Below are 144,179 nucleotides of genomic sequence, written 5' to 3' on the forward strand. Positions count from 1 at the left end.
TTTATATTAAGACCCGAAGATGGAAGCATATGTGGCTTTCGTTTAAATATATCTCAAGTGGTAAAAAACATGTGTTTAATTTTAATTCATTATTATCTTTGTTTCCTTAACCCCCCCCCCCTTTTCTATTTATAACCCTACCAATCTATATATATATATATATATATAGTATATATATGTATTATATATATATATATATATATACATATATATATATATATATATATATATATATATATATATATATATATATATATATATATATATATATATATATATATATATATATATATATATATATATATATATATATATATATATATATATATATATATATATATATATATATATATATATATATATATATATATTTATATACATATATATATATATATATATAATATATATATATATATATATATATATATATATATATATATATATATATATATATATATATATATATATATATATATATATATATATATATATATATATATATATATATATATATATATATATATATATATATATATATATATATATATATATATATATATACAATATATATATATATATATATATATATATATATATATATATATATATATATATATATATATATATATATATATATATATATATATATATATATATATTATATATATATATATATAATATATATATATATATATATATATATATATATATATATATATATATATATATATATATATATATATATATATATATTTGTTTATTTTAAATATACCTCTTACCTTGTGTTTTCTTATTTATTCCTTTTAAATATGTTTCTTGTGCCTATTTAGTATACCTGTTTATTGTTTTTATATTTTGCCATGTATTAGTTTTGTAACTTTATTATTTGTGTTACAGTCTTGTTAACCTTAATCCCATGTCCCAAAATGAGAAATAAAAATTACTCATCGGGAATTTTATATGTATGTATATGTGATTTATGTTTGTAATATGTTTTGAAATAAATAAATAAATATATATATACCTAAATATTTTATTGCTCGTTAGTTTTACTTTTCACCTGTCGATGAAAACATTTGTACTTTTCAAAAGTAGTCGTGTGTAATGAAATGAACCCCATTATGTGGTATTACACAAGTGTTTTTTTTTATTAATATGATAATAAATATTATAGAATAACCCGGTGTCTGATAGAATTAATAATAATAACAAAACTTTAAAAATATGTTCTATTAATCACAAATCACAAAAAAGATATCATAATCCATCTTTGTAAATTCTCTCTAAATCTCTAAATACTGCATTATTATTATTATAACCCTTATCCGCACCCAATGGTGCATAGGGCACTGCATCGAATTGACGCAGTGTTATCTTGATCATTACTTACATGACGGCAAGGTGATCACTCTTGCGCTTCAGGAACCAGTCCAGGGCAATATTAAATGAATATAACAGTGTAAAATCACTAATATTTATTTTCACCCCCCTCTGGGAATCGAACCCGGGACCTCCAGCACGGTAGCTAAACACGCTGACCATTACACCTTAAATAAATTCTACCCAAATAAATGTAAATTCTGCATACCCAAAGAAATTGTGAATATAAAACTCTTTTTCATCCAATTAAAATTCATGAAGGGGTTTGTTGAAACTTATATTTTAGTATTGAAACCAGAAATGAGTCTCCAATCGCACAAACCGCCCGGGGATCCGAAATTTCTAAAGACGGGCCTGGAGGGATTATTTTTGCCGTAGTTTATTTTTTATCGCTTATTATAAAGAGATTTGATTTTTTCAACGAGGTGACTTAAATCGTTAAAAAAGTCGAATCCTTTGCAATACTGAATTCCTAAGTTAAATATTAACAATGAACTGGCCTTGAACTTAAGTGTACAAATTATATGTACTTTGTTAGCAAGTTGAATGACAAAAAAATTAAGACCGCTTATAACTAATCGCTCACTCCTTTCAAGAACGTCATAAATAAAAAATTGTCAATTTTCAGTTGTGCATGTTTTCGGAATGCCCAGAAAATGTACTGTATCCCAGCAAAGGAGGCATATTTTTAACTTAATATTTACCCGCTACATGGCAGAAATCGTTGTTTTTGCATTTAGAAGAAGAGGTATTGTTTAATTATTTTTTTAAATAAACTAAATATTTTTCAAATGGAGAAAAAACCTTCAGGTTTTACCTAAAAAGATCTGTTGCACAGTAAAAAGTTCAATAAGTGGCTTGATATTTATTTTTAATAACACTGTGTTATATTTTTAAACTTTTAAAACGTTCTCCTGAAAAATCCCTGAATCTAGGCAAATAGCCACAAGTTAGAAACAATAGTTTTGAGATAAATGAGTTTGAAAATTATGCTTTTTGCCAAAACATGCATCAAATACAATATTGCGGCTATTTGGATTATGAATATCCCACATTTTTTTTTGACATCTCATCAAAGATGAAGAAAAATATGGATGTCTGGGCATTTACGGGGCTGACTTGCCACTTACTGAACTTTTTAATGCGCAACAGATCTTTTTTAGTAAAACCTGAAGGTTTTTTCTCCATTTGAAAAATATTTGGGATATTCAATAAAATAATTAAACAATACCATTTCTTCAAAATGTTCTGCCCTGTAGTGGGTAAATATTAAGTTAAAAATATGCCTCTTTTGCTGGGATTTAGTACATTTTCTGGGCATTCCGAAAACCCTCACAACTTGAAAGGAGAGAGCGATATATGTTAATAAAAGTAGAATTCAATCCAATAACCTTGATTAATTTTGGATATATTACCAAACAAGGCGGGTATTGTTTACAAAGACAGATTGGTGTGGCGTTCTAGTCTCTCTGCCTACCCCTGCGGAGTAGGCTACGTGATGGTTAGTTAGTTAGCTAGTTTTTTAATTTGTCTTTTAATTTTTTACCTAGTAAATACCACTTTTTCTTAAAATCTACTGCGACACGTGTTTCGATGCATTCCGCATCATTTTCAAACACCGGAGATTGAAAATGATGCGGAATGCATCGAAACACGTGTCACAGTAGATTTTAAGAAATAGTGGTATTCACTAAGTAAAACATTAATTTAAAATGGATAGATTTTACTACAAAGTGACTGCCGAATCAATTAATGAACTTTTTTAATACCTAATTGGGGAAATATTGCTAGCTCAAAAGTAGTAATAAAGTTTTTTTTCGTAATACTTAATATTGAATAAGTAGACTATAAGTCTTACACGAGTACATTGGATTATTACAATTTTCCGAAGCTTTTTTACTCGATGTTACCATTTTTTCTGGCGGACAGAGTTTAATATTATATTATTTAGTATTTCATGTTTCATGATGGTAAGTATCATCTTTGAGCTATATGGGGTTGGCTCTGATTCGAAAAGGAAGATATGTAAAGCTTATACTCATGGGTCGGCAAATTGTGGCTTCGGAGCCGCCAGCGGCTTTTAGACCTTTGCAAGGAGACCAAATATGGAAGGATCTTCGACTCTACGTATAATTTTTACTATTTTAAGTTAACTTATATTACATAATATTAACTATTTTATGCACTTAATTTACTACATATACATTTTTATATATATATATATATATATATATATATATATATATATATATATATATATATTTACATAAATATATATATATATATATATATATATATATATATATATATATATATATATATATATATATATATATATATATATATATATATATATATATATATATATATATATATATATATATATATATATATATATATATATATATATATATATATATATATATATATATATATATATATATATATATATATATATATATATATATATATATATATATATATATATATATATATATTTATAAATGTATATGTAGTAAATTAAGTGTATAAAATAGTTTATATTATGTAATATAAGTTAACTTAAAATAATAAAAATTATACGTAGAGTCGAAGATCCTTTCATATTTGGTCTCCTTCCAAAGGTCTAAAAACCGCTGGCGGCTCCGAAGTATGTATTTATATATATACAAATATATATATATATATTATATATATATATATATATATATATATATATATATATATATATATATATATATATATATATATATATATATATATATATATATATATATATATATATATATATATATATATATATATATATATATATATATATATATATATATATATATATATATATATATATATATATATATATATGTATATATAAATATATATGTATTTATATATATATATATACATATATATATATATATATATATATATATATATATATATATATATATATATATATATATATATATATATATATATATATATATATGTATATATATATATATATATACATATAAATATATTTATATATATATATATATAAATATATATATATATATATATACATATATATATATATATATATATATATATATATATATATATATATATATATATATATTTACATTTCCTTACAGTAAACAAAATATTTATTTTTAAATTCTTTCAGACTCTTTTCACTCTTCTAGTTAAATGTTCATGATATTTTTTCTATCTATTTTATCCTTTAAATATTTTGGTAATTTATCGAATCTTTTTTAAAGATAACATTAAACAAAACATTTTTTTTAAATTCTTTCAAAAATATTTGCGTTATTTATAGTTTAAAAGATGATAATATATATCATATATATCAACATATTTAATTTTGGTCTCATTTTTATAGATAACCAGTTTAGTTCTTCTCTCATTTTTTCTACATTATTATATGCAACATTTTGAGTGTGTCCAAATACTTGTTCACAAAATCTGGATTATCTCCAATTACAGGAGTTATTTTCATATTATTTTTTGACATCTCATCAAAGATGAAGAAGAATATGGAAGTCTGGGCATTTACGGGGCTGACGACCGTCATCGGCTGGTTTAAGTGATCACTTTACACACGTGTAACATTCATTCAGTAAAACTTCACTAGAGACATCATTTGGTGAGATGAAAATAAGCTTTTTACTGAGCAGAAACTCTTTTATTAGTATATGAAGTCCGAATCCTGGATTATAATCACACACACGAGAAACGCCAGAAAATATTATTTTCATTTTTATTATTTAAGCTTAAAATTTGACCAGATAACCGCTTCTTTAACAAACGGTTAGCTTCGCAACCGGTAGACATTATAATTAAGTTATAATAAAATAAAGATACAGCAGAACTTATCTATAAAACTATCGTTATTCCACATGTAGATATCTGCTCAATAATATTTAGCAAATGAAGGAAATTATAATAAATTAGAAATTATACAAATCAAAGCGATGAGAATAGTTCTTAAGAAAAATAAATATAATAATGTATTATTTTTTGACATCTCATTATAATCACACACATGAGAAACGCCAGAAAATACCATTTTCATTTTTCGGATTCGGATCTCACATGCTAATATAAGAGTTTCTGCTTAGTAAAAAAGCTTCTTTACATCTCACCAATAGATGTCTCTAGTGAAGTTTTACTGATTCAAGAACAATGTTTCAAAATTGGTTCATATAAATAGATCTTCCAAGAATTTGAGTAGTGTGGTTGTCAATAATGGGTAAAATTGGTGAATGTTACACGTGTGTAAAGTGATCACTTAAACCAGCCTATGACGGTTGTCAGCCCCGTAAATGCCCAGACTTCCTTATTCATCTTTGATGAGATGTCAATAAATAATATTTTTTCGATCGCTGTAATGTATATTTGGAATATAAATATAAATAAATAACATAATATAAATAACAATAAACCCATAATTAACAATATGACAATGACTAAAGCCTCCCCCCTTTTGTCTATGTTCCCTCTGATAAAAATAAAAAAATAAATTAATAAATAAAAATAAGAAACAGCTACTACCCCCTCTTCAACCTTCAACGTCCTAACTTGAATTAGCTTCACATACGGTGTTTGAAAATGATGCGGAATGCATCGAAACATGTGTCACAGTAGATTCTAAGAAATAGTGGTATTTACTGAATATAACTATTTATTAAAAATGGATAGATTTTATCACAAAGTGACTGCCGAATCAAAAAATGATATTATATTTGTCTCTTCGGCTAATAAGTTTGCCGACCACTGCAAGCCTTACAGCATCCTTTGATATCCTTTATGGATTTGGGTGTCCTTTATTCATTAGTAATGATTTGGATATAAAGCTGTCGAGAGGTTAAGGGGGCCCATCCGACCGTTTTGTGACCACAATTAGCCATCAGACAACGGTTAAACTAAAGGTAAACCTTTCATGTGACATAACGGAACTCGGGATGTACTCGTTGGCTTTGAATTTTATTAACTTTACCGACCAAATACGAATGTTGTATTTTAGTTTAGGATAAACGCCAAATTTGTCTGTTGTCCAGATTAAGAGGATTGTATTTTTTTTTATATATAAAATTAATATTTAAATCATACAAAATAGTTGGTTAAAATACAAAATATTTCAAATATAACGTTTCTACCTCTCTAATAATGTAGATACTTGTGTTTAGAGAGGGAGTTCGTTTTACAATTATTTTTTTTATAAACAAAGCAAATTAAAACAAAATAAGTTAAAAAAAAAAAAGTTTATTAAAAACAAACAAAAATATTCCTTGGTATGGAGTCTAGCTAGGGGTGAGTCTTAAACGCTTTTTAAATTTAGTTTTAAAAGTTTGAAAAAAAAATTATAAATTCAGTTCATTAAAGTTTTTTTTACCTACAAACGTATAATGATTTAACGCTGCTGTTATTTTACATCTGTGCAATATTAAATTATTAGAAAATATAGAGTTTCGTGAAGTTTGCACTTCAGTTGTTTTTCCTTCTTAACTCTTACTTCTTAAATAATTAATACAAATTAATTAAAATGAATTTTATTTAAGAATTTAATTTATTTGTTAAGAATTACGTACTCGAATATACATATCGTAGTCGTACAGGAGAAAATGACCAATTAACAAAACGTAAAATGTTCAGGAGGGCCATTTAAGTCACTCTTGCTTGGCAATAAAATAAACATCAATGCAGTTAGTCATTTTTAACAAGTCAATACTTACATTATACTTCCAAGTTTAAAATCCTTTGGGATTTTTTTTTCAGAGCAATACTAAGCTAGTAAGATATTAAATAGTCAATAATCACGGTTTTGTAAAAAATGCACCTGGTCACTTTCTCCTATATGACTACGATATTTATTTAAGAATTTCATTTATTTCTTAAGAGTTACGTACTTGCATGTACATTTATTTATAAACCCGACGTATCTTGTCGGTTGAGTTATTTTTTACGTAATTAATTAATTATCCATTTTAAATTAATAAATAAAATTAAAAATAAAATTATCTATTTTAACAAAATATACACAAAAACCGCTACCGCTATGTTAAACAATATCTCATTGGATATTTATCTGTTCCATGTGTCTGAAGGAGTTTTTTGTCCATATTTTTGATTGGCCTCTTACCTCCGCCGGGAACAAATTAAAAATTATTTAAACATCTCGCTCACTCCTTTCAAGAACGTCATAAATCAAAAATCGTCAATTTTCAGTTGTGCGTACTTTCGGAATGCCCAGAAAATGTACTATATCCCAGCAAAAGAGGCATATTTTTAACTTAAGATTTACCCGCTACAGGGCAGAAAGTGTTGTTTTTGCATTCCAAAGAAATGGTATTGTTTAATTATTTTTTTAAATATACTTACTTAATATTTTTCAAATGGAGAAAAAACCTTCAGGTTTCACCTTAAAAGATCTGTTGCACAGTAAAAAGTTCAATAAGTGGCTAGATATTTATTTTTGATATGTTGTATTATATTTTTAAACTTTAAAAACGTTCTTCAGAAAAATCTAATTTTTGTTTTATGACGTTCTTGAAAGGAGTGAGCGACATATGTTTACATATTTATATTTTATTTTTATAAAATAATCAGCAATGATTAAAACATTAGTCAAATTATTATAGTTCTTAGTACATTTTTTTACGATTTTTTTTTTTAAATTTATCTTTTTATTTATTTTTTATTTTTCTTGCATTGACCGACTAACTAAAATGCGTACCGTTCCAAGTCATAGAAATAAATTTATTTTAGTAGAAAAATCATTTTACATACGTACATTGATCAAAAAGTAAATATTTAACCCATATATTTTAATTATTACTATAACCATATCCGCTTCCTGGGTGGACCATATGGAGTCCACAAACTGTCTCCAGGCTTTTCTGTCGGCTGCCAGCTGCTTTGCATCTTCTCATATTTTTGTTTATTTTTATCAAATTACCAAATTAAAATGGAACCAAATACCAACAAACTATTAGGATGACATAATCCCTTTTTCTTTTTTTTATATATATTTTTTAAGGTTTGTTTCATGGCAATTCGTTTCCTTTTGTGTTTGCGTTTGCGTTATTTATTCCCACTTCCTTATTGATTTGACAGGTATAAATAATGTATGAAATAAATAAACCATATTTGCCACCATTCGTCACCATCAGGACTTTTTTACTACCTTAACGCGATCCTACCTGCCGCAATCTTCCCCAACGCTTTAGTCCAGGTGTCTTATATACGGTGTTATAACGTGGCAATAAACTAAATTACAGCGTCTGAGGACATAAACATAGAAATAATGAGAGAATCCCGTCTTCTTTTGTTATAACCGAGATTATAAGAAATGAACAGCTTATATTTTATTACCTCGAAATGGACACTGATAGTACTCTGAAATGTCACACGATCAAATAACAGGGAGTTATTACTTTATGTTTTAATTTTAATTTATGTATTAATTTAAATCAAACACAGTTTGATTTAAAATTAATACATAAATTAAAATAGAGTTCTACAAATTAAACGCCAAATCAATAAATAAGTAATTACTTCACTTGTTAAAAACAAAAACTTTTATTTAAATATAATACGTTTTCTCTCAAAATATATACTCAAACAATTTTATAACTTATTGTATTCTATGTATTTATTGATAATAACCATCCAATAAAACTTTCGAATTCCCGCCAATCCATTTATTATACTACGATTACTGCCATCTAATGACAAAATGTATAAGCGGAATTATGAAGTTCTTGTTTACGATGCCGTAGAAATTATAATTTACTTTCTGTTTTCTTTCCATAATTTTTAAGAATGGTAAAAATTTTCAACGTTTTTGTTCCAAATGCAAACAGTTTTTTGGAACTATCTAGAAATAAGAAATAAATCATTTGCGTACTATCTAGAAATAAAACTATAGTCGAAATTTACTGGTCTAGTCATCCGAAGGTCATGCACATGCGACATCTATTAAACCCGTTAGGCATTAATATAATTCGAAAAGTCGTGTATTTTTTAATAAATCCAACACTCTTTAAGCTTTTAAAGCAATAAATAATGCCACGGTTTCGATAATTTGTCGTTTTAACAAATATCGCTAAGCATACGCGTCTCGTAATTGAATAAAACATATGCACGAACAATGACAGAGACTTATAAACAGACCATGTACTTTGTACAACAATCTGTTTTACCGACTCAAGTGACGAACATGCCGCCGGAGGGCGCTGCATTACCGACATTAATCTACCCACAATGTTTTCGTACAAATGCTTAGAAAACGGACTTGTCAAAATTTTACAACAGACCTAACATGGCTGCCGATTGATAGTATCGGTTTCGGCTTAGTTTTATCGTCGATAATGTAGATAAAGTGCCCAGTCCTCGAAGAATTATAACGCGTAAAGTGCGCATTATCGACGAGTTAAATCGTACATTTTGTTCGCGAGTTGCAAGCGCCGCACGGCCGATCCGCGTTCGCCGCCTGTGTTTTGAGTTTTACCTGCATAATACTTTCGCTTTCCATCAAAGCGTGAGGATAATATCAAATGTGATATATTTACAAGTGTGTCCAGCAATAGGTAACAATGCTACTATTTTTTAAGGCTTAGAAACTTGATTTCTTTTGTCGCATCCGTATGCGCCTACCATGTTTTCGCGAACGTGTAAATGTCAGTTGGCTAAAGTAATTTATTGATACAACACTCAATTGCCAGATGTTATAGTCCAATTAATGAGCGCATAGTGATGACATACACTCGTTAGCTCGTTTTGCGACAATTCTTTTTGTTTCCCATTCCAATAAACTCTCATTTGGTTTAATCTTATCGCTATTTCGTCAAGTATTGATTGGTCTCGCGAGTCATTTTTTATTTACCTAACATGTAACTTCTATTATATATTAATTTATTGACTGATTTTTTTTAAATAAAACAACCTTGCATTGATTGGGTCGTTTTTATTCCCACTGGCATTTTTTTTTTGCTATAGAAAACCTGTTGGCCTTAATACAAATTCGCACACAACTTTTTACTTTCATATCTAGAAATACGCATACATCTTTTCAATACTTGATTATAGATTATTAAAAGAAATCGGAACAAAACGTTAATCTTTCATTACCTCTCATTTATACTGTAATATAAACAAACTCGTTTACCTATTTATAAATTAATGTTAGATAATTTTTAATGTAAACAAACACGTAATTTACAGAATGAAATACCAGCTTTATGGTTTTTTCCACATAATTCTTATTTGACCAGCGACCGGGTTTCGTCGTAACCGACATCATCATTTCATTCTTTACAATGCAGTTCCACCAAGAAATGTCAATACAAAATTTAAATATGTACATTTAATTTACGATTAAAATGCTATCTTTTACCAAATTTACTATTACATTGAATCTACAGTTATTTCACCTCTAGTTGTGATCTTGGCTAACTTATTATAAATCAGAGGTAAAATAAATATGAACATAAATAAAATAAAATAAATATGAACATAAATAAAATAAAATAAATATGAATATAAATAAATCCCGATTGAATAAATATGAACGGACAGTAGGCATGGACTCGCTATTTCTGACATATCGCTCACTCCTTTCAAGAACGTCATAAATCAAAAATCGTCAATTTTCAGTTGTGCATATTTTCGGAATGCCCAGAAAATGTACTACATTCCAGCAAAAGAGGCATGTTTTTAACTTAATATTTACCCGCTACAGGGCAAAAAGGGTTGTTTTGCATTTTGATGAAAAGGTATTGTTTAATTTTTTTTTTAAATAAACTAGTTATTTTTCAAATGGAGGAAAAACCTTCAGGTTTAACCTATAAAGATCTGTTTCACAGTAAAAAGTTCAATAAGTGGCTTGATATTTATTTTTAATGCATGGTATTATATTTTTAAACTTTAAAAACGTTCTCCTGAAAAATCAAGTTTTTTGATTTATGACGTTCTTGAAAGGAGTGAGCGATATCTATAATGATTTTGCACAAACTGACCACATATTTTTGTCTTCCAAGACGGGATATATACCAATTTTTTAGTAAAAGTATGTATATTCAAGAAAATACGTATTTTTTCACAGTTTTTTTTTGTATTTATAAAAAGAAAAGGAATGTTGATAAAGAAAATAAGAGGAAAAAATCATATAAATATGAAAAAAATATGCTGCATTATTATTTATATAAAAAGTCGGCGGTCTTATATTAGTTAGTCTGCACAGCGAGTGTTTTTGCCTAGAATTTTCACTCATGAATTACATGAAATTATAGTAACTTTTAACACAAAGAGTAAATCCACTCACAAGTAGGCATAGGCTATGAAACTTGAAGTTTGAAGCCTGAGTAGGGACATGATAAACGGTGTTGCATAAGACGTTAGGTAATTAAAAAAAAAAACACATGACTCACCAGCCACCTGCTGTAGCCATATGCACCGAAATCAAGCTAGGATTTGTTCAGCAAAGTTATATGAAACGGCTATATTACAAACTATCGTCGATTTTTTGCACTTTTTTTTTCTAAAAATGTTACCGTGTGGTGCTCTTTTTTTGAAAACGGGACATTTCAACGTCCCGAAACTTTACTTGGGGACATTGGAACAGGCTATCTAAAAACGGGACGGTCCCGAGCAAAACGGGAAGTATGGTCACTTTAATTTTGCATAATTTTTTGTTGATATTCCAACATAGATGAAGAAGAAATAGAAGTTTTGATATTTATAGGACTTACGATCTGTCTTTAACTGGTTTAAGTGATCACATTATACACGTATAACATTAAAAATTCTACCCATGATTGACAACTACACCTCGAATTTCGACAGTTATATTTATGCCTTACTTGAAAATTCTTCTAAAACCTCTTTGACGACATCTATGATTGAAATTAGTAAGTTTTTTAAATGCAAAGACCTGCATGAAATGTGATTTAGCATCATATTTTCGCATTTTCCATGATAGGTAAGATAAATGTGGAAAATACAACGCAACACCCAACCCAATTGAAAATAAACCTTTCTTAAATTTATTTTGCAACTAACTGGCATCGAACCCGTGACGCCAGTTTCGTATCCGAGCGTCTACCCAACTAAAACAATTTTTTTTGTATTTTTTGACACAGTGCAATTACTTATTTTAATAAGATATGGTAGATGATTCTTTGTTATATATGTATAATCCATAGATGGTTCAAATCTCAAATTGGTATGGATTTTAACAATAATTAATGTTTAACAATCTATACAGTGATCATAATCTAGGATATGACAGATTGTAAACCATGTAAACCCTCGTTTGTTAACCATGTAAATTCTCGGTTGTGATCCATGTAAAAGCTCGGTTGCGAACCATGTAAATGCTCGGTTGTGACCCATGTAAATGCTCGGTTGTGAACCATGTAAATGCTCAGACTTCCAAATTCTTTATTCAAAAATAATCATATATTTTCACTGAGTGACATTTATAATTAGGTACTCGATTTTTTTAAAGATGTCCAAAACAAATTAACGTTACTTACCGATAATTGTTGTAACGCATTACTTATCATTCAAATACATAAGTTAAATTGATAAGATTGCTGAGTCAAAAGGTGATACATAATATATACATAATATTGCTTGTATGTACATATTACTCAGATTCGAAAAATATGTATTGATCAGTCATCTATCATATATTCATACATATAAGTACATATCGCTCACTCCTTTCAACAATGTCATATACTTATCAAAAAAAAATTCAGGAGAAGGCTTTTAATGTTTAGTATTAAATTATTACGACTCAACACAGGCCATGCCTAAAGAGCCGTAATACATATAATAAAAAATGTGTGTATCTATGAAATAAATAAATAAAAATTAAATAAATTAATTAATTAAATATTACTCTTATATTTGTATGTGAGATCCGAATCCTGGATTGTAATCACATACATAAAAAACGCCAGAAAATACATAACATTTTATTATTTTAGCTTCTCATTTGACTAGATAATTTATTAACAACATTTTGAGTGTGTCCAAATACTTCACAAATCTGCATCTTGGATTGGAGATAATCCAGATTTTTGAACAAGTATTTGGACACACTCAAAATGTTGTTAGTAAATTATCTGGTCAAATTATAAGCTAAAATAAAAAATAAATAAAATGATATTTTCTGATGTTTCTCATGTGTGAGATTATAATCCAGGATTCGGATCTCACATACAAATATAAGAGTAATATTTGTATGTGAGGTCCGAATAATACTGCATCTTGGATTGGAGATGGTCCAGATTTGTGAACAAGTATTTGGACACACTCAAAATGTTGTTAGTAAATTATCTAGTCAAATTAGAAGCTGATATAATAAAATGAAAATGTTATGTATTCTCTGGCGTTTCTCATGTATCGCTCACTCGTTTCAAGAACGTTATAAATCAAAAATCGTCAATTTACAGCTGTGCATTTTTCGGAATGCCCAGAAAATGTACTATATCCCAGCAAAAGCGGCATATTTTTAACTTAATATTTACCCGCTATAGGGCAGAAAGTGTTGTTTTTGCATTTTGAAGAAAAGGTATTGTTTAATTATTTTTTTTAATACAATAAATATTTTTCAAATGGAGAAAAAACCTTCAAGTTTTACCTAAAAAGATCTGTTGCATAGTAAAAAGTTCAGTAAGTGGCTTGATATCTAAATTAATGCATTATATTATATTTTCAAACTTAAAAAACGTTTTTCTGAAAAATCAAGTTTTTTGATTTATGACGTTCTTGAAAGGAGTGAGCGGTATGTGATTACAATCCAGGATTCGGATCTCACATACAAATATAAGAGTAATATTTGATTTAATTATTTATTTTATTTTTATTTATTTATTTCATAGATACACACATTTTTTATTATAATACATGTCGCTCACTCCTTTCAAGAACGTCATAAATAAAAAAACTTGATTTTTCAGGGGAACGTTTTTAAAGTTTTAAAATATAGTACAATGTATTAAAAGTAAATATCAAGCCACTTATTGAACTTTTTATTATGCAACAGATATTTTTAGGTAAAACCTGAAGGTTTTTTCTCCATTTGAAAAATATTTATTATATTTAAAAAAATAAATAAACCATACCTTTTCTTCAAAATGCAAAAACAACACTTTCTGCCATGTAGCGGGTAAATATTAAGTTAAAAATATGCCGCTTTTGCTGGGATAAAGTACATTTTCTGGGCATTCCGAAAACATGTATAAGTGAAATTTGACGATTTTTGATTTATGACGTTCTTGAAAGGAATGAGCGATGTATGTATGTATTACGGCTCTTTAGGAAAAATCGCAACTTAATTATTTTAGTAAAATCAAATACTGGGCCTTCATCTGTTAATGTCTATGATTCTCACTTCGGAATTTATTTTTCTCTCCGTACGTCTTTACCAATGTGTTCTTATCAGTCGAAAACAATAACACAAGCATCTTTCTCATCCCATTGCTGTGCACAATAAAAATATAATAATAGTTGAGAAATGACCTTTAAATTGTCGGTCTATCGGGGCGCTGATTGGGCCGCCTCGTTCTCACGGATACCCCCTCCCCTTTCACTGTAACTGGATCAAGTTGTTACATCCGTCGGCTGCCCATAGGTGGCGGTAGTGTGAACAAATTCACCCTTTTAAATATGGTACATATATCGCTCACTCCTTTCAACAACGTCATATAAAAAAAACTTGATTTTTTAGGAGATCGTTTTTAAACTTTAAAAATATAATTATATGTATTAAAAATAAATATCAAGCCACTTATTGAACTTATTACTGTGCAACAGATATTTTTAGGTTTTTTCTACATTTGAAAAATATTTAGTATATTTAAAAAAAATAATTGAACAATACCTTTTCTTCAAAATGCAAAAACAACACTTTCTGCACTGTAGTGGGTAAATATTAAATTAAAAATATGCCGCTTTTTCTGGGATAAGTACATTTTTTGGGCATTCCGAAAACATGCACAGCTGAAAATTGACGATTTTTTATTTATGACGTTCTTGAAAGGAGTGAGCGGTATGCCACCTGCCCTTGAAATCGCTATTTTTTTATTTTTTTCACAAAAATATTTCAATTTCATACTATTTCTGTAAGCTTAAGCAGCTCATTATTAGAAATAGGTATCAAATTGTGATAGAGTGGTTTCGAACCGAGAAACTCTGAGTCCGCGATACTAGCCACGAGACCACAATCCGACACTTCAACCCGAAACTTAAATAATTAATTGAATTTGCTTACCAAAAATAAAAATAAATTACATCAAATTTTGAGTGACTTATTATTTTACACATCGCAAGGAAGGAGTACTTAGGTAGACCATATAAAAGAAAATGGTTCCCATAAAGTATGCAAAAATAAAACGAATTAACTCTTTATTTCCCGTTTGAATCTGTCACTTAGTAATATTATTATTGGTAATAGAGTTATTCCTCGCCTAACGAACGCTGCGGACTACGAATTTTCTGTACGTCATCACGCGACTCGTACAAGGAATCTCGCTTACACATATTAAATTATTTTACATGTATATACATACCAATTTTTTAAAAGTATTTACGATTTATTCAAGGATTTAGATGCACTAAAAATGTGAAAAAATAATTAGTCTAGGTAGACTCTAGTAAAACTGAGTCTAACTAATATTTTTTTAAATGTGCCTCCGTACTGTAATGGTCAGCACGCTTGGCTACCGTTCTAGAGGTCCTGGGTTCTTTTTCCAGGGGGGGATCAAATAATATAAGTGATTTTTTCACTCTAATATTTATTCAATTACCCTGGACTAGTACCTGAAGCGGAGGGCTGATCACCTTTCCATCATTGTGTATTTGATTACGCATTTTTATCGATTGTTGCGCGGTATGATCGATAATCCTGAAATTATCCAGAGCATTGGTCTGTATGTTCCCGATAGTTACCTAAGACAGCGTCGGCATAGATTGTTTCACATTCCTATACACAGGACCAACCTGCCGATAGTTATGCCTGTAGGAAGAGCTACCGCTATGTTGAACAATATCACATTGGATATTGATCTGTTCCATGTGTCCGAAGGAGTTTTCCGAAGCGGGATTCTTCTACACCTTTAAGTCTTATTACTTACTTTTATTATAATATATAAGCCTTGAATATTGTTTGTAATGTATGTATTATTTTTTTATTAAATAAATTGAAATTGAAATTGAATTGAAAAATCATGTCTTAAAGATCAAGATAACACTGCGTTTACATGATGCATTGCCTCTTGAATCTTTTTTTATGTTAACAGTACGATATTTTGTGCTACAAAACGAATAGAAAATTCTAAGATGTATTTTAATGTGAAATTGCGTTTCACCTAACGAACTTGCTCCTGTAACGAATGAAATACGCTATGCGAGGCATCACCGTACTCGTTTTCAGCACTGATCCAAGGTTGTTAATTATAATTTATCGTCTTTGCTTCTAATTTGCCAAGAATCAATGATAACGGTCCGCCTAATATATTCACACATCTGTTTGCAGCAAATATTGGCGAGATATTGCACGTATTATATTATTTATGGATAAATGTAATATCAAATATGGCGTCTCATACTCGTCCATTAGTGGTGATAATTCCGCTATTTCGCTCGTACTGTAAAAAATAAATATTTTGTTTCAACTGACAGTTGGGCAGGGGTGTACAAACTGTGGCGCGCAACACATGTAATATTTTTTAACTAACTAACTAACCATCACGCCGCTTCTCCGCAGGGGTAGGCAGAGGGAATAGAACGCCACACCACTCTGTCTTTGCAAACATTCTTCTCCTCTTCCACGTTCTTGCATCTCCTCATACATACCCGCCGATTTTTACGACTCCTAAGCTGACCACTTTCTAGTATTTGGCATACCTAATCGTGTCATGTTTTTCTAGGTCTTCCTCTGCTTCTTTTTCCAATTACATTCGCCTCCTAAATTTTTTTTACCGTTCTTTCCTCACTCATTCGTTCTACATGTCCAAACCATCTCAACACACCTTTCTTAATTTTATCGATAATGCTTATCTCAGCTTTGCATTCCTTCCTTATTTTACTATTCGAACATCTATCATACATCGTTTTGTCGCACATTCTTCTGAGAGATCGCATTTCGACTGCATTCAGTCTACTTTCATCCTTCTTTTGCCAACTCCACGTTTCACTTCCATACATTAGAGTTGGAACCAGAACTCCGTTGTGCACTGCCAGTTTAGTTTCCGCTGATAGGTTTTTATTTGCCATAACTTATTTCGGTAATATTTTTTAAATATGTTAAAAGTATTTTTGCAGTTTTAGTCAGGGCTTTTTTATTATGTAACGCGGTGGAACGGCGTACCGGCACCATTTTTCAAAAAGAAAATTAATTTTTATAATCAATTAGACGAAACAATGCTTGCGTTTACGTAATTACAATCTTTATTTATATTATTCATCAAAATGATTGGAAAAGTTGCCTTAAACTTTATTTAAATGATATTGGAATATAATTTGTTTTAGTAAAAAGTTTAACATGAGTTCCGGGGCCCATTTTGTAGCTTCCACCAATAGTCGTTATAAAATATAAAACTCAAGTGGTATAAACCCCTCTAGTAAAAATAAAATAAATAAATATAAATATTATATTTATTTATTTCGCGGTTCTGCAAATAAAGTGTTGCTTTAAAGGTATTTTTTAATGTTTGAATACTTTCCATTTTAAATGGAACTTTTATATGTATATATATATATATATATATATATATATATATATATATATATATATATATATATATATATATATATATATATATATATACAATATATATATATACATATATATATATATATATATATATATATATATATATATATATATATATATATATATATATATATATATATATATATATATATACATACATATATATATATATATATATATACATATATACAATATATATATATACATATATATATATATATATATATAAATATATATATATATATATATATATATATATATATATATATATATATATATATATATATATATATATATATATATATATATACATACATATATATATATATATATATATATATATATATATATATATACATACATATATATATATATATATATATATATATATATATATATATATATATATATATATATATATATATATATATGTATCAGGTTGTGGTCTCGTGGCTAGTGTCGCGGACTCTGGAGTCAGAGTTTCTCGGTTCGCTCTCCACAATTCAACCCACTCTACCACAATTTGATACCTATCTCTAATAATGAACCGCTTAGGCTCACAAAAATAGCATGAAAATAGTATTTTTGTAAATAATAAAAACACAAACGTTGATATTTATTTTTTAAAATCATTATTACTTAAATGTTGAGAACTGCTTTCACTCGCGTTCTGGAAACGCAATTCAACAAGTGAACAACTAGTTGAGCGAAATAGCATTTCAAGTTTTCCTTATGCAGGTCAATCTCCTTTTTTCTTCAGTTTTTTGTTGTTATTATTATTTAAATATGTTCAATGACTAATAATAGAACAAGAAGTCTGGAAACATGATAATATACAATTACGAATACATTATCTTTGCATTATACAACTATTTTTTCCAAAGATGAATAGTAACATAGTCACGTAATATTTTTTGCGCTTTGTTTACTTTTTTTCTAAATTCTATTACTCTCTTTTTTTAGAAAATATTCACATTCTTTCAATATACAGTTTTTCAAATCTTTAACCCGTTCAACTAGCTGCAAATTACTCGTTAGTTAGGTAGATATTTTCATTAAAAATATGTATTTTAAATAAATTGTTATAAAATCATATTTACGAAGTAAATTCCAACCCAAATGTATGTAAGTAAAGCGTGGAGTTAGCAATAGAAGTATGGAAGAAGACTAAATGCACTCGAAATGTGACCCCTCAGACGAGTATACGGCAAAACCATGTTCAATGTTCAAATAGGTGTTCGAATGGTGAAATGAGGATGGAACGCAAAGCTGAAATGAGCAATAAAACTAAGAAAGGTGTGTTGACATTGTTTGGACGTACGGAGCGATTGAGTGGGGTAAGAACGGTAAAACAAATTTATGATGCTAATGTAGTAAGAAAAAGCACCAGAAGAAGACCGAGGAAACTTGGGCTGATCACGTATGTCAAATAAATATAATAATATCAAAGCGGTCGGGTCAGGAGTCGAAATAATCGCCGGGTATGTATGAAGAGATGCTTGGATGTGAAAGAGGCGAAGAATATTTGCAAAGTAGACTGGTGTGGCGTTCTATTCTCTCTGACAGAAGAATATTTGCAAAGACAGACTGGTGTGTATTGCATAAACCTTTAGGCTACGGTCTACTGTGTATTCGGTACACGTTGTCGCTTCTAACGTTTAATTTATCGATGCTTTGGTGATAGTTACGACACATCCTTTCGTCGTAATTTCACTTTGTTGAATTACGTGGTAGGAATACCTCCTTACCTTCTGTTATCCGTATTCGATAACGATTTTTTTATTGTTTTACAGTTTTGGGGGTTATCGTAAGAGCTAGCCATATATCGCTCACTCCTTTCAACAACGTCATATATCAAAAATCGTTAATTTTCAGTTGTACCAACATATTTTCGGAATGCCAAGAAAAGGTATATTTATTTTTAACACATTTTATAATATTCTTAAACTTTAAAATTGATCTCCTAAAAAATCTAGTTTTTTTATATATCGCTCACTCCTTTAAACAACGTCATATATCAAAAATCGTCAATTCACAGTTGTGCAAGTTTTCGGATGCCCAGAAAATGTACTATATCCCAACAAAAGATGCATATTTTTAACTTAATATTTACCCGCTACAGCGCAGAAAGAGTTGTTTTTGTATTTTGAAGAAATGGTATTGTTTTATAATTTTTTTTAAAAATACTAAATATTTTTCGAATGGAGAAAAAACCTTCAGGTTTTACCTAAAAAGATCTGTTGCACAGTAAAAAAGTTAAATAAGTGGCTTGATATTTATTTTTATTACATTTTATTTTATTTTTACACTTTAAAAATCTCCTAAAAATCATGTTTTTTGATATACTTATGACGTTATTGAAAGGAGTGAGCGATATGTGAATTGCCAGTTTTGAAACATGACTGACTCTGTATAAGTATATTATTAATATTTTTGAAATACTAGTACATTTTCTATTGAATCGAAACAAACAGACTTCCCAGGTCCTTCGTTTATCGTGAGAATTTTTCGTTATCTTCATATAATATTATATTATTACGATTGTTCTGTGCAACTTTATATTAAGGCTGAGATCTAGTGATCAAATTCAGAAAGCGACCGGCCGCGTTAGGGGCTAGACATCTTTCCACGCACATTTTTTTTAAATACATATTGTAATTTAAATTTTTAATAATATGTATTGACACAATAATTTTATAATTGTTTACTCAAAACCATATATTTATTTCAAATAATAAAAAAAACAATCCAAATACGCTATTTTATGCAAAAAATATAATTACGTCATATGTTATCATATGTTATGAAACCAATTTATGTGGTGAATGTAGTTGGTAATAGAAGCAGAGAATGGCCGAGGAAAACTTGGCACGATCAAGTATTTAAAAAAAAACTTGAATGTGGTCAAATCAGGAGTCGGAATAATCGCTGTATATGTGTGAGGAGATGCATGAATGTGAAAGAGGCGAAGATTGCATACTAAGTCAGATCGGTGTGGCGTTCTCGGCGTGATGGACAGAGTTATTAAGTTTTTAGTTTATCTTTCTAAGTACATATTTGAGTAAACTTTATAAAATGAAATAACTTTACATATTTGAGACCTAGATATACCGTATTTATTGATTTTGTAATAACTTTGTGGAATAAATGGCGAAAATACAAACTGTTTGTATTTTTGTATTATTGTATGACTTTGTGCACCATTCGATTATAAAGTTTTGTACTGACATTTCTCGTTAGAACTGCATTTTATGTAATAAAACAACGACTGTGCAATTTTTACTTCCCACTTTTATTATTAAAAGTGAAAAAGCTATAAAGTCGTTTTTTGTTTTCTTTATGTATAATTTAAATATAAAAAGAAAACACTTATGTATGAGATTAGTTTTAGACAGCTACATATATATTTTCTCAGCAACAGGTGAAGAGTTCGTATTTCCACCTGTTGATGGGAACATGTGTAATTTTCGAAACTAGTCGTGTTTTATTTATTTTTTTTATTTAGCTATTTTTTACTTTTTTTTCTTTTCGTCGTCGCGCAAAAAAATCTTCTAAATTATTATTTCTATTTTTTTTCGATATTTAAATGTATCATATTATTTTGTTATGTCTCTAGCCTTGAATCTTGCATATCGAAGGTTTTTTTGCGCGATGTCGAATGATGTCGGTTATCTCCCTCGATAAGCTGCAGATACAGTAGTAGAGATGACGAGAACCGATACGTACATTTTTTACCGTTCGGGAATAATGAACTTCATTCCGAACTCGAAATATGTTTAATCGGCAGAGGAGCGCGGGGTCATAAACCGTTGTTGTGTGTGCAGGTCGGAGGCAGGCGGGGGGCGAGGCATGGAGGCGGGCGAGGAGGGGGTGCCGCAGTGGAAGAGGGAGCTGCTCCGCAGGAGGCGCGCGGGGCCCGCTCAGTCCGCCGCGCGCCGCGCTCCCGCCGACATGCTGCTGCAGGCGCCCGCGCACTACTGCCTGCCCGAGCCGCCCGACGCGCCCGAGGAGCTCACCTACGGGCCCGGCATCGTGAAGAAGCTCAAGTCGCGCTACCTGTCGCTGACGCTGCGCGAGGCGAGCGCGCGCGCGCGGCCCGCGCTGCCCGGCCTGCGCAGGGCCGCCAGCCTGGAGCACGGCCTGGACGAGCCGCCGCCGCCGCGCCGCCCCGCGCGCTACCGCCAGCCCGCGCGCGCGCCCGACGCCGTCAAGCGCGCGCGCTCCGTGGACGCGCTCGCGCGCCGCGAGGACCCGCCCTCGCCGCCCGCCTCGCCGCCCGCGTCCCCGCCCGCGTCCCCGCCGCCCGCGCCGCCCGCGTCACCGCCGCCCGCGCCACCCGCCACCCCGCCGCCCGCACCGCCCGCGCAGCGCCCCAGGCGCCCGCAGCCGCTGCTCAAGGAGGCGGAGCGCCCGCCGCCGGACCTCGTCAAGCACGCGCTCAAGATCTTCGAGGGCCACCCCGCCAAGCGGACCAAGACGCCCGCTCCGACCGGCCAGGTCGCCGACAAGGTCAAGAACTTCTCGGCCGGGAAGCCTCGCGTGGCTAACGGGGGCCCTCGTCCGGCGATACCCCCGCGGGGCCCGCTGCTGTCGCCCGACCGGCGCCCCGCCACCGCGGCCACGCAGACCACCCCGTCCCTGCTGGCGCGCCCGCCGCCCTCCCCCAAGAAGCTTCCCCTACAGAAGGACGCGGACCCGCGCGACCGGTCCCTGAGCCCGGTGTACGTCAGCCGGCACCCGGTCATCCTAGCTCAGATAAATACCGCGCCCGTCACGAATAAAGAATTCCACTTCATCCGGGAAACCGAGTTGTCCGCCTCTCGGTCTCCGGTCCCGTCTCCGCGCTCCAGTCCGCCGGAGTCCCCCGGCGCGGAGAGGCCCCCCGCCGAGAGGAATGGAGCGGTCGCGCCCTTCGCGCGCTCGTCCACCCCGGACCCCGAAACGGTGCACCCTCCCGCCACCACCGAGATATCGCTCATAGCGCCCCCCACCCCGTACCGGGGCGCCGCGGTCCCCGCGAATCGACGCTCCGACTCCGAGTCGTCGAGCGCGGACGAACGAAACACGAGCGACTCCTCGTCGGAGGACGAAGCCGCGTTCGAAGTGAACGGAGAGGACCCGGCGCCGGCCGCCAAGGCCGTCGGCAAATCCGCGCTGGAGAACATATCGCGCGCGGGGACAACGACGCAGTACGCGTTCGGCGGCCACAACGGCGACAGCGGCTGCGACAAATCCTATTTGCCCGGCGCCAAATCAACCGAGAAAGTGCGACCCGCGGAGGTCGAGATCGGAGTGCCGGACATTCTTAGTCCTGGCTTCGTGTCACCCACGCCCGCCTTTGTCTCGCGTGCCGAGGCGACCGTGCTGTTCGCGCTGAGCAAGGAGAAGCTGGGCGTGAGCGCGCGCGTGGACCCGGAGAGCAGCCCGGCGCTGGTCCACTACGCGTCCCCGTCGCCGCCGCTGACCAGCCGGGAGATAGAGAAGAACCTGATCAACACGCGCAGGTCCCGGGCGAGCATGCCGGACAAGGAGGACGCGACGCGAGTGCGCGGCGCCATCCCGCCCGGCCGGGACGCGCTAGTGAGTGGTGGTGAAGTGAAGCGGGCGGCGAGCAACGGGCTCGCGGGCCCGCGGGGCGGCGGCGGCCGCAAGCCGCACTGGCAGCAGGAGAACACGATGGTGTTCAACTTCTCCAACAGGAAGGAAGTGCCCGACTACGTGGAGAACGACGGCATCATCCTGCGCAGCAGCAAGAGAGAGAAAACCAAGGTAGATACCGTCATTTCAGATTTTGCATATCTAAAGCACTAACTTTGTGGATCATTGTAATATATTATCTGGAGAAATAAAATAACTTTGTTCTTTGATGCACTCCCTTTTATTATTAAAAACCAATTAGTTTCGGCAACAACCTGTTGCCTTCCTCAGAGTTTGTTTCATAACTTGTTGGTTTTTAGGTATAAAAGTAAGTGGATCAAAAAACCATGTTATTTTATTTCTCCAAATAATATACTATCATTTCTCGACCCAGTAAATATTAATTATAGATTTGGCGTATAATTTGTAGAACTCCGTTTCAATTTATATATGAAATATTAAAATCAAACTCTCATTTTTAAGTAGTATGAAAATTCCATAACAAGGCGAAACAATTGTCATCTTTTATGTGTTTTTAAAATGGTTAATTACAGTTTAATAGACTCTAAACATCAGTGTTTGGTTTAAATATTCAATTTTACCAGTAAATATTATTCAAATCACGATATTCATACCGGAGTGTTGCGATGATGTCACGCGTAATTGCTCGAAACACTAGCGACTCCTTGAGGCAGACCGTCTATTTTAAGGCGATAAGATAAGATTTTATAAAATAACACTAAATCAAATCGTAATTCCACGTAAATTCGTCATATTTTCACATTTCACCGTATTTTTTTTAATTTCACTATCGTGTCATTGCCCAATATCGGCGAGAAATTGTTGAGATATTGCAACAATTGCCTGCCGGAATCCGTTTTGAATCGATTTGATAACGCGCGATACTTATCGCTTTTATCGCGACCACCTCGCATTCGGCCACATGTACACATTTGTCATATTTTTCTTCTGTCTGTGTCACGACTATCACTTGAGAGTAATTGTCCTCGTCTTTGGCAGCTCTAAACATCTCCTCGACGTTCCTGATCCCCGTCCTATCTCGTTTATTCCCGAGCAAGGAGACATGTCTTCTGTCGTCGACCTTCTATTTTGCCTTTTATGATTATCACTCATTCATCTTCTTCATAAGCCCTCTGTCCTCCACTGCTGGGTATAGGCCTCTTCCGTATCTATCCATTTCTTTCGGTCGGTTGCTGCTTGCAGCCAGTTTCTACCGAGGAGTTTTACGTGGTTTCCTCCCAGCAATGAGCAAATACTGAGAAGTTCACGACTGGCCCACACTAGATTATCCCTCCTGTTTCCAACACAGATTCAAATAAAAACATATTTATTTACAACATTTTGAGTGTGTCCACTTGTTCACAAATCTGGATTATCTCCAATTATAGGAGTATTTTTCATTTTTTTTTGAGTTACTAGATTATCCCACACTTCCATATTCTTCTTCATCGAAAATGAAGAAGAATATGGAAGTCTGGGCAGATTCATCTTTGATGAGATGTCAAAAAATAAATAATAATAATATGACATGATTATTTAGTTTAGTTTAGTTTAAAAAAACTAAAATCCACTTAATGATCTTTAAACCTTGTACATAATAAGCATCGAAATAATTAATACAATTCCCATCTAAAAAAAAACAGTTTCTACCCCCCACAGCGACCATGTCGTCGGACTAACTCTTGAGGTCTTCCGACGCCTCTTTTGTTCTCCCAAGGTCTCTATACTAAAGAAAGCTGGGATCCATCTCGTGAGGTCCTATCTAGCAATATGTCCTGCCCATTGCCTCATGAGTCACGCCACACGATATCCTCTGTTTTGGTTCCGTTCCTGGTATCTTCATTTTTTCACATTCATCACCTTGCCAAGTAATAATTTAGCAAATCATTGATTTACCAATTGTGCCGGCGCGATCGCTTCGTACTTGGCTTTTCTAGAGATTTGGGTCAGCCGAAAGCGTGGAGGCAGAGAGAGAGACTAGAGAATTGATTGATCAAACAGATCGAGTATTTCGACTAGTCACCTTAGCGGTCAACCTTCGGGTAGCTGTGCCCAAGTGTTAGATTGCCATGAATCTGACGTATACACACTCAGTCTATATACAGAGTGTTCTCTGTGGATTTGAAAGCCGATTTCCGTTAATAACGACCGTTTAACACTTTTGAACCGTAACCTTTTTTTAAATATAAAATAATAAAACCAACCCGTCGAATTCGCAATCCATTCACTAGATCTTTTTTAGACAATAAATTTTCAAGGAAACATACTGCATGATTTTTTTATAACGTTTTGAGTGTGTCCAAATACTCGGCTCATTACTAGAAATAGGTATCAAATTGTGGTAGAGGGGATTCGAACCGAGAAACTCTGACTTAAGAGTCCGTGACACTAACCACGGAACGGAACCCGACACATATCGCTCACTCCTTTCAAGAACGTCATAAATAAAAAATTGTCAATTTTCAATTGTGCATGTTTTCGGAATGCCCAGAAAATTTACTATATTCCAGCGAAAGAGGCATATTTTTAACTTAATATTTACCTACTACAGGGCAGAAAGTGTTGTTTTTGCATTTTTAAGAAAATGTATTGTTAAGTTATTTTTTTAAATATACTAAATATTTTTTAAATGGAGAAAAAAACCTTTAGATTTTACTTTAAAAGATCTGTTGCACAGTTAAAAGTTCAATAAGTGGCTTGATATTTATTTTTAACAAATTGTATTATATTTTTAAACTTTAAAAACGTTCTCCTGAAAAATCACGTTTTTTTATTTATGACGTTCTTGAAAGGAGTGAGCGATATATACACAACATATATATATATATATATATATATATATATATATATATATATATATATATATATATATATATATATATATATATACAACATTTTGAATGTGTCCAAATACTTTTAAAAAATTTGGATTATCTCCAAAAGTTATATTTTTTATATAAATTGTTGACATCTCATAATAGATGAAGAAGAATATGGATGAAGTCTGGGCTTACGACCGTCATAGGCTGGTTTAAGTGAACATAAATAAACTCGTTACAAAATAAAGATCGTCTAACATTAGATTACAATTTGGCTTAACATATTTTGTATTTTAAAAAGGATTATTAACTACTTTTATATTTTTTTACAAAAATGTTAGTAATTTAAGTATATAACCACTTACCAAGATTTTTTGTCCACCAATTTTGAGACATACCCGTCTCTTCGTCAGGACAATCGCTGCAACAGCATGCAACCAATATTACACGTCACTACCATAGTACTATTCACACACTTATAACTACATATAAGTAGTACTAGTATTAAGGTAGTGACGTGTAGTATTGTTTGCACGCTGTTGTAGTGATTGTAGTGATCACTTTACACACGTGTAACATTCGCCAATTCTACCTATGAATGACAACCACACTACTCAAATTCTCGAAACTTCTATATATATTTATCAAACTCGAAACACAGTGTTCCCATGAAACTCGCGTTTTTCGTGACTACGGTTTTCGATCCCATCTAAATATGTGAGTTTTAATATCTTTACTTTATACATTCTTGAAACCTTCCAATATACCAAAAAATTAAATATTGTAATTTTCTGTTTTTCAATCCTTTCCAATCAATTCAAAGAATTTCAAATTTTGTATGAGATTTTTTTATATTATATTTTAATGCGGATAGCAAGGGGTTAATGTTTAACGTAGCATTTTATAGCGTACTAATGCTATGCATATCTATATGCCACTATGTAAATATTAGCTTTCCGTACAATCTCTACGCATATATTGTAAGTATCACGTGACACATTTCAGCCCGATCTTGCAGAATGTATTAAACTCATCGCGTTTTTTTTTTTGCTAAGCGAAGTGACGTAATTTTTTTGCCGAACAGAGTATTTTTTTTTGAGAATAATATGTATTAAAAAGAAGTTATAAAAAGAGTGATATTCACGAACTCACGAAACCTGTTTAGCTTTTTACATATACAGCATTAGAAAAATGAGTTGAGTCGAGCCCTAACATCTGTATCCTGCCCGCTCTGAACGGTCAGGACCCGTGTGGCAAAAAACCTAAAGCGAACGCAGCCTCGTTCGTAATGTTTTTTTTTCAATATTTTTTTAATGCACTCAAAACTCAAACTGTCGAGATAGTGTCTGAAACGACTGGAATTGCATTCTTTAATCCTGACGTAAGGGACCCTTTAAAATTCCATTCTCTTCTTCATCTATGTTGAGATGTCAAAATCCTTTATTCATTTTGAAGTGTGGAAAATAATCCAATGTCTACTTTTTTTGGTGAAAATTCTACTACGATCCCACTTTTAAATGTCGGCAGCTAAAATTAATAATAAAATAATAATAAACCGTTATTCGCACCCCAATGGTGAATAGGGCACTGCGTCATATAAAATGAAATGAAACCCTTATCCGCACCCAAATGGTGCATAGGGCACTGCTTCATATAAACACAGTGTTATCTTGATCGTTTACACATGAAGGAAAGGTGATCAGCCCTCCGCTTCAGGTACCAGTCCAGGGTATTATTGAATAAATATCAGAGTGAAAAAATTACTTATATTTGTTTGCCCCCCCCCCTGGGAATCGAACCCGGGACCTCCAGAACGGTAACCGAGCGTGCTGACCATTACACTAAGGAGGCGGACAAAGCATACAACAACTAAAATCTTAGGAGTTTATTTTAAACTTTTTTGGAAGTACTAGTCGCCAACAATCGTTGAAGATCGTCAATCAGTAGTCTGTCTGCATGCCCAGACAATGGATATAGACGGATGTATAATGCAACTCCTTTGAATAAGAATTTTCCATTGTTTCCATAGTTTATTATCATTACTGCGTTAAATCAGTCGTTCATATTGAGTTGTATTGATAAAACTACACAGTACATTATCTTGTATTATCCAATCACATAATGCTATGAATTCTATTTATTTAATTAACGAACAAAATATCATAATATTTTTTATTATAATATTAACGGCCGTAGCAAATTTGTACAAAATATATTACATAGTTTAAGTACTCATACAGTAGATTTATACTATCCACTGACACTTCGTGATGGAATTGCATTTTAATATATTATTAGATTAAAACCAATATTTTTTTTTGAATTACCTAACGTCCAAGTGACTCTGAAATCTAGCTACGGCTTATGCAACACCGTTTATCATGTCCCTACTCAGGCTTCAACTTTATAAGTTTCATAGCCTATGCCTACTTGTGAGTGGATTTACTCTTTATGTTTAAAGTTACTATAATTTCATGTAATTCATGAGTGAAAATTCTAGGCAAAAACACTCGCGCCAATATTTTTAGCTTTTCCACTTTATTTTTATTTGACCAGCGACCGGGTTTCGTCGTTACCGACATCATCAGACTGGAGACTCTAGTATAACTTATACAGTATAACTTATTAAGTTAGGATAGTTAATTAATGTTATTAAACTTAGGATAATAATAATAAACACATTTAATAAACGGAATATAAAGTTAAAACAGTGAATCATAATAAAAGTATAATAAAATTATGTATTAATTTTTATAATATATCAAACAAAAAATTTTTGAGTCTACTAAGTTGTATTTTATTTTTTAAAAAAAACACAAAAATTCATACTGTGATAATTGTTTCGCCTAGTTATGGCATTTTCAAACGAATGTGATGATTAAATGGACGGCGGTCCTTATGTAGCATAATGATATAGAACGTACAATGATCACTGAATAATGAATGAACGCGTAATGATAATGTCCGCCTCCGTGGTGTAATGGTTAGCGTGTTTAGCTACCGTGCTGGAAGTCCCGGGTTCGATTCCCCGGGGGGGGGGGGGGGGGTGAAAATAAATATTAGTGATTTTACTTTGTAATATTTATTTAATATTACCCTGAAGCGCAAGAGTGATCACTTTGCCTTCGTGTAAGTAATGATCAAGATAACACTGCGTCAATTCGATGCAGTGCCCTATGCACCACTGGGTGCGGATAAGGGTTATAAGTAAGTAATGATCACTGAAAGAAAGACTTTGTGAGTCGGTTATGTCTCTCACCCTTCCCTGCGGCTGGTTGATTAGTTGACCAATACTCGGTCGATTATTACTCGGTCGAGTATTACCCGGTCGAGTATTACCCGGTCGATTATTACATTACGTATCGCCCGTAATAGCCGTACGGAGACGCCCTGCCGCCGCAGCTAGCAATAATACGGTCAGTTGGGTCTCCTCCTGCGAGCGCATTTCCGCCACACGCTCGTACCTCCCGAAGCGTTCGGAGAAAATGAGGAAATTGAAACTGTTTCCAGCTGCTCAATCAGCCGAGTCCTTACTGCTGCCTGCATACCGAACCGCGCGGGTATACTTCATTCACGCCCGGGCGGCACTGTGACGGCAAACGGCAACACACTCCATTACTAAATCACTAACTTTTTAATTTCACTAATTGATTCGGCAGTCACTTTGTGGTAAAATCTATCCATTTTAAATTAATGTTTTACTTGGTAAGTACCACTATTTCTTAAAATCTACTGTGACACGTGATTCGATGCATTCCGCATCATTTTCATTAGCATACGGTATTTGAAAATGATGCGGAATGCATCGACACACGTCACAGTAGATTTTTAAGAAATAGTGGTATTTACTAAGTAAAACATTAATTAAAAACTATCTTTTTAATTTAAACGTAGTTTCATCGTGCCTTCATAAATTGACCTATAGTTTTAACATAGTTTGAATATGCCTTCATAAATGCGTTACCCTTAACTAAATCACAAAAAAACGTAGTTTTAACGTGGCTTCATAAATGCACTATTCCTTTCTAAATCACGAACTTTTTAATTTAAAAAAAACATAGTGTCATCTTGCCTGCATAAATCCATTCACCCTTTTTTATATAAAAAAAAACAGATTGAATATGCGCCTTCACAAAGTCTTATTCAATTATAAACTTTTAATTAAAAAAAAACGTTGTTTAAACACGCCTTCAAAAATGCATTAATCCTTACTAAATCACGACCTTTTTATTTAAAAAAAAACATAGTTTCAACACGCCTTCATACATACATTATACTTAAGTATATAGTTATTTGTATTTTAAAAGCATTGTTAACTTTGTGGTATGATTATATAACACTCTCCGTATCATTCATCGTTCACTTTGTGTAATACCACTTTAAGAATGTAGTTGACGACTGCTGATTTCGGAATAATCATTCCCTCATCAGGTAAACTGTAGACTTAAGTAAAATTTCTGTGGTCGCTTTTTTATGTAACAAAAATTATTATTTCATAAATTTAAACTAAAATTTTGTTTTTAACCATTCTTTTTTGGTACTTTCCTCCAGCCGGGTTTGACTAGAACCTTGTCATCTTTAGATATGTACTCTATTATTATTACTAATAAATAATAATTATTTTTTCTATTTCTAATACTACTATATTTTCATATTTAAAAAAAAAACTATATCGTAGTTCACTATTGTCGCAGATGTAGAGTATTCTGAATGAAGTACTAAATACTAGTAGGCGAAACCACCATGGTTTAATGGACTTGAAATAACGAAAACGTTTATAATTTTCATCATCCCGCCTGACTTTCACGGCGACATCGATGCTCGCATATTTTGCAAAACTAAACTTGAGTATTATCATTTTATATTCATTTTAATTAATCATTCAATTCATTTTTAGCTAATAACAATTTATGAATAGGGTATTATCACTCGGGAAGAATATCTAATTTAACATACTCCACCTATAAAGGATTGTGTAAGACTCGTTTTGTGTTTATAACAGCCGATACTCAATTTTCCATATATATATATATATATATATATATATATATATATATATATATATATATATATATATATATATATATATATATATATATATATATATATATATATATATGTATATATATATATTTATATATATAAATGTATATATATATATATATATATATATATATATATATATATATATATATATATATATATATAAATTAATTAATTAATATTTATAAGACCTCAAAACACCCGATACTTTACTGATACAACTTTGGAAGGTCGTAAGCCCTGGGATTCTCAGATTTCCATTTTATTTCGTATAAAAACAATAGATGTTTCATCTCAAATTAAGACATCTACCATGCAATACAAATAAAAAATATTTACCGCTACATTCTAATATAATAAAGATTTTTCGATATTTAGGTGATAATTACAGTATTCAATGCCTGTTCATAATTTACTTTGATAGATATCCAATTAAAAATGAATTTTATTAGAAATTTCTTAGATTTATTATGTTAGTAAACAGTTGTAGGCTAAAATATGTATAACAAAATTTGAAAAATTAAAAACGCCATATTTATTGTCTAACCGAGCGTAGAGAGAAGAAAAAGTAAACAATTTCACTCCAATAATATAATACTTATGTAAGAGTTTTTATATAATGCATGACGTCTTTCTTTTCTATTTGGTTTTTTATTGTTTTGCTATGCAAATTGCTAGAAAAATAAACATTTAAAAAAACAGCTCGGCGGTCATGCACGCTCGTACGATGTTGATATACATCACTTTATATACTGATATCTCAGCGTAGATGAATGAGAATATGGAAGTCTGGAAGTTTACAGGGCTAAAGATCTGAATGGGCTGGTTCAAATGATTACTTTATGCATGTGTAACATTCACCAAAAAAATTGGAACCCGTCTATATATCCCTAATCCCTTAGTTATTTCCTCTACCTCCTTCTCTAAATTCCCTTTTTCCTAAGCCTTCCTTCATCAATTTATCTTATATTATCAATTTGTTATTTATGTTTTTTTTAATGTTCATGTACTATCTACCCTCTGATTGCAAAGAGTTATGTATAGTATCAAACGTTTTGACCAATATCACTAGTCTGTTTTTGGTTGATCTTCTTCCTGGCCTTCCATCCCAATTTATCGTCTTTTTAGTCTGTTGGGATCAACTCTCCTCATCCTCAAGTTGTAGGTTCCTCTATCATACACAACGTCACGAAGGCCATACCTTCGACTCACATTATATTTCTGTAGCATCCATGAATTTTTGATCTTCCTCTAGATGTCTTTCTAGGAAAATCCACGACGATCGCCTGGTTCACAATATGTTCAGGTGCTCTGCGTCCTATGTGCCCAAACCATCTCAATTGCCTTTCCTCTGCCTTTCTATTGATGGCTTACACGAATGCGTGAACTCTTTATTTTGTCTCTAAGGAACACTACAGCTGATCATCTAAGCATTCGCATTTCAGCAGTTTCTATTTGCCTAGAGTATGTGTTATACATCGTTCAGCATTCGGAGCCATAGAGGAGTGTGGGTCTGACAATCGTTTGGTAGACTTTTCCCCTAAGCTTGGCTGGCATTTTCGGGTCACAAGGGACTGCCTTTACAGATATTTAAATTCTTTATTTTTTCTCTTCCAGCTGTCCACGTAAGCATTCGCGTTTCAGCCTAATGGAAAGAAAACGAAATTTTAAAAGCTTGACACACATTACAAATTATCAAGCACAAGAGTTACCTCGCGAAAAGCCAACATTCTGAGATCGACTTAATGATATCAAAAGAACACTTAATCGACACGTAGAAAGTTGAGTGCCATATTCTAGATTTTTTGCGAGCCTATGATATGAGAAATTATATACTGACATTCTCTAAATCATGTTTTTTAAATGGGCAAATTTTAATGATCTTTTATTAGCTATAAAACCTACCTCCGTCTTTTTGTGCAGCATGTATATTTCACATTGTTTATTAACATCTCGACTCTAGTCTAGTCCACACTTCCATATTCTTCTTCATCTATGTTGAGATGTCAAAAAATAATTAAAAAATAACTCCTAAGTTGAGATAATCCAGACTTATGATTAGTAGTAAGTATTTGGACACACTCAAAATGTTGTAAATAAATTAACTGGTCAAATTATAAACTAAAAGTAATATATATATATATATATATATATATATATATATATATATATATATATATATATATATATATATATATATATATATATATATATATATATATATATATATATATATATATATATATATATACATATATTTAAAAAAAAAATTCCCATAATTTCTCGAGTGTGTGAATATAATCCAGCATTCGGACCTCGCATACAATGGATCGAGTTTCTGATTAATAAAAAGATTCTCTCATCTCGCCATAGATGTCTAGTGAAATTCTATTGAATTCAAGCACTATGCTTGGTATTTGAACAATATACTTATTTACAAGTTCCATGAATTTGAGTAGTGCGGTTTTCAATCGTGGGTAGAATTGGTGAATGTCGCACGTGTGTAAAGCGATCGCTTAAACCAGCCAGTGACGGTCGTAAGCCCTAAAAATGCCCTGACTTCCATATTCTTATTTATCTATGTTGAGATGTCAAAATATTATATTTACATTTTTATTCATGCAAATAGTTTGGTGTCATTCTTTGTTTGTATAAATGCAGTATTTCCTCTGTGCACATGAATGCATTTGATGTGTGTAACGATTTGTCATTTACAGTCATTTGAGGTCAAATCAATAACTGCTCACTGCAGGACTCAATCAGCTGTGTTTTGCTAATTAATTTATCATTGAGTTGACTTAGTCGTCAGCGAAATTTGTTGCATTTAACCCGTAAGCTGCGCATCGCATCTATTGTCGTTTTCTACAGAAGTACCGTTGACTGCGCATCGCATGCATAGTTGTTTTTCAACTTTACGTACTTATATCAACACCTATGGATGATTTTTGCACTTAAATTTGGTTTGAGGCATGGATGAATTAGTTCTCTTTGATTTAGTGTCATAAAATATCAAAATTATTTCAATTTAGTGTCAACTTTATCGTGAATACTTCCGGTCGTCTCGTGTTCGGCGAGTGCTCCCAGTATCGTATAGTCTGTTCAATCGGTTTAGGCTCTATCTAAATTATCATTTACTATTTTAATACGAGTATACAAATTTGTGTTCGGTAAAAAAAACAGACTAGTTTCATTTCAAAAATGTGTTTTGTGCTTTGACTTATACGGGGTCAGGTTCGGGAGTCGGAATAATCGGTGGGTGTGTATGAGGAGATGCGTGAATGTGGGAGAGGCGAAGATTGTCTTCAAAGACAGATATGGCGTTCTATACTCTCTGGCTATCCCTGCGGGGAAGAAACTATATTTGCATGTGAATGTGGTTGAAAATAGAAGCAGAGGATGACTGAGGAAGACTTGACATGATTTTTTAAATTGCACTTGTAATTATAATGTATTGTGAAATACAAAAAAAAATTAAGAAAGAAAAAAATATGACGTGGTCAGTAGTTATGTAGGCAGGTATGCATAATTAGGTGCATGAATGTGGAAAGGTGAGAAATTTTTGCCAAGACAGATTGGTGTGGCGTTCTATTCTCTCTGCCTACCCCTGAGAAGAAGCGGCGTGATTATTAGATTTTTTTTAAAGATAAATATTTGTGTTTTTATTATTCATAGAAATATTTCTATTTCCTACTATTTCTGTGAGCCTAAGTGGCTCATTATTAGAAATAAGTATCAAAGTGTGGTAGAGTGGGTTCGAACCGAGAAACTTTGACTTTGAATCCGCGACACTAACCACGGAACCGCAACCCGACACTTTTATGGCGTTGTAACTGGATTTTTACTAATCCGTATAATGTTTTATATCTGTAATTTATCCGTCCTTATCAATACCCAGCCCTGTCCCACGTTTCTATTCAGGATTGTGTTCCTTCGTACGCACGTTCGTGATTATCACGTGTTGGATATGGAGATATGTAAATACGTGTGTTATATTATTAGAATGTGTGCTACCAGTATTGTCACTGGCATTATGAATGTTCCACATACTAATTCATGTCCGCTACCATTGCGTGAATAACAATTGAGTCTGTTCGCTTGGAACGTGATCGAATGCGTCATTTCACTATTCATCTCTTCCTGAAGTTCATAACGAGCTAATCTGAAGGTGGAGACTGACCGCAGCATTTCGTCGTAACATAACGTCGTAACATCGCTCGCGGCGAGCATCAGCGAACATCCGAAACCATGGATGGAGCGCATGGCTCGGTGTACTGACTGCCTGAATGTGCTGTATGATAGAGGCCAGTTATAAGAATGCTTGGAGTCGTGTTGCGACAAACAGCCGCAACTTGAGTTACGGCTAGTTGCCTTTACACATTAGATCAGGTCATTAAAATAAGATTACTACAATCTGACATTTGCATAAAAAAAAACAATTTTGTAAGAGAGAAAGAAGACATTTTTTTATTTGTGCAAATATTTAACTATATTTCTCTCGATAACTTGTAAAATTTCGGCCGTGTGAAGTCGGATGATTGCGGATAACGTTACGCTTATTATCTGCGTGTTAGGTCTTCAGATATTTAATGCCGTTATGCTGTATCGGTCCGAGAGTGGAACTTTTAATGGCGGCTGTTTACGTTTATCGGTTAGCACAATATTTGGCAAAGCTCTAAACCGGTTCACGCTAAGTAAAGAAAAGAAAGAAGAAAAAAAAACAGGAATGTGCCAGAGTGACTTCGCATTCCGACGGCAGAGTCGTATCATTTCGAATGGTTCATAAAAATAATCTATATTTTTGGCATCTCCACATAGATGAAGAAGAATATGGAAGTCTGGGCATTTTTAGGGCTTACAACCACCATACCGTAGACTTGGTTAAGTGATCACTTTGTATGTATTTTTGTTATTTATAAAAAGAGTAATTTTTGTGTTTTTATTATTATTACATTCTTTTAATATGACGTCAAGGGATCTTGCATCCCTTATGTCACTGCGACTATATTAGGTATATTGTGACCTCCCTCTATATCAAAGCTCACTCTAAAGGACCTACATGAGTCATGTAACTCACGACCTACCTGGTGGTAAGAGCTTCACCTTCTCGGAGTCCAGTAGAGGTCCTCCAAGGATGTGACTTCGTTTGCGAGCGAGTGCGTCACTGTTATAGAGAATTTGGACTGGTGTTTCGTTCTCCTTTTTCATTATTTACAAAAATACTTCACTTTCAAAGTATTTTTGTGAGCCTAAGCGGCTCATTATTAGAAATATGTATCAAATTGTGGTAGAGTGGGTTCGAACCCAGAAACTCTGACTCAAGAGTCCGCGACAATAGCCACGGGAGCACAACCTGACACACGTCGTGTAACACGTGCATGTGAAGAATAATATCGGTGTCTGGGTATTTACAGGGCTTGCGATCTGTCTTAGGCTGGCCTAAGTGTAACCTTCACCATTAATTGACAAATTGACACCACTCAAATTTCGAATCTTGCGTGTATCCTTTAATTGACACGTTCTTTCAGATGTGAGTTCTCGGCGTATATGTATCCATGATATTTTTTACTCATTCTGATAAGTAATACTATTTACTCATTTTATGTAGTTTATAGTCACGTATGTTCATATAATACAGGATATGACATTGTGTAAACTTGCGGGCAAAAATCCTTGACTGCACTTACTCGATCATGTTCCTTGTTCACTTTAATTGCGTCTCGCAGTACTACGACAATACATATTAATCGTGGAAGCTGAGGGCTATATCTTGGAATCTCAACCTCGACGGGCGATACAATCAAGGAACGACTTCTTCAGAAAAAGTCGTTGGTCTTAGATTTGTTTAGATCATTTAGACATAACTCCAGATGTATGCGCAGTTGAATCTAGTCCTCACCAAAACGTTACATTTCCAATATAAATGATTTTAAGTAATCAGGAATTCTAGCTTGTATTTTTTTTTACGTTTTGGTGCGATTTAACGATTTCATATTAGTTTAACACAGGATTGGTCACGTTTTATCGCAACTTTAATTAAGATTTCGATAGAATACAGTAAACAGAGCAGATTTGCATTTAAAGGATTTTTTGTGCAATATTGAAAATGTTACCTTCTGGTGAGGACCTCCACATTTCGTCTATATCCGAATCCGTTGGGCCAACTGAAGAATACGCAGCGCGCGTACAATACACACATGGGTGTATAATTTTAGCCTTTTACGTGCGAGATTTGTTCGCCGGCGGAGTCAACACCCGTTACAGGCATACATGATGTATGCATTGTACACTACTATACACGGCACATACTCGAGTGTATTCAAATCCATTACACCGGAAAATATGATCATCGCGTTCTGGCCATTTTGGGTAATGACCGCGCTGGACAGTTGACGCGCTGCTTTCGCTTTGCTCTTTATCCATTTTTTTATTGAAGTGAAACTTCTTAGGCGGCGAATTGATTTTAAATATGAAAGATAGCGTGAATGTGAAAATATAAGTGTCCTTCAGTTAGTGTTTTAAGGAAATGGCGCTATGTAATTTTTTTAAAGTGTAATCCAAGGCGAGGATTCGATAATTGGAAGAAATTTGAGAGTGAAATATCAAGGACGCGTCACGTTTATTGGGCACATTTCGTTGCATGTGAAAAAAGAAAGATATAAAATGTTCACTTTGATATTTCATGAAATTGTAATTATTTAAAACATAAATAGTAAATCAACTCACAATTCGGCATAGGCTATAAAACTTATAAAGTTGAAGCTTATGTAGGTCCATGATAAGCGGTGTTGCATAAGCCGTAGCTAGATGTCAGAGTAACTTAGACGTTAGGTAATTCAAAAAAATCACAGCATCATGTTTTGATATCTGTTAATTGTAAAATTCTTGCTCTCTTCATTTTGCGAAATTTTGAGACTTAATCATAGATATTTATTTTTTGTAATTGGATATGGAACCGGCCAATACTGGAGCGTGTATGTTGAAAATATTGGGAATCAACGACCGCGGACAAGGTGGGTTAGTCTAAAGCTGACAGGTGCTAACCAAAGCTGAATATTTTCGATCGGCCACCATTACAAGACCATACCGCAAGCGAAAATCGGTATCCAGCTCGCGATTCCGATACGAAATCGGCAACCAGTTTCCTCGTACTTGATGAAACTGCATTTTGTAATTCGATCCCACAAGGTCTAATTACATTATCCCGACGGATTTTTTTTGTTCGTATATTGTCATAATTTGTATGCGCTTTTGTCGTGAGTTTGTTGTTTATTTTTCTGGGTGTGATTGTGCAAATGTTACTAGTTAAATTCACGTTTTAGGCCCATACTTTGTGGCACATTTTATAGTTTATAACTTTGTAAAAATAATAAAACAGCAACTTTTAACCAAACCACTTTTTAATACTATTTTTCCAACCGGTTACGACAAATAGTACGAAAAATAATGTGGTCAAAATCAATTTTTTGTAGTTGTTTTAAAATTGAACTCTTTGAGGCACAAATATTTGTAACAGTAAGGGGGAGATATCAATTTACAAATTCAAAAAACGCGACCGGTTGCGCGAGAAGCCAGACGTGTTGTCTGCACAATGCACATTTTTGAAACACTTATTGGAATTGGTTTTCGGTGAGATTATATCCCAGCATAAGCAGCATATTTTTAACTTAATATTTACCCGCTACAGGGCAGAAAGTGTTGTTTTAGAATTTTGAAGAAAAGGCATCGTTTAATTATTTTTTTAAAAATACTAAATATTTTTCAAATGGAGAAAAAACATTCAGGTTTTACCTAAAAAGTTCTGCCGCACAGTAAAAAAATTTAATAAGTGTCTTCATATTTATTTTTCATGCATTTATTTTACTTTTAAATTTTTAAAATGATCTCCTGAAAAATCAAGTTTTTTTATATATGGCGTTGTTGAAAGGAGTGAGCGATATGTCATCAGTAGGATGAATAAACCATTTTCTGGTAGAATAAATAAATTTAATGAAATGTACAGTGGAACCTTAATATATTGTGAGACCTGATTTTTTTCTCTTTTCTGCTTTAAAAAAAGTATTTTGCATATCTACCCTTCCATAACAAATTGCTTTGTTATTGTTATTTTTATAGTATACACTTTTTTTGAATATGACTTATTTTCCTTTCTTCACGTCTCGATTGAAAGATAAGCTAGAATAATCAAGAGGGGAGTGTACAAACACGCTACATCACAATTAGTTACTTAAAATGACAAACTGTTTTGAGCATACATGCACAAATTATACATAATTAGATAGAAGAGACTTGTTCACATTCTGCTGATTTTACGATGTTTTTTATCACGCCCATTTTTGCTTATTTTTACTCTACGATTGAGCTCTTTTTACGATTGTATACAAATTAATGCAATGATGAATAGGAAGAACATTTTTCTGTATTTTTAATAGCTATAAGATTTTTTTTCTTTTTACCCTTATTCGCACCCAATGGTGCATAGGCCACTGCATTGTAGCGATGCAGAGTTATCTTGATCGTTAACTGCATGAAGGCAAGATGATCAGCCATGCGCTTCTTGTCCAGAGTGATATAAAAAGTTCTCACTTCTTTAATTTAAGAGCCAAGAGAGTTGCAAATTCTCACTTAATTAAATTTAAGAACCAACGGACCAAAAGAGTTGGAAATTCTCACTTATTTATTTTAACACTTCGAAACGTGTTCATACAGTTAACCCATTTAATCGTTCACCTTGACAATTTATTAATTTATTCTAGTATTTTAAAACTATATTTTAATACAAAAGTACAAAACCGTATTCAGTTCTCGGCTCGACGCGCGTTCCTATACGAAATTCTCGCTCGTTCGCACTTTTTGTTTATATTCAAAGAGTGTGTGATTGCGTTTTTCTGCGGTAATTGTTTATAAATTAAAACACGTGAAAGTAATTGCTCAGTTAATTGGGTGTTTTGAATTGTAATTAATTATAGTTATTTACAGCCGAGCTCCACCCTAAAATGTAAAATGTTACTCTTGTTAAATATATAATGTGTACACATGTTTCTAAGATATCGCAATCGTTTGTGCATATGTGCAAATATGGTTTGTAGAATTTGTAGCGGAAGAGCATATCGTAAACTCCTTTCAAGAACGTCATAAAACAAAAAACTTGATTTTTCAGGAGAACGTTTTTAAAGTTTAAAAATATAATACAATGTATTAAAAATAAATATCAAGCCACTTATTGAACTTTTTAATGTGCAATAGATCTTTTTAGGTAAAACCTGAATGTTTTTTCTCCATTTGAAAAATATTTAGTATATTTAAAAAAATAATTAAACAAAACCTTTTTTTTCAAAATACAAAAACAACACTTTCTGCCCTGTAGCGGGTAAATATTAGGTTAAAAATATGCCACTTTTGCTGGGATATGGTACATTGTGGGCATTCCGAAAACATGCACAACTGAAAATTGACGATTTTTTATATGTGACGTTGTTGGAAGGAGTGAGCGATGTGTACTAGGCATTTAATTTTTTTTTTTTTTTTTTCTTCGATCTTAAATATGTGTAGGAAGATTATTGAAATATTTGGTACCCAAATATTTTAATTTCTATTGGAATTGTTTTGTTTTGCATTTTGCTATTCGTTTATTCTCCGTTGTTTTATAGAATTATTATCACTGTTTATTTTTTTATTGGAAATTATTTTTTTAGACATATTATGTACCACATCATTGTGCATATCTTATCGTATGCATAGATTTGCATCGAAAGAAAACAATAATTGTCGAATTTACTAACAATTAAAAATTAAATTGTGCGCAATAAACGTCGATTATTCGCTATCGAAAGCGGAAAACCGACATGCCCTAGAATCAACGCGCTGATAATACTTTGGTCACCAAAGGATATGGTGACGATTAGATTAAATTTCGTATCGCGGTCAAGTCGGTGAAATCCTGTATGAATATCATATTAATATTTTATGTCTGGTAAAGTAAGACACACGAATGCATATTGCTGACCGATATTTTCAGAACTGCAACTTGGCAACCATGGATATATTGAGAATTGCCAACCTGGCGAAATTTCAGAAAGGTCTCTCACCCTGAGCCGCCTTGATCAATTCTTAGCGAAAATAATGATTACATATGAAAACATGATATGTGACAGAGACATACTTATTTCCGTCGGTTTCATGTACACTGGCAGATATATGAATCTATATGGCTGACCAGTATTATCAGAATTGCAACCTGGCAACCATGGATATAATTAGAATTGCCAATCTGGCGGAGAGGTCACTTCACCCTAGGCTGACATTATTAATTCTAAACATGCGACGGCATCCCATATTAGAGGGAAAGACTGTTTTCTGCCACTTTGATATGCGACTAAAAAAACACTTTATTATTATAATACAGAATTAAACAGATCACCGTAAAATACTAATCCCTTTCACTGCCTACACCGGGGCACTTCTAGAAAATTTGGTGGTGAACTTAAAAATTGTATTTATTTAGATTGGCAGTGGCAGGGATATTGAAAGCTTTTAAGTGTAAATTCACAGTAAAATCAGGACTCAATTTTATTTCACATTTTCAATACATTTCATACTTAGTAAAAAAATTGCTTTGAAAGAAAAAGTCTGTCACGAAGCCTAGATGCTTCTGTTTGAGATTTGGGAATGCGGTTGGACAGCTTTCAATATAGATCGCTGCAAAATGCATAACTGACGAGACACTGTGGACGATAATAATTACTCTCAGATATCACAAGAATGTCAGATGTCCGCCTCCGTAGTGTAATGGTCAGCACGCTCGGCTACCTTTCTGGAGGTCCCGGGTTCGATTCCCAAGGGGGTAGAATAAATATAAGTGATTTTTTCACTGCAATATTTATTCAATATCATAACCCTGGACTGGTACCTGAAGCAGAGGGCTGATCACCTTTCCTTCATGTGTAAACGATCAAGATAACACTGCGTTTATATGACGCAGTGCCCTATGCACCATTGGGGTGTGGATAAAGGTTTTATTATTATTATTACTATCACAAGAAAGCACATCCCAGCAAAGCACACAAATTACAATTTACACACTTTATAGTAACGTACATAGAACCACAAGTTCCAAAACACAGAAACGCATCTGACAAAACCTAACACATACCTTTCTTGGTCAAAAGAAACATAGATTATTATGCAATAAAATTGTATTACCTGTTTCCATTATTCATAAAGACATCAAATAATGAAACTATGTATAAAAGATCTATTCATAAATGGATAATAGTGGTGGGTAGATCTGAAATAGGTCGTATCATTCGCCTTTGTCTAATTTGATTACATGTATGAGAGTAGAACACTTCAATATATCGTTCCAAACATTTTTAATTTGTTGCCGACGGAGGTTATAGGTCAAAATAAAATATGAAACAAAGGCAAAATAAAGGAATGGTTAAATGATCAAGAGTAAATTCTATGAAAATTGTAAAATTGATTTTTTTTTGTACATTAGGTTAAAATAGAGAAAAACAATAAAAAGATCTAATAGGCTGGTTTAAGTGATCACTTCACACACGTGTAACATTCACCAATTCTACCCATTATTGACAACCACACTACTCAAATTCTTGGAAGTTCTATATATATGAACCAATTTAGAAACCTTGTTCATGAATCACTAGAACTTCACTAGAGACATCTATTGGTGAGATGTAAAGAAGCTTTTTATTAAGCAGAAACTCTTATATCAGTATGTGAGATCCGAATCCTGGATTATAATCACACACATGAGAAACGCCAGAAAATACCATTTTCATATGACGGTCGCTGCCCCGTAAATGCCCAGACTTCCATATTCTTCTTCATCTTTGATGAGATGTCAAAAAATAATATGAAAATAACTCTGTAATTGGAGATAATCCAGATTTTGTGAACAAGTATTTGGACACACTCAAAATGTTGTAAAAAGATCTATGTGAAAAGAACTCCACCGACAAGACACACAAGGTGGCTTGGTGGGTCTCTGCAAAAAAATATATGTGAATTATGTTTATGAATTTTTAAAGGAATGTATTTATAAGTATGTATGTAGATAACAAATAAATATTTCAATTTAAACAATTTTCTTTCATATAGTTTTATAAATAAATATCGAAGAAAAATCCTTTTTTCTCAAAACACGGGGATGACGTTTGGATTAGCCAGCTGGCACTGTATTCGGATTTTCCTCGACTTCCTTCAAATTCTCTCGAGTACTGTTTACTTTCGATTTAACAGAACGTTTCCACATAAGACCGACACCATATCCGCATAAACACTGATTCACAATTCGCTTAGTCAACGACACATGTACGTATTTACTCCTAATTTACGAGTATAGGCACAGCCATATCTCTATCGTCAGAAGGATTGTGGTATTTACTTTGTCAATAAATCCGTAGCACTCCTTAAGGCCTTACTCGCAATAAAAATAATTAAGTTTGCGACCGGCAGCGCTGAGAGCCGCACTTCAGTTCACGTCCTTTTTTTTTAAATATATATGTATTGTTTAAATAATAAAATCAAACACTGATTTTTAGAGTCTACTAAATTGTATTTTCGTCCGCCTCCATAGTGTAATGGTCAGCACGCTCGGCTACCGTACTGGAGGTCCCGGGTTCGATTCCCAGGGGGGTCAAATAAATATAATTGATTTTTTCACTATTATATGTATTCAATATTACCTTGGACTGGTACCGGAAGCGGAGGGCTGATCACCTTTCCTTCATGTGTTAACGATCAAGATAACACTGCGTTTAATGATGCAGTGCCCTATGCACCATTGGAGTGCGGATAAGGGTTTGAATGAAATTGTATATTATTATTAAAAACACAAAAATCCAATTTGCGGCTATTATTTCGCCTTTTTATGGCCGAGACAATTGTCACAATTTTTATTTTTATCTGTTTTTAATAATAAAATTCAATTCAACTCTAAAAAGCAGTGCTAATAATATTTTATATTTAAATCACTATCTTTTTGGTTACAGTCATCTTCAATAAATAAATATATTTTGATATAATAAAATAACAACTAAGTATGTCGTTTTTTTCCATCAGACTGGGTTAGTTATTCAGTTAGTCAGATGTCGGTTACGACCAAACCCGATTGCTGGTCAAATAAAATTCATGTGGAAAAAAACTACATAAGTATCTAGTTATTATTTAATTCTATAAAATGCAGTTCCACCAAAAAATGTCAGTACAAAACTTGAATATAATAAATGTTTTGATTTTTTCATACGAATCGAAATGATTATTACAAATTTATACAAAAAAAAAACAATTATTGAGTTATACAGGTGATAATTCATTGAAGGTTCTTCAGTAGCTTCGATTGTATTCATGCGGATGTAAATCTGATAACAAAATAAATAAATACACATCCTAACACGCTATATTCACTTCCTTTACACCAGTAAGCCTCTCAGAAACACATTGTTCTACATATGTTGTTCCTGTATCCGATAAATAAAATTGATTTCATACATTTCACCTTCCGCTAGTTCTTACTCTTATTACGTTTCATATCATGTGTTACATAATATATTTTATGGTTGATTCTTCCTACAAAATTATTACATCATATATCATGAACGTACGTACAATATTCGTGAAAATCGCTTTGAATGTAAATATTAATATGAACTTTAATGTAATGTGTATTAATAATATGTAATATTATTTTTTGACATCTCATCAAAGATGAAGAAGAATATGGAAGTCTGGGCATTTACGGGGCCTACGACCGTCATAGGCTGGTTTAAGTGATCACTTTACACACGTGTAACATTCACCAATTCTACCCATTATTGACAACCACACTACTCAAATTCTTGGAAGTTCTATATATATGAACCAATTTAGAAACCTTGTTCATGAATCACTAGAACTTCACTAGAGACATCTATTGGTGAGATAATAAATAAATGCCCAGACTTCCATATTCTTCTTCATCTTTGATGAGATGTCAAAAAATAATATGAAAATAACTCCTGTAATTGGAGATAATCCAGATTTTGTGAACAAGTATTTGGACACACTCAAAATGTTGTAAATAATATGTAATAATAAAACATAATGTTTGTATGTTTTATTATTACATATTTATTATTTCTTGGAAACAAGCTGTACCTGGCCATGCGTCGCTATGGCTCAGTCAAGTCTCAATGGAAAAAAATAATTTTTATTTATTTTTTAATCACAAAATTTCTTTAATTTCACAATGCTTGTGAAGAAATGAAAATATTTAAACGTTTTGCTTGTGTCCAAATACTTGTTCACAAATCTGGATTATCTCCAATTATAGGAATTATTTTTCATGTTATTTTTTTTTACATCTCAACATAGATAAAGAATAATATGTAAATCTGGGCATTTATAATGTCCAGACTTCCATCAAGACTTTCAAATAATCTTACATACATTTCATGAAGGTCTCTGTTAAATAAAATTTAAAAAAACAACTCAACCACAGATTGTGCTGAGAACTCGCGTGCGAAAGAATGAATCAATTGAAGGATAAATACAACTTCCGGTGCGGTTGTCAATCCTGGGTGTAATGGTGAATGTAACTCGTGTGTTAAGTGATCACTTACGACAGGTCGTTAGCCCTGTTCCGCATATGTTTTTAATTTAATATGGTTACAAAAGTTTTTTTTCTAATTTTAATTCATTTTCTAGACATTTCTACTTTTACAATCCTAAACTTAATAATGCAGTTCTCTCCAATAAAGAGACTAAGCTCTTGTGCTTGGAGAGGGACTAACACTTATTATTTAATGTTTATGTTTGTTATTTTATTTATTGTTTCGGCATTAACTTTGTGGTAAGACATGTTACAATGATTAAGGAAAACACTTCGTTTTTTACCACTTGAGTTTTATTATAGACTACATGTTTCAGAAGTTAAACTTCCATCATTCAGGTCTGTATAATACAGACCTGAATGATGGAAGTTTAACTTCTGAAACATGTAGTCTATAATAAAACTCAAGTGGTAAAAAACAAGTGTTTTCTTTAATCATTGTAACATGTCTTACCACAAAGTTAATGCCGAAACAATAAATAAATATATACCTGTATAATGTTAAATTAATTGTTTTTTTTCTAATTAAAGGATTAATATTTGTGTTATTATTATTTACACAAATATTTCAATTTCATACTATTTCTGTAAGCGCAAGCGGCTCAATATTAGAAATACGAATCAAATTGTAGGTAGAATGGGTTCGAACCGAGAAACTTGACTTAAGAGTCCGCGACACTAACCGTGGGGCCACAGCCCGACACAATATTTTATATTAAATGTAATAAAAGCTAACTGAAGAAATAACTTCATTAATTGATTCGGCAGTCACTTTGTGGTAAAATCTGTCCATTTTTAATTAATGTATTACTTAGTAAATGCCACTTTTTTTAAAATCTACTGTGACACGTGTTTCGATGCATTCCGCACCATTTTCGGTGTTTGAAAATGATGCGTTGTTTGAAGTGTTTTCCTTAATCATTGTTTTATGTTTGTTGTTTAATTTATTTTTACTAAAAATATTTTTTTGTGTTATACTTCTTTATCTGTGTTGAGATATCAGTGTGTTGTGAATTTAGTTATTAAGTGATCCTACCTGTAATTGAAGGCCGAGGTTTTGGTTTATAGTGAAACAAAGTACGTGATTCGTCGGTGAAGGTTATACAAAAAATGCCCTTGCATTGTAAATTTCGAAATAACTAGCGATTGTTTTATTCGATCAAAAACCGAACAATACGAGATCGGCTTCCTTCTTTTCCTCGTTATTTAAAAAAAATCAAAGATCGTCATAGGAGACGAGTTAATTAGTTTTTTCTGGTCTGGTTTTAATTGCTCAAATTATCAGCTACATAAAAAAAATATGTTTTCAGGCGTTTCCCAGTATGTAAAAATAATTAAATTAAAGAGTTCTGATTTTGTATAGTCCAACACACATGGATGTTGTGAACTCATGTGTACTTGTGTCTAGATTGACCATATATCTAGGCATTTCAAAAAGTTGAGTAGTGTGGTTGTCAATCATGGGTAGAATGGTGAATATTTCACTTGTGTAAAGTGATAACTTAACCAGCCTATTAGAATTCCCAGATGTGTGAAAAAGTATTTGGACACACTCAAAATGTTTTAAAATCATGTTATTCGAACGAATGAAAGCGACGATGAAGTGCAAAAAATATTAAATACACAGTTAACACATTGTCGTTGAAAATTCCGTTTAGCCTAAAGATACTAGGCTGCGTTTGCATTGATTTAAAGCACATAGGATACAGAGCGATAGTAATTTATCCGTTTTAGTACTGAGATATTTTCCGATGTCTGCTAAAATTGCTTAAGATTTATTTTGCAAAAATAGCCAAATGTATTGGACATTGTGATGGCGAAAACAATAGGTTTTTATCCAAAAAATATTAATCTATTTTTTTAATAATAAAAAAAATATAACTTGTTTATTTGTGAATATTATTGACGAATCACAACTTAAAAAACAAGCACGCTGCGGCACAACCTCCCACCTTGATGGCCAAAATACACCGGAGTTATCGTCGGTATATCGACGATCAAGCCTTTGGCAAAGTTTACCAATGTCGCCATATCGATTCTCAGCACTCTAACGGTTAAAAAATCAAGTAAATTTTTTAACTGGAATGAGGACACGATGCAGGGAATAATAATCAGTCTGAGCTCTTTTAGTATAGATTTTTCCTTATATGGTCAAATATTAGCGTGATTTCTGAAAATTAGTAATATTTTTTAGTATTATTTATATTTACGCGGTCGGGAATTGACGTCCGCGATTGTATCACGCGCCCGCTGCATTTATGCAAGTCGATGATGGGGAACACATTTTTCTCGGAAATAGTATGATGTACGCAGTTCGTGTTTGTTTACTTAAAGTAAGGCGAGGCATCACATTACTTGGGAGTATGTAAATACATGCAAGATAGTGATTCCTGTGGTTGAACCAACATATCGGCTGTCCAAATTTAAAACACAGTAAGGGACATTTTTTTGTAGTACGTTTTTTTTTGCATTTTTGGATTAAGTAAAGTCTACTTAGTCCATAAATGCAAAAAAACACGTACTACAAAAAAATGTCCCTTACTGTGTTTTAAATTTGGACAGCCGATATGTATGTGCACGTATATTCGAATCGAAAGTAAATACATTGAAACTAGGCATGGGCGATAGGATTAAATAACGAGTTTTTTATTAAGTTTTACTTGGTAAATACCACTTTTTGTTAAATTCGAAATCGTTTCGATGCATTCTGCTTCATTACTGGGTTTGAAAATGACGCAGAATGCATCGAAAAACGTGTGACAGTAGATTTTTAGAAATTGGTGTAATGACCAAGTATTGTGAAATTTAAAAATATATATTTAATTTGATCGTCCTTTGCCTTAGATCAATTAAGAATGTATATTTACTCGTATTTACTAAGCAAAATTCAAATCAAGAACGGATGGACGCTGGTATTTACAAAGCAAAATTCAAATTAAGAACGAATGGTTACTCCTATTTACCAAGCAAAATTCAAACTAAGAACGGGTAGATAATCGTATTTACCAAGCAAAATTCAAACTAAGAACGGGTAGATACTCGTATTTACCGAGCAAAATTCAAATTAAGAACGGATAGATACTCGATATTGGTAAATACCAAACAAAATTCAAACTAAGAACGGATAGATAATCTTATTTACCAAGCTCAATTCAAATTAAAAACGGATAGACACTCGTATTTACCAAAAAGTGAATGCCGAATCAATTAATGGGACAAAATCTCGACTGGCGAATCGATCGATGGAACAAGATCTCATTTGATTTTCGATCGACCGTCTTGTCCTTTCGACGGGTGAGTGTGAGTGAGGGGACCGTCTGGGCGAGGAGGGGGGGGGTTGGAAGACCGGTTCGGCGGTGCATTCCGACAGCTCGGAAGGGCAGACAGACACGCACCGACACCGCCTTGCGCGCGTGTGTGCGCACATATGCGCACACTAGCGCACGTCGCCGTCACAGCGACAGGCCGCTTAGTGCGTAATTAATTCTAAAATTCTCTCCGATTCTTGACTGGTGGTCGTCCTCACAAAACTTGACGACAGTCTCTTGTGTATGATTCGACTCGTAGGGACGTGACTAATGGGTGACTGTTACTTTTTCGATTATTCGATTGGGATGGTAATCGCTACTTTTCTCGATTTATTTTATTTTATTTGGGAATTTTACTGGACAGTTACATATCAAGTCATTCATATAAACAAGTATGTATTACGAAATAAGTAATTGCACTTAAGACAGGATATTCGATAGCCCATAACTTAATTTTCTTTTGACCCAGGTAAAATTTAACATATTTTTTTGTTTGTTTAAAACACCGTTTTTGTATTGAAAAAATAAGTTTTTCTTCGAAGTAAATATATGATTTTAAAAAGAAAAGAGTTATTGAAAGGTAAGGAGTTTTTAAAAATATGTAAAATTATTTTTTCAATATATATATTTTTTAAATTAAATTCTAATGTATATTCTAAAAAAATGTACGCAGAATCGTGTGACTTCTCGCGCAGCCGGTCGCTTCCTTAATGTATTTTTGAGAGTACACCTTTGATGTATTTTTTGTGATTTGCAAAGAAATCAATTTTATTTAAATTTTCTATGGATATCTTTGTTTTGATTCAATTACAAAATTGTGAATGCAATAAAATTAAATGTGCATGTATACATACAATGAAGAGTCATTTTCATAGCATTCTCAACGCCTCCTTGTATCCGATTACTTATACTCTATAACCGTGGGATTTTTAGTATAATTGCATTCAATCACAAACATCACAAATGTACTGGCTTAAGTATTTTATTCTTTATTTTAAACATTATCATTTTTTTTGTTATTTACAAAAATACTTCAATTTCATTCTTTTTCTGTGAGCCTAAGCGGCTCATTATTAGAAATAGGTATCAAATTGAGGTAGAGTGGGTTCGAACCGAGAAACTTTGACTTAAGAGTCTGCGACGCTAACCACGGGACTACAACCCGACTTAACATCCATTCCTTCCATTAATTTCCGAAGGATGTATGTATGCACTTTTTTAGGGTTCCTTTTCTATGTTAGTTGTAATTTTGATGGGAGTTGAATTTTAGCAGAGAATTTGTGAAATTTACATAAACATCTACTATACGTCAATTGATATTTCAGCCGTATTGATATTTCATCCAGTGTCTGAAATAAATAATAATAAAATTGTCTCATTTTATTAATTGATTCGGCAGTCACTTTGTGGTAGTATACAGGTAAAATTTTATTCTGTTAATTTAAGTATATAAAGGAACTGAGTAAAAAAAAAAACATTAAAATAAAAATATTTTTTTATATTTTTATTTTTAAAAATCAATAAAATTGTCAAAAAGTATCCATTGTATCTCTGAACCTACATACATCCTAGTGTCATCGACTCTAAAAATTACACCCAATCAAAAACCTTAATATTTATTAACGATAATACTCGTAATTTTCTTCCTAAACAATGGGTCTTCTTCATAGTAATTTATTTATTTGATCCCACGTGTGATTTGATATTAAATTTTAACCGCTCTGCGCATTTGCGGTGTGAAATCTCCAGTTAGCGTCAGGGCGGCAACACTGGGAATGGTGACTAGACCCGCGTGTTAATGATCTATCTTGACATTGGCCTTTACATCACCAAACGTGTCAAGTATCCGCTTTTCTCACACACTCGTAGGCCTATTCAGATTCATATCCGTTGATTTTTATTTATTATTCGACATGTCAAGAATTCCAAGAATTGCAGTATTAAAAGACATACACCAATTCTTTAGTAAGTGCCTAATACATATAACGTGGTAATATTTTTCTTCGTAAATTGGGTGTAAATAATATGTAAAGTGGGTGTATAATAATAAAATAAACAATGTGTTGCTTTGTAATTAAAGAAACGACAATAAAAGTTTATTCTTAATTAATCTTTACAATAATTTTCTATCTAACTGATTCTGACAGTTAACAATATTATATTTTTTCTATCTGATGTCTTTTGTTTTATTCAGTGCGACGCATGCGACATCTGGTGGTAGAACTGTTTTATGTAGTTACTATTTGTAAGTACTTAATAAAATGTATAGGTAGGTACCTAGGTATTTTATTACATACATATGACCAGGGCTGTGTATATACGAGTATATAATTTATTTCATCATACACAAATCTTATCATCATCGTCATATTATTATGGCTCATGATTAGCAAATTCACAATTAAGTATCCCATTTTACAACATATCGCTCACTCCTTTTAAGTACGTCATAAATCATAAAACTTGATATTTCAGGAGATCGTTTTTAAAGTATAAAAATATAATAAAATGTATTAAAAATAAATAAAAAGCCGCTTATTGCACTTTTTACTGTGCAACAGATCTTTTTAGGTAAAACCTGAATCTTTTTTCTCCATTTGAAATGTGCGGTTTCCTATTTCGTATAGGGAAAGAATTTAATGATATACGCACCCTTAGAAATTTGTATTTTAAAATGTATAAAAAATAAATATAAAGCCACTTATTGAACTTTTTACTGTGCAACAGTTCTTTTTAGGTAAAACCTGAATGTTTTTTCTCCATTTGAAAAATAATTAGTATATTTAAAAAAATAATCAAACAATACCTTTTTTTCAAAATGCAAAAACAACACTTTCTACCCTGTTGCGGGTAAATATTAAGTTTGAAATATACCGCTTTTGCTGGGATATAGTACATTTTCTGGGCATTCCGAGAACATGCACAACTGAAATTTTACGATTTTTGATATATGACGTTGTGGAAAAGAGTGAGCGATGTCTCCTTTTAAATATTAAAGCCCGTTACTCGTTTAGTCGCAACTTAATTTTCTCTTAATCCGGGTAACATTTTACTTATTATTTTTTTATCAAAACACCGTTTTCGCATTGAAAAAATAAGTTTTTCTTCGAAATAATTATATGGTTTGAAAAAAAAAGAATTATTGGTGAGGAGTTTAAAAAAAATTATATTTTTAAAGAATGTATATTGTATATTTTTTTGTTTTTTAGAATATGTATGTAATAAAATACCTAGGTACCTGCCTATACATTTTATTAAGTGCTTACATATAGTACCTACATAAAACAGATCTACTACCAGATGTCGCATGCGTCGCACTGAAGAAACAAAAGACATCAGATAGAAAAAAATAATATTCTGAACTGTCAGAATCAGATAGATAGAAAAATATTGTAAACATTAATTAAGAATAAACTTTTATTGTTGTTACTTTAATTACAAAGCGACACACTGTTTATTTTATTATTATACACCCACTTTACATATTATTTACACCCAATTTACAAAGAAAAATATTACCACGTAATATGTATTTGTTTTAACTCATTTTAAATAACTTTTTTCAATGCAAAAACGGTGTTTTAAGAAAAAAATCAATTACGGAAGATGTTACCTGGATTAAGAGAAATTTTACTACTACTACTACTACTACCATCACGCCGTTTCCCCGCAGGGGTAGGCAGAGAGGATGGAACGCGAATTAACGAATATCGGGCCTTAATGTAAGTGTCTTCGTAATAATTTATAGAAGCAGGACATTTGCTTTGAATCGAATACAACATGTACGAATAATAATTGACACCCATTCATTTAAAATAACGACGCATGTGATTAATTTTAATTAATTTGTAGGCTGCCTGAAGTGACATTTATTGGATAATGATTATGATAATGCAACAGATTCCGTATAAATTATAGACAGCCAATCAGATAAGGCGTCTGGAAACGCATCTAATGTGCCCTGTAGTTTTTTTTATGTATTGGGTCATATTAAAAGTTCCTTGAATGTTTTTCGCAGAAACTTTGTGACACATTTTATAATTTTTATAAAATGAAACAACTTTGTTTTAAACACTTTTTATTGGTACACTTTATCCAACCGGTTTCGACTAGAATTTTGTCATCATCAGGGTTTATGTACTAAATTCTAAAATATTGAAATACTCATAGTTAATTACCCTTTCCTTCCTTTCCTTCAAAAACTTCCACGCACTCCGTACACCATATGAAATTGAAATCACTAGAATTTCACTAGAGACATCTATGGTGAAATGAAAGAAGCTTTTTTATTGAGCAGAGATTCTTTTATTTGTATGTACAAACAAATCATATTAAAAAATTAAAAATTGTATTAACATGTTAGTATTCGACTCAACACAGGCCATGCCTAAAGAGCCGTAATACATATAGTAAATGTACATATGAAATAAATATGTATCTATGTATTTATGAAATAAATTAAATAAATAAATAAATAAATGTGGGGTCCGAATTCTGGATTATAATCACATATGTACATAAGAGACGCTAGAAAATATCCTTTTCATTTTATTATAATTTTAGCTTCTAATTTGACCAGTTAATTTATTTACAACATTCAGCGTGTCCAAATACTTGCTCACAAATCTGAATTATCTCATATTAAGAGTTTTTTGACAAATATTTTTTTTTTAAATACTCTTAATTGGAGATAATCCAGATTTGTGAACAAGTATTTGGACACACTCAAAATGTTGTAACTCCTTATAACATTCCCTAAGATGAAGAGGTACCTATCTCAACGTTGTAGGGGGGTTCGCTGGCTAGTTACTAAATGGTTTATCGCGTTTCGTAATACTTTCCATGTTTATCCACCGTTCCTTATTCGCGTTGATATTTCAAATCAGCAAATTGGTTCAGGTAAGCCTTTGAAGCGAAGTTATGCAATATAATACCAAGCGGCCTTGCTAAAATCAGCATCGCCGGTACTAGTATCTGTAGAAAGTAATGGTCTGATCCAGTGGTCGCCAACTTTTTTCGAGAAAAGGGCCGGATTAATTTTTTTTTAACCAAAGTGACCGGATGTAAAATCAATCCTTAATCCGATGAAAATAATAATTTATGTTTGCTAATTTTATATACTAAAATATGTATTTTATTCTAGGATTATTTAATTCATATATATATATATATAACTTATTTTTTTAAAAGGTGTAAAATAATAATTGAGGCCTTCCAATTGTCGAGTTTATTTATTTATATTGTTTTACAAATTTTCATATTTCATAGGTGTTGTTTTATCTTTGTATTTTATTATTTTTCATCATTCTCATACTATTATATATTTTTTTTAATGCTCCTCACTGGAGTTTCCAGTGCCAAAGTGCACATTTTTAATAATTATATATAAAACTTTAAAAAAGAAAAAAAAATAAGATATGCAATCGAATACGATACGACGCGATCTATTTCAGATCTACCAACCTCCATTAACCATTTATGAATAGCTCTTTTATACTTTGTATCGTTATTTAATGACTTTATGGATAATGAAAGCAGGGTGTTCAACTTTATTGCATAAAAATCAAAATCCAATCGACCAAAATAAGTTTGTGTTACATTTTGTTTCATGTTGAGTTTTAGATATTGTGAATTCATATACATACGTTTCCATAAAGTGTGTTAATGATAATTATCTCATATACCCAACGTTTTTCATTTTGAGTCCACTAGCTACTACTCATCAAATTTCTATTGATTAATTAAAATACAGCTGCTGTGAATTCACAACCAAATAACAAAATTGTATAAAATTAATATACGAATTATTTGTACGCCAAAATCGGGAATTCAAAAAAATTATTTGATGAGCCTTATGAATTTTTTCGGACCACATGTTGGTAACCACTGGTCTAATCAACCACTTAGCATTAATAAGAAATTGCATAATAAATTTGTTCCTTATCACGGCTTAGAAATCTGCACACTTTGGCAACACTGCACAATGAAAATACCTGCGCCGCACATGGAAAGTATCGCGACACTTTATAAAAACGACAAATTCACCAAATATCAATGTATAATCTTTCTTATACGAATGCTCGATCCTTTTTGCTACCGCGCGCCGTTTTCTTTGCCGCTCAAAACCGCGTCGAATCATTTCACCACCTGATCGCGAGATGCGAAAAAAATGGCTAGTGAAATTCTACCACTTTGTAGAAATGTCGATTTGTCACCTGCGCAAACTGACGCGACGATCGTTCCATTTCTTCCCTTTTGATGAAGTACCCCTCGCGCTTTCGCCCTTTCTCCCCGCGTTTCCGATCTCGTGGGAATGCATTTTCCAATGTCAAGTGAACGGCCGGCGAACCTAGAGGCGCGTTCTCACAGGGCCGCGTTTTTTCTTTCGTTTATCGCGATTCAACGTTTCAACGATTCAACCGCGGGTGGAGAATCGACGCCAGACAATGGGAACAATGGTGTTATGTAAATTATGGAGGATATTATTTTTATGAGTTATGTGTTTTGTCCGACGCGTTGCGAATGCAAAGTTATGCTTCTTAGCATTGTACTAGACATTGAAACCTATCGTACAATATTTTGAGTGTATCCAAATAATTGTTCGCAAATCTGGATTATTACGAGTTATTTTTTACTTTTTTTACATCTCAACGTAGATAAAGAAGAATAAGGCTTGGAGCCTATGATGGTCGTAAGCTCTGTAAATACCCAGATTTCCATATTCTTCTTTATCTACCATAAGATGTAAAAAAAAATAATATGAAACCTATCTTTTTTTAATGGTTTTGCTTTTTTGTGTCAATATTTTTTTAATAATATAATAGGTGAATACTAAGCACCCTTGAAGTAGTATTTTAAGAAACTAGCTCTGTATAAATTATTCTTTATTATTAAACATAGAACGAATGCTTGTTTTAAAATCGCATTATTGTCTATCGTTTTTCTTTTTTTTAAATGATAATAATGATACAATTATGACAAAGTGATAACTTAAACCGGCCTACGATCGATCGTGAAACTGTAAATGGCCAGACTCCCATTTTCCTCTTCATCTACGTTGAGATATCAACTTGATACATACTAAACCATCTCAACGCACACTTCTTCATTTTGTCGATAATGCTATCTTGGCCTTGCATTCTTTCCTTATTTCACTGTTCGAACATCTATCGTACATGGTTTTGCCGCACTGAGACTGCATTTCGACTGCATTCAGTCTACTTTCATCCTTCTTCTGCCAGATCCACGCTTCACCTCAATACATTAGAATTGAAACCAGGATTCCGTTGTGTACTGCAAGTTTAGTTTTCGGTGATAGGTTTTTTTGCCGTTGAATTGTCAAGTCTGAAACGGCATTTCCATGGGAAAAATCAAACAAAATACATACATGCTACACGGTATGGGCGTGTCTCTCTATGGCTCTGCATTATGTACGTAATAATACAGCAAGTAATATAATATACCTACCTACCTACATATGTTTACGGTCGCACGAACATATTAACATAAAGGTCATGTAACATGTGCTATTTAAAAAAAAAACACAGTGTAAATTTTTCTGATAGGCACCGCTCACTTATTGACGTATTTACATCATCTTGAGTGTGTCCAAACACTTATTTACAAATCTGGACTATCATCAATTATAGTAGTTATATTTAATTTTAATATAAAAAAATAATAATAAAAAATAAGTATTTGGAATATTTACACTCAAAACGTTGTAAATAAATTAACTGGTCAAATTATAAGCTACACTAAAAAAAGGAAAAGGATATTTTCTAGCGTTTCACATAAATCGCTCACTCCTTTCAAGAACGTCATAAATGAAAAAACTTGATTTTTCAGTTGATCGTTTTTTAAGTTTAAAAATATAATACAATGTATTAGATCAAGCCACTTATTGAACTTTTTACTGTGCGACAGATATTTTTAGGTAAAACCTGAATGTTTTTTCTCCATTTGAAAAATATTAAGTATATTAAAATAAATAATTGAACAATACATTTTCTTCAAAATGCATTTTGATATCTGTTGCACAGTAAAAAGTTCAACAAGTGGCTTGATATTTATTTTTATACATTGTATTATATTTTTAACCTTTAAAAACGATCTTCTGAAAAATCAAGTTTTTTTTATTTATGACGTTGTTGAAAGGAGTGAGCGATATGTGAAATTTTGTAAATGAAATGTTACAAATACCTGTTTTTTGTTACACATTATTGTAAATGTATTTTTGTAACTGTTGCGTAAAATTTCCAAATAAATAAAATAACGATTTATTTACTTCTTCCAGTCCACTGGTGACGTCATCCTGATTCCCGGTCTGGGCGGGGAGTCCTGTACGGACAGCAGCAACGGGAACGCAGACAGCGGCGACGAGGACTGGACGGGCCGACCGCCATCTCCCTGCGACGTCGCATTCGAGAACGACAACATACTCATCAACGGCAGGAGCAACATCGCCGCCGGGAGAACGAAAGCGAAGGTAATTTTTATCATCATATTCGTGGTCTCTCCGCCATCTGACTGCGGACGTATCGTTTCTTGATTTTTTTATTTTTTTATTGATTGTTATTTCTTCATTTTTAATTAATGTAACTAATTAAATAACTAACCACCACGCCTCTTCCCCGCAGGGGTAGGCAGAGAGAATCGAATGCCACTCCACTCTGTCCTTGCAAACATTCTTCGCCTCTTTTACATTCATGCATCTCCTCATACATACCCGACGATTATTACGACTCCTGACCCGGCCGCTTTCAAGTATTTGACATACCTGATTGTGCCAGGTTTTGCTGGGTCTTCCTCTGCTTATTTTTCCTACCACTTTTTCTTAAAATCTATTGTGACATGTGTTTCGATGCATTCCGCATCATTTTCAAACACCGAAATAGATGCGGAATGCATCGAAACACGCGTCACAGTAGATTTTAAGGAATAGTGGTATTTACTAAGTAAAACACTAATTGAAAATGGATAGATTTTACCACAAAGTGACTGCCGAATCAATTAGTGAAGTTATTTCTTCAGTTGGCTTTTATTACATTTAATATAAACTATTGTGTCGGGCTGTGGCCCCACGGTTAGTGTCGCGGACTCTTAAGTCAGAGTTTCTCGGTTCAAACCCATTCTACCCACAAATTGATACATATTTCTAACAATGAGCCACTTGGGCTCACAGAAATAGTATGTAATTGAAATATTTGTGTAAATAATAAAAACACAAATATTAATCCTTTAATTAGAAAAAAAAACAATTTATTTAACATTATACAGGTATATATTTACATCTTTATTTATTGTTTCGGCATTAACTTTGTGGTAAGACATGTTACAATGATTAAACAAAACACTTGTTTTTTACCACTTGAGTTTTACTATAGACTACATGTTTCAGAAGTTAAACTTCCATCATTCAGGTCTGTATAATAACTAAAATATAACATATAAAATGTTTCTATAAATAATTTATTAAATAATATATTGTTTCAAAATTCTTCACCTTTGCTTTCCATTTTCCTTTGTTTTCAAATTCCGCCCCTTGACTAACCTCCTCCCCCTAACTTTCCCCTCTCCTTATTTATAGAACAATTTTATATTTTAGTTATTATACAGACCTGAATGATGGAAGTTTAACATCTGAAACATGTAGTCTTTAATAAAACTCAAGTGATAAAAAACAAGTGTTTTCTTTAATCGTTATTTACATCTTATTATAGTATTTCTTTTTAAATTCTTTCAGACTCTTTTCATTCTTCATACATTCAGGCATGTCGTCGTATATAATGTAAATGAAGTGTAAATAATAGTTTGTATTAATGTAATGTAAGCTAACTAAAGAAATAAAATAATTGAAAAATATATAGAAATATGTATTAACTACTATCTAAAACTATTTTCGTATCTCCGTTGAAACTGCCATCTGCTGATAACTTTATAATGAACATATCGCTCACTCCTTTCAAGAACGTCATAAATCAAAAATCGTCATTTTTCAGTTGTGCATGTTTTCGGAATGCCCAGAAAATGCACTTTATCCCAGCAAAAGAGGCACATTTTTAACTCAATATTTACCCGCTACAGGGCAGAAAGTGTTGTTTTTGCATTGAGAAGAAAAGGTACTGTTTAATTATTTTTTTTAAAATACTAAATATTTTTCAAATGGAGAAAAAACCATTATGTTTTACTTAAAAAGATCTGTTGCACAGTAAAAAGTTTAGTAAGTGGCTTGATATTTATTTTTAATACATTGTATCATATTTTTATACTTCAAAAACGTTCTCCAGAAAAATCATGTTTTTTAATTTATGACGTTCTTGAAAAGAGTGAGCGATATGTAGTTCTCGAAACTAGTAGTTTTTACATTAATAAACTCAAAAGTTGTCTTATACAAGTTTTCTTTTTTTTTTTAAATAAAATCGCTGTTATTCTCTTATACGAGTATTCTTTTTTTTTATTTCAATAGCTGTTATTCTTTTATACGAGTTTTCTTTTTTATTTCAATCGCTGTTAGTCTCTTATACGACTGTTCTTTTTTTTATTTAAATCGCTGTTATTCTCTTATACGAGTGTTCTTTTTTATTTCAATCGCTGTTATTCTCTTAAACGATTTTTCTTTTTTTATTTCAATCGCTGTTAGTCTCTTATACGACTGTTCTTTTTTTAAATTTAAATCGCTCTTATTCTCTTATACGAGTGTTCTTTTTTTATTGGAATCACTTCGTCATACTACAAAGTTAATGCCAAATCAATGAACAATGCGTTTCTTTCCGCAATATTATGACGCACGAAATCGCAAATACGGTTGCATTATACGACGACTTATCACTGCACTTAATTGCCAGCGAGTATTTTGATAGTAAATGCACTAATCCACATTGTTTTATTGCACTTAGTTATTTCCCACACCTCTTATCTGGATCCATATATTGAATTTGCTTATTTAAGGCATCAATTCAATACGTCTTAAATTAAATGTTTACCAAGAATTTCAACAGCAAATAAACTATGTAATAGATTTATATTATCCACTGACACTTCGTGATGGAATTGCATTTTTAATATATTATTAGATTGAAACCAATATTTTTAGCTTTTCCACTTTATTTTTATTTGACCAGCGACCGGGTTTCGTCGTTACCGACATCATCAGACTGGTGGGAGGCTATACAAATTGTTATATATAAAATTATATCAATTAAATTAAATGAAAATTATATCAATTATATCAAATCATGGTTATCAACTCCTGCCTTGTGTTATATATAACATAACAATTTGTATAGCCTCCCACCAGTCTGATGATGTAGGTAACGACGAAACCCGGTCGCTGGTCAAATAAAAATAAAGTGGAAAAGCTACAAATATTGGTTTTAATCTAATAATATAATAAACTATGTATAGTAGTGAGTTTACTTTATGTTAGCTCTTTTCCATATAACATTATTTATCGATTTATTAATTAATTTATTTTTTTATTCACAACACATATTATATAATGCACGTCGTTTTCATGTGTGAGCTCTCGGCAGCATCAATGGTTGATTTGAGTAAGCTTTTTATTTAGCAGACGCTAAGTTTTAGACGCTAACTGGTCAAATTATAGGATTCATTAAAATTTAAAATCATATTTTCAGGCGTCCCCAGTTTGTGAAATGGAAAATAAAAACTATCAAAGATTTATACACACTCATATTATTATTATTGACATATCGCTCACTTCTTTCAACAACGTCGTAAATCAAAAATCATCAATTTTCAGTTGTGCATGTTTTCGGAATGCCCAGAAAATGTACTATATCCCAGCAAAAGCGGCCTATTTTTAACTCAATATTAACCCGCTACAGGGCAGAAAGTGTTGTTTTTGCATTTCGAAGAAAAGGTATTGTTTAATTATTTTTTTAAATATACTAAAATATTTTTCAAACGGAGAAAAAACACTCAGGTTTTACCTAAAAAGATCTGTTGCACAGTAAAAAGTTCAATGTGTGGCTTGATATTTATTTTTGATACATTGTATTATATTTTTAAACTTTTTAATAGATTTATATTATCCACTGACACTTCGTGATGGAATTGCATTTTTAATTTATTATTAGATTAAAACCAATATTTTTAGCTTTTCCACTTTTTTACTGTCTGTCTGATGATGTCGGTAACGACGAAACCCGGTCGCTGGTCAAATAAAAAAGTGGAAAAGCTAAAAATATTGGTTTTAATCTAATAATAAATTTTTAAACTTTAAAAACGATCTCCTGAAAATCAAGTTTTTGGTATATGACGTTGTTGAAAGGAGTGAGCGACATGTCAAATAATAAATAAAAATCAACGGATATGAATATTTATTTTTGATACTTTTTTATATTTTTAAACTTTAAAAACGATCTCCTGAAAATCAAGTTTTTTGATAGATGACGTTTATGTATTAATTTTAAATCAAACACAGATTTTTTGAGTCTACTAAGTTACTAAACTTAGTAGACTCAAAAAATCTGTGTTTGATTTAAAATTAATACATAAATTAAAATGGAGTTCTTCAAATTAAACGCCAAATCAATAAATATATATGACGTTGTTGAAAGGAGTGAGCGATATATGTATATATACATAAACGTGCAAACATTAAAATAGTGCATTTAACCCACGGTATGTGGTACTTATGCCGTCGTCATCAGACGGAGTTTCATTTATATTGAAAGTGGATAATCTTGTCTAGGGAAAATGACCTTATAATATAACTGGTAGTCGATAACGATAGTAAACGCTACTAATAGACCGTTTCTACAAACTAACAGCTAGAACTCTAACGTGAATACAGGATACGTTTGGAAATCAACAATTTCGCTTTTACAATTTATATTCTCGATCTTGCTTTCTAGGTTGATTCAAACATGGGTTGTAATAGTTTGGATCTTGTATCAAATCAATCCGACATAGATGGCTGTAGTGAACTCATATGTACCTACTTGTCATGAAATTAATGATATGTCTGGTATTAATTGATTTGGCGTTTAATTTGAAGAACTCCATTTCAATTTATGTATTAATTTTAAATCAAACACAGATTTTTTGGGTCTACTAAGTTATAACGAGGATGACGGGACGGACTGGAATTGCTCGTTATAACCGTTACTCGTTATATCCGAGTACATGTATTTTTTCTTAAACATACCTATCATGTGAATACATAAAGTATCTGGAATCAGATCGTCCACCTCCGTAGTGTAATGGTCAGCGCGCTCGGCTACCGTTCTGGAGGTCCCGGGTTCGATTCCCAAGGGGGGTAAAATAAATATAAGTGATTTTTTCACAGTAATATTTATTCAATATTACCATGGATTGGTACCTGAAGCGGAGGGCTGATCACCTTTTCTTCATGTGTAAACGATCAAGATAACACTGCGTTATTATGACACAGTGCCCTATGCACCATTGGGGTGCGGATAAGGGTTTTTTTTTAAATTATTATTAATAGTTATTCAATATTACTCTGGACTGGTACCTGAAGCGGAGGGCTTATCACCTTTCTTTCCTTCATGTGTTTACGATCAAGATAACACTGCGTTTATATGATGCAGTGCCCTATGCACCACTGGGGTGCGGATAAGGGTTAGAGAGATCTGTAATCAGAATAAGTATTTTTGTAAATAATAAAAACATAAATATATATTTTTTTATTTAAAAAAAATATATAGATGTAATTATTATTTATCTAGATGGACGTCTCATTGTGAAGTAGGTGTGTTAGGCAGAATGTGTCTAGAATCCAAAAGTAGTGAAGTGTTTTGCAAATAGATAAATTTACTAGCAAGTGATTTATTATCTTTCGATTAGGAATGCGGAAGGTCGAATGATTTGATGTATTTATATAATCGTAATTTATAATTATCATACGATGATTGTTTGAATTAAACGCTCAAAGTGGTTGATTATTCATAATTATAGGTGACACTAGCGGGCCCACTGAGTACCTACGTAGGATTATCCTAAGTAGGTACTCAGTGACCAAATCGATACAAATATAAATTTAATATTACGTATATTATAAAATAATTTTTTTTAAAAATTGTCCGCCTCCGTAGTGTAATGGTCAGCACGCTCGGCTACCGTTCTGGAGGTCCCGGGTTTGATTCCCAGGGATGTCAAATAAATATAAGTGATTTTTGTACTGTAATATTTATTCAATATTACCCTGGACTGGCACCTGTAGCGGAGGGCTGATCACCTTTGCTTCATGTGTAAACGATCAAGATAACACTGCATTTATATGAAACAGTGCGCTATGCACCATTAGGGTGCGGGTAAGGTTTTTATTATTATTATTATTATTATTATTATATTATAAAATAATAAAGTATTAAAGAAAAACGTCATCAATCTACTGAATCTAAGGGGGGAAAGTGCACGGCTGTCCAAACTCAAAACACAGTAAGAGACATTTTTTTGTAGTACGTTTTTTTTTGCATTTTTGGACTAAGTTGATGCTACTCAGTCCAAAAATGCAAAAAAAAACATATTACAAAAAAAATGTCCCTTTCTGTGTTTTAAGTTTGGACAGCCGTGCAGCCGCTGTATTATTGCGCCTTCTTCTCGGTCTTCTTGGGCTGGAGTCTGGTCAAGATGTTGGGCAGGACGCCTCCCTGAGCGATGGTAATGCTGGAGAGCAGCTTTTGAGCTCCCGTCATTGTGGATAGTCAACTGCAGATGGCGGGGGGTGATGCTGGTCTGCTGATATTACCGCAAAGTGACTACCGAATCAGTCAATGAATCTAAAAAATGCATTTAAATTGTTTATTAAGACCGGCACAGAAACAAGAGCTGACACCGCTAGAACGAAAGGCCTCCTTAGAACATCCGAATTGAAGACTCTACGACCCATTGCAGGCCTAACACTTCGCGACAGTGTAAGAAACTCTTGAATAAGAAAAATCTGCGATGTTGAAGACGTTGTGCGATGGGGAAGAGAAAGAAGACGTTTCTGGAGAAATCATGTGGGAAGAGCAAGTTCGGATCGAGTGTTGAGAATAGCGACGGACAGCAGCATAAGAAGCAGCAGACACACAGGAAGACCACCTAAACGATGGAGAGATATCTCTGTAGTGTCAAGGCAAAGGTGTATCATATAAGTATCTGTCTCTGACCAAATTTTGCAGTAGAGCAAAAACAAACTTATGAAATTATATAACTCTTTTTTTTGTATTTTTATATGAACATATTTTTATTTTTATTTATTTAATATATATTTACATTTTTATTTATAACATAATACATTTGAAACATTTATACAAATGGAAAACTTTTATATTTCGACTCGCTGTGCCTCTCCAAAAAAGAGACTGAGCTCTTGTGCTTGGAGAGGGACTTACACTCGTGGTGTAATGTTATATAATAAAATATATAATAGTCTTTTTTTATATTTTTTCAAGATTTAAATGTAATAATGAGCTTTAGTTTTTTTCTTAAGTATTTTTATATCATCTATTTTTTTATTTCTTTAGGGAGTTTATTGAAATGTTTCAGTTTATTAAAATATCTCAATAAAATTTAAGTATTGCAACTACAGCTATATCATTTTTCCAGATTATGGAATACACTATTTAAGACATTTTGTGGAACAAACTTATAAAAAGAAAAAATTGACAGATACACCCCTTTGCCTTTACACTACCGATCTGGTCTTCCACTTCCCAGGAGCGGAATGGAGAATGACAGGACATAGTCCTAATAAGAAAGAGGAAAAAGAAGAAGAAATTATATTTATGATTTAATTTGATACAAAGTCGATCGATTTCCGCGAGAAACGTCCGAGTTTTCGATCGGCCGACGAAATTTGAGCGTCTCGGTTCGGCCGATCGCGTTTCGGCGAGGCGCTCCAGCGCGCGTTTTCACACTTGTAATTTCGAGCAATTAGGCCGGACTGGCCGCCGCTAAACGGAGCGTAGCGGGCCGCGGAATCCGACATCGCGGCGGCGCCCAACCCGCGGGCCGCGAGGCCTTGCTTGAAAATCGGGAAACAACATTATATTTTTTACTAATAATAATACTAATAAAACCCTTATCCGCACCCAAATGGTGCATAGGGCACTGCGTCATATAACGCAGTGTTATCTTGATCGTTTTTACACATGAAGGAAAAGTGATCAGCCCTCCGCTTCAGGTACCAGTCCAGGGTAATATTGAATAAATATTACAGTGGAAAATCACTTATATTTATCTGAACCCCCCTGGGAATCGAACCCGGGACCTACAGAACGGTAGCCGAGCGTGCTGACCATTACACTACGGAGGCAGACAAAATATTTTTACAATATTTTTTTATATTAACAATATTTTTTATATTAAAACTTTATTCTAGTTCTACGTATAAAACCTATACCCTTATACCCTTTACTATGACTAAATTATATTGTATACCCACACACAGACCATGCCTTTGTGGGATCTTTTTTTGTATTCATTTTTATATTTTATTCATATTTTTTTGTATTTGAATTTATGTTATGTAATGCAAAAGAATTTAAAATAAAGAAAAAAAACTAGCCAAAGAATGAATAATTTACTAGAAATCCCTATATGCAAACCCAGACTCGCGCAGAGACATTCATTTTTCATAGCTCCAAAACGATTTAAAATGTTGCTTAAATTATTTATTAAAAAACAGATCTAAGTACCTTTTTCTTTTATACGTATAACTCATATAGTACATACTTATTTGCTAACTTTTTTCATTTTTATCTTTTTTTTATAAAATCAAATACTTGTAATTTAAATTAGCACCTTTTATCTATTGTGTTCTTGCTCTGCCCTTTATTATAACTTAAAATAAAAATGCATACCCACACACAGGCCATGCCTTTGCGGGATCTTTTTTGTATTAATATTTTATATTTTTGTCCTTATAATTATAATATATTGTTCAATGCAAAAGAATTTAAAATAAAGAAGAAAAAAAAATACTTAGCTTCACGTATAGTATTGCGCAAATGATGCGGAATATATAGCTTCCGAAACTACTCGTTAAAATAAAATAAACTCAAGTGGTAAAAACAATTATTTTTCTTTTACAATTTTAGTTATACTTATGTACTCGACCGTTTTTTTCGGACTTTTTATTATTATTTGTTATTTTTGGTGTCATTTTACAATTACTCTGGTGGTTTTCTAACAAATAAATAAATAAAATCTAAAACATAGACAATCAACGTCCCGTCCCTCCTCTTAGCGGTCGTCGGTAAAATAATCAAACGTTGACGGGTTCCCGGTGATGAAATGTTTGAGAACCACTGCCAAAGCGCACTACGCGCCGGAAACACTTCTCGATCGCCTCTCGGACGTCGATACAAACAAGAAAACACTGCCCTAACGAGCGTAAAATGTATTCGTCAAAAATACTGACGAATGACACCGATGCGGGTCTGTTTTCCAGTCACATTCGACAGTATTCAGTAATGCTGTTAAAATTTGGCCCTATATTCTTTATTTTTATCTTATTTGGGAATTTTATAGTAAAGTCATATCAAGACATTCCCACAAATGAGTTACACAAAATAAGTACTTTTACTATTCCAATCACATAATTCCACATTTCGCTTACTCCTTTCAACAACGTCATAAATCGAAAAGCTTGATTTTTCAGTAGAAAGTTTTTAAAATTTAATAATATAATGCAATGTATTAAAAAAATAAATATCAAGCCACTTATGTTTTATTCATTTTTTATTATTTTATAATACAAAATTCTCCCTTAATACATCCAACACTTACAGGCATCACATGACACAAGAAAAAAAAACATGATTTAATTCTCTCAATACATCGAGCATTTACAGGCATCATATAACACAGGAAAAAATATTGTTTCATTTTCTAAATACATCGAACACTTACAGGCTGATGTGTCCGATGTATTAAGAAAGTTTAAAAATATATATATTTTTATTAAAATTTCATTCACACGTTATTCACATAACACAATAAAAATATATTTTTGTTATTGCAGTACATCGTACATTAACAGAATTCACATAACATATCGCTCACTCCTTTCAAGAACGTCATAAATCAAAAATCGACAATTTTCAGTTGTGCGTGTTTTCGGAATGCCCAAAAAATGTACTATATCCCAGCAAAAGAGGCATATTTTTAACTTAATATTTACCCGCTACAGGGCAGAAAGTGTTGTTTTTGCATTTTGAAGAAAAGGTATGGTTTAATTATTTTTTGAAATATACTAATTATTTTTCAAATGGAGAAAAAACCTTCAGGTTTTACCTAAAAAGATCTGTTGCACAGTAAAAAGTTCAATAAGTGACTTGATACTCATTTTTAATATATTGTATTATATTTTTAAACTTTAAAAACATTCTTCTGAAAAATCGAGTTTTTTTTTATTTATGACGTTCTTGAAAGGAGTGTGCGATTTGAAAAATATTATTATCCCCTTTTAATACACCGAACGTTGACAGGCATCACATAACACAAGAAAAATGACAGTTCTATAGCTGACCATACAGAATGATCGCGTACGCGTCGGAAAGAATTCCGCAGTTTAAAAAATCTGCCCTCAAACGCGATTTGAGAATACAAGCCGTTAATATTGCAAAATCAAGACCAGCGTCAGCCCGTTCGAGTGACCGTGCTTTCACCGGCGTTTCGGAACGCGTCACACGGTCCATCAACATCGTCCGCTGCACTCCGTGACGTCACCGGCGCTCTGTGCGAAAGCGATGAGATGAAAATCGAAAAGCCGAACCGACCGATGCTGGGTTCTTCGGCATTACCAGGGCTCAATGGAGCGGTACGAATCGAAGAGCCGAGATGATTCAGAATATGAACTAGTTACCCGAATTAAGGGCCCAGTATTTGATAAAATGCAAGTCAATTTTCTTAAAACCCAGGTAAGATTAAACGTAATACGTTTAACGTTACACATTTCTTCAAAAACGTTTTTGTAAATCTAAACAAAGTTCCTATAGTTATCGTTCATCTAAATTGGTTATCGATAAATTTGGGGATTTTCTGAGATCCCCTACATTGTAACTCGACATTGATATAATGGCGTGTCTCGTTTCATACTATTTGCCTTTGTCCTAAACTTTCATCTTTCCCTTTTCGTTTTTTCCTTCTACCGTCCCTCTTCCAGGTATTTTTACAAATCGCTCACTCCTTTCAAGAACGTCAGAAATCAAAAATCGACAATTTTCAGTTGTGCATGTTTTCGGAATGCCCAGAAAATGTACTATATCCCAGCAAAAGCGGCATATTTTTTACTTAATATTTACCCGCTACAGGGCAGAATGTGTTGTTTTTGCATTTTGAAGAAAAGGTATTATTTAATTGGTTTTTTTTTTAATATACTTAATATTTTTCAAATGGAGAAAAAAACTTCAGGTTTTACCTCAAAAGATCTGTTGCACAGTAAAAAGTTTAATAAGTGGCTTGATATTTCTTTTCAATACATCCTCCTGAAAAATCAAGTTTTTTTTTTATTTATGACGTTCTTAAAAGGAGTGAGCTATATGCATACTTACATACACAATACATGCACATATTCACATTATTATCAATATAAAAATAAAACAGTAAGTTAAGAGAGCTATCTATGATATAAATAAATTTCTTACAATATTACAGAGGAAGACCGAGAAAAACATGGCACGATCAGGTATGCCAAATACTTGAAAGTGGTCAGGTAAGGAGTCCTAACAATCGGCGGGTATGTATGAGGAGATGCATGAACGTGGAAGAGGCGAAGAATGTTTGCAAAGACAGATTGGTGTGGCGTTCTATTCTCTCTGGCTACCCCTGCGGGGAAGCGGCGTGATGGTTAGTTAGTTAATATTACAAAAAAATCCTTCGCCGCGTCGTTGGATCAAAACATAACACATGTTTTTGTATATTTTTTACCGTCTGCATTCTTCATACAGCGTCACAAAGGCGAACCCTTAATTTTCGTCTGCATATTCTCTCATTGTATGTGACAACATTATGTAAATACTTAACACAAAGACTGTCTTGTAGCCACGTCTTGGAAGCGCTGAATCACATTCGGCCAAGAAATACTTCTTTTCATTTCAAAAGGACGTACTAAAATGCGTTATCCTTTCACGACAGCTGTTGAAATTCCTGTTTTCCTGGTAGATACTTTGAGTCTGCTCTCTCTCGGCTTTATATGAAATGAACTGATCATGTGGCTCCAAGATATGGCTGCGTATTTTTAACCCTTTCCACTCTGACCATTTTTTCTCATAACTGATCAGCTACTCCGATCAAAAAAATGCGACGTTTTTCTACCATTAAAATAAATATTTTGGTTCCCTGATTTTGGGACACTCTGTCTGGCAATTCATATGACCATGTTAATTAAGATTAACTGTATTTACCTGAAATATTTTTTGGCATAATATACTTGGGTGATGGAGAAATCAGTGATTAAAGTTATACCTTCGCCGGGCCAGACATTGTGGCCCACGGAGCTGCCTACCAGAATCGTACGGCCCAGAATGTCTGGCCTGCAGAGTGGTAAGAGTTAATACGCCTAGTATTTGCAACATTTTAAGTGTGTCCAAATACTTGTTCACAAATCTGGATATCTCCAATTATTTTTTGACATTCCCAACAAAGATGATAATTGTTTTCTTTTTTAAAATTAAATATCCATCTTTTAACAAAGTTAACTAATATACCATCATGCCTCTTCCCCGCGGAGAGAATAGAACGCCACACCATTCTGTCTTTGCAAACATTATTCGCCTCTTCCAATATTCACGGGAAGTGCATTCCTGGTTAGAAATACCGAATGTTTAGTTTTACATATATTCACCAAAAAGGATGACTAAACAATTATACATTAGCCACATGCTGAAATCGTCGAGGATGTAACGAGTATTTTAAGCGGTGATTCAGGCGACATACGTCGTATTTATGTTTGAATTTTTCCATACAATGTCCGGGAGAGATATTTTCTGTCACCTAAAATGATGACAAAAAAACTGGATCACGTTTCAATAATTTTAATTGATAAATATACATAATTAAAATGTAACTTTGTTTTAAAATCACTATAAATATCTTATTATAACTTAATTATAATGTCTACCGGTTTCGAAGCTAACCGCTTCTTTATCAAGACTGATTAATACTAAAACTCTATCTACTAAACAATATTCAAAATATTTTGACGGTTAGTTAATGTCCTAAGAAGACGAAACGCGTCACGTATTAAAAATATACATATGTAAATGTAGAATTCAATCCAACAAAAACCGTGTTTTATTTTGGATATATTACCCAACAGTTGCAATACTTATTTAGTTTTATTAGGATATTACATATGCCATCCGAACAAAATATTCAATTTCACAAGTTTGTTTTTGCTCTACTGTAAAATTTGGTCTGAGACAGATATACCCCTTTGCCTTGACACTACCGAAATTTGGAACCGATCCCATTGGATTTGTACGAATTCGTATTAGAATAATTGATTCCTAATACGACTTTTCGCTATGCGGCCAAGTTTCGTGGAACGCATCTTGGCCGTAAAGCGACGTATGGGTGTAATTTGTACTTAAATGTATCTGTGTATTTACACATAAATAATTGAGTCAGTATCTGATTAAATAATAACTTTTAAAAATTATAATGTTTCATTAAATAAATACATGTACATCAATTCTGTTTTTACATCCTTTCAACAACGTCATATATAAAAAAATAACTTGATTTTTCAGGAGATCGTTTTTAAAGTTTAAGAATAAAATGAAATGTATTCAAAATAAATATCAAGCCACTTGTTGAACTTTTTACTGTGCAACAGATCTTTTTTGGTAAAACCTGAATGTTTTTTCTCCTTCCAAAAAATATTTAGTATATTTAAAAAAATAATTAAACAAAACCGTTTCTTCATAATGCAAAAACAACACTTTCTGCCCTGTAGCGGGTAAATATTAAGTTAAAAATATGCCGCTTTTGCAAGGGATATAGTACATTTTCTGGGCATTCTGAAAACATGCACAACTGAAAATTGACGATTTTTTATATATGACGTTGTTGAAAGGATATTTACTTATATCCTTTAAAACTAGCGCATGTGATTAAATACCATGTATAAAAATAAAACACAATGATTTTTTTCGACTTATTTATATATATTTCGACTTACACGAAAACATTTGGAACGAATTAATCTTGTAAGTAGAGGACTTACGGTATTTCACATCCGTATACCACGTTCATTTCTTTCAAAAGCGTTCGTAGGTACTCATTACTAGAAATTGAGTCGCGACACTCTAACGGCCTTGTTTCCATCCTAGAAGGATGTCCGCTGTCCGAATTGTGTCACCCATCAATCATAATGATATCAGGCGTGCATGTCGTCTGTCATTATCGCAGTACGTGCGCTCTGCATGCAGTCACGGACCTCTAGCGAGTGACAGGACAAACACTGCGTCTGACGTCATGTCGAATGGCGAAAATCCTACGCGACCTAACGCCGAACGATAAGAAAAGATTGCTTACTGATCACCGAATTTTACTTGTTCACTTGAAGCTTTAGGACGCTTGTGGACTACACGGAATTTCACTGTCCGGCAGTCCGTTTTTTTTTCAAATAAAAGCGACTACGACAGTTAAGCTTGATTGAGTTCACGCGCACCGTGATCACGCACCAATCCGGAGAAAGGCGGACGTTTTTTCGTGCTAACCGGACTGCCGGACAGTAAAATTTAGTGTAATGCACAAGCGCTCTTACTCGCAATAATAAAATTCATAAGGCGTCCGGCTGCACAGAGGTATTTTTTTTGTTTTTGATAATATATATATATATATATATATATATATATATATATATATATATATATATATATATATATATATATATATATATTTATATATATATATATATATATATATATATATATATATATATATATATATATATATATATATATATATATAATATATATATATATATATATATATATATATATATATATATATATATATATATATATATATATATATATATATATATATATATATATATTACTATTAGAATATATAATGGGCCTTAAGGCCCAATATAGGTTAAAACAATACAATGCGTTTTTGGTTAACCCAAATACCAACATGCACTAAGGACGAGATATAATATACACTTAGTGCATGTTGTCCCGCAATCCTTAGTGCATGTTAATCCATGAGTTAACCAAAAACGCATTTGATTAATATTTTGTGCAATTGTACGTGTGTGAATGGCTGCTATGGTAGTAACGTGTAATGTGACGTGTAAAATCTGTTTGTATATTAGTGTAGTAATTGCCCTGACGAAGAGACGGGTACGTTTCGAAACCGGTAGACTAAAATCTCTATTAGTGGTTATTTACTAAAATTTCAAACATGTTTGTGAAAAAAATCAATGAAGGTGCGGTCGAATGGTCATAATACCGAATTGGGACACAATTCGCGCATGGTAACCTCCCCTACAGCACGACCCGTGTTATTATTGTGAATTATATTTTCGTTGTTGATTCGATACAGTGACCGTATTAATAATAAAATGATGTCAGAGCGTTGTTCATCGCGAGATTTATCATCATGGCGGTGTCACTATGAGTCCAGCAACCAACAAGTCACAGTTCACGGTTATCATTTCGCTCACTCCTTTCAAGAACGTTATAAATCAAAAATCGACAATTTTCAGTTGCGCATGTTTTCAGAATGCCCAGAAAATGTACTATATCCCAGCAAAAGCGGCATATTTTTAACTTAAAATTTACCCGCTACAGGGCAGACAGTGTTATTTTTGCATTTCGAAGAAAGGGTATTGTTTAATTATAATTTTTAAATTATACTAAATATTTTTCAAATGGAGAAAAAACATTCAAGTTTTACCTAAAATGATCTGTTGCACAGTAAAAAGTTCAATAAGTGGCTTGATATTTATTTTTTATATATTGTATTATATTTTTAAACTTTAAAACGTATCCTGAAAAATCACGTTTTTTGATATATGACGTTGTTGAAAGGAGTGAGCGATTTGTGATATGTAATTAACGGATCTTTCATAAATAAAATATTTGTATGTATACATACATATATTTTTTTAATGACTTTAATCTGAAGACGATGAAGACATGGTAACCTGAAGATCACTGTCGTCATCATTTTTCGCTGGTAAGGATGGGCATGGCTTATAAAAATTGTCCAACGTTGTTTGTCTTAGTGCCTTCTTGTCTATTTCGTTCTTCAGTGATCTGGCAAAAAAGTTTTCTTTGCCGTTATAGCGAAACATTTTACGCCGTAAATCGAAATCGCGCCTTAATTGAAGAGGGCCGTTATGGCGAAATGCCGTATAAAGAGCGGCCGTATAGCAAGGCATGGTGCATAAAAAATATATCGCTCACTCCTTTCAAGAACGTCATAAATCAAAAATCGTAAATTTTCAGTTGTGCATGTTTTCGGAATGCCCAGAAAATGTACTATATCCCAGCAAAAGCGGCATATTTTTAAGTTAATATTTACCCGCTACAGGGCAGAAAGTGTTGTTTTTGCATTTTGAAGAAAAGGTCTTGTTTAATTATTTTTTTAAATATACTAAATATTTTTCAAATGGAGAAAAAACCTTCAGGTTTTACCTAAAAAGATCTGTTGCTCAGTAAAAAGTTCAATAAGTGGCTTGATATTTATTTTTATTACATTTTATTATATTTTTAAACTTTAAAAACGTTCTCCTGAAAAATCAAGTTTTTTGATTTTTGACGTTCTTGAAAGGAGTGAGCGATATGTCGAAAATATTACGTTGCGATGCCCCATAATTTGAATGTATCAATTTCTACAAAATAAACAATTCGATCAATATTTAATGTTTGATCTACAAACCCGACATGGGCTCCATAAAATAACGAAGACCGCACGACTTTCTCTATTGTTATTCTTATTCCATTTGAAATTATAACTGTAAACAATTTAATGTGATTATGTTCGCGGTGACATTATTCTAAATCGAATTGTCACATCGAAATAGGAAGAGAAACAATTACGCTGTGTAAACTGTGACAAGAGGACGGCTTCATTGTGACTTGTAACAGCCGACACAACTTTCTCTCGGCATTCTTCGACTTAGAACTTCCCACGAAATCGCTACCGATTTTATCTCATTTTTCTCGTCTAATCGCCAAAGTAACACTTCATCAGTGTTTGAGTCTTTTAAGTCTAAGAAATCTTTAAAGGGGTACTCTCAAATGTACAATTCACTATTCAACCGGCTTAGTTACGAGCCGCACGTGTCTCCGCGCACATTTTTTTCAGAATACTTATTTTTTTAAAGTAAAATATTTGTTTTATTTTTATTTACTAAAATACTTAAATTTCATACTATTTCTTTGAGCCTAAGCGGCTCATTATTAGAAATAGGTATCAAATTGTGGTAGAGGGGGTTCGAACCCAGAAACTCGGGACTCGAGAGTCCGCGACACTAACCAGGGGACCACAACCCGACACACATATATTAAAAAAATATATATTAAATTTTCAACTCCTTACCTTTCAATAAAATCTCTTTTTTTCAAAACCATATATTTATTCCGAAGAAAAGCTTATTTTTTCTAAACAAAAACGCTGTTTTAATCAAAAAACTCAATATCGTTAAATGTATTCTGGGTTTAAAGTTAAGTTGCGTACTATGGATTATCCCGCCTTAATTAACACCTTACATTGCTTAGATAATACCTATCAGCGAAAGCTAAACTGGCAGTACACACGGAGTTCATGTTGCAGCCCTTGTGTATGGATGTAGAGCGTGGAGTTAGCAATAGAAGGATAAAAGTAGACAGAATGCAGTCGAAATGCGATCTCTCAGTTCGTCATGATGTATGATAGATGTTCGAATGGGTGATATTAGGAAAGAATTTGAGTATGAGATAAGCATTATCGATAAAATTAAGAAAGATTGACAACCACACTACTGAAATATTTGGAACTCATACATATATCCATCATATTATTCTCACGTCGCTTTATGTTTGAGTTCGCGGCAGTATCTACTGTCGATTTGAGAAAAAAAATATTTAGCAGAGACCCTTTCATTCAAACGTACCCAAGATTCTTGAACCAGCCTATGACATGTCTTACACACTGTAAATTCCCAGGCTTTCATATTTTTCTTCATCTATGTCGAGATGTCGAAATGTAAAAATAACTCCCAAGTGGAGAAAACCCTTAATTGTGAACAAGGCTTTGGACACACCAAAAATGTTGTAATTCTTTGTTTTTTTGGGACACAATGAATTTCATAAAATTCAATATTTCGATTTACAATATTTTGAGTGTGTCCAAATACTTGTTCACAAAATCCGGATTATCTCCAATTACAGGAGTTATTTTCATATTATTTTGACATCTCATTAAATATGAAGAAGAATATGGAATATACGAAGAATTTACTAACCACGTGTGTAAAGTGATAACTTAAACCAGCCTATGACGGTCGTCAGCCCCGTAAATGCCCAGACTTTCATATTTTTCTTCATCTTTGATTAATATTTCGAGTTTGAAAGAGATCTCAGGTTCAGGTTCAGTGCTGCAGAACAGCGTTTATTATTTAATATAATTTTGTACTTAAGTTATAGATATTTATATATAAACATATATATATATATATTTTTTTATTGGACACTGTCTATCCTCACTAGGTATTTGGAGATACCTGTTCTGAGGTAGGCAGGGTATGCTTATTCTTTTTATAATACAGCTTTATATATATTTTAATGATAATATAAAGGTGGTAAGACTGAAATAATATGAAATAATAATTATAAAAAGAAAGCAAATAGAGAGTTGAACTAAAAGAAAAGTAAAATCTAAAGGAGTAATATTATAAAATTAGAAAATAGGATTATATAATTATAAAACACTGACACATAGATTAATCACACACTATTGTGATTCATTGTGATTCATCGCGATTGTTTGTTCCCGAAAATTGCCGGCCATATCTCTTAAACCCAAGTAGCTTGTCTTGTCGGGAGTTGATGTTGAAACGCTCTAATTCTTTTGGAGACGCTAAACAATTCATTCACCTGCGGTTTGGCAATTGGGAACCGAACACAGCAGGCGCGGGCGGCGCGCGCCGGTTACCGGCTTTGCTCATCGACGTTTAACCCTCTGCCAGATTTGCGCGTACCACATACGCGCACAAAAAATGGGCCTTTGCGAATTTGGCCGTATCTTGTACGAACACTTCGGCGAAAAATAGCTCAAATTAGTTTTTACCGTAGTAATGGCGGTTTTAGTAGATTATAATGGAGTTCTGGGCTAGAAATACTTGATGGAAAACCTTTGTGTATCTAAGATCTTGTCCACCTCCGTAGTATAATGGCCAGCACGCTCGGCTACTGTACTGAAGGTCTCGTGTTCGATTTCCAGGGGGGGGATCAAATAAATATAAGTGATTTTTCACTTCAATATTACCATGGGCTTGGTACCTAAAACAGAGGGCTGATCACCCTTCCTTCGTATGTTAACCATCAAGATAACACTGCGTTTATATGATGCAGTGCCCTATGCACTATCGTGGTGCGGATAAAGGGTTAGAAGATGAATATTATATTTCAGGGTAATGTAATAACAATAACTCCCGGGCAGACCACCAAAGAGATGGATTGACAGTTGGGAATCGACATCACAGGAGGCTAATCCCTCTTAAAGACATGCCACAAGGCCTACACCATGCAGAAAAAGAAGAAGAAGAAGAGTAATAACAATCTCATGCTGCTGAAATAATTCACATTTCTCGTGCGGATACCGCAAAGCCTCTCTTCTTCCTCATTTCAGGCCCGACGACAGTACGTCGCTGAATGTTTGCCTACCCACGTGTGTTTTTTTGCTGTCGTCTGTCCGACGTTTTGGTGACGTTTAGGAGGACCGGACAAAACATGTCGCGTATATTTGAGCTTTTCGCGATTCCGGTTCGTCGCTCCGAAGATGAGCGATGCCGGGGGCAGCCGAAGCGTGACCCGACCGCGGCCGAACTCCAACGAACCGCGCCGACAATGACAACACACACGTTCAATATATAGCGAACAGTCAAGAGCCGCTGACAAACGGGGAAAAATATAAGTCTGGGTATATACAGGACTCACGACCGGTCAAGAGATCATTTTACACGCGAGTATCATTCACCATTCTTCTCCATGATTTTGATAACCAAATTTACATTTACAGTCGAACTCGCTTATAACGAGGATGACGGGATTTGCTCGTTATATCCGAGTTTAGTTTTTTTTTTCATAAACATACCTATCACACGAAGACATGAAGTATCTGGAATCAGAAAAAGTCGCAATTCAAACAAAATTCACAATGAACCCTTATATCATATTTTTCTGTCAATCGACTTTTCATACAAAATTTGGAATTCAAACCTTTTAAAAGTCCATATAAAAAAAAAAACATTAAGGCTGATATCTCGAACATTCATATGAACGGGCTAGACGTCTTTCCGCGCTCATTTTTATTTTGAGTTTTTTTAGAATATACGAGCACATGTATTGAAAAAATATATTCCAAAAATATAAAATGCTATAAAAGGCACAGTAAATAGGCATATAGTAAAAATAAGGTAAGAAACATGTTTAAAGGAAATAAATCTTTCCATAAAGTATTTTTTTTAGTTCATTTATTTAGTATCCCTGACTGGGTTCTATTTTATATAATACATGTCAGACAACTGGTTTATTTGGGTATAGGCAATGTATTGTAAGGACCTCATTCCAAACTTAGTTGACTAAAGGTTGTGAGTTTCTGACCACCGTGCACAGCAATATTTGTGATATAGTACCCATGTTGGGTATACTAATACGGACTCTACACTAATTGAGTACTTCCGTAATGCAACGAACCCGCGACCTTGTCGACTTCCTGAACTCTATGACTTCCGCTGACCTGATACCGCGAACGCGGACCGGCAAACTAGTTTTTAAAAGCACCCTCAATCCGTCTTTTTAATTAGTTTTAAAATTAACCAACCAACTAAACATCAGGACGCTTCCCCGCGAGGGTAGCAGAGAGAATAAAACGCCATATCAATCTGTCGTTTATTTATTGTTTCGGCATTCACTTTGTGGTAAGACTACTACTACTACTACCATCACGCCGTTTCCTCGCAGGGGCAGGCAGAGAGGATGGAACGCCACACTTTTCTGTCCTGACATACACTCCTCGCATCCTTCACAACCATACATCTAGTCATACATGCCCTCCGATTACGCAGACTTTTGACACCGCCAGATTTTAGGTTCTGATTGATCTGATCGTGCCAAGTCTTTTTCGGTCGTCCTCGTTCTGTTTTCCCTCTCACATTCGCCACATATATTTTCTTAGTTATTCTCTCGCTATCCATTCGCTCCGCGTGTCCATACCACCGTAATGAACTCTTCCTAATCTTTTCAATTATTTCTCGTTCAGCCTTACATTCCTTTCTTACATCTTCGTTTTTAATTCTGTCATACAATAATTTGTGGTAAGACATGAAATTATGTATTAAAGAAAAACATTTATTTTTTTACCATTCGAGCTCATTTTATGGCGACTAGTTTCGGAAGCTATGCTTCCATCTTCACGTCTAAATGTTCAGTTTACATTTAGACCTGAAGATGGAAGCATAGCTTCCGAAACTAGTCGTCATAAAATAAACTCGAGTGGTAAAAAAAACAAATGTTTTATAATTTTAATCTGTCTTTGCAAACAATCTTTGCCTCTTCCGCATTAGAGCATCTCCTCGTACATACACGCCGATTGTTCCCACTCCAGACCTGACCACTTTCATTTTTTTTTAAATATTTGATCATCTCAAGTTTTTAATCTTTGTTCATACAAAAAAAATGCTGGACTTTAAAATTGAAACATGGGGCATTGGTACCATAGACCAAGCTAGGACACAAAATACCGTTCCCTCTTCTAGTGGAACGGAAAGCCTGTTGACGACAGTCAGCAGTCCGGCTTCTCCTAGGGAGTTTTACGTGGTTTCCTCCCAGCAATGAGCAAATGCTGACAAGTTCCCGTTTGGCCCACACTAGATTATCCCTCCTGTTCCCAACACAGGGTAAAATGAATAAAAAATAAATTACAACAATTTACAACATTTTGAGTGTGTCCAAATACTTGTTCACAAAATCTGGATTATCTCCAATTACAGGAGTTATTCTCATATTATTTTTTGACATCTAGGGACATATAGGGAGAAGGCGGGGGTCAGTCTAGCGATACTTGCCACACACAGATACGAAATCAATGCTGAATATGGTTTAAGGTTTTACTATAGCAACATTTTGAGTGTGTCCAAATACTTGTTCACAAAATCTGGATAATCTCCAATTACAGGAGTTATTTTCATATTATTTTTTGACATCTCATCAAAGATGAAGAAGAATATGGAAGTCTGGGCATTTAACCAGCCTATGACGGTCGTCAGCCCCGTAAATGCCCAGACTTCCATATTCTTCTTCATCTTTGATGAGATGTCAAAAAATAATATGAAAATAACTCCTGTAATTGGAGATAATCCAGATTTTGTGAACAAGTATTTGGACACACTCAAAATGTTGTAAATAAACTATCTGGTCAAATTATAAGCTTAATAATAAAAATGAAAATGGTATTTTCTGGCGTTTCTCATGTGTGTGATTATAATCCAGGATTCGGATCTCACATACTAATATAAGAGTTTCTGCTTAATAAAAAGCTTCTTTACATCTCACCAATAGATGTCTCTAGTGAAGTTCTAGCGATTCAAGAACAAGGTTTCTAAATTGGTTCATATATATAGAACTTCCAAGAATTTGAGTAGTGTGGTTGTCAATAATGGGTAGAATTGGTGAATGTTACACGTGTGTAAAGTGATCACTTAAACCAGCCTATGACGGTCGTCAGCCCCGTAAATGCCCAGACTTCCATATTCTTCTTCATCTTTGATGAGATGTCAAAAAATAATATACAACAATTTGATTGTGTCCAAATACATACTTGTTCACAAATCTGGATTATCTCCAATCAGGAGTTATTTTTTACATGTGTTTTTGACATCTCAACATAGATGAAGAAGAATATGAGTCTGGGCATTTAAAGGGCTTACGACCGTCATAGGCTCGGTTGAGTGATTACTTTACACACGTGTAACATTCACCAATTCTACCCGTGATTGACAACCACACTATTCAAAATTTTGAAACTTCTGCATATATTTATCAAACACTTTATATAAAATATGATTATCCCGATACCGGTAGTCACGAATTAGTGTTTATTAAAGTGGTATTACACAAAGTTAACAATGCTTTTAATATACAAAAAAAATGCAACTCCCATCTGAAAAAAAAATATAATTAAAATAAAAACTGAAACACAGATATAGGTCAATTGAATGGTGCGGGACATGAAGTGCATATCGCTCACTTCTTTCAACAACGTCATAAATCAAAAATCGTCAATTTTCAGTTGTGCATGTTTTCGGAATGCCCAGAAAATGTACTATATCCCAGCAAAAGCGGCATATTTTTAACTTAATATTTACCCGCTACAGGGCAGAAAGTGTTGTTTTTGCATTTTGAAGAAAACGTATTGTTTAAGAATTTTTTTAAATATACTAAATATTTTTCAAATTGAGAAAAAACCTTCAGGTTTTACCTAAAAAGATCTGTTGCACGGTAAAAAGTTCAATAAGTGGCTTGATATTTATTTTTAATACATTGTATTATATTTTTAAACTTTAAAAACGTTCTCCTCAAAAATCAAGTTTTTTTTATTTATGACGTTCTTGAAAGGAGTGAGCGATATGCACACATCCATGTACTAAGAAACCACGTGTGCTTGCTTCTCTCAGATTGTCAGCCCGTATTGTAAGTTCACCCCGTTTCCTACAAGTTTTCTTCGTTAGTACTTTTCCGGGTACCTACCAGAACAATGCCTAATGTATGACGATGATAATTATTGCGGCCGTTGTTACTATTTTTATCCAGCGATAAAGACATGTCGTTTGCCCGCTAACAATGCGTGGCTAATGGGCAAATTCCACTCTGATAAGCGCCCGATCGAAACGCACGGAAAAAACAAGCTAAATGCATCAAAATATTTCCTGTTGATTATGAATTATTATATTTTATTTATTGTTTCGGCATTAACTTTGTGGTAAGACATGTTACAATGATTAAAGAAAACACTTCGTTTTTTAGTTATTATACAGACCTGAATGATGGAAGTTTAACTTCTGAAACATGTAGTCTATAATAAAACTCAAGTGGTAAAAAACGAAGTGTTTTTTTTAATCATTATGAATTATTATACTGAAGCATTATCGAGTTTGATCTAGGGGTGTGACTGATGACTGACGCATAACTGTCAGTCTTCGATTACACGATCAGAATAATAATATACAACATTTTGAGTGTGTCCAAATACTTTTTGTTTTTGTTCACAAAATCTGGATTATCTCCAATTACAGGAGTTATTTTCATATTATTTTTTTTGACATCTCATCAAAGATGAAGAAGAATATGGAAGTCTGGGCATTTACGAGGCTGACGACCGTCATCGGCTGGTTTAAGTGATCAATATTTTTAAATATTTTTAACTCCTTACCTTTCGAGAACTGTTTTCTTTTCAAAACCAAACATTCAAATTGAAGAAAAACTTATTTTTTAAATACGAAAACAACGTTTTAAAAAGAAAAAAATCAATTACGTCAAATGTTACATGGGTTTAAAGAAAGTTTGGTTGTTACTTAACGTACTTAGGACCTTAATAGCTTTGAATTTTCCCATCACTGCCAATCTAAATAAAAGAAAACAGTTTTCTATTTTTTTTAAACCCTAATCCGCACCCCAATGGTGCATAGGGCACTGCTTCATATAAACACAGTGTTATCTTGATCGTTTTTATCAGTTTCCTATAGCCTAATACAATTCTTTCCAGCTTTGTTGTGTATGTAAAAGATTTCTTTACCACCCTCTAGGAATTAAATTGATTTTCAACGTTATATTAACCCTTTCCTGTCCCCCAAAATAAAAATAAAAAATCTAGGTAGGCCGTTACATTCCAATTGGAAAAAAATCTTTTGAACTCTGCTCCACATACTGTTGTAAGAGTGACAAAAATGTAAGCTTGGAATTTAAATAAATCATACTTACGATGAAAAAATGTCGAATAACATCCGACATGGGACCTAAGAGGAAAAAATCTATGTCGAATGAGATTCGACATTGGACCAGTAAGGGTTGATTTGATGAAGTGCCCTATGCACCATCGGGTGTGGATGGCGGTAGGGTTAACATAACATATCGCTCACTCCTTTCAAGAACGTCATAAATCAAAAAACTTGATTTTTCAGGAGAACGTTTTTAATGTTTAAAAATATAATACAATGTATTAAAAATAAATATCAAGCCACTTATTGAGCTTTTTACCGTGCAACATATCTTTTCAGGTAAAACCTGAATGTTTTTTCTCCATTTGAAAAATATTTAGTATATTTAAAAAAATTATTAACCAATACCTTTTCTTCAAAATGCAAAAACAACACTTTCTGCCCTGTAGCGGGTAAATATTAAGTTAAAAATATGCCGCTTTTGCTGGGATATAGTACGTTTTCTGGGCATTTCGAAAACATGCACAACTGAAAATTGACGATTTTTGATTTATGACGTTCTTGAAAGGAGTGAGCGATATGTCTATCGATTTCGAAGCAAATAGCTTCCTCTTCAAGAATCAGAAGAAGAAAAACATTTAAGAAATTCGTTGAATGATGACATCAGAATCAATGCATTATTTTTATAATTTTTGTCTGCGTTTTCAAGGGCGCTTTTACAATTCGTAATAAGTTGCGACACCGAAATTGCAATATCAATTTTCACCCTTGCGCGCATCACGCATTAGGGTTGAAATTTCCCGACGCGTCTGGGTCTGTTCCGATATTTTTTCTGTCGTATGACGCGTGTCCGTGACTTCGCATAGGTGATAGATAGGTATAAACGTCACGCGCGGGAAATAGCACTTAGGATCTTTTCGGAGTAGGGTGGAAGTGTCGCGTTGTAAGGGTTGATTGGTGGTTGATTCGATGCCGGACACCGTCTGCGAGGGGTGACAGCCCTTCCGTTCTCCTCGCATTATGTCTGAGTCACCGTGACACATAGGTACACCTACATATAATCGTAAAACGGACGACTCCAGGATATCAGTCCACTCAACGAAATATTTAAGGTCCTACTAATTTATTCGGAATTTAATTTTCTTTAAGGCCTAGATCTCAAATGTTCAAATCACAACGCGCTCGGCCGCGCTGAGGTCTGTTGATGCTTTTTCTGTATAAACAGATATTTTCTCAAATATATATTGATAGATTTTTTTTTTTAATTTTTAACTCTTCACCTTTCAATAACTGTTTTCTTTTCAAATCTGTCTATTTATTTCAAAGAAAAACTGGTGTTTTTTTATACACCTTTACTGTATAATATATGAATGTATGTATCATTAAATATGTAAATTATAAATTTATAAATAAGAAAATGAAAAAAAAAAAAATTCTTCCCTCTTTCTATGAGGGGACTTTCTAACAAAAAAATCCCCTGTTTAGAGTATTTTTGATAGCCCCCCCCCCCCCCCAAATTCTGTGTTTGTGATAATATAGTAAATCATTCATTCAAATCCTTATCCGCACCTGATGGTGCATAGGGCACACCATCATATAAACGCAGCGTTATCTTGATCGTTAACATATGAAGGAAATGTGATCAGCCCTCTGCTTCACGTTAAAAATGTTTGAGAACCTGTGTTTTCAAATATTGTCATGTTCTTCTATCCTATTCCTCACTACTGAGGGTTGTGACCCTTGTGGAACCAATGACTCTTCTCCAGTTGTCCGTTGACTGCGCTGCACGTAGCGCTCCAACCACCGAGGTGCCTGCTGCTGCCTTAACTTGATCGGTCCATCGTGTGGGGATCTTCCTCTCCCTCTCTTCCCCTCCAGGCTACCGATCACAACCAGTCGTTCTAGGCTATGCTCGATGCCACGCGCAACGTGTCCAAAGAACTGGAGAATACGTCGGGTGCAGAAATTGGCCAGGGTCATGCCATCCAAGCGTATTATTATAGAGATGTATTATTAGAGTTTGCTGAATCATCAACGTATCTTTATTCTCCTTTCAGCACCTGAAGATCCAGTTTGACGAGTCATTAACGAGGACCTTCGAATACCCCTCAGAGGCATCTCTGGGTGAGGAACTCCTCAGTCCCGGGTCTGCCGCACCTACATCCCCTCACGGTAATTATTTCAACATCATACACATACTTTTACTATTCAAAACAGCTGTAGCATTCCAAACTGGTCATCATGAAATAAAACTATAATTTATATCACTCTTATCATTCATCGTTTACTTTGTGTAATGCCACTTTTATAAACGCTTATTCGTGACTACCAGTTACTGAAAATCATTCCATCGTCAGGTCATTAAAATAAAATTATTACGATTTGACATTTCGCTCACTCCTTTCAACAACATCATGTATATAAAAAAAACTTAATTTTTCAGGAGAACGTTTTTAAAGCTTAAAAATATAATAAAATGTATTCAAAATAAATATCAAGCCACTTATCGAACTTTTTACTTTGCAACATGTCTTTTTAGTTAAAACCTAATGGTTTTTTCTCCATTTGAAAAATATTTAGTATATTTAAAAAATAATTAAACAATAATTTTTTTCAAAATGCAAAAACAACACTTTCTGCCCTGTAGCGGGTAAATATTAAGCTTAAAATATGCCACTTTTGCTTGAATATAGTACATTTTCTGGGCATTCCGAAAACATGCACAACTGAAAATTGACAATTTTTAATATATGACATTGTTGAAAGGAGTGAGCGATTTGTATAAAAATAAAATTTTGAAAGAGAGAAAGTAGACTTCTTCTTCTCCTACAGCTGGATTCAGTAATATTCAATGACCAATTGAAACATTGGTCATCGAAAAATAATAATAAAATTACCATAAAAGTTATGGAGAGTCAGTAAATAATAATTTTTGATTAGTAGGCTTTAATAGATTGCGTTATCAAATTCAATTATGATATCACTCTAACATTCCCATTTAAGGTTCAAAATATTTTCCATACTTTAGACCGTGATTCAGAAATAATTTAGTATTGTGTCACATCAACTCATTAAAAATATTTTTTGACATGATCTGTTTTCGCAGTGTGCTGGTATTGGTTATTATATTTATGGTTATGTATGGTTATTAAAGCTGTACCCGATCACGCTTTGCTGTGGCTCAGCCTGGTTAAACGGAAATAAAAGGGGATATAAAAACATGCGCATATTCAAATACAACTTTGTGTCAAAATTTCAAAGCAATCGATGAATTACTATAATGCCGTAACGTTATAACGTAACATGCTCGCCGCGAGCGATGTTAGGACGTTACGTTGCGTCGAAATGCTCCGGTCAGTCTTCATCCTAATATTATGTTACATTTTATACATTTCAGTATACCAGAAGACTAGAAAAAATATATGTATTACCTTATCTATTTCTAGCGCTAGATATCCGCTTGACTCAGAATCTATAGTTTGACGATGAAAAAATTCAAAGTAAATCTTTGGATACTTCAAAAATGATTATAAAATTATCACCTAATTTGTGTTAGGATAAAAGTCTTGATAAAATTGTAATCCACGCCTTAATATTTACTGTAGTGCTTTATCTTTTTAGTTTTCATATCGCTTTAAGTTGTAAATTGTAATCTATACATAATAGTGTTCCAAGAATTTTATCTGACATACCAGTTCAAATATTTATCAATTTTTTCCTTGTGCGTGTTATATATCTATCAACTTTGGTTATCAATATAAATTCTTAATCAATCCTTTTTTTAAGAGGAATATTTGCATTATAAATATTTGAATTTAATACTATTTTTGTAGGCCTAAAAATAGATCTTAAGTTGTGGTAGAGTGGGTTCAAACCTGGAAACTCTGAATCAGATTTTGCAACGCTAACCACAGGACCACAACTCGGCTTATTCATCATGCTTTTTTAAAATACATAAAATATGTATACATACCGCTCACTCCTTTCAAAAACGTCATAAATCAAAAACTTGTTTTTAATGTTTAAGAATATAATGAAATGTATTCAAAATAAATATCAAGCCACTTATTGAACTTTTTACTGTGCAACAGGTTTTTTCTCCATTCAAATATTTAGTCAAATTTAAAAAAAAATTAAACAATACCATTTCTTCAAAATGCAAAAACAACACTTTATGTCCTGTAGCGGGTAAATATTAAGTTTAACATATCGCTCACATATAAAATAAAAACTTGATTTTTCAGGAGAACGTTTTTAAAGTTTAAAAATATAACACAATGTATTAAAAATAAATATCAAGCCACTTATTGAACTTTTTACCGTGCAACATATCTTTTCAGGTAAAACCTGAATGTTTTTTCTCCATTTGAAAAATATTTAGTATATTTAAAAAAATTATTAACCAATACCTTTTCTTCAAAATGCAAAAACAACACTTTCTGCCCTGTAGCGGGTAAATATTAAGTTAAAAATATGCCGCTTTTGCTGGGATATAGAACATTTTCTGGGCATTCCGAAAACGTGCTCAATGGAAAATCGCCATTTTTTTTTTTTTGACATTCTTGAAAGGAGTGAGCAATATATCGTCCTCATACAGGAGAAAATGACCAAGTGCATTTTTTTTACATTTAATGGACTATTTGATATCTTACTAGCTTAATGTTGACCTGGAAAAAGTCCCAAAGCGATTTTAAACTTGGGAGTGTGACATATTGACTTGTTAAAAATGACTAACTGCATTGATAACAAAAGTGTAAAAATGGTTAAATGGCCCCTCTGAACAATTTACATTTTGTTAGCTGGTCACTTTCTCCTGTACGACTACGATTGCATTCTATTCTCTCTGCCTACCCCTGTGGCAAGCAGCGTGATGGTTAATTAGTTAGTCTTATACGCTGTGTTACACCTCAAGCATATCCGACATTAAAGTAAAACCTTTAACCGTATTCAGCATTGATTCCGTATCTGTGTGCGCCAAGTATCGCTAGACTGACCCCCGCCTTCTCCCTCTAGCCGCGAGCGGCTCCCTGTCCAACTACACCCCCTCCAAGGTGTCCCTGCAGGCCGACAGCTTCCAGCTCGGGGTCACCCGGACGCAGTCGCACCCCGGAGCGGAGGGCTCCAGGAACGGGAACGGAAACGCCAGCATCGCCTCTTCAAACGGAGGTAAACTTGAACATTTCATCTCGATTATTCACCACGCCAGAGAGTATTCATTCCGGGCATTTACGCCTTTAATCTTTCAATTCGATCCCGACATTATTGACGTTTATTTTTCATACATAAGCAGAAACCTTCTTGAGTTGCAGAAGAGACTTCTTTACCTATGGTAACAAAATTGTTTGCTGGAAATGCCTTATGGTGGGGACTGACCGGAGCCATTTCATCATTCGTATAGTCAGTATAGTAACCCGAGCGCTCCATCCATAGTCGAAGCGCTTGCCGCAAGCGATGTTAAGACGAAATGCTCCGGTCAGTCCCCACCTTTAATGCGTCTTTTACATACTGTTAGTAGAGAGAGGGAGACGCTTATAAGCTTTCTATTTGCTTACTTTTGATTCAGCGCGTGATGCCAAAAAATATTGTGTAGATCGGAGTTGAGTTTGCGGTTACTTGTGATAAATATACGACCCTAATTAATATACTAATTAGGATCGAGGTTGATGTAAAAACCACCCGACAACAATGTCTTCATATAATGGAGATATTCAACTATGAATGTGATCACTTATAACAGCCAATGCAATGGCCGTAAACCCTGTAAATATCCAGATCTTCATATAACAAAATACTTATTTAGGATAACTTATACAGCTACATTTTCATAAAATACTACTTTATGGGCAAAACTTTCTCAAAACATTTTGTCTCCGTTAATATATCGATGTTGTCTTACGATATTCCATTTCGTCTTACGACCTTCCCCGTTATTCCAGACGCGGCCCACAGTTCCGAGGACACGTCGAGCGACCTCGCGTCGCTGGAGGTCACCGACCTGACGGAGGATCACCTAGTGCCATGCGACGAGGTCGGCTCGCACAACTGGAGCCACGAGACACACAAGGGCGACGGCGACCTGCTCTTCTGAGCCGGCGCGACCTGCTATTCTAAGCCGGCGTGACCTGCTATTCTGAGCCGGCGCGACCTACTCTCCTGAGCAAACGCGACGTGCCACGCGCCTTAACACGCTAGATTATTACAAACAATACCGTAATGAGACTTAAGTTTGGATTCTGATTTGCAAAAACGCATCCAACATGCCGTAATCGATTTTTTAATGTTTTTTTTTCTTAACTTAACTTAAGTAAAACCGCCATTACCAAGACCAATTCAGTATAGACATCGGCTGTCCAAACTGAAAACACAGTAAGGGACATTTTTTTTTGTAGTACGTTTTTTATGCATTTTTGGACTAAGTAGATTCTACTTAATCCAAAAATTTAAAAAAACCTACCACAAAAAAAATGTGCCTTACTGTGTTTTAAGTTTGGACAGCCGACATGGTTCTGATAATGAAAATTGTGTAAAATTCTTCTTTTTCTTCTAACAATTATCCGCAGCCATTAGTGCATGGGACTCTTCAAAACTTGTTCATATGGAATTGATAAATTAGTAAACTGAGCCAACAATACCTATTGTATAATTTATATTTGAAGCACTTACTTTGTGATTTTCCATTTTATAATTAAAATGTAGCTTTTGTTTTAAAATCACAATAAATATTTTATTTTAACTTTAAGTTATAATAAAATATTTATAGCGATTTTAAAACATAGTTACATTCTAATTATAATGTCTAATGTATTTAATTTTCTCGTATTTAAATTATCTGAGGATTGAAAACAAAAATTCACATCATTTTACATGTGTATATATATATTTTTTTTTTTAAACTCATCACATCAGTTAGTATGAAGGACTTATTCCTACTTAATTTTTTTTAATAAGTATCTACTAAAAGATTTTAAATAAATTTAAGGGTGCATTGGAGAGAAGATAATTTTTGGGCTTTAACGATTTAAAAAAAAGAGAAATTGAGTTTTTTTAAATTTAAATAGAATAACTATACCAAATTGACATATATGTACCTCACTGACCCTTATCTGCACCCAATGGTGCATAGGGCACTGCATCAAATTGATACAAATTTAATTTGATTGGTTATTATACAAAGGCGAGGTGATCGGTCCAGCGCTTCAGATACCATTCCAGGGTAATATTAGAATGAAAACTCATACGTAATTATTTTTACCCCCCCTGGGAATTGAACCCGGGACCCTGAGCATGTTAGCCAAATGTGCTTACCACTAAACTATGAAGACGGACATATACATTGATATGTTTAATAGCACCCTTGAATTTATACCTTTTTTTTTTTTTTAAATGGAATTGTAAGACTGAAAATCTTGATAATTTTTTTATAGTGATTTAATTCCAATTTTTTTTTTCGAAATTTTTTCGAAATGAATTTCCAAATATCACAGTTTTATTGCATGAGTGTGTATATATAGAAAGGATTAAATTTATAAAATCCGGAGTCTTATTCCAGGCAAGCATAAACTAAATATTTAATATTGATGTGTAACATTTCCTCAGAATTTTTTAAAAATTTATCTATACAAATTATACTTACATAAAAATATATATATATATATATATATAAATTCCCAAACTTCCATAATTCCACTGTCTGAAAACACCAAAATAAAATGTGTCAAAACTGTAAACTAAAAAAATAAATTTGTATTAATGTATTTCCACTTATAATATTATTTTTTTACATCTCATCAAAGATGAAGAAGAATATGGGAGTCAGCATTTACGGGGCTAACGATGTAAAAAAAAATAACTCCTATAATTGGAGATAAGTATTTGGACACACTCAAAATGTTGTGAATCCATTTTTAATCATGTTTAACCGTTCCCTTCCCGGTGTTGTGTACCTTGTACACATTGCTTCTAATAACCATCAATATCTCTATAAATGTAATAAATACAAGGCTAAGATTTTAGGTATTCCTCCATAACATATTTACGCATTGATTAAAAAAATAATATTAACTATAATCAGAATTTAACGGGTACATCGGAGGTATTTTGTGAATATCGGAAACAAATTCTCGTATAAACAGCGCGTGAAGAGTGTACGGGAACCGCAACACTATATTCGCATCTCACTCTTGCATACTTGCACTGTGCAAGCGTGAGGAGCTCAAAGCTCAATGTTCTCTGGCTAGCGGCTAGCAGGTAGCGGGCTAGCGGCAGTAGCTTTTGGGCTTCCGACAAGAGTGGACCCATGCTTGTTCCGTGAGCGTTGCCAGATGGTTTTGAAATGTTTTCAACAAATAAATCTAAATTATTATAATTTTTAACTTCACTTATTAAGGGGATTAGCTATAAATGTATATATTTTTCCAATTTAAAAATGCAAATTTTCTATTGTGAAGTGACTACCCAACACCGGAACCCATGTTTTTATTTTAGCACCGGAAGGGAAAGGTTAATGTATCATCTGTGTGACATACTTCAGCTAAGAATTATTTTATTAAATTGCCTGGTGCAATTAAAATATATGGTTTTTAGACATGCTTCTAATTCGGGCACGTTTCATCACTATCAAAAGCCTTTGCTGGATTTTCATAATTTTTCATAAACCCAATTTCGTGGTTATGATCAGAATAAAGTATTTTTATTTCTATAAGAAAAATTAGTCTGATTTTAAAGTAACTATCCGTATTGTGCAATTATTAAAACCCTCACTTATAAACTAATAAAAAATGTGTGAATTATCTACATATCTTATGACATTACTTCTTATTACAAATACTTCGAATTACTGAATTTTTATCAATGATTTTATGATATACAGTTGAAATTGGATCTAAGAGTCTTGGATTTAATAAAATGCAATACTTAATTCAGAAAATTAAGCAAAATAGATTGTTTTCTATTATATCAAATAGGAAACTAGCCAATGCTATCGGAGATTTTCATAGTCTGTAATTTTTTATGTGAATTTGAGCTGTCGCCTTACCTAATTTAAAGTAATGTGATATCATATTTTATTAGATTAAAACCAATATTTTTAGCTTTTCCACTTTTTTATTTGACCAGCGACCGAGTTTCGTCGTTACCGACATCATCAGACTGGTCTGATGATGTCGGTAACGACGAAACCCGGTCGCTGGTCAAATAAAAAAAGTGGAAAAGCTAAAAATATTGGTTTTAATCTTATAATATATTAAAAATGCAATTCCATCACGAAGTGTCTGTAGATAATATAAATCTATTAATGTGATATCGCTTTTTCCGCAGTAATGACATAATTCAAAATATGAACTTTTTCATTTATTGTTTCGGCATTAACTTTGTTGCAAGACATGTTACAATAATTAAAGAAAACACTTCGTTTATACAGACCTATGATTGATTGTTTATGTTATTATACAGACCTGAATGATGGAAGTTTAACTTCTGAAACATGTAGTCTATAATAAAACTCAAGTGGTAAAAAACAAAGTGTTTTCTTTGATTAATGCACTTTTTCAGGAAAGGCGATTGAGGTTGGTACACAATACAAAGCAACCATTATGAAACCAATGCTCTCTTGTCGGAAGCTTTAATTGTAATAGTGTCACTTTTGCATTTTAAATTACACATAATTTCCAATTTTTCTAATGTGATAAGTAATTCAATGTAGATCCGTGACTAATGAATAATCATTCCTTTTACCTCATTAAGATAATATGTTACTTTTTCCCGGATTATATTTTTTCCAGCTTAACACATTGTTTGCGGAAAATGCATAACCCTTACTGGTCCAATATCGAATCTCATTATACATCGATTTTTCCTGTATGACATTTTTTTCATTATTTGTATTATACAGTTTAAATACTAGCTTACATTTTTTTCACTCGGATCTATTACGACAGTATGTGCAGAAGAGGCAAATGATTTTTTTCCCATTAGAGTGTGTAACAGTCTCTTGCGTTTTTAAAATATTTTTTGGAGACCGTAAATGGTTAAAAGTATCTTTTACGTACTGTTGGTATAGAGCGGGAGACGCTTATAAGCGTTCTATATCCTTACTTTTAGTATATTATTAGATTAAAACCAATATTTTTAGCTTTTCCACTTTATTTATATTTGACCAGCGACCGGGTTTTGTCGTTATCGACATCATCAGACTGGTGGGAGGCTATACAAATTGTTATGTTATATATAAAACAAGGCAGGAGTTGATAACCATGCCTTGTTTTATATATAACATAACAATTTGTATAGCCTCCCACCAGTCTGATGATGTCGGTAACGACGAAACCCGGTCGCTGGTCAAATAAAAATAAAGTGGAAAAGCTAAAAATATTGGTTTTAATCTAATAATATATTAAAATGCAATTCCATCACGAAGAGTCAGTGGATAAATCTATTACTTTTAGTAGACGGCAAAAAACATTGTAGAGATGGGAATTGGGTTTGCAGTTACTTTTGATTACTTTTGATTACTCTTATTACTTTATTTTGATACTTTTGATTAGTATACGACCCTAATTAGGGTCGGGGTTGATGAAATAACCGTCTGAAAGCAATGTGTTAAGTTGATGTCAAATTGTCAAATACTTGAGAAGCTAGAAATACGCAATTCGCAACCGAATTTGTGTACGGATTGGCGTGATTAGGTTTTAACAATCGAATCTGAACACCAAATTAAGCAACGACTTGTTTTAAGGAAGTCGTTATTAGATTCGATTTTTTGTTGCTCATTCCAATTCAATATCATTCTGTCAATTAGGTCGTTGTTGCAGAAAATCATGTTACGACATAATCACAAAGGAATTGTGACTTAGTAATAAATTGGACTGTTTTTTCTAAGGTTTATATATGCACTAGTGCAAAGCGAAAATTATGTATGAGGAATTTGTATTTATTATGGAATAAAATTTTATACTGAAATTTGTAAATGCTTCGCAGTAAAATTTAACTAATAAGGTACAAATATCTAATTAAAAATATGAATATGTACTATCCCTCTTCATACAGCCCTTTATGTGTAGTATTATTTTTACATATCGCTCACTCCTTTAAACAACGTCAAATATCAGAAATCTTGATTTTTCAGGAGATTTTTTTTTATAGTATAAAAATATAATGAAATGTATTAAAAATAAATATCAAGCCGCTTATTCAACTTTTTACTGCGCAACAGATCTTTTTAGGATAGACCTGAATGTTTTTTCTCCATTTGAAAATATTTTCAAAAAAAAAAATTGATCAATACCTTTTCTTCAAATGCAAAAACAACACTTTCTGCCCTGTAGCGGGTAAATAGTTAAAGTTAAAGTTAAAAAAATGCCGCTTTTGCTGGGATATACATAGTACATTTTCTGGGCATTCCGAAAACATTCGCAACTGAAAATTGACGATTTTTGATATATGACGTTGTTGAAAGGAGTGAGCGATATATGAATCATTTTATTTATGCTACAAAAAATCACATGATTTTTATTTTTTTAAAGGTCTCATACGACGCATTAGCTTGTACTTCTTTTCTCTTAAAACATGTCCCAGATAGAACACCTTCCGGACCTTGATATCAGTCAGCAACTCTCTTTCTACTCTTGCTCTTTGGAGCAAATTCACGCTGCTGACCATATCGGTCCATGGATTGCGTAGCACTCTACAATATAACTGAGCCGTTCATTAAAAACTTCAAAATGGCCAACGTATGCAAGGCTACCTATTTTTTATTATTATCGGAACAGTCAAATATCACACATTTCTTAGAAGGCTTAGCTTCTATCTAGATTAATTCGGTAATATAAATTAATTGATTTTCCAATCTATGCGTTTTTGCTCTCGGTCCGTTATATGTCAATCTTTTTTTAGTTTTATTTTAGTTTAAGCTATAATAAATACAAGTCATTTACGTAGCTATTACATAATATTAATGACATCCCTAAATGTATTCCATTTTTTTTAAACATATGTCTTTAACTTAGTGTATATGATGGCTTTAATGTTGTAATTTTTAAGTTTTGCTCATCGCATTTTGATGCATTATTTATTTGGGGAAATAGGAACCTTACCCTCGCAGTTAGTATCCGATCATGTAAATATTACGTTAGTAAAACTGTTTTTAGGCTTGTAATTATAATTTTTAGTACATGTCGTTTACATCCTGTGTCTCTGTAACTTGTCAACACATTGTTTACGGCGTCCACACATTTGTGCGTTACAGAAACCTTATGAGCTTGTCACCTTCAACTTCATATTTGAAAAAAACACATTTTAACACATTGCTTGCGTAAAACGCTTAAAAGCGTATTTTACATACTGTTAGTAGAGAGCGGGAGACGCTTATAAGCGTTCTATTGGCTTGCTTTTAGTAGAGCGCAAGAGATGCTAAAAAACATTGTACAGATCGTAATTGGGTGTGTTATGTTGCTTGTAGTATCGACTATGATATAAAATTACAAAAACAAATAAAAACTCCCCTGATACAGTTTTGTCCGCAGAAACTCACTCACGGTCAAGTCAAACGTCTTTCTCATCTTGTTTGCTTTGATGTGTAGCAGATAGGTGTTACTATAAATGTCGATGTGTCAGGTTGTGGTCCCGTGGTTAGTGTCGCGGACTCTTAAGTCAGAGTTTCTCGGTTCGAACCCACTCTACCACAATTTGATAACTATTTCTAATAAGGAGCCGCTTAGGCTCACAGAAATAGTATGAAATATTTTTGTATTATTAAAAAAAAAAGTCCTTTGTCCGCCTCCGTAGTGTAATGGTCAGCACGCTCGGCTACCGTTCTGGAGGTCCCGGGTTCGATTCCCAGGGGGGGTCAAATAAATATAAGTGATTTTTTCACTCTAATATTTATTTAATAATACCCTGGACTGGTACATGAAGCGGAGGGCTGATCACCTTTCCTTCATATGTAAACGATCAAGATAACACTGCGTTTATATGAAGCAGTGCCCTATGCACCATTGGGGTGCGGATAAGGGTATTATATATATATATATATATATATATATATATATATATATATATATATATATATATATATATATATATATATATATATATATACATATATACATATATATATATATATGTATATTATATTTAAAAAAAAATCAAAAATATTATTGATTCTCTTCTAGTTTCAAAATATGACTAAAAGTCATCGTTCTACTATCGACCATGTCAAATTACATTTCTTTAACAAACTTCGCCGTAACCAATGTGTTGATTGGCATTCAATAGTCTTAAATATTATAACTAGTATTTCCCCGTATTATTTAGTAGTCTATTAATAACATACTTTGTTTACTGTTACTCATCGCTTACATTCAAATTGTTGTCTTTTTCACTTACGTTTACTGCCATTTTTTATAGATGATTTTGCAATGTTTAGTTTTTTTTTTTTTTTAATTATTTTAGTACATATCATTATCATAAATAGCAGTTATATTGTAGTAAAGTCATGTTTGTAATTGTGCCCACTAAGAAATGCAAATTGTTCTTCTTCTAACCCGTCACGTTTATTAGGCACATTTCGTTACATGAGAGAGAAGATAGATATAACGTATTGAGAAGGAGAAAGAGAGCAACGTTGATACAACGATACAAGGCGATAGAATTAGATAGCTTACTGAAGATTTTCGATCAGACGCTATTTATGAACAGCTGAGGTACCACGCGTTTTGTATGTAATATTTATCGTTGTTTTTTAACAAACCCAACAAATCAACAACAAAGTCTTGGACTACAATGAATGCAATTTTTTATTTGTATCTCGAAAATATTGAATCACAGACACATTTTATCATCACAAAACATTAAGGCGGGATATTCGATAGCCCGCAACTTAATTTTCTTTAAACCCAGGTAAAATTTAACTTAATAGTTTTTTTTTCTTAAAACACTGTTTTTGTATTGAAAAAATTAGTTTTTCTTCTGAATAAATAATGATTTTGAAAAGAAAATTTTAAAGAAAAATTTGAGTATTTGAAAGTTAGCGTTAAAAAAATTATATATGTAATATACATAATTTTTACAAATAATTTTTTATAAAAATTATTTAATTTTTTACGAGTATTATAATTTATAAATAATTCAATATATATTCTTTAAAAAAATCTAATTCCAACAAAAAAATTTCATAAATAATGTGCGTCTGGCTTTTTGCGCAGCCGTTTGCGTTCTGAATTTGTACGTTTGTGATCTCAGCCTTGATATCAGTATTACCAATCGAAGCACTAATCAATGACAGTGTAAATATCAAATAAATAGAATATTATGAATGGTTGTATTTTTTTAGATGCTCTCTATCTCTCTCTTTGTCTCTTTTATTCTTTATAAATCTCCTTATTTTTTTGAGAAGCCTCACTTCTTTCACGTGTACAGTGCTCCAAGCGTATTTTTTGCATCCATTGGATGTAAATTTCATTCCTATTTCTTTTTGGGCACAATTCCAATGCAAACATAGTGTTTTAGATTTATTTTACATTATAAGTAGCGTGTAAATTGTAATACGTAACTGCCTCGTGATAACGTATCATAATTTGTTAGCATTTAAAAGCATTTAATCAATGAGAACCAAAATGTATTGCCTTTTCAGTAGTCAAACGATTAGAATAGGAAACATATAAAATACATTATCAATATTCTGCCTTTGGTCACTTTTGTAACATTAACAGAATCTGTAACAAGTTACCTTAAAACTAAAAAAAAAACATCCATTTCAAACGGTAGAGCTTTGAAAAACTTAACCATATTTAACACAAGTGTGCCAGGGTATTTTCCTGCCAGATTTCATAATAACGCAGGCAATTATTGGATTTTTATTAGCGAAATTAGATTTGGCGGTACATAAAAAAGGTTTTTTGTATTTTCAACGGTTGATGGGAACATCTATAGTTCATGAAACTAGTCGTGTTTCCATTAATAAACTCAAAAGTGGTCTTGCACAAGTGTTTAACCCTTTGAACCCTAGAGGCCAGTAAACCGGCCTTATTTAGTAACACATATACCCTAAAGGCCGGAATAGCCTCAACACCTATCCTCATTACCCTACGGCCTGAAATACCGGCCTGCGAAGAAGAAACCCATACGATATTTTCGACTCATTACGACGTCATCGTCATCAAATCGAAAATAAGTTTTCTGTCCGAGCATTAATTTTGGATCAAAATTTCATTTTTAGTCAAATATAATTTTTTGGACAAAAATTACTCACAAGCTCAGTGTTAGGGTACTTGTACAATGAGCGCTTCAGGGTTCAAAGGGTTAATTTTTGTATTCAAAGGTTTCATTATGCTCCCTCAGAAATTTTAAATGTCTGCAAACATATTGCAGTTTATATATATAGTAATACCTTGCATAACATACTTGATTTGTTCCAAATAAGTTCTTTATGTGAAATACGTTTTGCCATACATAATAATACATGTTTTTAAAAAATCATTCTGTAGCATAAAATATGGTAATTTAACATATTTAAAAATATATATATATATCTGGTTGTTTACTTCAATTTCCATCTCCGTCGTATATTTGATTAAGTACACTGGAATTTGCATTTATAAAAACTGATTTGTGTAAAATTAATATTTAAAGCACTAATTTTGTGATTTTTCGTATAATTGCTATAAAATTACTATATATCTTATTATGACTTTTAAATTAACTTGTAATATCAAGATTTTTTTATTGATTTGTTAACACGCTTCATGGACGGGTGTTTTATACGCCTGCGGACCGCTGGCGACGCGATTTGATAACTGTGCACATATAGTTTAGACCTTAACAAAGAGATTGGTACATAATATTTATCTAAAAAAACCTTAAATAATTCCTTCTATTCTGAATTTGAAATGAGGCCAGCTCAGAAGGTCCCGTCTTAAAGCATCAATCAATCAAACCTTTCACGTCCTTAGTGTGTTAATACAAATAGAAGAATATGGAAGTCTGGGCATTTACAGGGCCTACCATTGAGTGGTTTAAATGATTCCATTATATATTTGACACATGATTGACTTTAATATGTTGAGATATCAATAAAAAATTATATATATATAACTCTAAGCGGAGCAAACCCAAGATTTGTAAACGAAAATTTGGTCACACTCAAAATATTGTGAGTTTAAAAAATAAGGATAACAAGATATGTAGTGATTGTATAACAAAGTTATTTTTAAGTTACAGCCTTTTGTATATTATTTTCTTCAACTGACATTGTAGATTAGACTTGTTATGTTATTTCATAAGTTACGAGTGTGTTTTATAAATTTAAATAATGGTTTAAATTGCAAAAAAATTAACATCACTCGCTCAGTTATTGGTTCCACGCATTAATGACATTTGCCAATGATCTCCGGACCAAATTTGCATTAAAAACAACCGCTTTTCTCTCAACTACATGCCATTTCAGTTAGCGTTATGATCACGTATTTCAAATCATGAATTTTAACCTTTCCGGGAGTATGGACGTTAATGAACGTCGGTGCGAATTTTACTCAAAGGAGTATCGACGTTAATGAACGTCGTAGTCCGTCTGTCAGTTAGTAAGATGTAACGTGTATAGCAATAACATCTTGTATGTAATTTTGTCATAAAATAAAACCGAGAGATGGTGATTTCTATTTTTACATAATTTCTATCTTCATAATACATTTTTTTTTAAATGGAAATTGCATTTATTATTTACCTTGCTTATTATATACAAGGTTTATATATCATTAAGTGGATTTTTGTTTCTTCTACACAGATTTAATTTTGTTTATATTTTGAAATCTGTGTTGGGAACAGGAGGGATAATCTAGTGTGGGACAATCAGGAACTTTTCAGCATTTGCTCATTGCTGGGAGGAAACCACGTTGCACTCCTCAGGAGAAGGCGGACTGTTGACTGTCATCAGCAGACCTTCGGCATTTTATGTCTTAGCTTGGTTTATGTTACCAATGTCCTTCACTATTTTTATCATGTATAATAAATAAAATAATAAAACCCTTATCCGCACCCCAATGGTGCATAGGGCACTGCTTCATGTGAACACAGTGTTATCTTGATCGTTTACACATGAAGGAAAGGTGATCAGCCCTCCGCTTTAGGTACCAGTCCAGGGTAATATTCAATAAATATAACAGTGAAAAAATCACTTATATTTATTCGACCCCCCTGGGAATCGAACCCGGGACCTCCAGAACGGTAGCCGAGCGTGCTGACTGGTGTAATGCACTATGGAGGCAGACAAAATGATATTATATGGTATCATGTATGATACCATATAATACATAGATTTCAAGAAAAGAAAATGTTAATGTAAAAAAACCCACTCCCCAGAGAAAGTCGGACATCAATTATTGTACTCCCGGAAAGGTTAAATGAATCGTATGTTATTATGTTATGAAACTCTCTTTCGAATGTATACCGCTGATTATCGATAGCAAAATTTTATATCTTTGTAAATACTATTTTTAAGATTCATTATACTTACTGACATTGTAATAAAGTATTGTGTATCCATTGGAGATGATAAGTTGAGTTTGCCGTAATCGCTTGTATTATAATGTAAGGGGTCCAGTGACATGCCATTGGCCGGAAGGCGAATGTAAGGTTAAGTAGTTTTACCCTGTAAAACTTTTGATATTGTCTGCCTCCCCATACTTCTATAAGTGATGTACTATTTATAACGTGATATAATTAATAAATTAATTAAAAATGAGAACATGTCTTTTATTGTATACTCGGTGTACCTACCCGATCACACGTTACTGCGACCCAGTCTGGTTAAATGGAAAATAAATTAAATACAAAGATTACCAATAAATATTACAGTAAAAAATGTTTAATACATATTTATTTTGACCCAACTTTCCGTGTCTGTCTGCTGTGCTGGTCGGGGTTGTGGGCGTCTGTGTACCGGCCAACGTCGGGTCGGAATCGGATCTAGCTGACTAATTGAACTAAATACTAATACCTTTCACTGCCTACACTGGGGCACTTCTAGAAAATTTGGTGACGGATTTACAAACTTGTATTTATGTAGGTTGGCAGTGACAGGGATATTGAAAGCTTTTAAATGTAAATTCACAGTAAAATCGGGACACAATTTTATCTAGTTTCACGTTTTCAATCAATTTCGCAATTTAATAAAAAAAAAATTGCTTTGCAAGAGCAGATCCGTCAGGAAGCCTAGATGCTTCTGCATCAGATCTGGGCATGCGGCGGGACAGCTTTCAATGACCCAACTTAATTTAATCTAATCTAGAACTTCCAGCACATGCTAATCACTAAAACTTTTTGAAACTAAGGCAATGAATGCTTAAGTACTTTATCTGGTCTGTACTGTATGGCTCGGAGACTAAGTTCTCTGAAAGTTCGTACTATGAACAGGTTGGAAGCATTCGAGATGTGTTGTACACGAGAATGCTTCGCATACCATGGCTGTCCATTTAATCCGCAACTCGGAGGTTTTGAGGAGAGCCAATTGCAGTAAACAACTGCTACAAGACATTAAGATCATTGAAAGATGTCCCACCGTATGCCCAGATCTGATACAGAAGCATCTAGGCTTCCTGACAGATCTGCTCTTGCAAAGCAATTTTTTTTAACTAAGTTGCGAAATTTATTGAAAATGTGTAACAATATAAAATTGTATTCCGATTTTACTGTGAATTAACATTTTAAAGCTTTCAATATACCTGTCACTGCCAATCTAAATAAATACAAGTTTGTAAATCCGTCACCAAATTTTATAGAAGTACCCCGGTGCAGGCAGTGAAAGGGATTAGTATTTGGTTCAATTAGTTAGCTAGATCCGAATCCGACCCGACATTGGCCGGTACACAGACGCCCACAACCCCGACCAGCACAGCAGGCAGACACGGAATAGTGTAAAGACATTTACATTTTATGTAGACATTAAGATCAGTAACATTTCATATCTGGGTCGAGAGAGGTATAATTTGTCGCATTCTGCGGGGAGAGAGGTACAATTTGCTTCAAACGATACTGATGGGCAAAATTGAGGGGCAGCGTGGTCCTGGGAGAAGGCAAACATCTTGGCTGCTGAATATAAGAGATTGGACCGAGATGAGACATGTGGGGAGCTGTTCCGGGTCGCACAAGATAGAGAAGCCTTCGCCAGAGTGATTGCCAATGTCGGAGAAACCCGATACGGCACAGGAAGAAGAAGATATAAGAAGTAGCTTTATGACCTTTTATATTGATGATTTAAAATGGTAATCATTTCAATTTTGTAATGAAATGATTGATAACTTCCTGATTTTCAATTGATATCTTTTTATCAGGCTCACCATCAACGCAGTGATGTGATGGTGAGCCTCATTTTTTAGAAAATATTATTATTATTTTATTAAACCATATCCGCTCCCTACTGTCTCCAGGCTTTTCTGTCGGCTGCTAGCTCCCTTGCATCTTCCCAAGTCAGATCCGCGTCCCGAAGCTCTGACGAGAACTGCCGACGAATTTTCAGCAGTGGTCGTCCTGGGCGGCGCGAACCTGATGCCTTGTAAAAGAGGCGAGCTTGATTAAGGGTCTCAGGAGGCATCGCCTTTTCTTGAAGACAGTTGTGACCAAGATTTGCTGCGTCCTACGCCTTATCTCTTCATTCCTCACAAAGAAAATATGTAGTTTAAATTATTTGTATCATAATTCAGCTGCCATTAACCCATAATTTCTTCCTTAGAGTATGAATTAATAGAAATTAATTAACAAAACAAAGATTTTATTTTATTAAGAAAGATATTCTTCAATTAAATACCACTTAACCATTTTCTTCTCCTGAAATAATAAATTGGTCAATAAATGCAAAGAGAGTAATGCATACATTCAACTGTTTATAGAATCTAAAAAGTTTCACTTGTAACCCGAGAGAGTCTCACACATATTTTTCTTAGATAATAATAACGTGTGTTTTTATTTAAATATCTTTTTCATTCATTGATTTGACAATAACTTTGTGGAAATGTATTCTTTTTTATTTAACTTTAAACATCATTTTGCCTTCATCATATAGCATTTTATAATGGGGTGAATGGATCAAAATACATATCAGAACAAATTTTAATAAATAGTGATATCTACCAGGTAAAAATGAATCATGTTAAAATATGTGTAATTAGGTACCATTTAAAATTAAATGATCTCCTCAGCGAAGAACTTGGATTGATTTGAATTCCATATTTGATTAATGTCATTTTGAAAATTTTATGGTTTGACATAATTTGCTTTTTGCTGTTTGACAATATAACTGTTTTAGAAGATGTTTTAGTTATAGAATCAGTGTAAATTAGCAATTTAATAAATAATTATCTTAAAAAAACTAACTATTCTCGACCATGCATAGAATTGAATCAATAATTAAGTCACATTTAAAAGTTGGGCGGAATATTTATAAAACAAAACATTATAAAAATACATTCAAAAGATTTTACTCAGATCCGGCGAAGACAGAGGGTTGCGATATCATTCCTAAACCTAATTTGCCGAAGATAGAGCTCCGTAATGAACCGATCCTCGATTACATGAGCTGCTCTAAGGAAAGGTGCGAACTCGAATATGCCCTCAGCAGATTATCATGTCCAATTACCGATATTCCCATCGTAATAGGCGATGAAGAAATCAAAATGGACTGCGCGCAGTATCAGTACGCTCCGTATGATCACCAGACCAAGGTTGCGAGATACTATCACGCAGACCAAGAGACGATCAAGAGGGCGATTCGTAATTCCGCCCACATGCAGCGAGTCTGGGACAGAACAAGATGGGAGGATAGAATCAAGATATTCGAACAGGCTGCTTGTTTAGCCGCTGGCCCTTATCGACAGAAACTCAACGCAGCAACAATACTAGGACAAGGGAAAACCGTCATACAAGCCGAGATAGATGCGGCTTGCGAATTGGTCGACTTTCTCAGACTAAACTGCGCCTTCTTGGTGGACCTGCTCAAGTACCAGCCCATCTCTCCCGACCCGCACTGCACAAAGAACTATTACAGATTCCGAGGCTGCGAGGGTTTCTGGGCTGCCATTTCGCCTTTCAACTTCACCGCGATCGGGGCAAACCTGGCGACAGCGCCGATCCTGATGGGAAACGCGGTCATGTGGAAACCTTGCAACACTGCCATGCTTTCCAGTTGGATCTTATTTGACATATTTCGCGAAGCCGGTCTGCCGCCCGGAGTGCTGAATTTCGTCCCCGCTGACGGACCGGAATTCGGGAATATAATCACCCAATCACCGGATCTTGCCGGCATTAACTTCACCGGGTCCACTAAAACGTACAACACGTTGCTAACCCAAGTGTCGTCCAATATCGAAAAGTTTAGGAACTATCCGAGGATGATTGGCGAGCTGGGAGGGAAGAACTTCCACTTTGTTCATCCGTCAGCAGACTGCAATTCGGTAATAAACAACACGATCCGTTCTGCTTTTGAATACTCCGGACAAAAATGCTCCGCGTGCTCTATCTTATATTTACCCTACTGCTTGTACGAAGCTGTCAAATGCCAATTAATTTCCGCAATCGACTCTATAACAATTTGCCACCCGACGCAGTTCAACGCGTTCACATCTGCCGTGATTGATAAAACTGCGTTTGAAAGGATCGTTTCGTACATAGAGTACGCAAAGAGTTGCAACGAGTTGGAAATACTGACAGGAGGTTGTTACGATTGTGCAATCGGTTACTACGTAGAGCCGACGGTCATACTTTGCCACGACCATAACAACAGGGTGATGAAAGAAGAGATCTTCGGGCCGGTACTGACAATATACGTATACAACGAATGCGAGATCGATAATGTAATGGAGATCATAGCCAGGGAAGCTCCATACGCCTTGACAGGCGCTGTTTTTGCCCAAGACCCGGCGTTCATCAATCAAGCTGTAAGCATGTTCAAAATGGTAACCGGGAATTTTTATATCAACGACAAATCCACAGGAGCTGTGGTGGGACAGCAACCGTTTGGGGGATCTCGGAGTTCAGGAACCAACGATAAATCTGGAGGTCCTCATTACTTGCTCCGCTTTGCTAATCCCCAGTCGATAAAGCAGACCTTCTCCAGCCTGTGCGACTATACCTATCCTTACATGCACTGTTAAAACAGCATGTAATTTTTTTATACATGTTTTTTATTAATCAAAATCTATTAATGTCTTGTCACTTTATACTTTTTCTAGCTTTATATACTTGCTAGTTAATATTCAGATCAGTAGTTGTAGAAAATCATCTGTGTTTTTTTTGTTCATATAAAAAAATTATGTTGACTTGATTATTGTGCTTCTTCATTTTGCTAATTATTAATTAAATGTTATGGTGACTCATGTTGAATTATTTATTTATTTTTCTTTTGAACCTTTTCTCCATGTTTCATTTTGATTTATTTATTTACAAAGCTTATATAACAAGTAAGAAGTTAATACATTAAATACACAATATATGTTATGCCAATAATTCAGTCCTCTCATAGTATTTTTTTTTAAATAAGTTCATTTATACTTGAGCCAATTAGTTTGATTAAAGACTTAGTTAAAAAAATATTCATTATTTTATTAATAATAATACCCCGGCCATGGGTTGCTGTGGCTCAGCCTGGTTGGATGGGAAAGAAAGAAAAGATAAAGCACACTTTTGTAATATCTTTATGATAATAATACTTTTCTAATTTCACAATGCTGGTGGGTATACAATATTTTAGCAGCTGTCAAGAAACACGCTGTCCACCATAAACAAGTGTTGTGTGTGTGTGTGTTGCTGTTACACGCAACAGATGGCGCTGCCATTGTCGTAAAAAATATATTTATTTTTTTTACTTATCACAAGTAAAAAACACCAGTCGCAGGTATATAAAAGAAAGCGTATTCGAATGCAGCATTGTGTCAAAAATTCAAAGCAATCTGTGAATTATGACTAACGAACCTTTACATTTTTATTTATGTAGGTATTACAATAACGCAGGTAAATATTATTGACATTTTGTATTTTATCTGCTCGATACATTTGAAACGTAAGATAAGCGCGTCTACGCTTTTTATTTATTTTTCATAATATTGACATAATACATTAGTATTAATACTAGGAACGTTGGAAGTCGGCGTTATCAGTGACGTCAGATAAATACTGATTAAAGATGAACCGTGAAATTCTTTGAACTTGACCGGCGTGGGAATATTGTGAGTTTACCTACCTGTCTGATTATTTTTTTTGAGCGGCCCAAAACCCCAAAATTTCTCATTTTTAAGTTCATTTCCATAATATAAATTAGTCGTAATAGTCGTATACTAATGTATTGAATATTTTTATTTTAGTTGATGTTAATAGAAGAATAACTCTCCAATAATGTCACAATTTCCAAATTGACAAAAACAATTGCAACATTTCTCATTTCTAAGTTTATTTTCATAGTATAACTAGAGTTTTAATTCTTACACATTAGTATTGAATTTTTCTGACATGTTAATTGAAGAATAACTCTCCAAAATAGTCACGAAGACCAATTTAACAAAAAAAATTGCAACATTTTCATCACAGTTTATTAATTAGTCTTTTTCTAAAGACGATGTCTATCCTGTCCTAAAATAACATCCAATAATGTCACATGGATCAAATTAACAAAAACAATAAATTGCAACATTTTATCACAATTTATTAGACGGCGTGTCGCCCTCCATAATGGTTTTAAAATTACAGTTGTGACTTTTCGCGGGTTAAAAAAGGGAGACGGCGCAATACACCTGACACAAGCGGAGAGCAAAATTTGAGCACACTGCGCATGTCAGCTGTTCTCGAGTGGTCGAATTGTTGTACATTTTGGACTTATTTTTCGCTGTCTGTCATGGGAGGTGCGGTCGAAACTGGGTCAGATATCTCGTTATAATAATTCGCAGGTCTTTTTGCTTTCCGTTCCATCAACGAGAGACGCCCGGTTCTTTGCTAAACCGCAACGATACGTCGGCTTCTATACGCGAGGCGAAAGGTATTCGCGAGTGGTACGTCCGCGGTTGATTAGTTTGACATTTGGAAACGCACTCGGTCGATTTTATTTCAGCACGTCACAAGACGACTCGGATGCGCTATTTGGCACGCCGCCGATCCCGGTGATAATATTGTCGAAGGAAGTAATAAAAAATAATATTTACGTAACGTTCGCGCACTTACCTAATATCGCCGGTATAGGTAGCTACCCACCGCGCAGTCTCGAACCTTATATATAACAGATTTGTGGAAAGTTAAGGCCGCGATGTTCTCTCTGTGCAAGAAGGGGCTTCCTAGCGGGCTCCGCGCCGGCGGGGCCCAGCTGCTAGAGGCGGCGGAGCGGGGGCTCGGGTCCATGGTTCCAGACCTCAACCTTCCCGAGTTCACCGTCGCAAACGAGCCGGTGTTGGAGTACCGCAAGGGCTCCCAGGAGCGCTCCAAGCTCGAGGCAGCCCTGAAGGAAGCGAGCTCCAAGGTCGAGGACGTCCCGATCGTAATCGGAGAAAAGGAAATACGCACGTCAGAAATCAAATACCAAGTCATGCCTCACGACCATAAAAAGAAAATTGCTCAGTTTTATTATGCGGATTCAAAGACGATCAACAAGGCTATAGATACTGCCGTCGAGACGCAGAAAAAGTGGGACAAGACCAGCCTGGCGGATCGGCTGAAGATCTGGGAGAAGGCAGCTGATCTGATGGCCGGGCCGTACAGGCAGACCCTCAACGCGGCCACCATGCTGGGACAAGCCAAGACCGTCATCCAGGCCGAGATCGACGCCGCCGCGGAGCTCATCGACTTCATAAGGCTGAACGCTTACTACCTGAAGGAGAACGTCAAGTACCAACCCATTTCTGAAAACACGAAAATAACGAAGAATTCTATCAGGAATCGAGGTATCGACGGCTTCATCGCGGCCATCAGCCCCTTCAATTTCACGGCTATCGGAGGCAACTTGGCTTACACCCCCGCCATGATGGGAAACTCCATCTTGTGGAAGCCCTCTGATACGGCCCTCCTGTCAAATTGGGTCATCTTCAAGATCATGCTCGAAGCTGGCGTTCCTCCGGGCGTCGTTAACTTCGTACCTGCCGATGGACCGGTATTCGGCAACGCCATCACGGCCTCCCCTCACCTCGCCGGAATCAACTTCACCGGATCTGTTCCGACGTTCAACTGGCTGTGGACCGCGGTAGGTAAAAACATCAACAAATACATCAACTTCCCTCGTCTGATCGGAGAATGCGGCGGGAAAAACTATCACTTCGTCCATCCTTCGGCCGATGTGACGTCCGTCGTCAACGGCACCATCCGCTCTTCGTTCGAATTCTGCGGCCAGAAATGCTCCGCCTGCTCTCGCATGTACGTTCCTGAATCCCTGTGGAACGACATCAAAACGGGACTGCTAGACATCCGCGGCAAACTCAAAGTCGGAGACGTCCAAGACTTCAGCAGCTTCACATCCGCAGTAATAGACGACAAGGCTTTCGCGCGGATCAAATCTTACATCGACTACGCCGCGAAGTCTCCCAATATCGAAATCATCGGCGGGGGAAAATACGACGACAGTAAGGGGTATTTCGTCGAACCGACAATAGTAGTTTGTAAGGACCCTAAAGATAAAATCATGACGGAAGAGATATTCGGTCCCATCTTGTCCGTGTATGTATACAAAGATAAAGATGTCGAAGAGGCCTTGCAGTACGTGGGTTCCACCACTCAGTTCGCTTTGACCGGAGCCGTGTTCGCCCAAGATGAGAAGTTCATGCGGCACGCTTTGGAAGAACTCAAAATGACCGCCGGAAACTTCTACATCAACGACAAATCCACAGGATCTGTGGTCGGACAGCAGCCATTTGGGGGCGGACGCATGTCGGGAACTAACGACAAAGCCGGCAGCCCTCAGTACATCCTCCGTTGGACCTCTCCTCAGGCGATCAAGGAAACCTTTGTTCCTCTCACCGATTATGCGTATCCGTACATGAAGGATTAAATGTGATGTTTTTATGGAGATATTTTTATATTTTACTATACGCGGGGTGTGCAATCTTTTCTGAAAACCATTACTTTATCCTTCAACACATTGATGTATTTTTACTTAATCATATTGTAGGGTAAATACTACAAATATTTAACTTCGAAATTCATGTTTTCGAGATAGATAACCACTATAAATATAACCTAATTTTCCATTGTGTATTTGCAACAAATATAACACATATCATGATGCATTGAAATCATCAAGATTCTTACGATGTTTAAATATTTAAATTTTCCAACAAAGCTTATTTACGAGTTGCCTTGTTGTAGTAATTACCCTGCGATATGTTCCATTTGTTTTCTACATGTATATCACATTCTGGTGAATATCCACAACATCTTATGGTTCATAAATCTGGTATTTGAAGTGTAAAATGGTAATTTTTACACAATTCTTCTGTTGCTTTTATGAGTAAGTTTTGCATTTTATATAAGTATGTTTTTTAATCATTTTGTTTAAACATTTTTTATTGTTGTACTATATACTGTCTCTGTTCTGCTACAGTGCACCAACTAATGTTTTCTATAGTAGCCTTGCTATGAACTTTTATTTTGTTGGTAGACACGCCGTTATAATGTTTTTCTTTGCCAAAAAGTGACATGATTTATACATGTTACTGGTATTCTCTGATAGAAAATGAATATGTCACATCACTACTGCACTAGTTACTCTTTCCCGAAATGGTTGCTTGTATACTTTATCTGATAATATGGCTTCGGAGTATCTAAAATGGCTGCGCATTCCAGACTTATTAGTTGATAGACTTCTCACACTTTGACCAGCTACAAAAACTGCTGTGTAAAAGATCTTACCACCTTAATAAAACTATGAGCAAGCAAGCCTTTGCTGTTGCGGGCCCGATGGCATGGAATGCTCTTCCACTAACAGTTTAAAACAGCAAGAGTGAGATTATCTTTAGAACAAAACTGCGAATGCATTTGTTTGCAAAATCTTTGGATAATTTCTTTACCTTAATTGAAAAACAGATTATTCAAAGGGTTCTTTTGGCAGTATTTGACAAAAATGACTCGGTTTAAATTACTTAAAGTTATTTTTATTATTATAGAAATATAACTACATTAATAACTTATTTTATACAAATGTTAGATTTGCCACCATTTATTTCTTTCTATTTATATTTCTTTCCAACATTATCACAAACAGTTTGTACTATTTTACACAGTGTATGTTTTCCGAGTAATGTTATGAAATGAAATTGGTTATTTTGGCTCAGATGTTCTAGTTAGTCGGTGTAAAGTTGGCAACAGTTTTGTTTTAAATTCGTTGTTGAAATAATGTTCACGGCATCCAAATTTCAACATTATTATTGTTACCCAATTCAAAATAAAATGAAAACTTCATAATAAAAGACTTACAATAATTATGAGAAAAAATACTTCATAAAACACATTTGAACAACTGTCCATTTTGTTTAACATACTTAAGTGAAGTATTATTCATTTTTATATTACATAAAATAACAGTGATAACAATATATGTATTTTTAATCTTATCTCTATAATGCTGTGATTTATTTTACTACAATCAGTATTTTTTTTAAAAATTATTTTGAAGATCTGTTCAACTATTAATACCAAAATATTTCGCATTACTGCAAATAAAACTTGTATTATTTTTTTATTGTATGATTTTTTCTAGCTGTATTTTTTCTATCTGATAATTCATTGGGTATCTTTGTTTTAAAATACATCATTATCTAGTGTGCAGTACCGCAAATGTGACAAAAAAATGTGATAATTTCCTACAATATCACCGTACGGACAATTCTTTTTATAATGGTATTCTGCTTAGAATTTTTCAGGTTAATTTAGAATTTCCATTTGCAGTATTGCACGACGGATGATAATTTAGTATATTTTTAATATTTCAATTTGTTCCTGTCTTTGTATTATTTACCAGGTTCAACATGTGCAAAAGATTGCACGCTCTTGTATATATGTTATAATACCTGTTATCTTTTTTTTTGTATTTTTTTTAATGTTATGAACATGCCCAGCTCATGTGGACTTCCGTTGTTGCAAACGGTTACCACGCACTGTTCCAACAGTATAATTTTGTGCAAAGCACATAAAAATTCATGATAAAAAATGATAATAATTAGTTTTAAGATTGTTCTAAGAATATCCACCGTATTTTTAAGGAAAGTGGCAAAAATTCAGCGAGCATTTAATCATATTTTCATTCATTGATTCGGCGGTCACTTTGTGGTAAAATTGGCAATTAATATTGTAATTTAACAACATTCTTTGCCGGTACCTATTTTTTTTCTTTGTACAAAGTGATCGCTTACGACAGCCAAATGCCAGGTACATAGTAAGTAACCTTTGTGGTGGGGACATTTCGTCGTAACGTAACACGTTACGATGTGAGCATTCGTATGGTCAGTACAGCGAGCCGAGCTTGTTCCGAGTACTCCATCCGATGTTCGGATGCTTGCCTCGAATGTTACGTTACAACGAAATTCTACGGTCAGCCCCCACCTTTAGGATGCTCAGACTTTCATTTTCTTTGTAAAAAAAAAAACCATAGAAGCTTCATATCAAGTTGAGACACCTATGTATTCTACTCTGGTTAGTTTAAATGTCCATTTTAAACACTGGCAACACCTATTTCTCGGCTAGATTTATTTTATTTGCCCACTTTAAAATGCAAACTTGTGAGCCTTTAAAGTAGCTAGCACATTCACTTGTGTGTTTCTACTTATGTAACGCATTTCACTATTTCTTTTAAAAACAACGATGCTATGCTGAATGATTGCTGCGGTTTAGTTGATAAACATTGTTGTAAGATCGTAGCTAGTAGCTGATACATGTGATAGTTGCCAATAAACGCTGTTTTTGTCCAAAATGTACTAAAGGCACCTCTTTTGTTAACTGGTTATAGGTTTTTTAGAAGCTTTTTATATCTGTTATAAAATAATATATTAGCTGTTCAATATTGAATTCCTCAAGAGAACTATACATTTTTTTATTATAAAAAGTGTAACGTGTCAATAAAAAATGTCTGATGAACATTATGTGTGCGCTAATACTTTTATACATGTTCTCTTGGTAATATTTTTTATTGATTTGGCATTGTATTTTGGAATATGATGATTTAAATATGAAAATAAAACATATGTATAAGACCACTTTTTAATTTATGAATGTTAACACGACTAGTTTCGAGAACTACAGATGTTCTCATCAACACGTGAAAATACAAACTCAGTTTGTATTAGCACTTGTTGAGAATATCTCTAGTTCTTAAAACTAGTCGTGTCGGTATTAATTGACTCAAGCATGGTCTCAAACAAGTGTTTTATTTTTATATTTTAATTTTTTTGAAGTGCGTTGAAACAGACCCCATAAAATGACAATAATGTCGTTTCACGCTGAAATTGAATGAGTGATACTAGAAATAAAGACATTTCCAAATTTATTTTTAAATTTTGCTTTAAAACCAGTGAAATATGTATTTGCTAGGCCGCGCTTAGCGTAAATACTAAGAAATCGATTGCTTGTATTGTTGTAAAGGAAATTATTGAATGCATATCTTCAGGAGTAAGAATTTTGAAATCTCTATTTTAGATCTGTTTTTGGTGCTAATTTTTAAGAATTTGTTAACGGTACATCTTAGTTCTTATTGATTTATCTCTGTAGCCTGGTTTCCACATATATCAGTATTAATTACGTATTTAAATAGCCGATTAGTCAATTTATGTGCTAATCTTAATGCTTCTTTTGTCTCAATCTTGTAAATTGGTCTGCAGCAACAAATGACATCTCCTTCGCCACTCCGGTCTTTGATTATGCAGTACGTTTTTTCTCCTCTACTATAAAGCTTATCCTTCAACAGTCAATATTGTTTAAACCATAATAATAATATTTACTGAATTTCCGCATTGATTATTCTAATTATAATACCATGTCTTTGTTCAAGTCAATTATTTTCTCTTTATCTGCGTCCAATGACGCATAGACCTCTGCATTACATAGATGCATGTTACTTTAATTATTTACTTTTATCTTTTACGTTGTTTCAAATGCAAGTTTGCCATTTATTATACTACTGCATAATTGACAGGATTTGTCAGTCTTTATTTCACAATCTAGCTAGTATGTTAAACGGCCAACTAATCTCTACGAAAACACGGAAATTACAATGAATTTAAATAATGCAAGGTAAATGCAGATGAAATTTTCAACATCAAATGAAAAACTTTCAATAAAATACAATAATATAATCCATGTATATACATCAATCTGGTTGGGAATACGTTTCTAAAAATGATTGCAACACTTCATTTGCAAGAGTAGAGTCCAAACATTTGTTTGGACTCTTTCCTTAGCTAATGAGTCACTATTCTAAAAACGTAGTTCAAGGATCTATTCTCTATAACCCATGAAAAGTATATCAAAATAACCAAACAAATTGAAGATATTTTCATTTCATTTTTGAACTGATCGCTCTCCTAGAGCATTTTTGAGGATATGGGTATATTCATTGATTACATTATGTGGAAACCGTGCTTCAACGATTTTTTTTATTAAATCCACCAACCTCACATGTTTTAATATGTGAATTGTTTTGATAAAATCAGTGTACAAATATTCACAATAAATAGGGATAAAAAAAGTGAGCTACATATTATTTTCCACGCATAGAGCATAGCATAAAATGTGAATTTTATATATCGTTTTATTTTTGAGCTTTGTTTTGTTGTTTATATATATATATATATAACATATTGATTCCTAAAATGGAGCCTATTCGCTCCTCGTTACCAAATAGGGATTTAACACATCTTTTTTGAAGTCCTCGCAATGGGAAACATTTCTTTTATAAACTTATTGATAATAAATATTAATATAAACAATACATTTCTAGATTTAAGTATGTTGTAATCTTGTTTAGATCAGAACTGTTTATAGGTGGTTTGAAAAAATAAAGAAACATTCACTATTTTTCATTGTTTTATTTATTTCCGTTTGTTATCGCTTGACTATATTTCATTTTAATATATAGTAAGTTTATTAAAATGAACTTAAGTACAATTGATTGATAGTTAATAAAATGGGTCGGTAAATAAACTCCTTACCTAAGAGATTCTCTTAGCTGATAATGATAAATACTGTCAATATCGCATAGTTGCATTACTGTAAATATATTGTAATCGTACAGGAGAAAGTGACCAACTAACAAAACGTAAAATGTTCAGGAGGGCCATTTAAGTCACTTTTGCTTGGCAAGAAAATAAACATCAATGCAGTTAGTCATTTTTAAGTCAATATATTATACATACTTCCAAGTTTAAAATCCTTTGGGATTTTTTTCAGGGCAATATTAAGCTAGTAAGATATCAAGTAGTCAATGATCACGTTTTTGTAAAAAATGTACTTGGTCAGTTTTTCCTGTATGATTACGATATGTCAAGTGACCCTTATTTGCACCCAATGGTGCATAGGGCACTGCATGCAGTGTTGATTTGATTCTTCATTTATAATAAATATAATGAAGGCAAGGTGATCAGCTCTGCGCTTCAGGTACCAGTCAAGGGTGATATTAATTAAATATGTACATATTAGAGTGAAAACAATACTAATGTTTATTTGGACCCCCTGTGAATTGAACCCGGGACCTCCAGCATGGTAGACAAATGTCCTAACCACTACACTATGGAGGGGAACAAAATATATGTAGCACTAAGGTAAGACATTAAGACAAGGTATCCGAACATGTTTGAATTTCTTGATATTTTAGCAGTTGATAAAATCAATTTTTCCAATAGGAAAAAATTGTCTTATCCATATTTAAATTTGAATTTAAATTGATTAATATTTGAACAACTGTTAAAATATTAATTAATTAAAATGTGTCCGGTCCTCATATTTAAAATACCTTGATATTTTAACAACAATATCAGCAAATTTGTCCTTAAAATATCAAGGAATTTAAATGTTTCCAGTACTATATACGCTATATACTCCCTTTTTACATGATTTCCATGGTGCAAAAAAATGGCATTCAATAAATTAACGGCAATTTAGAATTTCCTCCATTTGCATGTACTTATTATTCAGTAATATGCACAGAGTTATGCAAAAGAGGCTAGGTGAATTTTACTAATTTTTAATAAAACATAAGATAATTAATTTTTTCATCATACATATATTTTTAAACAAGGAAATCTATCCATCATATCTTCATTGTTATTTCAGTAAACTTTGGTATCATGTGGAATGCCTCTACCATATATGGTAGATAATATTTATAAATGGTGAGTTTGATGTAATAAATTAAAAAGCGATCTGTAAGTACCTAAATAAAATCAAAGATAAGTCTGACAAAATTTGACATAGACAGGGACAAACAAGTGGGGTGAATAGAAATGAAACAAGCGTATCAATTGATTGCCATTTATTTTCAAATCGTAAAATAAAACATTCAAATATCACAATAGATTTTCATATATCGGTTATCCTATGATAAAGGTACATTAGTTTACATACATATTTACATTGGCGTTACATTCAAGCGTATTGTTACTTACAGTATTTGCAAAACAAAATGTCGACAACATTTCAGTAAACTAATAATGAGAAACACACATTCTATACAATAGAAAACTAGGAAATTTTTATTTTATACATCAACTTGGTCTTTAGAAGAAATACAGTAATTTTTCATTAAATCGATAATTAAAATAGGGTCTTTTCACTTTTATAATACATTTTATGCTCTGTGAGATTTTAGCAGATAGCTCCTTTGATTAAAACCAAAGGAAATTAAGAAAGGAGTGTTAAGATGGTTTGGACACTTGAAACAAATGAGTGAGGAAAGAATAGTAAAACAAATTCATCATGCAAATGTAATCGGAAATAGGAGCAGAGGAGGACCGAAAAAAACTTCGCATGATCAAGTATTTCAAATACTTCAAAGTGGTCAAGTCAGAAGAGAGGTAAATGTTTGCTAATACAGAGTGGCATTCTATTCACTCTGCCTACCCCTGCGGAGAAGCAGCTTGATAATTAATCTTTGTCTGCCTCCGTAGCATAGTGTTCAGCATGTTTGGCTACCGTGCTGGAAGTCCTGGGTTCGATTCCCGGGGAGGTCAAAATACATATAAAGGATTTTTCACTGTTATATTTATGTATTACCCTGGAGTGGTAACTGAAGCTCACGGCTGATCACATTTCGTTCACATACACATACAATACATATTTAACGGTCAAAACAACACTGCTTCTATATTATGTAGTGCCCTATGCATCGCTGAGTGCAAATAAAGGTTGGAAAGAGAATCTTTGAAGTTGTTTTTGACGTTTTCCAGAGAATTGCAGATGGCAGAAATGCATTTCAAATGTAATGACTTTGAAGGCATTCAAAATAGATATTTTTACAGCAACCTTATTGAAATTATAAAAAATATGTTTAAATATTGATTATTTTATTAGTGTTATTCCAGCTTGTGAAAAGACCCCATTGTTGAAATATGTTTTTACGAAAAGCGGATATTAAAATCATTAAGAATAAGTGATACTTTTCATTTTAGATAGATAATTGGCTCTTACGTCCAAAGAAGGCATTTTTATTATTAATTCGATAAAAGTATATGTGATTTGTGCTTCATAACAAATTTTAATTGTCAGACCACAATATTTTTCTATACTCTAAATAAAATTACTTAAAAATACAGGTATCCAAAATATCTTAATTATTAAAATGGTTTCGAGAAACGATATTATCATGGCTTATTAAAAGATTTACAGTGTTTATGTAAGAATTTAAGTCATTCCTGACTTCATTTTGTATCTTAAACACAAAGAATTTAAAAAAAAGGAATATTGTGTCATATTATTGATAAATACGACTATGTAATGAAAAAAAAAATAGCACAGATACAACATATCGCTCACTCCTTTCAAGAACGTCATAAATCAAAAAACTAGATTTTTCAGGAGAACGTTTTTAAAGATTAAAAACATAATACAATGTATTAAAAATAAATATCAAGCCACTTATTGAACTTTTTACTGCGCAACAGATCTTTTTAGTAAAACCTGAAGGTTTTTTCTCCATTTGAAAAATGTTAAGTAAATTTTAAAAAAATGATTTAACAATATCTTTTCTTCAAAATGCAAAAACAACATTTCCTGCCCTGTAGCAGGTGAATATTAATTTTGAAAATATGCCTCTTTTGCTGGGATAAAGTACATTTTCTGGGCATTCCGAAAACATGCAAAACTGAAAATTGACGATTTTTGATTTATGACGTTCTTGAAAGGAGTGAGCGATATGTGAAAGGGCAGCCCATTATGGTTCGTATCTCGAATCTTGAGTTATATCGACGTGCCCTACGTAAAGTGCTCTAACCGCATTTTTGTCAATTTTGAGATTTTGGTGTACGTTATCAACAGACCGTTATCTACAAATATAAATAAACAGAAAAAAAAACACGCCTAGTTTTCAGGCGTATAAGACGCTACCTACATCGAATTTTCAAAATGAACTGAACTCCTAAGACACTAACTACTTAATTTTGACAAAGCATAAAGTTTTAAAATGATTTAATACATTATTTTATTGTGTTTTTGAATGTGTAATACTAGTTTAGAATTTCAGATAAAACCGTCAATTAATAAAAAAAATATGTTGAAAAAATCTTCTAAGCTCTCTCTAACAAATTCGCAGATAGAGTACTTCACGTAGCGGCCGTCGATATGTAGACTTAAAAATGGGATAAGACAAAAGGAGAGGTATCTATATATATATTTAAAATTAATCACATCGCACTTTTGCAAGAAAATCACAACTCAAAATTTGTGATTTTTCGGGATATATTTTGTGGTCAGTCATTTTAATATTTTTTTTATAAAAATGTTTGTATATAAACCACTCACCGAGATTTTACATAGTCTACCAGTTTCGAGGTCAAAATACACGTAAGTGAATTTTCACTCTAATATTTATTTGATATTACCCTGGACTGGTAACTGAAGCGCAGGGCTGATCACATTTCCTTTAAATATTTAACGGTCAAAACAACACGCTTCTATATTATGTAGTGCCCTATGCACCACTTAGTCAGAACGCTTGGCTACCGTTTCGGAGGTCCCGGGTTCGATTCCCAGGGGGGAGGGGTCAAATAAATATATGTGATTTTTTCACTATAATATTTATTCAATATTACCATGAACTGATCACGACTGGATTAAGACATGATCACGAGTAGGGCTGATCACCTTTCCTTCATGTGTAAACGATCAAGATAACACTGTGTTTATATGATGCAGCACCCTATGCACCATTGGAGTGCGGATAAGGGTTTGAATGAATGATATTTTTTGTAGGCCTAAGCGGCCCGTATGGTAGCTTTTTACATAGCAGCACTTTTTTAAAACACTTTTCACAAAATCTTTTTTAACATTCTGAATTGTTATGTTCTTGCAAAAGAGGATTTTTTCTTATGTACCAAATGTTCTTCTCGAACCACAAAAATAAAGGTAACATTATTAATCTTATTATGACAAAAATACAATTTACTGAGAACACTTAACATATTTTTCATTAAAAATTCCCTTGTATTTTGCAATTGGTTAGTTTATCAAATCGTACCTAAGGTAAAAACTTACGAATACAATTTTGACTCCCTAAATATAATGAAATGACTATATCGGTTTGCTAAAATTAAAAAGAAAATCATATTAAACTAGTCACATTTTTTTTATATTACAAAAATTACACATTTTATTATTTTTCAGCAAACAAACAAATATTCAATTTTAAAATCGTTGTCCAAAGTGAAGGTTTCTAAAGTAAAAATGAATACAACACACTCACTAACCTTGGCAAAATATGTTAGTATTTATTAAACATACCAAAATGATTTGAAGATCTTATCCATCATAATGTAGGTGCAAGGTAAACAATAGTGAATCCAAAATGGCTCTTTTCTTGTTTTGCTGCCACATTTAAGGAATTAAACACAATATTTTAATGATCCGCCTCCGTAGTGTAATGGTCAGCACGCTCGGCTACCGTTCTGGAGATACCGGGTTCGATTCCCAAGGGGGGTAAAAATAAATATAAGTAATTTTTTTTTCACTGTAATATTTATTCAATATTACCATGAACTGGTACCTGAAGCGGAGGGCTGATCACCTTTCCTTCATGTGTAAAACAATCATGATAACACTGCGTTTATAAGACACAGTGCCCTATGCACCATTGGGGTGCGGATAAGGGTTTTATTATTATTATTTATTATCTCAATGATAAAGATGTGTAAAAAAAATAACAATTTGCCTCCGCTGAATATTTAACGTTTTGGACTTTTAATTGTTTACTTCGTACTAACCGATATGTTGATAACATCTCACATTAGGAACAACGATATTTGAAAAATCAGATTTCCAAAACACTAAAAAGAAATTGGGAAAATAACAGAAATTAACCCTTTGCACTCGAAAGTTATTTGGTATGTGCATACCGCCAACTCAATTGAATTCCGAGACTGATTAGTATATAATTGTACTTATATGATTCTGTTTAAATTATATTGGAAAGGAAACAACAATGAATTAAAAATATTGAGTATTAGGACTTTATTTTCTAGCCGGCAAAACCATGCATGCCGCTTCTATGGCGCCATTCGAGTGCCTAGGGTTAAGGATACATCTATTTGGTATAAGAAATGACAAAACAGTGATATTATGAAGAAGAAAAGAAACCTTAGGGCTAGTGAGACATGACAGTTACTGCAGTGTATAACAAAGAAAAATTATAATGAATTAAAAACTAATATTTTATTTATTGTTTCGGCATTAACTTTGTGGTAAGACATGTTACAATGATTAAAGAAAACACTTCGTTTTTTACCACTTGAGTTTTATTATAGACTACATGTTTCAGAAGTTAAACTTCCATCATTCAGGTCTGTATAATAACTAAAATATAAAATATAAAATTGTTCTATAAATAAGGAAAGGGGAAAGTAAGGGGAAGGGGTTAGTCAAGGGGCGGAGTTTGAAAACAAAGGAAAAATGGAAAGCAATGGTGAAGAATTTTGAAACAATATATTATTTAATAAATTATTAGAATTTAAATAATATATTGTTTCAAAATTCTTCACCATTGCTTTCCATTTTTCCTTTGTTTTCAAACTCCGTCCCTTGACTAACCCCTTCCCCTTACTTTCCCCTTTCCTTATTTATGGAACAATTTTATATTTTATATTTTAGTTATTATACAGACCTGAATGATGGAAGTTTAACTTCTGAAACATGTAGTCTATAATAAAACTCAAGTAGTAAATAACGAAGTGTTTTCTTTAATCATTGTAATTAAAAACTAATTTGCATAGGTGATATGACATTTAAAGAAATTGGGCACGAAATACAGTGATGCCTCACATAACCAAATTTCTGTTGAATTGTGTACAAAACGCAATTCACACAACGAATCTCGTTTCATACAACGGACTGTATATTTCATCTTGCTGCTCCAAGAAGAGCTGACAACTGAAGAGCTCCAAGGACTTCTAGTCCAGTAACATTATGAAGCTCAAAGGGAAGCTTCATCTGACAACGAAGAGAAGCAATCAAATCAACCAATCTCAACTGCTGCCATCCTGGTCACATGGGGAGAGGGTCAGGAGTCTGCCAAATATCTATCCAAACTCAACTGAGGCCAACATTGAAAGCTGTCCCAACACATTCCCAGATCTGACACAGAACTATCTAGGCTTCCTGACAGACCTCTTTGCAAAGCATTTTTTTTTTTATGAACTAAGTTGCAAAATTTATTTAAATTTCTAAAAAAATTGTATTGCGACTTTACTGTGAATTTATATTTAAAAGCTTTTAATATCCCTGTTACTGCCAATCAAAATAATTACAAGTTTGTAAAACCACCACAAAATTTTCTAGAAGCGCCCCGGTGTAGCCAGTGAAAGGGATTAGAGGTTAGTTGGTTCAGTTACTCAGCTAGATCCGATTCCGACCCCAATTTGGCCGGTACACAGACGCCTCCATAACCCCAACCAGCCACGGAACAGTGCAAAGACGTTTGCAGAAAATGCCATGCTGGGCCACGTAAACTCTGTAAAACTAAGGCCAACTGGATCAATGACACCCTTGCCTGTTATTTCTGGCAGGCGTTGAAGAAGAGGAAGAAACAGAAAACCTTGGAAGGGTTTTCAAGAAGCCAGCAGCCAAGAGCAAGGGATGGAACAAGAGGATTTGACCCTGCAAACCTCAGAAGACCCAATTCTGAGTTTGGAAAAACCTGAGTATCTTTTTTTATGTTACAGTACCATATTTTCGCTACATAACGAATGTTTTTTTGTTGTACTGTTATGGGAAAACGCGTTTCATATTTCTTTTTTGCGTGTATATTATGTTTAAATAGGTAAAAATAATATAAAATGTATGCAAAAAGAACTCCACCGACAAGACACAAAAGGTGACTTGGTGGGTCTCTGCAACAAAAAAAAAGTCAATTATGTTTATGAATATTAAAACGAATGTTTATACATATTTATATGTAAACATGTAGTTATCAAATAAATGTTTCAATAAAATAAAAATAATTAAATAAGAAATATAACAAACTTGCTCATGGGACTTATTATATACGTTATGCGAGGAATCACTGTAACGTAATGCAAATTTATTTTATTTTTTAATACAGTGGTGTAGTCGATACCCAACATAAATGATTTAAAAAAAAGACTAAAATTTATTAAATTGCAACTACAATTAGCATGTAATTATTGAGTATGTTATACAGTGGCTGATCCTTTCACAAGATCACAGAGAATATTGTCAGAGTTGAAACAAGGGCTATAATAAGTGAACACATTGACTGCCAATGTCAGCTACCAGTAGCCGACACGAGGCATTTCAAATGCGTCTCACTTTGTGCCTTATACTGAAGAGACGCAATTGAATTGTGGCTGACATTATCAGTCAATAAGTTGAAGATCCCGTATCCGAACATATCGTGGGTGCACTGGCAAAAAATGTTAACTCTAAAATCCCTTTAGCCTGAATAAAATACCCGATATTTTTTCAACAATAAAATACAATTCGTTTGAAAATGCCATAACTAGTCGAAAAAATTGTTTTTTATGTGTTTTTTCAACAGTAAAATACAACTTATTAGACTCAAAAAATCAGTGTTTGATTTAACATTTAATACATATATTAAAATGGAGTTCTACAAATTAAACGCCAAATCTATAAATAAAATACCCGCTCTTAAAATTAAAGTTGACCTTACTTGTAAAACCACATAAATTAGGCATTTCAAACAACTTAGTATATTTTGCCAGTTTAACGAACGTTGAAACTTTTTGAATCTGCATCATTAAGTCATAATTGCATATTTGTGAGTTGTTTTTTGCAAGTATACCCACGATAAATTGTAATATGAAAGGGAATCGCTGCCAAAATGGTCACACCCAATGTGCCCCGTGGGCTGAGTGTTATGGAGACCTGCGTAGAAGCGGAGTACCTTCCGCCTGAGACATCCTCTGCTGGAAGGAGCCCTGAGACTGGCGACTCTCCCTCATCCAGTGACCGTGATCCGACGCCGCGGGCCCCACGCGAGCCAAGTGAACATCGTACAAGTGAAGAGTGCTCGTCGACAGAGCCTCGTCTTCCGTGGCCGAGGTCTCCGCCTTATCGGGAACGGGAGGACTGCGCACGGAGGATGTCGTCGCCGCCGGTTCCCCTCCCCCTTCTTCCTGGATGCTCTCTTCCGCGCCGGGAAGATGGCGATCGGGAGATCTTTGATGCCACACTGACAGAGCAGGATGGAAGGCCGAAGGCGCCCCGGACTCTAGGAACATGCTCCGGTGTATATAAGACCCCAGCATGGTCCTCTGCATCTGGGTTTGATGAAGCGCATTCGCTCCCGAGTAATAATTGCTAGTCACGTGACTCACTCCGGTTCGCAGCGTCTGCAGGAACTGCCTCTGCGTGGGCTGGGGAATGCGCCAGGCCGGATTTCTGCACGAAAACGCGACCAAAGATAGCTCTGTTTTTCCGTCCTCTCCCTGGTTGTACTGCGAGATGTTTTCGGGAAGCTTGCCACCCTGACCGTGCCCCGCCGGCCAATCGGGATTGCCGTGCCTTCGAACGTCCATTTGGGCGAAGGAACAAACGTCGCCTATTCCCAAAACGGATACGGTGAAATTTCGATAGAAGTCGACTATGTCTAAGGCTCGTTTTCGCAGAGACAGGATGATAAAAGGACAAATGATCGGGCTCAGGAGCTCGCTGAGTAGGTACGCCGCCTTGAATTGGAAGAGCTCCTGGAAATGCGTGGCCACATTCTTCGTGTGAGCTTTCCCTCTCCAGCTGGCCGGCAGGTAGTGCACGTGGCCCAGCACCTGCACCAGCAGCTCCTCGCTGCTCCTCTGCCCGATGATCCCCTCCTCGCTGATAAACGCTCGCGCGCCGGCCAGAATGCACCCGAATCCGGTGATGAGAGACAGCATGTGCTCGACGGTCAGCACGGTCTCGTCGTAAATCGCCAGAGTGAGGAGGACCGCCAGAATGCTTCCGGAGAGAAAGGAAATATTTTTGGCTATCACCGTCGTAACGGGGGAGGGGAAACTAGACAGGTACTTGGTCGCCGGTTTGTGAGCCCTGTTCAACCTGTCGCCGAGTTCGTGGTCCAGCTCGTTGAAGTGCCTCAGGTATATGCGGGCGAACAGGGACCAGGTCCGCAATCCCAGGGCCGCCGGAGACCTTTTGATCAGCTCCGCGTAGCTGAAGAAGAAGTACAGGATCTGCCAGCACTGGATGAGAGGGGCGAGGATGAAGTTGAGAAGGGCGAAGATGAGCATGTGGTTTTGCAGTTTTCTCGCCAGCTCCATCCTCTTGGAGGAGTCCTTGTAGCACTCCTGGAGCTGCCAGCAGTTCTCCCATGGACTCCAGGGCCCGTAGAAGAGGATGAGCTCCAGGTTGTACTTGAGGCCCTTGGAGAGGAAGGGAAACTCGCCTACGACGGGCAGGGATATGTGCAGCGGCAGCAGGCGCTTGTTGACCATGGCCACCAGGTAGTTGTTATACCTCAAGATACGATGGTATATATCCAGCTCCGTGATCTCGCGCTTGTGGATGCACATGTGCAGCTCCTTCTGCGCTTCCCTGACTCTAGTGAGCACGGTGCACCAGCTGATCCATCCCAGATCGCTGTCCATGATCTTAAGCTCATTATTATAAAACTGCTTGGTGTCGTACGCGTAGTACAGGTTATACAGAGTCCTCGCGAGTCTCACGAGCCAAATGACGGCGCAGAGAGTCAACAAGAGCCACCATTTCAGAGATATTCGGCTTATACACTCGGACGCGTCGTAGATAACATCCGGCAGACCGACCGGTTTCGGATTGCCGGGATCGTTGTGGAAGAGAACGGGATAATTGACACAGTGCACCAGGAAAGTGAGGAAAACGATCACGAAGCAATATTGAAACAACTGAAAGCAGTCGGATACGAGCATAGCCAAGAACCCTCCTTTCAAATAATATCTGTACATCCTGGTGAAGAAGGAATCCAGATCTTCTATGTGGGTCCACCTCCCTTTGTTGCTCTCGGGGACCACGTGAATGATGACCCCCGTCGCGTCGTCTTGCTCCATATCGTGGAAGTTGGTGGACGTCGTGACCTCGTCCTCCTGATCGGAGTTCGCGCCACCGAACGGCGGGAAGAACTCATTGTTCAGGGCGTTATAGCTCACTTCCCTGGGTTTATATTTGGCCATATTTCAACCTGTTTTCGTTTCAACTCAGTTTATGTTTCACGAAAGTATATATTTTAAGCATTTCACTAATTGATTTACAGTCAACTACGCTAATATAAATAAAAGAAACGTCCGAAACTAAACGACACTTTACATTTTACGATTTCGAGCCAATTCCTTTCTCCGTCTCAGATGTTTGACAGCGTTTGACAATGCATTTTATTGGTTGTTTTTCTTTGAGTTATTTTCGTTTTCTTTTTATGGCAGTAAAAAACAATGTGCAAAGTCAGCTGTTCTCGCAAATTATGATTTTTGTTAGAATACAATTACGGGGTTTGTTGTTCAACAGAATAATCGATTAATTTATATAAATAAAAATAATCAGAAAATAATATTATTCAATACGAGTATTAAAAAATCCTCATGCTATTGAAATACAGGTATTTACGATATTTAACACAAATGAATTGCTGAACCTACTAAGTTTCAATTATATACTTGTAAAACGTTTGTAACTTTGTGTTTTTCATCCTCCATACCACTAGATTTACTTGGAAGTTGTATGTACACAATATATTTTTTTCAAATGTTTGTTGTGACGTCCTTACTACATTCCTGTGAACTAAATAGGTATCTGAATGAATTATTATTAATTGCCGATAACCAAACAAAATAATTATATTGAGCTGAATAATTCATAATTCATAATTCTAATAAGAAATCCCTTTTTGCAAATCCAAACTCCCGCAAAGACATTCATTTTTCTAACTAACTAACTAACTAACTAACCATCACGCCGCTTCCCCGCAGGGGTAGGCAGAGAGAATAGAGCGCCACACCACTCTGTCCTTGCAAACATTCTTCACCTCTTCCACGTTCATGCATCTCCTCATACATACCCGCCGATTTTTACGACTCCTAATTTGACCACTTTCAAGTATTTGGCATACCTGATCGTGCCCTGTTTTTCTCGGTCTTCCTCTGCTTCCTTTCCCACTAACATTCGCCTCATAAATTTGTTTTACCGTTCTTTCCTCACTCATTCGTTCTACATGTCCAAACCATCTCAACACACATTTCTTAATTTTACCGATAATGCTTATCTCAGCTTTGCATTCCTTCCTTATTTCACTATTCGCACATCTATCATACATCGTTTTGTCGCACATTCTTCTGAGAGATCGCATTTCGACTGCATTCAGTCTACTTTCATCCTTCGTTTGCCAACTCCATGTTTCACTTCCATACATTAGAGTTGGAACCAGGACTCCGTTGTGCACTGCCAGTTTAGCTTCCGCTGATAGGTTTTTATTTGCCATAACAAATCCAGGCTCCCGCAAAGACATTTATTTTTCATAGCTCATAAACTGTTTAATTTATTCCACAAAGACATATATTGTTTCGATTCAAAATTTTGCTTCGATTGTTTATTAAAGAGACAGCTCTTTTTTCTTGTAGACATATCTCTCATGTACATAGTACATTACATGCTTGCTAACTTTTTACTTTTACATCTTTTTGATTTCTCAAGTTTTTTATTTTATTTTCTGTTAGTCAAGTATTTTGTATTTTTTGCATTTTATATTAAGACTTTTATTCTAGTTCTCTTTTTTTTGGAATATCTATTTTATTCTTGGCAGTGCCCTTTACTATGACATAAATTGTATTGTATACCCACACACGGGCCATGCCTTTGTGGGATCTTTTTTTGTACTTATATTTTGTATATATTTTTTGTATTTGTATTTATATAATGTTGTATATTTTGTAATACAAAAGAATTTAAAATAAAGAAAAAAAATATTTTTACCTGTTCTCTTAGGTTCTATAGACATATATTTTTTTACTCGTATGATGTACCGGTGATCAATAATAAACTTAAATTTATGAATTACTCTGGTGAACCGTTTACGTTGAAGGCAACAACATTATAAAAAAACGCAACCACTGTTATGTCCTAGCTCGACAAATTAAGTAATAATCCAATAATAAATGGCAAATTTAAAAAAATAACATGACTTATTTTCGTAAATTTTAAGAATTTAAAAATACTTCATATGCAGAGTACGTTGATTCCATTTTTTCTCCTGAATGATTACATCCTGTGCCAATATTTCAAATTCTGAAATTCAAAAAGCAGAAAAAATAAAATAGATAAGTAAGTACTAGAATGTGCAAGAATACCGTAGAAACTGGTAGAAATTATTGTACTCCTTGGTTCTCGAACATTACAGAAATATCTATGGTTAGTCTCCAGAGGTAAATAACTGTTGGCAAAATAAAATAAACATACTATTGTTAAATACAATTTGGTCAATATGGTATAATCACTCGGAAGGAATATCTAATTTGACATACTCAACCTATAAAGGATTGTGTAAGACTCGTTTTGTGTTTATAACAGCCGATATAATCAATATTTTCATTCATCAATTTCGTTTGCAAAATTCGGCTTCGTAAAAACGTCGTTTTCGTAAGTTGGTAACAAATGACCTCACATAAACTAATCCACACTATTACTATTACGGCTCTTTAAAGCAGATACATAAAGGGATACGCCCCATAACACACCAGGTACCGTAAAATTTGATGACGTATAGCGGTGTCCATTTTTCGTTTTATTCAAATATCTTAAGACTAATCCATCATTTCTCCCTTAATTCTCTACAGGTTTCCATAAGAATGTAACCGATAGTCTTTGATGTGATTTTTCATATGAATTTATTTGCCAATAATAACACAGAATGATTCATTCACTGGTATGCTCTGTAGGTAGGTTGTTAAACATTTAAAGTAAATATGTTACATGGTGATAAACATTATGCACAATAGTCTGGTATAGAAATGTGAATTGAATGCAAGCGACTAAACGTGTAAGAGTTTTCGTATTGGTAATGGACGTTATAGATTTAGTGGATGGTGAGAGTCACATGAATTCTCCAAAATATGAAAATTAAAATAAAACTCCAATCTATACAGATTTTGGCATATGCCAAAGAAGAGTTTTCTAGTTTTTGGGAACATCTCCAGAACCTTGGAGAAAACATTGAAGTACGAGGTCATGATGGCGACGACTTATCTGATGCAACGATCTGATCAGGAAGCTGACAGCTAAAGTAGATATTCAAAATGGCAGTGACCATTATCTTCAAGTGATGGATTCAATCTTAAAATGCGATTAAAGTAGCTAATAATTTACGTGTACTGGAAGTAAAATATATATTTATTCCAAATTCCCGCTCTGTAGTATGTATATGGAAATATGGCAACGAAAAACTAAAAAATGTACGCACTCGAGAATAGATAATATCGTTTCTACTTGAGAAAATATATAGAAAAAATAATTTCCATATCTGTTGTGTATGCAGAGTTAAAATAATAGTAAATATGGTTTTTATAAAAAATATATTAAATTAATTTCTAAACAATGTAATTTATAATACCGATATAAAAACATACAATAAAAAGGTTGAGATAACCTGACGTTCCAGAAAATACACGAAGTTTCATTGGTGGAATATTCTGGAATGCGACCAATAGCGAGCCGTGTATATAAAGAGCGGCGCTCGGCGGGAACGACATAATCATTTGAAACTCAGAGCAAGTTCGAGTGAAAACTGAAGAAGCCATAGTTGACTAAGTAACATTCCACGACGAGAACCAAGAAAGAAGAATTGAATATTATTAAACAAGAATACCAGTCGTGAAAATCTGAAAGCACTTTGGAGTTTAAAAGGAGTCGATAGTGTGAAAATATTTTTTGGAAGTCATAAAAGAGAAGGAAAAAACAGAAAAATGGTCGCGATCGGAATCGATTTGGGAACCACATATTCCTGCGTGGGAGTGTGGCAGAATGGAAATGTGGAGATCATAGCTAACGACCAGGGGAACAGGACGACGCCCTCGTACGTGGCCTTCACGGACACCGAGAGGCTCGTGGGGGACGCCGCCAAGAACCAAGTGGCCATGAACCCGGCCAACACGGTGTTCGACGCCAAGCGCCTCATCGGGCGCAAGTTCGCGGACCCCAAGGTGCGGGAGGACGCCGCGCACTGGCCCTTCCGCGTGGTGGCCGCGGGGGACAAGCCCGCCGTGCAGGTGGAGTACAAGGGCGAGAGCAAGACCTTCTCGCCCGAGGAGATCAGCTCCATGGTGCTGGCCAAGATGAAGCAAACGGCCGAGGCCTACCTCGGCTGCGGCGTGAGGGACGCGGTGGTCACGGTGCCCGCCTACTTCACGGACTCGCAGCGCCAGGCCACCAAGGACGCCGCCGCCATCGCCGGCCTGCGCGTGCTGCGCGTCGTCAACGAGCCCACGGCCGCCGCGCTCGCCTACGGGCTGGACAAGAACCTCGGCGGGGAGAAGAACGTGCTCATCTTCGACCTGGGCGGCGGCACGTTCGACGTGTCCATCCTGAGCATCGCTGAGGGCTCCCTGTTCGAGGTGAAGGCCACGGCCGGGGACACGCACCTGGGAGGCGAGGACTTTGACAACCGGCTGGTCACCCATCTGGCCGAGGAGTTCAAGCGTAAGTATAAGAAAGACTTGAGCGGCAACCCGCGCGCGCTGCGGCGCCTGCGCACGGCCGCCGAGAGGGCCAAGAGGACGCTGTCCTCCAGCACGGAGGCCACCATCGAGATAGACGCGCTCTACGAGGGAGTGGACCTGTACAGCAAGGTCTCCAGGGCCCGCTTCGAGGAGCTGTGCTCCGACCTGTTCCGGGGCACGCTCGAGCCCGTCGAGAAGGCGCTGAGGGACGCCAAGATGGACAAGAGCGACATCCACGACGTGGTGCTGGTGGGCGGGTCTACCAGGATCCCCAAAGTCCAGAGTCTCCTGCGGAACTTTTTCAACGGCAAGCAGCTGAACCTCTCTATCAACCCCGACGAGGCGGTGGCGTACGGCGCGGCCGTGCAGGCGGCCATCTTGAGCGGAGAGAGCGATTCCAAAATCCGCGACGTGTTGCTCGTGGACGTGGCTCCCCTGTCCCTCGGCATCGAGACGGCCGGAGGGGTGATGACCAAGATCGTGGAGCGCAACGCCCGCATTCCCTGCAAACAGACGCAGATCTTCTCGACGTACGCGGACAACCAGCCCGGGGTCAGCGTGCAGGTGTTCGAAGGCGAGCGCGCCATGACAAAGGACAACAACTTGCTGGGAACCTTCGAACTATCGGGGATTCCTCTGGCCCCGCGCGGAGTGCCCAAAATCGAGGTCACCTTCGACCTGGACGCCAACGGCATTCTGAACGTATCGGCGCGCGAAACGGGCTCCGGCAAGTCGAACTGCATCACCATCAAGAACGACAAGGGCCGCCTGTCTCAGAAGGACATAGAGCGCATGTTGGAAGAGGCGGAGCGCTTCCGCGCGGAAGACGAGGCGACACGCAGGCGAGTGGAGGCGCGCAACAAGCTGGAAGGGCAGGTGTTCGGCGCCAAGCAAGCCCTGGCGGAAGGAGGTAGCGCTTTGGGCGTAGAAGAGAGAAAGAGGGCGGAGACTCTGTGCGAGGAGGCGGTGCGCTGGCTGGACAGCAACACCCTGGCCGAGGTGGAGGAGTACGAGCACCGTCTGCGGGAGTTCTCCTCCGCGATAGAGCCGCTGCTTCGAGCGGGGCAGGGGTCAGGGCAGGGAGCCCGCCCCGCCTCAGGGTGTGCCCAGCAGGCCGGCAGTGCGCACCGTTCCGGACCCACCGTGGAAGAAGTAGACTAAGATACCTTCACATACTTGCACATTCCATCATCCCATCTTTTGAAATCACCAGGGCATTTGTCAATATTAAGAATTCTATTATTGTAAGACTGTTATTTTATTAAATGAAGATTAATGTAAATAATAAGAAAATAAACCAAGGTTAACACATTTTGGACGGGAAAAGTATTTCAACTCGTTCGGTTGGTAGATGCTTAAGGACAGAAAGGTATTTTTACCTTCTACGCTAGCTTCATTTCAAAGTCAAGATATTTTAATGTTTTTATATGAATATTATCTACCAATCTCATTTTAAAGGTCTTAACTATATGTATGTACATAATTATCAAATCCCAGCCAGCTTAAAAAACACTAGTCCAAAATATGTTAATATTCTAAGAGTTCTAGTATTACTATTTATTTTACATGTCAGACTATTATTTATTAATTCAGGAATTAATGTGATTAATTATTAGAAAATAATCTAGAGATAGTTTTGATGCTTTATTATGCTTAATATTTATTATATTATACTCTGAAATAGCACTTCATTCCCATTATACCTGTATATACCCACACATTCCATCACCCCATCTTTTCTCATTATCAAAGCATTCATTATAATATTAAGAATTCTAGTATTATTATTTATTTTACTTGTAAGACTTATATTGTAAGTGTGAAATAAATGTAAATAATGGTTAAAAAATAAACCAAAGTTAATATAATATTTCCGATGTTTTATTTTGCTTACTTTATTTTGCTTTATCCTCCGAAATGGCACATCCATTATAAACCTCTATTGGTGGATTGATAAACCTAGGAAATTTAAAAAAAAATCATTTAAAGTACCATACAACGAAGCTACTTTTACTTGAGCCCAGTACAAAAAAAATATTTAGATCTGTATTTAATAAAAAAATAAATAATAAAACCCTTATCCGCATCCCAATGGTGCATAGGGCACTGTATCATATTAACGCAGTGTTATCTTGATCGTTTACACATGAAGGAAAGGTGATCAGCCCTCCGCTTCAGGTACCAGTCCATGGTAATATTGAATAAATATTACAGTGAAAAAATCACTTATATTTATTTTACCCCCCTTGGGAATCGAACCCGGGACCTCCAGAACGGTAGCCGAGCGTGCTGACCATTACACTACGGAGGCGGACTGTATTTGGTCTACAATAATGAACGTAGCGACATGATTCATATTTTCCCTGACAGGTGACACTTATTGTCACCATACGTTCATTATTGTAAACCAAATACAGATTTAAATCTCTTTTTTGTACTGGGCTCAAGTAACACATCAAAGTTCTACGGTAGTAATTATTCAAACATCTATTTTAGAGTTTTGTATGCAGGTAGGATACGGAAGATAGTTATGTCACAAATACCCAGGTCAACTGAAAACTAATATTTCTTGAATCCATTTGCAATTGGAGGGAATCAAACTTGAGATCACAGTTTCACATTTGAGCATCTACCTGTGTATAATACTTGGACAATTCAGCAGCGCAAGATTAAATTATAAAATATTTTTTGTATTAACACAACTCCAACGCGTGTTTTTTATATTATTTTTTGACATCTCATCAAAGATGAAGAAGAATATGGAAGTCTGGGCATTTACGGGGCTGACGACCGTCATAGGCTGGTTTAAGTGATCAATTTACACACGTGTAACATTCACCAATTCTACCCATTATTGACAGCCACACTACTCAAATTCTTGGAAGTTCTATATATATGAACCAATTTAGAAACCTTGTTCTTGAATCACTAGAACTTCACTAGAGACATCTATTGGTGAGATGTAAAGAAGCTTTTTACTAAGCAGAAACTCTTATATTAGTATGTGAGGTCCGAATCCTAGTGATGAACAGGTATTTGGACACACTCAAAATGTTGCATGTTTTTTACGTCTGCGGACCGCTGGCGACGGGATTTGATAATTGTGTACATATTAGTTAACATCTTAACAAAGAGGTACATAATATTCATACTAAAACATTAAAAAAATCCTTTTTTCTGGCTTTGAAATGAGGCCGGCGCAGAAGGTAAAAATACCTATCCTGTCCTTAAGCATCAATCGACTGAATATGTAGAAATACATTTCCTGTCCTTAGTGTTTTAATAAGCAGTGCCAGATTTAAGTACAAGCTAAGTACTTTGTAGCTCAGGCCGCAAAATTGGTAGCCATAATAAATTTCTCATTATTTTTTTATTTATTAACATTTCAATCAAAACAGACCATCTATTGTAAGTTATTTTTACAGTCTTACAATTCTTGTGCTGCTATATTTGTCAAATGCAATGTACCGTAACATATGGATAAGTTGAGGGGTGCTGGAAGTCAAACTCACTCAGTCTTTTGGTACAACGCTGCCGTAGGATGCATTGCGCATTTCTGTACTGTTTTTTTAGAGGCATGGAAATTAAAATTTCCTGAAAAAAATTAATGCTGTCACCCGCCGTGTGGCATTTTGTTGAAACCACAGCCCTTAATGCCATTCAACTGAGGTACGAAGAAGACATATCATGGTTCTGTAGCGCTCTCCATTGACCGTAACATTTTGGAAAAAAATATGGGCTAATGATTCCGCCTGCACATGAAGCACACCAAGCAGTGACTTTTAATGGATGTAAGAGCATCTCGACAAAGGCTTCTGGGTTTTCTCCACTCCGAATTTGGCGAATCTGCTTATTGACTAACTAACTAACTAACTAACCATCACGCCGCTTCCCCGCAGGAGTAGGCAGAGAGAATAGAGCGCCACACCACTCTGTCCTTGCAAACATTCTTCGCCTCTTCCACGTTCATGCATCTCCTCATACATACCCGCCGATTGTTACGACTCCTAACATGACCACTTTCAAGTATTTGGCATACCTGATCGTGCCATGTTTTTCTCGGTCTTCCTCTGCTTCTTTTCCCGCTAACATTCGCCTCATAAATTTGTTTTACCGTTCTTTCCTCACTCATTCGTTCTACATGTCCAAACCATCTCAACACACCTTTCTTAATTTTATCGATAATGCTTATCTCAGCTTTGCATTCCTTCCTTATTTCACTATTCGCACATCTATCATACATCGTTTTGTTACACATTCTTCTGAGAGATCGCATTTCGACTGCATTCAGTCTACTTTCATCCTTCTTTTGCCAACTCCATGTTTCACTTCCATACATTAGAGTTGGAACCAGGACTCCGTTGTGCACTGCCAGTTTAGCTTCCGCTGATAGGTTTTTATTTGCTATAACTGATTTCAGTGCACCGTTCACTTTGTTCCCAGCATTCACTCTCCTTTCTATATCTTTATCAATCTTTCCATCCCTAGAAAACATACTACCCAAATACACGAAATCATCTACCTGTTCCAGAATCTCTCCTTTTACCAATATTTCACATTCAGATCTGCATTCTTCTCTTTCAAAAACCATAATCTTGGATTATTGACATAGCCATTTAACCAAAAATGATAAAAATACTAAAAGGCCACATTTATATTTAAGCTTAGAGCCCACTTACTTTAAATCGGGCACTATTAATATACATGAAAAAGAAAAGAACCTTGATAAATAAGAAATATTTATTGTTAATTAATTACGTGTACATGTCATTATCAATCTTTTTTTAGTTCATAAATTTGTATAAACGCTTCTGTCAACGTGATCATCTGAGGCAGGATATTTGTGACATGAAGGTCTTGTAATTCATACCTAGAAAAAAAAAATTTTATATAAATTGAAATAATCAGTTGCCCAATTTCTGCAGCTAAACTAAGCACATATTTTCACATTTCTGATCAAAATTTTAAGGACTTTTTCAAAAATAATACGTCCTTTATCTTGCAGTTCACGAAAAATCATAAAAAGTAAGCTTTGTCAACTCTTTAGTAGTCTAAAAAACTTTTGATGAGGCACTATTTATGATAATGTCGTACCCAAGGTTTAAACCTCATATTTTCTGAATTGAGTATTAAAATTGTTAACACATTGTTTCCAGGAAACGCTTAAAAAGGTCTTTTATATACTGTTGGTAGAGAGCAGGAGACGCTTATAAGAGTTCTATTTGCTTACTTTTGGTAGAGCGCAAGAGACGCCAAAAAACATTGTATATATCGTAATCGGGTTTGCGGTTACTTGTGATTAGTATACTGAGGGTCGGGTGGCAGACTATCTGAGTATAATTAGGGTCATGGTTGATGAAAAAACCGCCCTACACCAATAATGAAAATCTATCGTATTCATAATACTATCGATATTGGTAGAAATGATTCTTAAGAAGAATATCCTTTCATACAGTAACATGTCTGCTTCCCCTTTTATTTTATTTTATTTTATTTTATTTTATTTTATTTTATTTTATTGGAAGGAAGAACAACAGTTACAATATATGATACATACAGAATACAAAAAATAAAATCATGAGTACCAATTATAGTTCTTCACAACTATACATAAGAGAGGTCTATATAAAGAAAGAGACATGAGACAAGGATGGGATAAAGAGAAAAGGAGATGGCAGTGATAGGAAAGAAAGAAAAGGAAAGGACAGGGAATAGAATTACTTTTTTAGGTTTATAAGATTTCGAACAATTTAGCTTTAAATTTTAAAAGATTGGAGTAGAACATATCAAGGTCGGTACAACATTCATTAAATTTTCCACAACTTCGATAAATAAAGGAATTTTTTGTATAGTTCTTTGTTGGTGCTGGATTATAAAAGGTATGACTATGCCTATTGATTCTAATTGGACAGTGAAAAGGTATCTGCGCAAGAAGATAAGGGCTCTCAGTCATATTATTTATAACTTTATACAAAAAACATAAATCTGATATATTCCTACGTTTACTAAGTGAAGATAATTTATGGAAGGCTAAAGATTCTTCATAAGAGTTGAAACTTAAATGAAGCTTACCATCCATCATTTTTAGAAATTTATTTTGAATACGATCAAGTTGAGCTATATATATAGCGTACTCAGGGTTCCAAACGACTGAGGCGAATTCGAGGTGACTACGAACATAAGCGTTATATAAAGTTACAAGAGATGATGTATTTTTAAATGGTTTAGTGGTTCGAAAAATAAAACCTAAGTTTCTGTAGGCCTTATTAACGCAGGCTTCAATATGTGAAGAAAACAAAAGTTTCTCGTCCATTATAACACCAAGGTCTCTTAATTCAGTTTTCCTGGTCAGCCGACTATTGTTAATTTCATAATCAAACATAATTTTATTTTTTTTTCTTGTGAACGTAATGCTAAAACATTTATTGACATTCAGAAAAAGCTGATTAAGATTACAATAAGACACTAGATTATCGAGATCGTTTTGCAACATTGAACAATCGTCTAAAGACTTGACTCGTATAAATAACTTGGTATCGTCAGCAAACATGAGAAAATTTTGATTGATATATTTGTTAATATCGTTTATGTATATTAAAAATAATAATGGGCCCAGGTGGGATCCTTGGGGAACCCCAGAAGGAATCATAATGTAATTAGAAGTAAATCCTAGAACCGCTACCGCTTGGCTTCTATTTTCAACATAAGAAATGAGCCATCTAAGAAGATCACCATGAATACCCATTTCGCGAATCTTACGAATCAAGACATTGTGATTTATTTTGTCGAAGGCCTTGGCAAAATCAGTATATATGGCGTCCACCTGGTAGCCCTCTTCCATGGCCGATAGTATGAAATGATTGAACTCAAGCAAATTTGACTCAATCGACCTGCCTCTTAAGAATCCGTGTTGGTTCAATATAATGTCATTTCTTATTACTGGGTTGATTTTATCCGTGACAATTTTTTCCATAGTTTTTCCAAAAAGTGGAAGTTTGGATATCGGTCTATAATTACTGATATCGGATCGGTCACCACCTTTGTGGATAGGAGTAATGAGTGCTCTCTTCCACACGGAGGGAAAACATCCCTCTCTAAAAGATTGTGTATACAACTTGGAGAGCGGAATGGAAAGTTCCACAGCACAATGTTTAATAAGCAAAGGGTGAATACTGTCTGAACCAGGACCCTTATTTACATCAATATTACTAAGGTATTTAAGGACAGTAGGTCGATCAAAGTCAATTATATTCAATGAAGTGCTTGTTTCGTTATCATTAGTTTGAGGAGGCGCCATACATGATGTACTGCCAGAAGAGTCAGGTACAAAAACGGACTTAAAATAATCGTTAAATTGATTTGATATGGATAAACCGTCACAGGAAGATACATTGTTTAAATGCATTGACGACGGTAGATTAGAGTTGTTACATCTTTTGTATTTAGAAAATGACCACAAAATTTTTGGGTTTGTTTTCAAGGTTTCTTCCACACTTTCAATATATTTTTCGTAACATATTTTATGAACGGTTTTTTGACGAGATCTTAAGAGGGAAAAAGTTTGAAAATCTTCAACTTGTTTAAATTTCTTCCATTTTTTATGGAATTTAGATTTTTCTTTCAATATCTTTATTAGGGCTTTGCTATACCAAGGGGGGTATTGATTAGGGCTAAAAACTATTTTTTTAGGGACACGTAATTCAATTATATTATAAATAATGTTATAGAATTTATCCGTAGAATCATTTACGTTCATATCATGGAATTCAAGATCCCAATTTACTTGAGCGAGGTCCTCTTTCATTTTGGAATAATCAGCCTTGTGGAATAGCTGGACTTCTCTTGCGTTTGGCTTCAGACATCTTGTGGGATTCAAGAATGAAAGTTGAAAGTCAATTATTAGAGATTTGTGGTGGCTGTCTTCGGGAACAATCGGATGCGTGCAATGAGATGTAAGGCAGTGGATAAAATTAGTCATAACGAGATCTAAAATCCTATTAAGTCTGTTGCGTTCATTATTAAATTGTAGTAAACCGTGTAAAGCTAAGAATTCCACAAGTAGTCTACTAGTATCCGAATCATAATTTGTAGGTGAGAGTGAATTACTACCCTCATCCAAAATCCAGTCAATTTTAGGTAGGTTATAGTCACCTAGCAAAAGAAGAATATCATAATGTATATCATAGTGTAGTAGTTAGCGCATTAAGCTATCGTGCTTGATATCCTGAGTTCTATTATCAGGGGAGGTCAAAATGTAAGTAACCATCCAGAAAACACTATCAGTAGTTGTTTAGAAATGGCTCTTTAAATGTAAGAAAGAATTAAATAAACAAAATATTGTTTCTATAAAATATTTCCATGACTCAAGTGTCTAGAATAATCCACTTTCCGGTCAAACTGATCCCGGAAAATCGGAAGTGTATTGTATGTTTGCCGTCCCCCTCCGTAGTGTAATGGTCAGCACGCACGGCTACCGTTCTGGAGGTCCCGGGTTCGATTTCCAAGGGGGGTAAAATAAATATAAGTGATTTTTTCACTGTCATATTTATTCAATATTACCCTGGACTGGTACCTGAAGCGGAGGGCTGATCACCTTTCCTTCAAGTGTACACGATCAAGATAACACTGCGTTTATATAACGCAGTGCCCTATGCACCATTGGGTGCGGATAAGGGTTTTATTATTATTATTATTATTGTATGTTTGTAAAAAAAGCAGCAAATACCATTGTTGTGTGGGGTAGTGCAGCACATGAGCCCTGTATGTTCCTTTATCTGGCGTACCATCATGGACAATGTTTCCAACGAGATCGTAAACCGTCTTGCCCTGATACTGTGCCCTCACTTCGGGAGTTAAAATATCACCAAAGTCAACATTCCTGTAAAATATAAACATGTGTTTGGTGTAATTCTGTTATCCTAATGAGCAAATGCTGAGAAGTTCCTGTTTGGCCCACACTAGATTATCCCTCCTGTTCCCAACACAGATTCAAATAAAAACATATTTAATTAGCTAGAAGAAACAAAAATCCACTAAATGATCTATAAACTTTGTACATAATAAGCAAGGTGAATAATAAATGCAATTCCCATCTAAAAAAAAATAATCTGTAATCCTTCTGTTAAACCTGAAAGAACAGTTATACAATTATTACAGTAAAACCTCTATATAACGAACTTGTTGGGGGGAAGGGGGGTCCGTTAAAGCCGAAAGTCCCTTATATAAAAAAAAATTGCAACTGAAACCAATTTCAGAAGAGGAATCATTCTCAAACACGACAATGCGAGCTGTCACACATCAGCTTAACCGGTTAACTGCCAATAGCATCTTAAGACGCATAATTTTCTGTGAACGGAGCGCCGCTCATACAAAAATTACGTCATAAGATGCGCCGTTTTAAATGGGCTTTCAGTAAAGAAAATCAATTATTTAAAATGTACAAATATCTTGAACGCATAGTGACATCTATTGAGAATATCTTTGCATACTTAGAATTGAAATATAATTTGTTTTTATCACTTTAAACGTAAATTAAAGAGAGCTTTGTCGTCGGAACAACTGATGGCGCTCAGGGTTGTCCAATAATCCCCGACTTGCCGTCACTGCCGAATCTGATGACAGTGATTTTAGTATCGATTCTGATGATTTTTAATTTTTTAAAAATCAAAGTGTGTGTGTGTGTGTATACTTTTAATATTAAACTAACATAAACAACTACTTTTGATTTATAATTTAGTTTTCATATTTTCTATGACAAATTTTGTGACAACCCTGCACCATGAACAATTTTATGATTATGGATAAATGACTGCACGACTGGCGCACTCTTCATTTATTTGGCAAATTTTATAAATAAACGTTATTACACTTTTAATAAGGATGTGTTTAGAAGGTTTTATTTTTGTCGTAAAATTAGCGGCGTGCTGGGTACTGCCATACATGTACCTACCGGCAGTTAACCGGTTAAACAAGTGAATTTTTAGAGTATCAAAAACATCTAATTAAGGGGTCATCTGCCGTACAGTTCTGATTTAGCACCCAATGATTTTTTCATATTCCCACATATCGAAAATAAATTGAGAGATCAACGTTTTTTGATGCCTGAAGAGGCGATTGATACGTTTAAATCACATGTTTTGGAAGTACCTCAATCGGACTGGAAAAAGTGCTTCGAAAATTGGTTCAAACGCATGTAAAAGTGTATTTGAATATTTTGAAAAACAAGAAAGTCATTTTCGATTACAAATATTTGTTTTTACCTATCTATCTAAAAACATAAGTAGCAACCAACGTACAAAAATAATCTACAAATACTATTCAATAAGGCTCCTACCCCACCTTAAACACAACCCCTACCCCTATCCCTATCGAAACCCAATAATTTGTTTACTGTTTCTTACATATTATGTATGTCTCTTTAGTTATAAAACAAACCCTGAAGAGGGCAACAGGTTGTTGCCGAAACTAGTTAATTTATAATAAAAGTGAGTGAATAAAAAAAAAAGTTATTTTATTTCTCAAAATAATATACCTATTCAATATATTTCCGAAATATCAGAAATATCCAATTAAGATGACTTGCAAATAAACATACTTGACTGGGAAATTGATGACAGTCGGATTTTTCTCCACAAAGAATGTGTTCTTTGTAAACCGCTTTATGTACAATATCAAGTAAGGTGGGAGTTTTGTAATTTCAAAGCGTTTTAGGAAATTATCCTTGTAAGTTTTGTATTCCTTAGAATTTTGCCCGTTGAATTTCGTGAGCAGTTGGTACAGGTTTACCTGGAAAATAAAAATCTAGATAAATATATAATTCTTCTTTTCTTTATTAAAGTAGAAAGAAACATATAATAGCATACAGTAAACTGTAGAAATAGTATTAATTACGCATTGCAATGCAATTTTGATAGATACTTACAAATACACTAAAAAATAATAAATAAAAAAAGACACTAGGAAGTTATATATGGTATGTATGCACTGATCTTTCTTATTTATTATTATTAGTACTTATTTAAAAAAATAAAGAATAGAAAGCAAGAGTACCTAGAGAATTTTGTGAGGAGAGAGAAATACAAAATAATACATATTATATTACATAGCAAAATGGAAGGTTAACACATTTAAAACGGGTATTTTTTACGCCTGCAGACTGCTGGCGACAGGATTTGATTATTATGTAAATATAGTAAATACGTTAACAAAGAGATTGGTATATAATATTCATATAAAAACATTGGATGATTAATTTTTTTCTGCCGTTGAAATGAGGCCGGCACAGAAGGTAAAAATACCCTTACCGTATCAATCATCAATCAATCAATTAAGCATCAATCGACCGATGGGTAGAAATACCTTTTCCGTGCAAAGTGTGTTTACACGGCATAGGAAATATCTTGAACAGCAAGTAAGTTGCTACAGTGGTTCCACTATAGCACATAGTTGCTGTTAAGAGAGGATGCAGATGATGTAAAAATTGCCATGATGGTTGCCAACCTTCAACGTAAAAATGTAGAATTACAAGAAGTTTTATTATATTAATTGCATACTTGGGGAATAATATTTTCACGGAATTCATCTATAAACAGCGGCGTAGGAGGGAGATCACAAGTAAGATACAAGAAAGGAGATTCAGTAATTATCTCTTTATATTCATCACTGTTGAGATCTATCTTGCCAGCTTCTTCAACATCTGTAGGCGGAAGCTTTCTGGAAGAAAAAAAGGTAATTGATCAAAGTGTTCTCTTAGCACATAAGTGAGTGACTGGTTTCCAGGAAAGAGAAATCTAGAATGCCACTTGCCAGACTATGCGGATATATCGTAGTCATACAGGAGAAGGTGACAAGTGCATTTCTTATAAAAACGTGATCATTGACTATTTGATATCTTACTAGCTTAATATTGCCCTGAAAAAAATCCCAAAGGATTTTAAACTTGAAAGTATAATATATTAACTTGTTAAAAATCTGGATTGATGTTTATTTTCTTGCCAAGCAAAAGTGACTTAAATGGCCCTCCTGAACATTTTACGTTTTGTTAGTTGGTCACTTTCTCCTGTACGACTACGATATACACAATTGTAGCTATGTTGTTGTCACCAATGTGTAACAAAAATAACCACATTCCTTACAATAACCTGTGCTTATCACCTCAATATATGATATTAATTTTCTCAACATGTTAAAATCACATTGATATGTGCTGTGTTGAAAAAGATGCGGTTGAACTGCATTTTTTATTCAATTTGTTATAATAAAAAAAGATAAATTTACAAAATAAATGAAAAAAAAAGTTAAATTGTTTAGTAATAATACCTTGTGTATATCCGCATCTGCCCTAAAAAGGACTGATAGATGATAGAACTATCTACTTTCTTGGTTCCGTTCAGCGCCATGTGTAGGGAATTCAAGAACCACGAAAGAAAATCTACTGGATCTCCTGTAAAACAATTAGCAATGTTCAATTGAATTTCATTTATTTTCAATTTAAGTTTTACTTTGTAAATACCACTATTGTGGTATTTACCGAGTAAAGCTTAAATTAAAAATGGATACATTTTACCACAAAGTGAGTGCTGAATCACTTAACCCTTTCCGGTCCCCCAAAATTAAAAAAAAAATCTAGGCAGACAGTACATTCCAATCGGAAAAAATGTTTTGTCCTCTGCTGTAATAGATACGAGTGACAAAAATGTAAGCTTGGAATTTAAATAAATAATACTAATGATGAAAAAAATGTCGAATAACATACAACATGGAACCTAAGAGCAAAAAATTGATGTGGAATGAGATTCAACATTAAATTAACAAAACATAGATTTGACTGAAGGTCTAAATTTAGTTATATTATTATTTTTAATTTACAAGGTTTAAATTTAAATGAAAGTTTTTTTTGTTTGTTCAATTTCTTTTTATTTTAATTGATATTTTTAATAAATGATAGATTCTGATGCAGAAAGCATAGCTTTTTCCTCATTCTGACTGTAGATGATTTTTCTTTTTTTAAATAGAAGGCTTAGCTGATTCTTCTTCTAACCCTTATCCACATCCAATGGTGCATAGGGCACTGCATCATATAAAAGCAGTGTTATTTCGATTTTTAATGCAGTTTCATTACCAATTGATCAGTTTAGTAGTCTGCCTCCATAGCGTCATTGCGTTTGGCTTCCATTCTGGAAGTTCCGGGTATTATTCTCAGGTCAAAATAAATATAAGTTGAAATAGCAAAAACTGAACAAGATCTGCCCATGAAAGAGAAGCATGGAAAAATCTGGAAGAGGCTCCACTACATCCAGCAGTGGAGAGATGACTGAAGAAGGAGAAGATGATTCGTTGTATGCCATATGAACCTAGATGCCTGCACGCTTCACCTCAAGGTTTTGGAATGAGAAAAAATAAACAAATAACTCCAAAAATCAAAAGAGCTATTTTAGACTCGGTCAATATTGACCTTATTTATTGATTTGGCGTTTAATTTGTAGAACTCCATTTTAATTTATGTAGTAATTTTAAATCAAACAGATTTTTTGAGTCAAATATGTTTTATTTTATTAAATTATTTATTATTTCGAGAAATAAAAATACTTTGTGTTTTTACAATGTGAGTGGATCAAAACACAAAGTATTTTTATTTCTCGAAATAATAAATAATATATCAATATGATCCACAAAGTTAATGCTTTCAATTTTCAAAACATTTATTTTATTAACAAAAACACAGAAAAAATTGAAATTGCGACAATTAATTCGCCTTGTTAGGGCATTATCAAACAGATGATAATGACATTCGTTTGATAATACCCTAACAAGGCGAAACAATTGTAACAATATAATTTTTTAATGTGTTTTTGTTAATAAAATACAACTGAGTAGACTCGAAAAATCTGTGTTTGATTTAAAATTAATACATAAAATAGATATTTACCTTGTTTGATGAACTGGAACTTCTTCCGTGACCAGAGCACCACCGCCTGCAGCATCTCGTGCGGAGAGACGTGCGCCTTGAACGCCCTCGGATTCCACAGCTTTCGGATGAGTTCCCCGAATCTCTGCACCAGCAGGTACTGCGAGTCTCCCGGCGGTCTCTTCACCCCCGAATAGTTGTCCTCGCGTAGGAAGTAATTGCGTAGAGGACGGACGTGCGATAAACACTGGATATGTAAGGTTTTATTTTCAGACACTTAACACATAGCTAAATCAAACACAGATTTTAAATATTTTTTACATTCGACATACCGGTTTTGACAAGAACCTTGTCATCATCAGGGTTTATGTATTAAATTCTAAAACATTGAAATACTCATAGTTAATTACCCTTCTCTAACCAAAAGCTTCCACGCACTCCGTACACCATATGAAAATATGATTTCAAAAACACTTAAATGTTGTTTTTACTATGCATTGTGTAGCAAATACGTCAACTCCAATTGACAACTTGTGAGCTACGAATGGAATCACCCAAAATCAATTATTCATTACCTGCAGGATGACATTGCAATAGTCATTAGCTTTGATGTTATTCAGTCCCATTATCCCTGGCATATACATAGTACCGTCTACAGCCCGAGACATTTTGGTGTCCGTATCCATTGCCGATATTTGCGCCGGGAAGAATGTTGGATTCAACACATACTTTATGTCATCCAAGGAAGAATCTAAAATGTAAGGCAATAATATCAAGTTTATTATTATTTTTTTTTATTGTAACTGCAGACAATTGGTAGAATTCCATATTGTATTGTTGGGTAATATTTCCAAAATAAAACAAGGTTTTTTGGATTGAATACTACATTTATTTATGTATATGTTATGACATATATATATATATATATATATATATATATATATATATATATATATATATATATATATATATATATATATATATATATATATATATATATATATATATATATATATATATATATATATATATATATATATATATATATATATATACATACATATATATATATATATATATATATATATATATATATATATATATATATATATATATATATTGCCACTCCATTGCGCTGTATGGAGTGGAAACATGGACACTGAGGAAAAAGGAAAGACAT

General features: G+C 34.2%; 3 protein-coding genes and 3 pseudogenes across 5 annotated transcripts in view; 4 read left to right on the forward strand and 2 right to left on the reverse strand.

Moving 5' to 3' along the window:
- The first annotated feature begins 9,675 nt into the window (after positions 1-9,675).
- Positions 9,676-90,111, forward strand: LOC148303747 (uncharacterized). The gene is made up of 6 exons (XM_088269462.1): positions 9,676-9,974; positions 21,994-23,938; positions 57,905-58,096; positions 84,802-84,916; positions 87,758-87,910; positions 88,681-90,111. The coding sequence occupies exons 2-6, from the start codon at positions 22,019-22,021 to the stop codon at positions 88,830-88,832; spliced, it is 2,532 nt and encodes an 843-aa protein (XP_088125588.1). The 5' UTR covers positions 9,676-9,974; positions 21,994-22,018; the 3' UTR covers positions 88,833-90,111.
- Positions 90,112-102,972: 12,861 nt separating this feature from the next.
- On the forward strand, positions 102,973-105,117 carry LOC148303748 (delta-1-pyrroline-5-carboxylate dehydrogenase, mitochondrial pseudogene; annotated as a pseudogene).
- Positions 105,118-106,318: 1,201 nt separating this feature from the next.
- On the forward strand, positions 106,319-113,758 carry LOC148303749 (delta-1-pyrroline-5-carboxylate dehydrogenase, mitochondrial-like). The gene has a single exon (XM_088269460.1). It carries the CDS (start codon positions 107,016-107,018, stop codon positions 108,741-108,743), a length of 1,728 nt encoding a protein of 575 aa, XP_088125586.1. The 5' UTR covers positions 106,319-107,015; the 3' UTR covers positions 108,744-113,758.
- A 6,160-nt stretch (positions 113,759-119,918) lies between these two features.
- Positions 119,919-124,820, reverse strand: LOC148303750 (autophagy-related protein 9A pseudogene; annotated as a pseudogene). Its single transcript, XR_015838432.1, has one exon. The product of XR_015838432.1 is annotated as an autophagy-related protein 9A pseudogene (transcript).
- Positions 124,821-128,131: 3,311 nt separating this feature from the next.
- LOC148303751 (heat shock protein 70 B2 pseudogene) lies at positions 128,132-130,958 on the forward strand (annotated as a pseudogene). The gene has a single exon (XR_015838431.1). The product of XR_015838431.1 is annotated as a heat shock protein 70 B2 pseudogene (transcript).
- A 2,857-nt stretch (positions 130,959-133,815) lies between these two features.
- The window catches only part of LOC148303752 (ubiquitin carboxyl-terminal hydrolase 39-like), a 13,207-nt gene continuing 2,843 nt past the window's right edge, over positions 133,816-144,179 (reverse strand). The window contains exons 4-10 of the mRNA XM_088269459.1: positions 143,575-143,750; positions 143,021-143,246; positions 141,412-141,535; positions 140,646-140,805; positions 139,688-139,878; positions 137,819-137,971; positions 133,816-133,963 (exon numbers count right to left, since the gene is read on the reverse strand). Of these exons, the coding sequence (XP_088125585.1) occupies positions 133,867-133,963; positions 137,819-137,971; positions 139,688-139,878; positions 140,646-140,805; positions 141,412-141,535; positions 143,021-143,246; positions 143,575-143,750 (1,127 nt within the window). The 3' untranslated portion in view covers positions 133,816-133,866. The remainder of the gene's footprint in view (positions 133,964-137,818; positions 137,972-139,687; positions 139,879-140,645; positions 140,806-141,411; positions 141,536-143,020; positions 143,247-143,574; positions 143,751-144,179) is intronic.

Source organism: Brachycentrus maculatus, unplaced genomic scaffold (assembly GCF_059751285.1).
Source record: "Brachycentrus maculatus isolate JH-2025_06_01 unplaced genomic scaffold, ASM5975128v1 h1tg000351l, whole genome shotgun sequence".
Classification (NCBI taxonomy): Eukaryota; Metazoa; Arthropoda; class Insecta; order Trichoptera; family Brachycentridae; genus Brachycentrus; species Brachycentrus maculatus.

Bases quoted from the DNA above. Each gene is read 5' to 3' on its own strand.
- LOC148303749 (XM_088269460.1), top strand. From the start codon at position 107,016: ATGTTCTCTCTGTGCAAGAAGGGGCTTCCTAGCGGGCTCCGCGCCGGC.
- LOC148303747 (XM_088269462.1), top strand. From the start codon at position 22,019: ATGGAGGCGGGCGAGGAGGGGGTGCCGCAGTGGAAGAGGGAGCTGCTC. The intron at 23,939-57,904 runs GTAGATACCGTC...TACTTCTTCCAG, and splicing joins GCAAGAGAGAGAAAACCAAG to TCCACTGGTGACGTCATCCT. The intron at 58,097-84,801 runs GTAATTTTTATC...TTCTCCTTTCAG, and splicing joins CCGGGAGAACGAAAGCGAAG to CACCTGAAGATCCAGTTTGA.